Source organism: Saccostrea echinata, unplaced genomic scaffold (genome assembly GCF_033153115.1).
Source record: "Saccostrea echinata isolate AGI-Se365-2 ecotype Australia unplaced genomic scaffold, CSIRO_AGI_Sech_v1 ptg000017l, whole genome shotgun sequence".
In the NCBI taxonomy this organism is placed as follows: domain Eukaryota; kingdom Metazoa; phylum Mollusca; class Bivalvia; order Ostreida; family Ostreidae; genus Saccostrea; species Saccostrea echinata.
The window spans coordinates 5,496,455-5,621,661 of NW_026889766.1; the positions used below are offsets into that span (position 1 = coordinate 5,496,455).

Sequence of the window (125,207 nt, forward strand, 5' to 3'; positions counted from 1 at the left end):
GATTTTTTCTCAGCCAATCAGAGTGAAGAGCACGTGTATGATCATACTGCTTTTGCTAGTTTCCTTACATCACCTCGATTACACCACTAATTTAAGTTATTATACTGATGTTCAAAGCATATCATAAAAAAATAGGAAAGTAAATGCTGTTTCAATTATACCAGTCATCACGTGAGCGCAAAATGACCTTTGTTCCGCATGCATGTTAAAAAAAAGTTCATGTCAACTGGATGAGTAGTTTCTGAGAACACTTGTGGGCAAAAAAGTACTGGAGAAGAATTTTAAACAAGAGGCCCATGGGCCACAACGCTCACCTGAGTCAATATGGCCCTGCTGTTCTTCGTTAGCAGTTTTCTTCTCCTATATTTCTCCTACATATTCATATATAAAGCTTTGATCGCCTGTTCTAGGCATACCCTACCCCAAGGTGCCATGTTTTGAATGAAATTGAATATAAACCTTCTGAGGATGCTTCTATCTTCAGATAACTAATCATGATTTTGCTGTTCTTTAAAACAGAATTTTAAATATGTCTAACACCCTACCGAGGGGGGGGGGGGGTCATGATTTGAACAAAATTGAATGTACACTACCTGAGGATGCTTCCATATCAATATGACTGATCATGGCTTTGTTGTTCTTGAGATTGAAGAAGATTTTTAAAGATATTTCCTGTATACGCATGTGAGTTAAGGCTAGGCATAGGCGTTTCTATGCAAATGAGCTAGTAAAAATGCATGAGAGGTATATTTATTATTCAGAGAAAGTGTTGATTTATTTTCTTATGCATACTTAGTACCCACGAAATGTTACAGCCAGTACACATTATGACGTCATATTATGACGTCATTGATCTTACCTACTGGAGGTAATAAAACACATCAACAAAACAGCTTCGGCGCAAGGGATTACCCTATTTATTTTTACATAGAAACCGTGTTATGCTAAGAAGAATATTCTATAGATTAATAAAACTGCTGCACAAATCCTAGGCATTTTCTCATTTGATTGGAATTTGAGGAAACTTATACCGGACTGTATATTTTTACCCTGATTCAACTTAAAACTTAACAAATAGAAATTATACTACTGAGCTGTTGATATTTGTGCAGCATTGCCAGCAAACTTTGGAATATTTTGCTTCCAAATATACCTTGTTTCAGTTAAATAAAATAGAGCATGCCCTTGCGCCAAGTCATTTTTGTTGATATCCATTATAATCCTGTGTAGTAAAGAACAATGACGTCATAATATGACGTCATAATGTGTACTGGCTATCTCATGTCGTTGGTACCAAGTATGTATTAGAAAATAAGTTTTAGCTTTCTCTGTATAATAGATATAGTCCTTAGGCATTTAAATCAGTTTATCTGGATAGAAATGCCTATACCTAGCCTTAACTCACCTGTGTATGTTCTTTTGTAAAACTTTGATCCCCCATTATGGCCCCACCCTACTACTGGAGGATGCCTTGAACAAGCTTGAATCTACAATATTTGGGGATGATTCCATATCAATATGACTAATTGTGGCTTTGTTGTTCTTGAGAAGAAGATTTTTAAAGAATTTTCCTATATATTCCTATGTAAATATTTGATCCCCCATTGTAGCCCCACCCTACCCCCGGGGGTCATGCTTTGAACAAATCTGAATCTACACTACTTGAAGATGATTCCATAATAATATGACTAATTGTGGCTTTGTTGTTCTTGAGAAGAAGGTTTTTAAAGAATTTTCCTATATATTCCTATGTAAAAATTTGATCCCCAATGTAGCCTCACCCTACCCCCGGGGGTCACGATTTGAACAAATTTGAGTCTACACTACCTGAGGATGATTCCATATCAATATGACTAATTGTGGCTTTCTTGTTCTTGAGAAGAAGATTTTTAAAGATTTTCCCTATATATTCCTATGTAAAACTTTGATCCCCCATTGTGGCCCCAACCTACCCCTGGGGGTCATGATCTGAACAAATCTGAATCTACACTACCTGAGGATGATTCCATATCAGTATGACTAATTGTGGCTTTGTTGTTCTTGAGAAGAAGATTTTTAAAGAATTTTCCTTATATATTCCTAGGTAAAACTTTGATCCCCCATTGTGGCCCCACCCTACCCCCGGGGGTCATGATTTGAACAAACTTGAATCTACACTATGAAATAAGGGTTTCGCATAAGTATAAACTTTTCTGGCTCAATGGTTCTTGAGAAGAAGATTTTTAAAAGATGACACCAAATTTTCACCAATTCTTAATTATCTCCCCTTGGAAGAGGGCGTGGCCCTTCTTTGAACAAACTTGAACCCCCTTCACCCAAGGATGCTTTGTGGCAAGTTTGGTTGAAATTGGCCCAGTGGTTCTGGAGAAGAAGTCAAAAATGTGAAAAGTTTACAGACGGACGGACAGACAGACAGACAGACACACAGACAGACAGATAGACTACAGACAAAATGTGATCAGAAAAGCTCACTTGAGCTTTTAGCTCAGGTGAGCTAAAAAGAAAGTAAAAACAATATATTCCAAAACTTCGTTTTGGGAACATACCTGAAATAACACTCAGCTATTTTCAGAAGAATGGCTTCAAGAAGACAACAATTTTGGACTTATTACTTTTAATACACTTTTTCTACACTAAACATACACAAAGTGAAAGTAGATGATAAACAAAGTGAATGTAGATCACCACGTTAAGGTAGATAAGAAGGCAGCATCAGTTTGACCAAAAGAGAAATTCATGTACAAAAGTGTTACAATGTAATTAATGATAATTGTAATATATAATAACATTACCTTTTACAATCTGTTTGATTAGTGTGGAAAATTCAATGACAGACGTATTAAACTGCAATATGTAATAAAAATGAAATACTACAGACTTACAAGTTGCATCTCTTACAATCTACATTGCAATTCTGAGGTTTATGACTATTTACAGACAATTATTTTACAATAATAAGAGGTATATGTCATATCCCAGTCATAAAATTACAGTCCCAGACTTTACATGTAATAATGTAATTGTCATGAAGTCTCTGTTCACAAATTGAAGATTTTACTTTATAGAGACCATGTGAAAAATGATTAAAAATAATTAACAGTGAAAATAAAAATTTGCGGTTCATATAAGCACACCTTTATGGAGACAAATTTTACCTGTTTTGAATTTTAGAAGACGAATTATACATTTATTGCAGTCATGAATAGGGCTCGATTTAATGCTTTAAACATACCTCGTAAATATGTGGGCAGAAACAAAATTTTGATTTTGCATATAGCGAATCTTCTCAAAATATGATCACTCACATGTAACATGAATAAATATACAATGGGTCTATGCAATATGCAAAGTCAGAAGAAATGCTGACTTAGAAACATAAAATGTTACATTATTAAATGTAATCAAATTTGTAACACTGTGTCACTGCAACAGATGATGTAACAATATACAGACTGCATGCATTTTAAGAGATTTAGATATTTTTAACTTAAACCCCAAAACATGGAGCATATGATAGATGGCCTCATAGATGTAACGTAATAAAAATATACAACAAACGTGAAGTATAACTCAGTCCTCTTATGATCACAATTACAAACAAACTTTACTAAGGGATTAGGTATTTCTCTAAGTAATCAAATTACATTCCTGAATTTAAAAAAAAATACGAATACCTACAGGATTCTTCCATTTAACACAGAAGTCTATACACTGAAAATCTTATTTACAACTTCATTTTAAGATCATATATTAAATTTCTTGTTTCAGGTACATTTACAAATAATTAATCAGATTGCAATTTTTTTTTATCAAGGCAATTACCTGCATGTTGACATGAAATAAACAGGCAGTTGTAAATAAATTCTAAAAATTCCCATGATCAAATGACATGCAACCTTTAAGAAATGAAATTCATTATTGTATGAAAGTGTCAACTTATATAAATAATAACAATAAGTTTAATGCATTACCCTTTGAAATACATCATACAATGTCTGTAAAAAGAGATTTGTTCAAATGCATCCATTCTACTGTCTCTTATACACGTAGTTAACTTTTAATAATATTAAGCAAGTACTTGCTGAAACCTAGGTTGTTATCTATAAATTCATTGGTAACCTCCTTAATTAGTGGCCTCTTTGACTGGCTCAACTGGTTCCCCTGCCTCACTTTTGGTCTCGTATTCATACTCCACTTTGTATACTTTGTATTTGTTAAAGGTGAAGTAGGGTGTGGCATCCTCGGCACCGCAAGATTCCGTCGTGGTGGTACACGCTACCAGATCCTCGGTGTGTCCCATCAGCCAATCCTCACAAGCTGACTTTTGATTCTCCATCAGATTTTCCTCCCGCCAGCGATTTATCCATGTGGCGAATTTGTCATGTAGCTTTAGGGACACTCTCTTGTGTGACTGTAATGATCAAACATAAAATCTTTGAAAAACATACAGTAATTGAAAATTTGTAATATAGAGTTATAATAATATTTTGTATATCATGGTTATTACAAAATGATGTCAACTATCATTAGAGGTCAATTACAACTAAGATTTTAGGGGAAAAAAATTACAGACAGACAAACTGATGCCGACTTTTATCAGAATAGCTCACTAACCGCTGACAGACAATACAGAATTTTTAAAATGTTTATTACTTGTGTACACTTACCTCCCTTGCCTTGGTGAGTGCTGTACTTTTGTACAAATAGTACTCGCTGTTGACGACGTACACGATTTTGAATGAGTTGAAATTAAATTTACACTCGGTGTTGTCCGGAATGTCCATGTCCTCTGTGGATTTTTTGGAGGACCACTGTCTCAGTGTATGACCGAGATTTCTGATTCTTCTGGTAAAGTCGCCATTGTCTCACATTCCTATAGCAGACAATTTAAGATATTAAACATCATATGTGTTTAATACACACTTCTCATGTTACATAACAGCTAGACTCCACCAAATGTGCCATTTGACAGAGTTATAGTTTTGAAATGGAAATAATTGAGGTTTCATCAGCTATAACCCCCTCGTGCCTCTTCAATGAATGAAAATAACGGTGATACATACGAGGGTCTTTAGAAGAGTACGTGGACAAGTTCTATTGTAAGCATGCTATTTATATGAAATCTGTAAAACTCTGCAGATAAATACTATACATATTTTCCAATTAATATGCAAAGATTTGGTGTTTTCCGATGATATTTAAAAAATACACAGCTAAATTATTTAGATAAAACATGCTTCACGGAGCATGTTACTTTTTTTTTTTGCACCTTAACATAACAAAGACGTTTTCTTCAAAATTAAAACTTGCACTGTTGTAGCTTATAAATCTTTATGATATTTCACCTGTTGCTAAAATATTCATAAAACATCATTTGGCGAAATTTTGAATTAAATTGGAAGAGTTATGGCTGTTATATTGGTAATTATAGATTATCAATGCGTAAAAACAAAGCCAAAAATAATAATGTCATTGAACGTCTTGGAGCCCCGAGCAATTAAAAAATTATGTATGCAGACAGGAAAATGCCCGAAAGATACTAAAAACTGGGGATTGCCTACACATGTCTAGTACCAAAGTGTTGAAGTGTTAGCAACTTTGTAAGACATTTTTTATATCAACTTCTGCGATACCCCAATATCCTGCTTATCGCATGGACGTTGCAACCATGAATTTTGAATTGTTTTTCATACTTGATCGCTGAACTGCGTAGACATTGTTTTTAAGCAAATATCACCAATGTCCGATACCTCACAAAAGACATTTTAGAAAAAATATGACATGTCTTGATATACGCAGGTAGATTAAGGCTTCCCATAGAATATCACATTGCACTCTATGCCTTCACTTCTCCGAACTACCAAAATATGACGTCATAATGGAAAATGACGTCAAGTCACTGCCAACTTGAAGCGTTATGACGGGGAGAGTGTCATGAACTTTACACTTTATTTGAAACTGCATGTAACATGCTAGATATCTATTGCAAAATTCACGGGTCGTTAAAGGATTTTTAAGTCTTATATGTCCGAACATGTTATAAATACATCGCTTACTTACCCTTGATTAAAATTTAGCATGTTCAAAATGCTTACGAAAAATATACTTTTGAAATGTGTTCTGTGTTTTACCCGTGATTAGAGGTAGTATTTTGTGTGCATAAAAGAGTCTGGCGCAGATGATTAATATGGACTAATCTAAGATTTTTTGCGGAAATCTGTAAGAAGAGGTTGTTCTCTAACTGAATCTTGCTTGGGAAAAATGTGTGATGGCTTTGTTTAAATACAGATTACGACATTGTATGGAAAATACCCTCAAATTTGTAGGTAAGTTGAATTTCTCACGAAATATTTTGTACCCAAGTTATACTATGACTTTTCCTAAGCACATTTCGGGTACACAAGGATACGATGAGTTTATTTATATAACAAAATTTTAATAATTATAGTGTTAATCAGCTGCGCAGAAGCGATTTATGTGCAACACTTAAGCCTTAACATAGCTGCGTATGGTTTTTCAATTTTTAAGTAAGAAAAAGACATGAAAAGTCTATAGAAATGAAAGATATTTAGAACTGTGAAAAGGCTTAACTGGTCTGGAATCAGGTTGTCACGTCAACTAACGTTATAAAGCGTCAAGTGATTGTTCCGTGAAGGCATTCTTTAAGGTCCTCTGACACAGTGTCGTCCTTGGAGACGTACTTCTCTACATACTTATGTCACCGGGTTCACAGGTGCGTGAAAGTCAGTCAATATATCAGGTCTCAATAGCTTAGTGGTTAGAGCGCTGGCACGGTACGCCAGAGGCCCTGGGTTCGAGTCCCGGTTGAGACTTGATTTTTCACCACCTGTGACACTTAGACCAACGCTCCACTTCTATTGGATCATCAGACTGCTCATGGTCAGTGTCCAGGAGTTCAAAGGTCAACTTACATTCTTTCTTGAATTATTGAAAATATCAAAAGTTACAAAATAGTAGACTGTAAACTTACTCTTTTATAACTAGTCATAAAGCAAGTTCCCTCCCTGAGATCCTGTTACCCCCTCCTTTTTTTCTCCCACTTACAATGACAACTATGAAGCAATTTTCCTCGCTGAGACACTGTTCGGCATTTTCCTGGTAGGTGCTCTCCTTGGCTGACCGCTGGTGAACAGTAGCAACTCGTCCCCCTGTGGCATTGTTCTTGCGTTCCTCCTGGAAAAGCGCAGTGATCTTCACACAAACCTCATTTTGAATAATGTGTTGCATCTGCAAATAAAGACAGTGATACTTTTATTTAACAATCCTAATCTATGTTAGTAAAGCAAGTAAATTTTATTCACACTTATTTTTTTCCACCAGAAGTTTTCAATGAAGGTAATTTACGATTTGATTTGATTATATTATATTACTCAGGTCTTTCACCGGTAGAGCGAAAACAGCAACTTTTATCTAATTTAGCAATTTCAATCATATTTCTGAATATGATATAATTCAAGCTAAAAAGATACATTGTATATAGTTTTTTTTTTTTTTTACACTTGAGTTACCTTTCTTTTAAACACATTGTAAAAATCAATGTTTTTTATTATTTGATCAATACATCTAGAATATACATGTACTCTAGTTTGAAAATATGTACATTTAAATCTATCTGTCATTATTTATACCAAAGGTGCAAACAGAAAAATTATTTAAAAGGTCTATACATTGGCAGGTATTTAAATCACATGGCCTAGCAACAGGCCATCACCGGGAGGTAGTTTGTCAGACAGTTCTTAGGGAGCCATTTTGATTTTACAGGTAGGATATTACTTCATTTTTAATTTCACCCATTTTTGTATAACTGTCTTCTACCTGAATTTAAAAAAAAAATTCTATTAAAAGTGGAAACCTTTAAAAAAGAAAGAACAATACATATGTATAATTATCCATAATTATACTGTACCTGTACATAAGAGGCAGTGATGGTCTAAGCATAGGGTTTTCAGATCACATTATCCCATCTCCGATTTTTTTAAATAAAATTCTGACTTAAGACTGATTGAAGTCTGTCAAGTGAAGGCAGTGCAATACTTACATATGGTCACTAGAAAATCAATGAGCGCTCATGGTCAATTTGGAGTTGTCTTATCTTTTGTTACACTTAGAATAACTAGAATTTCTTTTTTTTTTTTTTTTTTTTTTTTTTTTTTTTTTTTTTTTTTGGTTGCTTGTTATTAAACAAGAGGCTTGTCGAGTGTCTGTTGACAGATACAAAGTTAACCAAGGTCAGTAATGAGGAAAAATTAGAAATCCCTTTTCTCCTCATACTAAAATTCTTCAAAACTGTAAGTTATTACTGCACACAAAACACACACAAAACAATATTACGCATAGCAAATGGCATCACCATAGGCACTGTACAGAGTAATGAAACATATAAGGGAAAGAAACAATTTTAAAAACCACAGACACCTGAATACATTATAATGAAATCGGTGGGGTAAATTCATTATATAGTTTTGTAGTGACCAGGTACAAGATGATACTTGTTTATTAAATTTCCTTCTTGGAGAGGCAAATAATACTTCACCTTTGTTATGGTAAAATATAGTTGAATCACAGGTATAACCATCTCGTAAATTTACAAATTTGAAACCCTGACCTTACTAAACATATTCTCTTTGAGAGATTTATAATTTCAGTGATGATGACAACAGTTTTTAATCTGTAAACACAAACCCAAGATAGAATTGACCTTTTCTTAAAACTGGCGAGCTCTTTCAAAATTTATGAATTATTCTTCTTGCTTAATTTTGTCATATAGTCAAGCTCTTTCATTCAATGATTTGCACTCTTGATAATTTTTTTTTTACATGTTAAGTACTTATTACCATGATTAACACATATTTTAATACTATAAAATATTTCCATTTTACCTACTTATTAATATTGTTATTTAAGTTTGCACAAAGCATAAAAATAAAATCTTCATCAAAGAACTTTAAAATTTTTATTTTTTTTTACAATATAATCTAGACTTGGTCATTTGAGAAGACTATAATGGATCCGCGTTACAGTGCCCAAGACATCCTCCTCTGTGACCTGTGTCAAAGACCAGCGTTACAAAGTAAATGTGAACTTTGTCAGATTAACCTGTGTAAGGCATGTGTAGGGGAGCATCTCTCTCTGATTCATCCCAAAGACACAAGGATGTACCGAACAAACACAGAACTTCTAATCCTAACTACCCAGAATATCCAAACCATTCCAAGAAACAATGTAACTATGAGAAATGTGACATTTCTGTCTGTTCTACCTGCATCTCCTCTGAGAAACATCATGGACAGAAAGTTACAGATATTCTGAAAAAAAAGATTATAAGAAAAAGGGTTTAGAAAAAAAAACCATTTGATAGAACTAGGGAAAAGAATCTATCCTGCATACGAAGAAATTACATAAGAGTTAAACTCTGAAAAAGTAAACCTTGAAAAACATTATGAGAAACTGACAACAGCTGTCACCAAACAAGGAGAAGACTGGCACAAAGAAATTAACATCGTTGTCAACAAACACCTGGATATAGTAAATAAACAGGAAAAAAGAAACAAAACAGATTAATTCTGATGTAAAACAGAGTATTCTTGATCTGAAGAAAATTCTGGGCTCCAATGATGTCTCCCTAACCTCTGCTTACAAATCCAGGATTGCTGAATTCAGAAGTTTTCCCCCTAAAGTCAATGTTTCATTACTAAGTTGCTCTCCTCATCAGATCAACACAGAACAGCTTCATTAAAAGCTTGGTTCTCTGTCAGTATTATCCATTACAACAGAAAAAAACATCGCTACACAAAAAAGACACCAGAAGCTGTATCCTGTCTTCCAGTCAAATCCCTGCTTGATGAACCAGAATTATCACCACCTTAGACACTAGTTATAATATACTGAACAGTGTAACCTGTCTCAGTGATGAAGAAATCTGGACATGTGGATCTGACAAAATCAGGAAACTCTTCAACCTTCAGGGCAAACTACTGAAGTCAATCCAAACCAATCAGGGAACATACCGTATGACATAGCAGCGACAAGGAGTGGTGATCTAGTTTATACTGGCCCTAATACAAGAACTGTAAATATAGTGAAGATTAAACAGATACAGGAAGTGATCTGACTACATGGCTGGGAACTTTACAATATCTATATCACCTCCTCTGGTGACCTCCTGGTTACCATGGACAGTGATGATAAACAATCAAAGGTGGTTCATTACTCTGGATCCACAGAGAAGCAAACCATTCAGTTTGATAGTGAACCTCTGTATTCAGCTGGTTATATTAAATACAGCAGTGAGAACCGGAACCTGGATATCTGTGTGGCTGACCTTGGAACCTGTGTAGTAGTGGTGGTTAATCAGGTAGGAAAACTCAGATTTAAATACACTAGTCATCCCTATACTACCAAGGGATCATTTGATCTAGTTGGTATCATAACAGACAGCCAGAGGCAGATCCTGACAGCATACCGTAACAACAACTGTATCCACATCCTAGATCAGGACGGACAGTTCCTCCGTTACATTGATAACAGTGATCTACACATTCAATGGGGTTTATGTGAGACAACCTCTTTGTGGCTGAGTTTCACAGTGGTAAAGTGATGGAAATCAAGTATATGTAAATACATCATTGTCATTTAAAATTTCTGTGACTGATACAAGATTAAAAAAAACAACACAACATTAATTTGGTGAACATGTAAACAAATATATAAAAACAAAAGTTATGAACAGTAGGCAAATGTCGTAATGATATTCTGTTTAAAAATACTAAATTTACTTTAAAAATATTTATTTAAGTGATCAATCGATTGGCTTGCGTGATAATTTGCATAAACGCCGAAGGCGTTTATGCATAAAATTATCACGCAAGCCAATCGATTGATCACCGTCATGAAACCAAAAAATCTGACAGTTATTCCTTATATTTACATGCTCTTGATTCTGCAAATTCACGTGCTACAAGTCCCGCTTCTGTCTATATTTGTCCCGCCCGGCACGTGATTTTTTTTTACCAGGCCTATCGATGAACCTGTAGATTTATGTAGAAATAAAGTATTTTTACTATTTGAAATTTTATCTCAGACAAAGACATTTAAAATGTAAATATATTTGAATATACATCATTATGTAGTGAATGTAAAACATCTTACTGAATCAGATGGAAAAAAATGCATAAACACAAAACAAAGACTGGTTAACACAAGAGTAGTTTTTGATGAGAAAGTATGCTATGGACCTAATCAATAGGAAATACAACTATCTAAATTCTGTTACAGAAAATATTTCAAATCTCTGTTGATAGTGCTGTTCCATCCATCATTGACCAGAATTCTCTGAAAAGACTGAAGCTCTCCTGGTATGTGCTTATAATAAAATCCTTTATTTTAGTAGTTTGCTTGTTCAACAAGCCTAATCAGAAACTGTAGGAGGAGTAGCATTTAAAAAGAATTCAAGGAAATCTATATTTTTAGTAACCATGGCAACACCTTTCATCATAATCAAGAGAAAAAAAAACAATAAATGAATAAATAAATAGAATTATGTGTCTTAGTGTCTTATCAAGTGCCAGGTATTATTGAGACTGGATAAAAAAAATGTAGGAGTAGAAGCACTTTGAAAGAATTTCAAAGAAACTTCTATTTTTAGTATCCAACTCTGTTTGTTGAAATCAAAAACCAATTTATATAATTATGTTTCTTAATGTAGTCTACTTGTGTACCAGGTCTTATTGAAATTGGATCAAAACAGTAAGAGGAGTAGCATTTTGAAAGAATTTCAAAGAAATTTCTAATTTTAGTAACCTTTCTAGACCCTTTGTCAAAATCAAAAACCTGATACATGGAATTATGTATCTAAATGTAGTCTTCTTGACCACGTCTTACTAAAACTGATCAAAACTGTAGGAGGAGAAGTATTTTAAAAGTTCAAAATTTAATTCTTGTCAAAGAAAAATTGATTGAACCTAGTTATACACGGAAATGATCAACAAAAAAAAAGTAAAGTAAACAAGTATATTGACTCAAGTTTCCAAATAAAGCAATGTTTTCCTAATCTTAACAAGGTTCTATACCAGTTTCTCCATTCTAAAGGCAATGTTGGCATAAATACCGTACATCTCTCTTAGCTGGTCCTCGTACTGTGTAGATTCTAGGTTCCCGTCCAACAAACTCTTCACCATCTCCAGGAAGTACGGATAGTATTCCGTAAGCTCAATCTCACCTGTAGCCATGACAACAATCAAAACAATTGTCTTTGCAACCATTAGAAACTAGAACAGTCCAAAATGGACTAATACCCCCCGCTGGGTTTTTCAGACAGGGTCCCAAGTGACTAAAAAAAATTATGGATTCAAGAGGTGGGGTTCACAATTTGTTAAAAACTTAAAAGTAAAAATTTAATTGCTCATTATATTTTTTAATGGATGATGAACTAAGCTGCATCCTAATAAAACAACAATACTACAAATTACATTTTTTGGTAGATTGAAAAAAAAAACAAATTGCAACTATCTGTCATCTTTGTGAAACATGATACTCTGCAATTTATTTGTTTAAAAAAAATAAAAATATCATATTATACAATGTCAAATTTATATTGATAACTTAATACCTAATTCATTAAAAAAAACTAAAAGGCTTGTTATCCAATAACTATGTATTTTGACAGACCATAAATTACAATTAAGAGAGTTAGAGAACAGAGTTCTTTAATTCCTCTGTCCAATTCCCGGGAGATATAGATGACACCTGTTAGATCAGAGATGCTCTAACAGCTTCCCACACTAAACTCATTAATTTATCTTTAACTGGATGCATGTGCACTCATAACTCCCAAGTGACAAATGGATTTACACTATCTATTGTGTAATGCACAGTGAGTCTGTAGTCAATAGAAAATGCATATTTATATCATTAAGTTGAAAACAAAGATTTTTTTTTAAATATTTGTTACAAAGCTTTATATTATGAAAAAACTGTGTGTTATCTTGATGCAACACTTTTTAATAAGGTTACTGCAAGATTCTTAGATTTGTAGGAGCTATCTACCAAAAAAACATTTTTTTTAATACTTGGTGGTTTTTTCAGATTTAATGAGTAGTTTTAAGCTGCAATTCACATTTTTGAACTAATGGCAGTTTTAGACGCTATGTCTCAAACCTAAATGAACCCAAAATGTCGATACAAATGAAAAAAACTGTTAATTGCAAGAAAATTAGAACAGGTGCACACCTTCATATGGTGAAAAATGAGTGTACAAATTTTCAGACAAATCCATGCCGTAGTCTCCGAGAACAGGTTCGGAAAATCACGTCTACAGACAGACGGACAGCTAGACGGACAGACAGGCGGACAGACAAATGGACATGCTGATTCCAATATACCCCCTAAACTTCGTTTGCAGGGTATAAGTACCTGGGTAAGAAGACAGGTTTGCGACAAAGATGTTCTTTCAGGTCTTTTGACACTGTGTGTCTTCCTTGACATACTTCTCCACATACTCAGACCATTGTTCCATTTTTAGGTCACCTGAGTCACTCAGGTGACCTATTGCTATCCGTTCTCGTCCGTCGGCGTTCGTCGTGCGTTAACATTTGAACATTTTTAGCTTCTTCTCTGAAACCGCTTAACCAATTTCAACCAAATTTGGCATATAGCATCTATGGGTAAAGGGAAACAAAAATTGTGAATTTCATGGTCCCTGCCCCCCTGGGGCCTGAGGAGTGGGGCTAAAACCACCAAAAATAATGCAATCTTTAAAAATCTTCTTCTTTACTCCTGGACATCAAGCAGTCAAACTGTTGGCATCATTGTAATAAGCATTGAGCCCTCTACTAAAATTGTGAAATTCATGGCCCCAGGGTCAGGGGTTCTGGCCCAAGGGTGGGGCTATATAGATCGTATAGTGAAAGTGCATTATTTCTTTGAAAATCTTCTTCTCTGCTCCTGGGTATTAAATAAGGTAATTAAGTACATAGTTATGAAGAGCAAGAAGCCTCTTCCAAAATTGTGAAATTCGTGGCCCCAGGGTCAGGGGTTCTGGTGTTAGGGCGGGGCTCTATAGATTATATAGTGAAAATGCATTTATTCTTTGAAAATCTTCTTCTCTGCTCCTGGGTATTAAATAAACTAACTAAGTACATAGTTATGATGAGAAAGAGTGCCTCTTCAAGAATTGTGAAATTCATGGCCCCAGGGTCAGGGGTTCTGGCCCCAGGGTGGGGCTATATAGATCATATAGTAAAGTGCATTATTTCTTTGAAAATCTTCTTCTCTGCTCCTGGGTATTAAATAAGGTAACTAAGTACATAGTGATGATGAGGAAGAGTGCCTCTTCCAAAATTGTGAAATTCATGGCCCCGGGGTTAGGGGTTCTGGTGTAAGGGCGGGGCTCTATAGATTATATAGTGAAAAAGCATTAATTCTTTGAAAATCTTCTCTGCCCCTGGGTATTAAGTAAAGTAACTAAGTACATAGTTATGATGAGGAAGAATGCCTCTTCCCACATTGTGAATTTCATGGCCCCAGGGTCAGGGGTTCTGGTGTTAGGGCGGGGCTCTATCGACTATATAGTGAAAATGCATTAATTCTTTGAAAATCTTCTCCTCTGCTCCTGGGCATTAAGGTGATAAACTAAGTACATAGTTATGATGAGGAGGTGGGCCCCTTCCAGAATTGTGTAAGCCGTGGCCCCTGGGTCAGGGGTTCTGGTGTTAGGGTGGGGCTCTATTGATTATATAGTGAAAATGCATTAATTCTTTGAAAATCTTCTTCTCTGCTCCTGGATATTATTTACACAAACTAAGTGCATGGTTATGATGCATAAGGATGCCTTTTCAAAATTGTGAAATTCATGGCCCCTGGGTCAGGGGTTCCGGTGTTAGGGTGGGGCTCTATTGATTATATAGTGAAAATGCATTGATTCTTTGAAAATCTTCTTCTCTGCTACTGGAGATTATTTAAACAAACTAAGTGCATGGTTATGATGCATAAGGATGCCTTTTTAAAAATTGTGAATTTCATGGCCCCAGGGTCAGGGGTTCCGGTGTAAGGGCGGGGCTCTATTGATTATATAGTGAAAATGCATTGATTCTATGAAAATCTTCTTCTTTGCTACTGGAGATTATTTAAACAAACTAAGTGCATGATTATGATAGGCAAGGATGCCTCTTCCAAAATTTTTAAATACATGGCCTCAGTTTTTGGGGTTCTTGAGGAGGGGGGGGGGGGGGAGGGGGGCTCTATTGATTATATAGTGAAAATGCATTAATTCTATTAATTAGTCATTAACTAATCCTGTATGCTCCCTAGTGTTGAGCTGATAAATAAATTGCTTAGCTATGATGAAGATGGGAGCTTCGAACAGAATTTAAATCTTGTGATCCTAGGGTCAGGGGTTCTGGCATAACGAGGAAGGGGGGGGGGGTTGATAATATAGTGGAAAAGTGTTAATTCTTTGAAGTCCATAGTTATGATGATGAGGGTAACTCTTCCATATTTGTAAATTTCTTGACCTTTGGTCTTGGGTTCTGGTGTTAGGGTAAGGCTTTGTTGAATCTGTAGTGAAAATGCATTGTACCTGTGAAATTCTTCTCTGCTTCTGGGCATATCGAAAGCAAACTGAGTAAAAGTTTAAATGATATAAGTAAGCGTATTTCTACCAGATTTTTGAACATCTGGACAATTCGTCTAAGCATTCTGGTCCTGGGCAGGGCTCTATTAATTTGTATTCTACTGAGAGAAGTTATTCCCCTTTTCCATTCATCTTTGATAATTAATCACTGTAAATTATGTTTTTGAAAGGTTAATAGAATAAGATAATTATGCAAGAATGTTTATTGTATAATTCAAAAAGTACTTTCTTAGTTTTAATAATCAGGTAGACCTGTAAGTAATAGATAAATAAAAACGAGACAAAAATAATTTATCTTATTAAAAGTTCTTCAAAGACCATAAGAGAGGTCAGTGCTAGGGGTCTTAATATGGGTTTAAAAATAGTACAGAAGCACTAGTAGTTTGTTAATAGTCTGCATGGTGATAGTATTAAGTGGGGGACAGATTAGAACTTAAGTTATGAGTTGATACTGAATACTAGACTAATTATTTTGTTGATCCTGATCTTCCTACTTCTCTTGCTTTAGGGCAACAAAGCTTCATCCCTCAGTGTATTTAACTTCTAAATTGTTGTATTATACTCAGGTGACCGTTAAGGACCTTGGGCCTCTTGTTTTTCTATTGGATCATCAGACTGCTCGTGGTCAGTGTCCAGGAGTTCAAAGGTCAATTACACTCTTTCTTGAACTATAGAAAATATCAAATTTTCATTAGCTTAAATATATGGAGATAACGAACAGTATTCAAGCTCAAAAGTCCATTAAACAATGCACATTTTGTAGCACAGCAAACACGGACCTCTAAAACATCAGAGGTGGGATCAGGTGCCATGGAGGAGTGACCATCCCCTGCTGACCTGTCACACCGGCCGTGTGCTCATTGTTATGACCTAGAAATAACGAAAAAATCGGTCGACAATTCTGTGTGTAAATAATGGCCTAACAATTAGTATGAAAAAGGTCAGTCAGCGTTTGACTTGATGATAAATTGTATTTGCTGACAACATTGTATTGGCCATAAAACTTATATGACTTTATTCTTGTTTCATATTGCTTATGGTTACAAAAAAGCAGATTGTGAATTAACTCTTCAAATGGCACAAATATATCATAAACTTGACATTCTTAAAATTCCACAAGTCATTTTCCCCCATAGTAATCCATTATTAATGAAACAAGTAAGAATCTTAGACATTCACTTACTCAAAAGTCATTTTCATCCAAGGCATTTGCAGATATTCAAAACCAACATAACTCAAAACATATTGCCCATGCAGTCATAATCACGCAGAATCACAATTTGTATTTAATCCACCGGTAGAAAATTACATCTCAGAAATACAGTCCTACACACAATCAAAACTAATGTTCCAATGCATTTGCAGAAATTCAAAACCAACATAACTCAAACCATACTATAAACATACTTTTTTTCCACCGAGTCATTACTCCAAGGAATCATAATTTGTGTTCAATCCATGGGTAGAAAATTACACAGGTTTCTTAGATTACCATTGTACATCCTAAACTCAATTTAAGTATGCAGTAACTAATTCCTATGGAAAATTTTTGACAGCGTACATATCATATAAACTAAAATCGAGCGGGAAAAAGTATGTGTACAATATTTAAAATGCTTCCTACCTCTTTTTTTTTACTTACAATGACAAGCAGGTTTCCCCAATGAGACCTGCCCCCCCCCTGCGCTTTTTCTCTTACTCACATTGACAACGTTGATGCAGTTTTCCTCGATGAGACACTCTCCTTGGCTGACCGCTGGTGGACAGTGGCCACTTGCCCCCTGTACCGTTGTTCTTGCGTTTCTCCTGGAACAGGGCAGTGATCTTCACGCAAACCTCATCCTGGGCTATCTGTTACATCTATAAAACAGACATTGATACTCTTATTTTCCAGTAACTATGTTATGTTAGTAAAGCATAAAATATGGAGATAACGAATAGTATTCAAGCTCAAAGTCCATTAAAACAATACAAATCGGGAGCAGAAGAAACAAACCTCCAGACCTCCAAAACATTAGAGGTGGGATCAGGTTTCATGGAGGAGTGAGCATCCCCTGCCGACCGGTCACACCCGCCGTGTGCTCCTTGTCATGATTGGTAATTAAAGGAAAAACAATTCAGTGTGTAAATAATCGCCTAACAATAAGTAATGAAAACGTCAGTCAGCATATGACTTAACGACAAACTGTATTTGCTAACAAGGTCATTATATCGACCCTAGAACTTAAAAAATGATGACTTTAAGCAAAACTGTTGTTATTCTTGTTTCATCAACTTGTTTGTCTATAATTAACTTACCTCATTTTAGAAATTGTTCTTACTTAGAGCATGCTCTTGCGTATCGAATCAACTGAGAGATATACACCCCATATGCAGGTGATAATGGTATATTGCTTCATAAAAAAAGGAAGTTATCGATTAAAAAGTTAAAGTTATCACGTTTATCATAAAGTTTTTTTGTTAGATTACCATTAATGTCTTTTTTCTAGTAAGATATCCAAATATGAAACAGATATGTCAGACTCTGTGGTATCTTTTATTTAATTGTAATCACATTTATTTTTGAGAACCAGTATTTTTTTTTTATTTATTTTTATTCGAAAAAAAATGACATACTTAATTAACCAGAAGTCTACGACAAGACTGAAGCTCTACTGGTGCATACTTTTCTGTAAAATCACACACTTTTGTGGACACAAATGGAATTCGAGATTAAAGAAGTGATCTGTTATATAATATATATTAAATTTTACATTTTGTAGAGGAAATGAACTTGTGGGTCTCTTCAAGCCACGAAAACAACTAAAAATAAAATCCTCATAAAATAAGTGACTTCACAGTAATAAAGAAAGATGTACCTTAGTATTGTACACTTGTGTAATATAGTCTATTCAAACCAGCATTGAAGAATGACTATTATTTTGAAAGAATTTCAAAGAATTTTCTCTTTTTTGAAACTAAGGTAACACCATTTGTTGTAATCAAAAACTGAAAAAATGTATCTTGGTTAAGTCTTATTAGGTACTGAAATTGAACCAAAACTGTTTGGAATTAGCATTTGGAAAGAATTTCAATGAAATTTATATTTAAGGTAACCGTGGCAACACTGTTTGTCGAAATCAAAAGTCCATATTTAGAATTATGCATCTTATTTAAGTCTACTTGTGTACCAAGTCTGATATTGGACTAAAACTATAAAAGGAAAAGTGTTTTGAAAGACTTTCAAAGATATTTGTAGTTTTAGTAACGATGGCAACACCATTGACTAAATCAATAACTGATAAAAAGAATTATGTATCTTAATGTAGTCTACTTGTGTATAAAGTAATATTGAGATTGGATCAAATTTTTTGAAAAACTGTTTACAGAAGGACAGACAGTTAGGCAGATGGACGTACAATGGACACCTCACCAATGCATGAGCTTTTCTGGTCTCTGAAAAGTAATGCTGAAACAGTAAATTTTATCTGATTTAAAATTTAGTAAGATTTTTTGAGTGTGATAGAATTCAAGATAAATGGATATCAACTTTTATATACCATTTGTATACTAGAAAAAAAATCACTACATATAATTTGTTGAGTTTTTTTAACACTTGAATTATCCTTCTTTTAAACACATTGAAAAAATCACTTTATGATTGGTTTAAATTATTTGATCAACGTATATAGAATATACTCTATTTTAAGAATTTCATGCAACTTTAAATCTATCTGTCAGTGTCTTTTTTTAAAGCCAAAAGTGCAAACTGAAAAATTATTTAAATGGTCTATATATTGACAGGTATTGAAATCACATGTCCTGGATTTAAATCACATGACCTAGCAACAGGCCAACACCAGGAAGTAGATTGTCAGACAAAGCTTCGGGAGCCATATTTGATTTTATTAGTAAGACAATATTCAACTGTCAATTTTAAAAACACTTTCTTGTAACACTTAACTTCTACATCAATTTAAAAAAAAATGTTAAAAGTGGAAATCTTTCAAAAACCAAGGAGCAGTGTAATAATGCATGATTATAATGTACATGTCAGATAGTGATGGTCTAAGTACGGGGTTTTGAGAACACGTTTGTATCTATTACCCCACCTCTGACGATTTTTCGATGAAATCCTGGCTTACGATTGGTTAAGGTCTCCCATGTGAAGGGGATGTTATAAATAGTTACTTGAAAATCAGAAGACGGTCAATACGAAGTTATCTTTTCTTTTGTCACACTAAGATCAATTCCAGTTTCTTACACTAATCTTTTTGATTGCTAATAGACAGGAGGCTTGCTGAGTGTCTGTTCACAATGTAAAAGTTAATCAATGTCGGTAACGAGCACAAATTATGAAACCTTTTTCTACCCATACTAAATTTCTTCAAAACTGTAATTTATTACTGCACAAAACATACAAAACGAATTAAGTACACAATTTGACGTCATAATAAGCACTATATGGGAGTGCTGAAATATAAATGATATATAGCAGGGAGAAACACTTTACAAACAATATTCTTTGAGAAAATGATGATTTCCATGATGTTGAAAAGTTTAAGTCTGTAAACACAAACCCAAGAGATAATTGCCCTGTATTTAAAACAGGCTAGCTCTCAAAAAAAATATTAGATATTCTCCTTGTTTTATTTTCTTTACATTGTCAGGTACGTTCTTTCAATGATTTTCACCCTTGATAAATATTTTTACATGTAAATCACTCATTGTCATAATAATTTCATATATTCTCTTATTACAAAATATTTCACATTTACCTATTTATTAATATTTATTTTTTTTAATTTGCACAAAAATTAAGAAAATAAAATCCTGAACATATATAGGAATGATACTTTACAATTTTCAATTTTTTTTACAGCATCACCTAGACTTAGTCATGTGTGAAGAAGACTATTATGGATCCCCTGGACAGAGCTCAAGTACTCCTCCTATGTGACTTGTGTCAAAGAGCTGCACTACAGAGTCATTGTGAACTTTGCCACATTAACCTGTGTAAAGCCTGTGTAGGGGAGCATCTCTCTGATTCATCCCAAAGACACAATGTCGTACCATACAAACACAGAACTTCTGCTCCTAGCTACCCAGAATGTCCAAACCACACACAGAAACATTGTGGAGTTTACTGTGAGAAATGTGACATTCCTGTCTGTTCTACCTGCATCTCCTCTGATAAACATCATGGGCATAAATTTACAGATGTTCTGAAAAAACTAAATTCCACAAAAAAGGATTTAGAAAAAGACTTGGAAGAACTAGAGAAAAGAATTTATCCTGCATATGAAGAAATTACATCAGATTTAAACTCTAAAAAAATAAACCTTGAAAAACATTATGAGAAACTGATATCAGCTGTAACCAAGCAAGGAGAGGACTGGCACAGAGAAATTGACATCATTGTTAAAAAACAAAAATCTGAAATTGATGAAATGAAAACTAAATACCTGACTATTTTAATTAAACAGGAAAAAGAAATTAAACAGATTACTTCTGATTTAGAACAGAGTATTCTTGATCTAAAGAAAATATTAGACTCCAATGATGTCTCTCTAACCTCTGCATACAAGTCCAAGAATGCTGAATTCAGAAATTTACCCCCTAAAGTTAATGTACCGTTACCAAGTTTCTCTCCACATCAGATCAACACAGATCAGCTCCATCATCAAATGTTTGATTCTCTGTCAGCATTATCCATTACACCAGAAGAACATGGCCACGTCATAAAGACACCAGAAGCTGTATCCTGTCCTCCAGTCAAACCACTGCTTGATGAACCAGAGCTCATCACAACCATAGACACTGAGTATTTTAATCTAACCAGTGTAACTTGTCTCAGTGATGAAGAAATCTGGACACGTGGAATTGATGCAATCATGAAACTCTATAACCTGCAGGGTAAACTACTGAAGTCAATCCAAACCAAGTCAGGATATACACCACAGGACATAGCAGTGACAAGGAATGGACATCTAGTTTATACTGACCCCGATACAGGGACTGTAAACATAGTGAAGAATGACCAGATACAGGAAGTGATCAGACTACAGGGGTGGAGACCTCGTGGTGTCTGTAGTACCTCCTCTGTTGATCTCCTGGTTACCATGGACAGTGATGATGATAAACAAACAAAAGTTACCCGATACTCTGGCTCCACAGAAAAACAGTCCATTCAGTTTGACAGTGAAGGTAACCCTCTGTATACAACTGGTTACAATAAATATATCACTGAGAACAGGAACCTGGATATCTGCCTGGCTGACAATGGAGCCAGTGCAATAGTGGTGGTTAATAAAGCAGGCAAACTCCGATTTAGATACACTGGTCATCCCTATTTTACCCAGGGATCATTTAATCCACAGGGCATCACAACAGACAGCCAGAGTCAGATCCTGACAGCAGACTATAAAAACCACTGTATCCACATCCTAGATCAGGACGGACAGTTCCTCCGTTCCATTTATAACTGTGATCTACAGGATCCATGGGATTTATGTGTAGACACCAGAGACAACCTCTTTGTGGCTGAATTTGTCAGTGGTAAAATGAAGAAAATCAAATACATGTAAATACTTTATTGTAATTGAAAGTTTCCGTGAGTGATATACAAGATGAAAAAATATTAACATGTAAAAATTTATGTACTGGTAAACAACAGTGTATGAACAGTGGGTAAATACATTTTAATACCTAATTTCATTCTGTTTATGCCACAAAAATATTCTATTTCCTTTATAATTATTTTATTTTTGAATAAATATCATTACATAGCAAATGTAAAACATCTTACTGAATCAAATGAAAACTAGTACTAATTGTAAAGGGAACCGTTACATATGTTCCCCAAACCCTCCCCTGCTCCACTTTGGGCCTTATTTCCTGCGTATACTAGTTTCATTAAATTAGACAATTGTTTTGTTTAATAAATCCTGTTAAAATCATTGAAAACTTCATCACATATTATACAATTAAACATTGCAATTGCTAAATTGTGCTGTTTTCCTACAATGCTCTACAATAAAAATCTTTAAATTTGTACGGGCAGTAATTTTTCCTTCAAAATTTCTTATTCCTACATGCATCTACTCAGTGTGATTTAAGTATTTACAAATATTTACTCTTGGAATGTGATAAACTTTTGGAAATCTGAAAGCTTAACAAAGTGCCCCGCCACAGCATGATACGCCGGTCAAATATTGTTCAATTATCACAGTGCAAAAAAATCATATCAACCTTGATAGAAAGATTTCACTGATATTTTCCCTTCCTTTTAATATTTGAAGTTTATAATCTCCTGTGGTGTAAGACTTAATTGTAACAAATATTACATCATACATTTCTCAACTGGTTGTGTTAGTCTAACAAATGCCCATCTGCAGCTTTGTTTATTGTATATTTCTGATTGATTAACAATGCTGCAGCCTAATAAAACATCAAAACAAATTATGTGTATCCTTTACAATATAAAATTGTCATCTTAGTGAGACATGACACTCTGCAATTTTCCGTAAAGATATAAAAATTAAAATTAAAAATTTTATATTAAACAATATTGAACTAAAACTGTCCAAATGGGACTATTACCCCCCGCTGGATTTTTCAGGAAAGGTACCAAATCACTAAAGGTGTTTTTTATGGATCTAGAGATGTTAAAAAAAATTTTAACATTGACAGTCAAAATTTCATTGAAATTTTAAAGTTACAATTTAGCTAAGCTAGCTAATAAAACATCAAAATATTATTCATTATATTGTTTTTTTTTTATTAGATTGTAAAACTTAATTAATTGCAACCATCTTTCATATCTGTGAGACATGACCCTCTGAAATTTGTTTGTTGATATTTAAAAAAAAATAATAAAAGTATAATATTTAACAATATCAAATAAGTCTTAAAAACTTAATCTATACCAAATCAATTTTGAAAATGGCCATTAAATGACAGAATTTGCTATTAACTACAATTAAGAAAGAGACCAGTAGTCCTTCTGCCTAATTCCCAAAGGATACAGATAAGAGCTGCTTGATCAGAGATGCTCTAACAGAAATGATTGAGACAGCTAGCCTACATTGAACACATTATTTAATCTTTAACTGGATGCATTTCCACTCATTACTCCCGGATTCTTTTTTGTAGTCTGTAGTACAATAAAAAAGCATATTTATGTCATTCTGTTGAAAACAAAGGGGTTTTTTTTGTTTGAAAGATTTATAAAATGAAATAAAATTATGTAATCTTGATGCAACATTTTTGATATGATTACTGCATGACTCTTAGATTTCTAGGTACTATCTACCATAAAAATTGCTTTAATACTTTTATTTATTTTTTTTTTTTTTTAGATTTAATGACTGGTTTTAAGCTGCAATTCATATGGACAGACGGGAATGCTGATTCCAATATACCCCCTCCCTTCCCCCATCGGGGTATAATTAATTTGAATTATATCATAGAATATTAAATTAGTTTTAATTATTTTACACCAAAATATTTAAAGTTAGGCTAGCCAACAAGAACTATTTAATCCAACACAAGCAATTAAGAGGCTGATTCCTTTGTCCAATTCCCAAGAGATAGTATAGATAACACCTGCTTGATCAGAGATGCTCTACCAGTTATTTCCTCGAACTAGACTCATTAATTTCTCTCTAATTCGACGTGCAATTTTCTGTTATCAAAATTCTCCTTGACCAGTGTTTGATAATTACATCCATGGGAGAGGTGGAATATCTCTTATAACATTACATTTGTTATAGATTGCTGTAAAAGATATAATGAAAAATATATGTATTTTCTTGGTTTTAACATTTTCTAAAAATAAGGATACTGCAATACTCTTACATTTTTGGGGATTTTGTAATTAAAAAGTTATAAGACATATTTTTTTTTTAATTTCACTTAAATAAAAGGTAACATTGACCTTCATGTAGGGTGCGACACACCTTCTACATAAGAAGTTTTAATTGGCCATGTTTGATGATTTACCGACTAATAGTTTTCTTGTTATGAGTCGGACAGGGTTTTTCCATATTTGGCCATAGCATCTTAATTAAAGTAAGAGCGAACTACATTTTATGTGCGACACACCTTCTACCCAAGAAGTATCAGCTGAAAAAGTTTGATACTTCTAAGCCTAATAGTATTCAAGTTATGATTTGTTTGTATGTTGTTCAACGTCCCTCTCAAGAATTTTTCACTCATATGGATACGCCACCACTTGCTGGTGGAGAGCTGCAAATTTTGTCCTATACTCGGCACTTACGGCCATTGAGCAGTGATGGATCTTTATCATGCCAACACGGGGCCTCGGTTTAAACGGTCTCATTCAAAGGACAGGTCGCCGTGTCCCAAAGTGGGATTCGAACCCGCGACGTTAGGATTAAGTCCTTACTTCGCGACTCTAGAGCAGACGCTCTAACCACTGCGCCACGATGGCGACTATTCAAGTTATGAGCCGGACGAGAAAAAGCCAACAGACAGACAAGCTAACAGGCCGGACATGAACGCCAAAACATAATACGTACCGTCTTAAGTCAGGCGCATAAAAAGTCTAAGATATGGTAACCATTGTTTGCTTATGTTTACCATTGGATCCCATCGACAACCAATTGTTGTTGTTTGTATGTTACAAAATAACCAATGTTAGAAACTGGAACTCACCCACCGTTGATACCACCAAAAGAAACACTGACCTACAGGGCAATAATAACAGAACCGCTTATTTAAATCAAGGATGACTTTGTCATAAACACATATTTCCATTGCGAGCTGACCCTCTCCTTCCCAAGGGCACCTTGGAATACCGCCTCTCTGGTGCCTCCAGACTCCTTACATCCTAGGAAATCCTTGAACCACTTGTTCAACTCAGGCGATCTCCTGCAGGACAGTAATAGTGTGCGTAACAAATGAGGCATCAAAATGATTTTTTTTTCACGAAGTTAGGACCATTATTAACTTTGCTAACAATTGTCTTAGTCAGCTTGAAAATAAAGAATTTTTGTTTTATAAGTTTGGTTTCAGCATAAATAAACGAAAGGAATTATAGTTTAATAATTTTGGTCAAAACACAGAAAATGGGCTGAATTAGGAACTGATAATAGGAAAGTCTTGACTGGAACAAGGAACTCACTGTTGGAAGGTCTGGACAAGCTAAACCAGTTTTGTACGTGAAATTACTTCCTGGTTAAATAGAACCAGACATCGCAGGGAATTCTCATGAACCTCATGGTGCTTCTGGAATTTCCTCACTTGAAAATTACAATGTAAAATTTATTTTTAAAATAATTGCATTCTACATATTATGTGCAGTTTAAGATTTTAAGATTTTCTTCCCGCCAAAATCCTTCAAAAAAAGGGGGGAGACTGCCGGAATTAGAGAATGATTGATGCATAAATTAAATTCTACATGATCTTATAGTTAATGCATTGACAATTTTTATTGGTGGCAAAACCTAGATTTCTGAAATATATAAAGGAAACACAGGTTTTTTCCTGTCCTTTATTGATAAAAATGTAAAAGGTATTTGTTGCTCAGCTTGTTACTAAGCCTTCTCCTTCTTACCGTTCATACAATTTTTCTCCTAAACTTGTAAAAAAAATTCTGCTGAAAAATATAATATGGCTCTATTTTTTACATCACTAACTTTGAAGGCAAACTCGTTAGGAGTTCCGTATCGTCGACCTGCAGTAAGTGAGGTGTCTTTCAAGGTTCTGATTCTCTGTTTCTGGAAAAACAAAAAATACTTTCACAATATAGACTTAGGGTTATTCCATTAAAAATACTCTACCCTACCTTAGAACTACAGAATGTTTCAGATCTAGCACCCTAAACATGCTAAAAGGACTTTGCTTACTGACTCTTTATTACCGCAATCCTTCTGTTTAGGTTTGGAACATAACCCTGCTGATTTTACCATCCAACACTGACCTTCTTTGAAGAATTACAACGCTACCCTTCTCTTAAGGTTGTACATGTGGTCCAGGACCCTGCTTATTTGACTAAGTACTACTCTATAAATAATTTTCACATAAGCTTTCCTGTACTCACTCATTCAAACAACAAGTTACCTTCACCAAGGAAGGTAACACATCTTAAGAATACTTTTCCATCATAAAATGACCCCCCCCCCCCCGACCACCCTCCCAAATGGTCTACAGTATAAATCATCGACTTTCTTCAGGGAGTGATTTCAGACCTCATCCAATACACTACCTATCACTATTAACCTTCTGTGGAGGCTTTGAGTCATCTGAAGATTGTGTTGATTTCCGCTCTTCCCCATCTGACTTACGTTGTTTGCTTTTTTAACGGTATAAGAGTGGTCATTTCTGACCCCCAGGGACGAGCTGTCAGTCTGTAACATATTCAGCTGTAAAACAAAGCAGATAGTGGGGATATTAGACCAAAGAAATTTTCAAAAATATTAAACAACTGCAAGGCAAATTTTTTCAGATGTATTTCAATCATCAGAGTTCCAAAATTAAGATATGTCTAAGCTAAAATCAGGTATAGTCAGTTTGTTTGTTTGTATGTTGTTTAATGTCCCTCTCGTGAATTTTTCACTGATATGGAGACGCCATCACTTTCCGGTGGAGAGCTGCAAATATGTCCTATTCTCGGCACTTACGGCCATTGAGCAGTGAGGGATCTTTTTCGTGCCAGCACCTACTGCGACACGGGACCTCGGTTTATACGGTCTCATCCGAAGGACCGGTCTCCACGTCACACAGTGGGATTCGAACACGCGACGTAAGGATCAACTCCTTACGCCGTGACTCTAGAGCAGACGCTCTAACCACTGTGCCACGCGGGCGACCAGGTATAGTCAGATGTATCATATTATCTAGCATTACAGTAGAAAAAGTGACCTTTAGTATTCTTCAACAACACAAAGACTACAATAATCTGACAGTTACAAATGTACTACTTAAGTGTACATAGATTTTCCACTGAATAGCTTCCCTGTACTTACATACACTTTCAAACCTCATGTTAATTTCCCCCAAGATGTCACATCTCACCAGTACTTACTTTTCCATCATAAATGACCCCACCCATAAATTCGATTTCCCCTTTAAGACAGCATATTTCCCCGGTACTAACATATCTTTCATAAGATATACCTTTGGTTTCAGGCAGGAACTGACCAAACTCGGGCAATAGATCCTGTTTCTGGAACAGCTTGACCACCTTAGAGTAGACTTCAGCCTCTGCTAGGGGCTTACAACCAATTTTAATGTCATAAAGCATTTCAGGACGTATCAGTTTTACATTGTCTGTGTTATAAATGTTTTCATTCTTAGTCTGGAAAAATCTGGCAGTATATTGACCAGGTACGTATAAACATCCCTCTATAAACAAGACTTTTTTAGTTGATAACTAATCCAATATACATGTGGCTCACCTGAGCAACATGGCTAAGAAAAGTATAAATATGACCATCATAACTTTGCTGTTCTCGAGAAGATTTTTTAGGATTTTTCATAGAAATTCCTATGTAAAAATTTTATCGCCCATTGTGGTCCCACCATACCGTCCCCCCTCCCCCCCCCCCCCGGGGGGGAGGGGGTCACGATTTGAACAAACTTGAGTTTACACTACCTAAGGATGCTTCCATAGAAATATGACCAATCATGGCTTTGTTGTTTTTGAGAAGATTTTTATGTATTCCTGTGTAAAACTTTGATCCACTGACGGTCAAAATTGTTTTCCTGTGACTTTTTTTCAAAGAAGTTGACAGAAAAAGCCTAAATCCATTTAACTTCGCAATATTATTCTTAAAAACTAAAAAATATATCAACCCAAATATGCCTGGATTTACGTAATAGGTCTGCTATTTCCAAAATTTAATCAATAATAATCTGTTGTAAAAATCTGCTGGACCTCTTCGGATAATCTGTTTTTGTGCTTTCTTGAATTTATGTCAGTTGCTAAATTTGAGATGGTTGGTAAGCTTGAAGAAATCGTACACCCTATGGTGTGTAATGTAAACATAATTTCTTAACTTTAGTCCATGAAAATGTTGAAAATAAATACTGGTAATATGTCCCTGCCTTCTTCCTACAGTTTTCATTTTTAAAATGATTATAATAAAGTAACCAATGAAAAGGACTAACTCCACCCCTTCCAGGAACCATGTAAAAGCACTTACCCCACATAAATTGGTAAGAGTCATTTGTAAGAAAAACACGGATCCTTTGTAAAACGTTAAGAAGCATTATCTTGTAAAAAGCAAGCGATTCATTCATGTTATTAACCCTCCCTGCCCCCATTTGCGAGGTATAGATTTTTTGTGTTTAAATTTATGATTTTTTTGGGGGGGGGGGTGTAGAAAGGGGGGGGGGGGCTTGTCCGAATTTATTTGTTTTCATTATTAAAAAAATACAGCTAGACAGATTTAATATTAATTTTACTGCTATATTAGGTTCAATCAAAATGTATCTTAGTCTAGAGAAATGATAAACCGTTAACTTTAAAAAATAATTCAGACAATTTGTACTTCTATGCCCCCCCGCCCCCCCTCCTCCAAAAAAAAAAAAAAAATGAAAGTATAATTTTGATTGGTCGACCTGAAATATACACACATAACTTTTCTCTCTTTTTTGTGATACTGATGAAGGCAAACAGTAGAAGGAATTAAAAAGATTGAGTTTTCTGTTGCATCCTTCACTAAAAACAGGGTTTTTAGGTGTGGATTTTTTTTATTCTACACTTAGCCTTTAAAAAGAGATAACATATACTTTTCCGTTTTTTAATTTTAGGATTGGGGTGTAAAGAGTGTCAGTTTACATTTAAAGAGAAACCTATGAAGTTAAAACATTTATCATATAAAAATTATGTTATGCCTGACATATAAATCCTGTTTAAAACTGCATAATATGACTTCGTTAACATTAGGTTAAGGGACAACCATTTGATTCAGAAAGGAGGGGGGGGGAGGCAAATTTTTCCAAGTCAGATTATTTATTTTCATTGTAGTGAAAGAGAGATTATTTATTTCCAAGATGATCCGGGACAGATTATTTATTATCAGCTTCACTGAAAAAAGTCTGAAGAGTCAAAAAAAAAAAAAAGGAAAACGCCTAAATGCTTTCATGTTTGTGTGTATGTGTGTGTGTGGGGGGGGGGGGGGGGGCACTAGTTCCTGTTATAAATTTTTAACCCATAGTATAATAAGGTGGGGGATGTAGCACGTATCAAGGATCGATTATTTATTTTCCTATCAGTCGAGGACAAATTATTTAATTTCAGTATTTTCAAGAACAGACTATTAGTTTCTAAAATCTGTCACCCTCTTCCCCCCACCCTCGAATCAAATGGTCATCCCTTTACTGACAGGCATCAACTTACATAACATATCATTCAATACGAACATGATACACCTGAACTTTGTTGTTGCCAAGTCTATTTGTTATCCAACTTTCAACTTCCACTTTTGTATGGTCATGTAAATGTAGCTTGACTTTAATTATTTAGGTAAAATCAATAGCCTAGTTCTCTCACATTATAATTCAGTTTTGGGTTTTTTTCCACACTTTTTTCACATTCGTTTTAAAAAAAAACACAATGGCTTTCCAAGGCTGTATTCATTATATAATATATCACTCTGACTGAGAAACTACACCTCTTCTTACAACCAATTCAAAGTAATTCTGATATCTGAAGTTTATTTTTTATCCCCATTTTGAAACTCCTAAGACCTTGAGGCTTAGGCTTCAATATCATGAATGTGTACAGAGTTGATTTCCTGTACCATGTGGTCTTGTACATTTCCCCTTTGTTCACACATCAAAATCACTCTTTTGCATGCAGGAAATAAACAAAGTGGTTAAAATGTGTGTGCACATTAAATAAACAGAAAAAATACTTGATTTTACTTGAAATCCAGGATATTTGTTGACAATGTAAACAACTTCCAGTCAGTTTTGTCCAATGATTTTTTTTTATCTCTCACACTAAAGAGCTCACAATTATCAAAGGGAGATAATTCAATTTTTAAATGAATATCTGCTATTTTAATCATAGATTTCTCATATTTATAGACTGAATACCAACAATGTTTTTAAATTTTTTTTTTTTTTTTTTTTTAATTAGATGTCATATTTTTCATTTCTGTGAATAACGTGAATTGAAGTAGCCATTTCATTAAATAACATTCCCAAAAATTGCATTTTTTTCAGGAAAAAAATCCACTTTAGACACTGTTTCCATGGTAACTATTAAACATTCATATGATCTAACAATATTTTTTGGAGTAGTTTATGAAGTGGTAAATTCCAGCAAAATTTGAAAAAAAAATCTGTGACTATGCGTGCCACAAAAGTATAAGTGGTTACAGAGAATGGTTAACCACACCGAGTTCAGCACACATGCATGCATGTCTTTGCAATCAGGTTTGATAATAGCATAATGTAAGAACGCACTTAATTTATAGATCTTTATTAAAAATTTCTTCCTTTTTTTTTCAAAACTATGAAAGTTACAGCCGTATTCAATTTCAACCAATCTAATTGTAGCACATTTTCAAGATTCCTCATATCAGTTTTTGTAGAACATTATATGTCCATATTTTAAATTTCATTGTATTTTGGAAACCAAGGAAGTTATCGAAATTTTTATGTCAGCCAATCAGAGTGAAGCGCATGTGCTGTTTTTGCAAATTTTCTCACATCACCTAGATTACAATACAAAAGTAATTTAAGTTATTAATAAACAGACGTTCAAAGCAAATCATCAAAAAGGACATTAAATGACGTTTCAATTTTACCAATCACCATGTGCATGCCAATTTGTTTCACATGCCTGTTAACTCTAAAACGTTTCATGTTAATCGGATGAGTAGTTTCTGAGAACACACAGGACAAGAAAATACTGGAGAAGAAATTTTAAAAAAGAAAGTAAAACAATATATTCCCAAATTTCGTTTGGGGAACATACTTGAATAATAACAGTACTTTTCAGAAGAATGGCTGAAAATGAAATTTCATAAGACAACAATTTTTTACTTATTTTTAATACACGTTTTCTACACTAAAAACACACAAAGTGAAAGTCAATGACCACATTAAGGTAGATGAGAAGGCAGCATCAGTTTGACCAAAAGAGAAATTCATGTACCAAAGTATAACAATGCATTTTGTGATAAATGTTATAATATTACCTTTTACAATATGATTAATCAGTAAGGAAAATTTATTGACACAAGTATTATAATGCAATATGCAATATATGTAATACATAATAACATTTCCTTTTACAATCTGTTTGACCAGAAAATTCAATGACACAAATATTACATTGCAATATATAAAAAAAAAAAATGTAACGCTACAATCTTACAAGATGCATTTCTTACAATCTTCAATCTGCAACTCTGAGATTTCTGACTATTTACAGGCAAAGCTTTTACAATAATATGAGGTACATAAGTCTTATCCAATTCATAGAATTACAGTTCCAGGTATATACATACAAGTAATGAAGTAATTGTCATGCAGTCTCTATTCACAAAAAAAATTAAAGATTTTATATTACAGAGGCGTTATGAAAAAAGAAAAAAAAATTAACAGTGAAAATTAAACTTTACGGCTCATATAACCACCCCTAACTGGAGACAAATTTTATATGTACATGTTTTGAATTTTAAAGGATGAGCATACAATTGTGCAGTTGTAAACAGGGCTCTGATTTACTGCTCTTTACATACCTTGTAAATACAGGGGCAGAAACAAAACGTTAATCCTGCACATAGCAAATCTGATCAAAATATGATCTTGCACAGATAATATGAATAAATATACAATATGTCTAGGCAATCTGCTGACTTTGAAAAAAAAAGATACATTGATTTTAGATGTAATCAAATTTGTTACACTGTGTCTCTGCAACAGCTGATGTAAAAATACAAAGATTGTATGTATTTTAAGAGATTTACACATGTTTTACTTAGATATAAAGACAGAGAGGATGATAGATGATTGACTCATATATGTAACATAATGAAAATATACAATGATACTGCCCAGGTAGCACAAAAAATTTTCAAAACATTTTATTGCAGTTATAAAAAGGTTTTTTCAAAACATTTCAGAGTTAACATTTTTAAAATGTTTTAAAAACATTTTTCTTTCCCATTGTAACATTTTAAAAACATTTTAAAAATGTTTTCAGAAAGGTTAAAGTAAAATCTTTAAGGAACATTTCTAGAAAATGTTTTTGAAACGTTTTAAAAATGATTCCAAAGGTATGTCTTGTTTGTATATATTAAACAGTTTCATATTACGTTATAAAAATGTTTTTAAAACATGAAATAAAACATTCCTCTTCTCCATATATGAAACATAGTAATGTTAGGTTTCTAAAACATTTCGAAGGAACGTTGTCAAAATGTTTTAAAAACATTCTTAATATTGCTTATAGTTTAATATTTAAATGTTTCAGTGTTGATTGTGAAAATGTTTTTAAAACATTGAACAAAACGTTTTCCACTCCTACAACTGAAACATTTTATTTATAATTTATGCAACATTCTATAGAAACATTTTCAAAATGTTTTTAAAACATTTATATCATTGTTAATATTAATGCATTTGTTTATTTTCAAAGTATGTTGTAAAAATGTAATTAGAACATTGACTATAAAATTTATCCTTTTAAAGACTAAAACATTTTATTTAACATTGATGCTATATTTTGTAATGTAATTTTCAAAATGTTTTAAATGACTAACCCAATTTTTCCCGAGAAAGTTTCTGAAAAAAATATATAGAATATCCAGAGAGGATTGAGATTAAATGAAGAATTGTTTTTTAAAATGTTCCGAAAACATTATCCCTGTATTTTTCTTTCTTTTTTCAAAAATTCTTATTGAGTTGACAGACATGTAATCAATACAAAGTTCACTGAATAAACAAAAGATACTTTAATTTAAAAAAGAAAACAAAATAATAAGCACACTGTTTACAATAATTAACACAGCCTGATTTTTTACGATCTCGTCTGTTGCATCATATTTCTTCAACTCCAAGGCAGCAGATTAGGAGTGGCTTCACTGGTCAGTTTCAGTGTCATGATAACCTTGTTATGCAATTCTCCTGCTGGGTAGCGCGTTAGAGTGTTTAGTGGTTTGCAGCTTATCTAGGCCAAAATCTGAATTCTGGTAAACAGGATGTGCGCGTTTTCTTGTTGCTGATTTTCAAACAAGATTTTTGCATCATATAAGCCAGAAGAATTAGCGCTGGATTATTAACACCTGCTTTGTGAGTATAATTTCATCAGAGATTTCAAAAGATAATTTTTAAACATGTTTAAAGTGACTTTTTTGTTACCAGTACATCATTGTATTTTAGTATGCATATGTGTAGCAAAAACAAAGCTATTATGTATTTGAATTGAATACTTTAGGCAACAACAAATGTACCTCCTTGTCTTATGTTGATCATAACTCAAAATATCTAAGTGTTGAAACATGAAACCATATTGCAGTTAGATGACAGTTCCATCAACAGACATGAATTTCATTCGAACTGATTACATATTTCCTGACATACACCCTAAAATATGTCTATTCCATGTTCTTGCAGAATATCAAAACCAACGGTATTAAGACCTATGTTAAAATACTCATTTTCACCTTCCCCCTTACCAACAATGACAATTTTGAAGCAGTTTTCCTCACCGAAACACTGTTCGGCCTTTTTTCTGGAAAGCGCTCTCCTTGGCTGACCGCTGGTGGACAGTTACCACTCGTCCTCCTGTCGAGTTGTTCTTGCGTTCCTCCTGGAACAGTGCAGTGATCTTCACACAAACCTCATCCTGAACATAGTGCTGCATCTACAGATATAGAATAGACAACATATATTATTACAAATCAAGAACCCTTTTGAGCATGTACAAATACAGAGAGTGATAGTCTTATTTTACAATCCTAATGTATGTTAGTGAAACGAGTAAATGTTATTCACGTTTATTTATGACAACTAGCAACTTTTTTGATTAAGGTAATCTACAATTTGATTTTATTAATTATCAATTTGGTCTCTGACCAGTAGAGCTAAAACAGCAACATTTATCTAATTTAGACATTTTTTAATAAGATTTTTCAATATGATAAAATTCAAAATAAATTATATATCAGTTACCTTTCTTTTAAACACATTGTATAAATCAATTTAAGATTTTTTTTAAAATGATAAATATCCTTTATTTTGAGAACTACATGAATGTATAAATGTTTCTTTTTTTTAATACCAAAGGTGTAGATTGAAAAATTATCTGAAAGGCTTATACATTGACAGCTATTTAAATCACATGACCTGGATTTAAATCACGAACTGGATATAAATCATATGACCTGGCAAACCAACGTAACGAAGTAGATTATCAGACAGTATTTAGAAAGCCATATTGATACTACAGGGAATTCGCAGACATTAACTCAATTTTAATATATATCACTTTTTTGCTAGTAAATATCCTCTACCTGAATTAAAAACAAACATTTTGAAAAGTCCAAATCCTTCAACAATAAGGAGCGATAATATAATTATGCATGAATATACTGTACATGTGTTAAGAGTTCCAGCACAGGGATTTGAGATCACATTTAATTTGTATCTATTACCCCATCAATGATAATTTTCCGATAAAATTCTGGCTTTAGATTGGTTGAGGTCTGTCACGTGAAGCCAGTGTAATACTTATATACGGTCACTTGAAAATATTATATACATGATCGTGGTCAATACAGAGTTATCTTTTCTTTTGTTACACTTAGAATAACTCTACTTTCTTAGCTTTTTAAATTGTTAATAGACAACAGGCTTGCTGATTAATAAACACAAACCCCAGTTAAAGGTGAACTTTTATTTAAAACAAGCTAGCTCTCACAAATATTAACTATTCTCCTTGTTTAATTTTCTTCACATTGTCAAGTACTTTCAATGATTTTCATCCTTGATAATTTTGTTTTACATGTCAATCACTTATTATCATGATAATTTAATATATATTCTTACTTAAAAATATTTTCATTTTTTTTTATTTATTTATATTGTCATTTTGGTTTGCACAAAGCATAAAAAAAAACAAAATTCTCAACAAAGAATTTATCCTTAACAATTTTGTATTAATTTTTTACAGCATCATCGTAACCTGGTCATTGACCCCCTGGACAGAGTTCAAGTACTGTGACCTGTGTCAAATAGCTGCATTAAATAGTCGCTGTGAACTTTGTCACGTTAACCTACGTAAGGCTTGTGTAAGGAGCATCTCTTTGATTCTTTCAAAAAACACAAGGTTGTACCTAACAAGCACAGAAAATCTGCTCCTAACTATCGAAAATGTCCAAACCATACCCAGAACCACTGTGAATTTTGCTGTGAGAAATGTGACATTCCTATCTGTTCTATCTGCATCTTTTCTGATAACCATCATTGGCATGAATTTATAGATGTTCTGAAAAAGGATTTAGAAAAAGACTTGGAAGAACTAGAGAAAGAATTTATCCTGCATATGAAGAAATTACCTTTGATTTAAAGTCTGAAAAAGTAAACTTTCAAATACATTATGAGAAAGTGACAACAGCTGTCACGAAACAAAGAAAAGACTGGCTCAAAGAAATTAACATCACTGTCACCAAACAGAAATCTCAAATTGATGAGATAAAAAAAGACACCTAGCTGTTCTAAAAATAATAACAGGAAAAGAAATTAAACAGAATACTACGGATGTAAAACAGAGTATTCTTGATCTGAAGAAAATTCTGGACTCCAATGATGTCTCCCTTACCTCTGCATACAAATCCAGGAATGCTGAATTCAGAACTTTACCTCCTAAAGTCAATGTTTCATTAGCTTTATCTTGTCCCCCAGTCAAACCACTGCTTGATAAACCAGAGCTCGTCACCACCTTAAACACTGGGTATAAATATCTACGCAGCGTTACCTGTATCAGTGATGAAGAAATCTGGACAAGTGGACAAGACAACATCATGAAACTCTACAACCTCCAGGATGAACAACTGAAGTCAATCCAAACTAAGTTAGGATACATACCACAGGACATAGCAGTGACAAGGAGTGGACATACAGTTTATACTGACCCTGATACAAGACCTGTAAACATAGCAAAGAATAAACAGATATAGAAAGTGATCAGACTACAGGGATGGAAACCTTGTCATGTCTGCAGTACCTCCTCTGGTGACCTCCTGGTTAGCATGGTTAGTGATGATAAACAATCAAAGGTTTTCCGTTACTCTGGCTCCATAGAAAAACAAACCATTCAGTTTGATACTGAAGGTAAACCTCTGTATTCATCTGGTTACAGTAGATACATCAGTGAGAACAAGAACCTGGAAATCTTTGCAGCTGACAATGGAGTCAGTGCTGTAGTGGTGGTTAATCAGGCAGGAAAACTCCGATTTAGATACAATGACCATACCTCTACTACCAAGGGATCTTTTAATTCACTTTGCATCACAACAGACAGACAGAGTCAGATCCTGACATCAGACCGCGACAACCACTGTATCCACATACTAGCTCAGGATGGACAGTTCCTTCGTTACATTGATAACTGTGAGGTATACAAACCATGGGGTTTATGTGTAGACACAGAGACAACCTCAATCTGGCTGAATTTTACAGTGGTAAAGAGAATTTAGGAAGTCAAATACATGTAAACACTTCATTGTCGTTGAGAGTCTATGTGACTGATATGCAATATGAAAAAAAACCCATTACATTGATTATGTGAACATGTACGGATATGTGCAAACGAAAGTGTTTGGACAGTGGGAAAATACATTTTAAAACCTAATGTTATTCTGTTTCTATTTCAAGAAATACTCTACTTACATTATAAATATTGATTTCTGATTAAACATCATATTATGCAGTGAATGTTCCAGCTATCAATAATTAACAAGAATTCTCTGATGAGACTGAAGCTCTACTGATATGTACTTATAATTAAGAAAGATGTATTTTGGTAGTCTACATTTGAAAAAAAAAACCTAATCAGCTCAATTAAGTATTAAGCATTATTAAAAGTGGACCAAAGTTGTAGGAGAAGAGTCATTTTGAATGGATTTCAAGGAAAAATTCTATTTTTAGTATCCAGATAACACCACATGTTACAAACAAAACCAATTTGCATAATGATGTTTCTTAATCTAGTCTACTTGTGTTCTAAGTCTTATTAACATTATACATAAACTGTAAAAGAGATAGTGTTTTGAAAGAATTTCAAGGAAATATCTATTTAGAGAAGCCTTGCAATACTGTTTGTCAAAATCAAAAACTGATACATGGAATTAAGTATCTTAATGTAGTCTGCTTTTCCATGTTTTACTTGAATTAGATTAAAACTGTAGGAGGAGTAGCATTTTGAAAGTTAAATGACTAAATTTTCAAACTTCAATTCTTGTAGGAGAAAAAATTATTGGGCCTAGTTTTTCATGGAAATGAGTGGCCACTAGTTCCCCTGTGGCGTTGTTCTTCCTCCTGGAACAGTGCAGTGATCTTCACACAAACCTCATCCTGAACAATATGCTGCATCTACAGAGTAGAATAGACAAGATATATTATTCTAAATCAGGGTCCTTTTGGGCATATACAAATACAGAGAGTGATACTATTATTATATATGTCTTACATTATTCTGGTCTCTGACCAGTAGAGCTAAAGACAGCAACTTTTATCTAATTTAGAATTTTTAAATCAGATTTCTGATAAAATTCAAGATAAATGATATATATATTTTTTTAACACTTTTATTACCTTTCTTACACATTGCAGAAATCAATTTATGATTTTAATGATTAGATCAATACATCTAGAACATCCTCTATGATGAGAATATCCTGAATGTATAAATCTATCAGTGTTTTACTTAAATACCAAAGTTGCAAGATGAAAAATTATTTAAAAGGCCTATATATTGAAAGGTATTTAAATCACATGGCCTGGCAAAAGAACACCAGGAAGTAGATTGTCAGGCAGCATTTAGGAAGCCTTATTTATACTACAGGTAAAACTTTTTTTTTCAATTTTAATATATTACACCTTTTTGCTACTAAATATTCTGTACCTGAATTAAAAACAAAAAATTGTGAAAAGTGGAAATCTTTCAAAAATAAGGAGCAATATAATTATGCATAGTTTTTTTTTTTTTGTATGTGTGTAAGTCTCAGCATGGGGATTTGAGATCACATTTGTATCTATTACCACACCACTGATGATTTTTTTATGAAATTCTGGCTTTAGATTGGTTGAAGTCTGTCAAATGAAGGCAATCTCATACTTAAACACGGTCACTTGAAAATATTATATACATGGTGGTATTCATTACAGAGTTATCTTTCCTTTTGTTACACTTAGAATAACTCTTAGTCTTTTTTTTTTAAATTTTATTAGACAATAGGCTTGCTGATAAATAAACACAAACCCCAGTTAAAGGTGAACTTTATTTAAAATAGGACAGCTATCAAAGATATTAAGTATTCTCCTTGTTTAATTTTCTTCACATTGTCAAGTACTCTCAATTTTTTTCATCCATGATAATTTTGTTTTACTCGTCAATTAGTTATTATCATGATAATTATATATATATATTTAACTACAAAATATTAAACTTTTACTTTTTTATTAATATTGTCATTTTAGTTTGCACAAAGCATAAAAAATAAAATTCTCAACAAAGAATTTATATTTCACAATTTTTTTGTAAACAGTATCATCGTTACCTGTCATATGAGAAGACTATTATGGCAAGTCAACACCAGGAAGAAGATTGCCAGAAAGTATTTATAGGAAGCCATATTGAAACTACAGGTAAGACATTTTTTTTCAAATTGGAAAATATCCCATTTTTGCTACGAAATATCCTCTACTTGAATTAAAAACAAAAAATTGTGAAAAGTGGAAATCCTTCAAAAATAAAGAGCAATATAATTATGCATGATTATATTTTACGTGTACATGCCAAGACTATGATGGTCTCAGCATGGGGTTTTGAAATCACATTTGTATGTATTACCCCATCTCAGGTGATTTTTTGATAAAGACCTGGCTTAAAATTGATTCAAGTTTGCCACGGTAAGGCAGTGTAATACCTATACACGGTCGCTTGAAAATATGATATACTTGGTTGCGGTCATTACAGAGTTATCTTTTCTTTTTTCACACTTAGAATATCTCGAGTTTCGTAGGTTTTTTTTCTTAATTTTAATTGTTATAATAGTCAAGAGGCTTACTGAGTGTCTATTGACGAATTAAAAGTAAACTTATGTCAGCAACAATCACAAATTATGAAAACATTTTCTCCTAATACTAAAATAAGTTATTACTTCATGAAACACAAAAAACAATGTAATATATACCACAACATGACATCAAAACAGGCACTGTATTGGAGAAGTAAAACATATACCGAAAAGAAACAATTAATTTATTCATATGCCCTGACAGGGCATATTAAAAAAACTTAACGTAAAAAAAAAAAATACGTAAACTCAAACCCATGTTAAAAGTGAACTTATTTAAAACAAGACAGTTCTCGCAAAATTTATTATTAACAATTTCATTTGTTTCTTTCGCTCAATGATTTTTATCCTTGATGATTTTTTTTTTCACATATTAAGCTCTTCTTACCATGATTATACATATTTCATACTACAAAATATTTCACTTTTACCTATCTATTAATATTTTTATTTCAGTTTGCATAAAATAAAATCCTTAACACAGGAATTTTTGCGTTACAATTTTAAATATTTTGCAGCATCACCTAGACTTGGTCATATGAGAACACTATGATGGATCCCCTGAACAGAGCTCAAGTACTACTCCTCTGCGACTTGTGTCAAAGAGAGGCAGTACAAAGTCATTGTGAACTTTGTCATATCAACCTGTGTAAAGCCTGTGTAGGGGAGCATCTCTCTGATTTATCCCAAAGACACAAAGTTGTACAATACAAAGACAGAACTTCTACTCCTAAATACCCGGAATGTCCAATCCATTCAAAGAAACATTGTGAACTTTACTGTGAGAAATGTGACATTCCTGTCTGTTCTACCTGCATCTCCTCTGATAAACACCATGGGCATAAATTTACAGACATCCTGAAAAAAATAAGTTCCAAGAAAAAAGATCTAGAAAAAGACTTGGAAGAACTCGAGAAAAGAATCTATCCTGCATATAGAGAAATTACATTAGATCTAAACTTTCAAAAAGCAAACACTGAAAAACATTATGAGAAACTGACAAATGCTGTCACCAAACAAGGAGAAGACTGGCACAGAGAAATTAACATCATTGTCAAGAAAAGGAAATTTGAAATTGATGAGATGAAAACTAAAGGCCTGGTTGCTCTAAATAAACAGGAAAATGAAATAAAAAAAATTACTTCTGATGTAAAAAAGAGTATTCTTGATCTGAAGAACATTCTTGACTCAAGTGATATCTCCCTAACTTCTGATTACAAATCCAGGAATGCTCAATTCAGAAGTTTACCTCCTAAAGTCACTGTTTCATTACCAAGTTTCTCTCCTCATCAGATCAACAGAGAACAACTCAATCAAATGTTTGGTTCTCTGTCAGCATTATCCATTACAAATGAAAAGCATGGCTACACAATGAACACACTAGAAGCGGTATCCTGTCCTCTAGTCAAACCACTGCTTGATGAACCAGAGCTCATCACCACCATAGACACTGGTTATAAATACAGTGTTACCTGCCTCAGTGATGAAGAAATCTGGACATGTGGATATGACAAAACTATGGAACTCTACAACCTCCAGGGTAAACTACTGAAGTCAATCCAAACCAAGTCAGGGAAGATAACACGTGACATAGCAGTGACAAAAAGTGGTGATCTAGTTTATACCGACTCTGATACTAGAACTGTAAACATAGTGAAGAATAAACAGATACAGGAAGTGTTCAGACTACAGGGGTGGAAACCTTACAATGTCTGTAGTACCTCTTCGGGTGACCTCTTGGTTACCATGGACAGTGATGATAAACAATCAAAGGTTGCCAGATACTCTGGCTCCACAGAGAAACAAACCATTCAGTTTGATAGTGAAGGTAAAACTCTCTATTCATCTGGTTACTGTAAATACATCAGTGAGAACAAGAACCTGGATATTTGTGTAGCTGATTGGGGAGCCAGTGCAGTAGTGGTAGTTAATCAGGCAGGAAAACTCCGATTTAGATACACTGGTCATCCCTCTACTACCAAGGGATCGTTTGATCCCCTCGGCATCACAACAAACATAAAGGGTCAGATCCTGACTGCAGACCGTAACAACCACTGTATTCACATCCTAGATCAGGATGGACAGTTTGTCTGTTACATTGATAACTGTGATCTACATCTTCCATGTGGTTTATGTGTAGACACCAGAGACAACCTCTTTGTGACTGAGATGAGCAGGGGTAAAGTAAAGAAAATCAAATACATGTAACTACTTCATTGAAAAACAAAGACAAGACATTAATTATGTGAACATTTAAAAATTAATGTAATCAGCAGTGTATGAACAGTGGGTAAATACATTTTAAGACCTCATGTTATTCTGTTTATATTATAAAATAATCCTCTATTTACTTTATAATAACCGGTATTTATTTTTTAAATAAATATCATAATGTAGCAAATGTAAAACTTCATACTGAATCAGACGAAAAGAAATGCAAAAACACGAAATAAAAATTGGTTTGTACAAGGTTAGTTTATAATGAGAAAGAATGCCATGGACCTAAACAATGGAAATTAGAACAATATAAATTCCTTTAGTCAATATTTCAAACTTTTGTTGATAGGTTTATGTTCCAATCATCAAATATCTTTCACCAGAATTCTCTGACAAGACTGAAGCTCTACTGATATGTACTAATAATTAAGAAAGATGTATGAAATATATGTAGATAACGAACAGTATTCAATCTCAAAAGTCCATTAAACATTACAAAATAGGAGCAGAGCAAACACGGACCTCCAAAACATCAGAGGTGGGATCAGGTGCCATGGAGGAGTGAGCATCCTTTGCCGACCGGTCACACCCGCCGTTTGCTCCTTGTCATCATCGGGAAATAATTCAGTGTGTAAATAATGGCCTAACAATTAGTATGAAAAACTTCAGTCAACATTTGACTCAATGATAAATTATATCATTTGCTGACTAGGTCATTGTATCGACCATAGAACTTACGAAATGATGACTTTAAACGAGACTGCTGATATTCTTGTTTCATCAACTTGTTTGTCAATAATTAACCTTGTTTTAGAAATTGTACATACGTAAAGCATGCTCTTGCGTATCGAATCAACTGAGAGATATAAACCCCGTATGCAGGTGATGAAGGTATATTGCTGCATAAGTAAGGGAAGTTGACGATTGAAAAGTTAAAGTCATCACGTTTATCATAAAGCTTGGTTATTAGATTAACATTAACGTCTTTTTCAAGTAAAATATCCAAATATGAAACAGATGTGTCAGACTCTGTGGTATCTTTTATCTCAAGCTCACCAGGATATATCGTATCGACATAAGAATGGAAATAACCATTGTTAATTGACAATACGTCGTCGATATATCTAAATGTCGAGTTGAAGCCCAGAGCAAGTATTTTCTTCTTTTCAGGTCTATATTTTGGACAAATTCTGCTTCATATGAATACAAAAAAAGGTCTGCTAATAACGAGGCGCAATTGGTACCCAGGGAATTCCAATAGATTGTTGGAAGACCTGGTCTCCAAAAACCACATAGATATTGTCAATCAGAAACTCAAGCATCTGTTTAATGTCAACTTCAGAGTACTTGTGTGTACAATCAAAATGTTTTTTTAACAAAATAATTTTGCAAATGACCAATGACAAGGTAAGTAAATTTACGAGTTCCATTTTTATTGAAAAAGCAGCTGTCAATGATATCAAAAAGCCTGGACTTTAATTTATCGTGGGGAATGGTTGTGAATAAAGTTGAAAAGTCGTAAGTTTTTAGCTGTTGATTTTGGTAAATTCTTGTGATTTCAAAATTTCCAAAAGTTCCTTGGAATTTTTAAGTATCCACATCAGATTTACACCAAATATTGAAAATATTGTTGCACAGTACTCTTGAAGTTTTCCCTTCACTACTGTTAATATCTTAGTGAGGACTAAAGAAAGAGGCTTGGTTGAGCATTTACTGGAACATGCTATGTACCTTTGTTTGTAAGGATTTTCATGAAGTTTCGGAATCCAATATAAATATGGCAATTCAAATTCATTTTGGTTGTTTGGAATATTAAAATATTCAAAAATGACATATGATTTTGAAGAATTTCTTCCTTTGAAAGGGAACTATGAGTATAAGTTGGATTACCACTTGTAGAATTAAATCCAAGTTCCTCTTAAACACATTTAGTATAATGAGCCTTACAAACAAAGACAATGTTATTACCTGCTAAATGTCAGCAGGGACCAGTACGTACGGACATGTAATCTATCTAATTCTTTTTTCACTTCAGGATTACTGAATACAGAAGGATAGATGGTAAAATGGTAGATGTGTAAAAAAGCCTAATCAGATCAAAACTGTAGGGAGGAGTAGCATTTAAAAAGAATTCAAAGAAATATATACTTTGTAATAAGCACGAAAGACCAAAATTATAGGAGTGGAATAATTTTGAATGGATTTTAAATAAATGCTATTTTTAGTATCCAGACAACACGACTTGTTACAATCAAGACCTATTGAAAATGTACATAAACTGTAAGAGAGGTAGTGTTTTGAAAGAATTTCAAAGAAATTTCTATTTCTGGAAACCTTGCAACACTGTTTGTCAATATCAAAAACTGATACATGGAATTAAGGATCTTAATGTAGTCTACTGTTCCATATTTTACTTGAAATAGATTAAAATTGTAGGAGTAGTAGCATTTTGAAAGTTAAAAGACTGAATGTTCAAACTTCAATTCTCATAGGAGAAAAAATTATTGGACCTAGTTTTTCATGGAAATGACTTACAAGAAAAAAACATAACCTTTCAATACCCTTTGTCAAAATCAAAAACTTATATATGGAATTATGTATCTAAATGAATCAAAACTGTAGGAGGAGTAGATTTTTGAAAATCAAATGGTCAAACTTTAATTCTTGTCAAAGTAAATTTATTGAACAGAGTTATTCATGGAAATGACTTACCACAAAAAAGTCAATTATACACGTATAACGACTCAGGTTTCCAAATTAAAGCCATTATTTCCTCAACTGTCTGACAAGGTTCTATACTAGATTCTCCATGGTGAAGGCAATATAGGAATGGATACCACACATCTGTCTTAGCTGATCCTCATACTAAGTGGATTCTAGGTTCCCGTCCAGCAAACTCTTTACCGTATCCAGGAAGTATGGATAGTATTCCTCAGGCTCATTCTCATCTGTAAACATGGCAACAATCAAAACAAGAGGCCCATGTGTCACATCGCTCACCTGAGCAGATTGGCTAGGCAAAAGCACAAATCAATTCAGTATTAAAAAGATTACCGGAGGTGGGTGGTTGGGGTTGAATTTAAAACTACCTGATGATGCTTCCATGTCAATATAACAAATGGCTTTGTTGTACTTGAGTAGATTTTTTTTTTAAATTTCCCATATATTCCTTTGTAAAACTTTGATCCCCCATTGTGGCTCCTCCATATCCCAGGGGTCATTATTTGAACAAAATTGAATTTACACTACCTGAGGATACTTCCATATCAAAATGACTAAACATGATTTTCAGTTCTTGAGAAGAAGATATTTTCCTATCTGTTCCTATGTAAAATTTTCGACCCCCCATTGTGGCCTGACCCTATCCCCGGCGGTCATCATTTAACAAAACTTGAATCTACACCCTGAGGATGCTTCCAAATCAAAATGACTAATCATGGCTTCGCAGTTCTTCAGAAAAGGATATTTTCCTTTATATTTCTATTTAAGACTTTGATCCTCCATTGTGGCTCCACCCTATCCTCCAGGGGTCACGATTTAAACAAAATATAATCTACACTACCTGAGGATGCTTCCACATAAATATGATTAATCAGGGCTTTGCTATTCCTGAGAAGAAGATTTTCAAAGATTTTTCCTATATATTTCTATATAAAACTTTCATCCTCCATTGTGGTCCCGCCCTACCCCCGGCGGTCATGATTTGAAATAACTTGAATCTACACTACCTGAGGATGCTTCCATATAAATATGACTCATCATGGCTTTGCTGTTCTTGAGAAGATTTTTCCTTAATATTTCTAAGTAAAACTTTAATCCTCCATTGTGACCCCGCCCTATCCCCAGGGGTCATGATGTGAACAAACTTGAATCTACACTACCTGAGGATGCTTCCAAATCAAAATGACTAATCATGGCTTTGCAGTTCTTCAGAAAAAGATATTTTGTTATATATTTCTATTTAAGACTTTGATCCTCCATTGTGGCCCCAACCTACCCCCTGCGGTAATGATTTGAAATAACTTGAATCTACACTACCTGAGGATGCTTCCATATAAATATGACCAATCAGGGCTTTGCTGTTCCTGAGAAGAAGATTTTCAAAGATTTTTCCTATATATTTCTATGTAAAACTTTGATAGTCCTTTGTGGCCCCGCCCTATCCCCAGGGGTGATGATTTGAACAAACTTGAATCTACACTACTTGAAGACTTCCACATGAGTTTCATCTTTCCTGGCCCTGTGGTTCTTGAGAAGAAGATTTTTAAAAGATGCTATTAAATTTTCACTAATTCTTTATTATCTCCCCTTGAAAGAGGGCGTGACCCTTCATTTGAACAAACTTGAATCCGCTTTACCCAAGGATACTTTGTGGTAAGTTTGGTTGAAATTGGCAGACTGGTTCTTGAGAAGAAGTCGAAAATGTTAAAAGTTTACAGACAGACAGACAACTAGACGGACGGTAGACAGACATCTCGGCCCAACGACACCTCGGCCCGTCACGTTTGACACCTCGGCCCTGACAGGTCGGCCCAAGATAATTGACACGTCAGCCCATATAAAAGACTCCTCGGCCCAAGCAAAATTTTGTGATAGAAATAATTAATCCAGTGTCTTTCTGACGATTTAACGATTTTCTTCATAAAAATCAAATTGGGAAAGGATGGGGGTCTATGATAGATAATTGGTTCATTTCTATTTATAACTAAATAACTAAAATCATATACCTCCTTAACTTGCATCTCTTTCATGTGGAAAATGCGCAATATATATGCTAAGTAATACTATATTCAACATACTAGCAATTTCTCTGACGATTTGAAACATTTGAGATAGGTCAATAATCCGTGCATGAAAAGAAATGGATTACATTTAAACTTTTTTTTTTTGGTGAGGTTAAAGCGAGAATAAACAGATGCAACCTTTATAATTTTTTTTTATCTACAATATGGTTGAAACCATTAATCTTACATTAAAATTTTATGTTTCATTGACTGAAAAGCACACATTGATAGAAGAAGCGTAGAGAAAAATCGGATTCGAGATAGTTTAGCGATGTAAATGAATTTATGAATCTACAAGGGACATTTAAAAGTTCTGTTAACTGTTTGATAAAATGTAAACTTTCGTGAGTGTTTACTTGGAAAATAAAATAGAAAATATCCAATGGATGTAAATGTACTGACTCACAATTAAGCATGTTCGTAATTAACACCTCATTGTCACCAGTATAATACACACTTGACACTCCAAAGGATGCGCCGTGGCATACTGCATGTTTGTTTATCAATTAGCAGTTTAATTATATGTCTTCTCATTCCTTGATTATAGTCAAAATGCTCATGGAAGGTTTTTTATAATCTAAAAAAAAAAATTGATCGCATATTCGATTATTTTTTTCAACCAATATTTTATTTAAGTCGCAATTTGGAAATATAATATATTTCGTAATGAAATTTTGCTCGGCCGAGGTGTCTTATAGATGGGCCGACCTGTCTTAAATCTTGGGCCGACCTGTCTGAGCCGAGGTGTCATTGGGCCGAGATGTCAATGGGCCGAGGTGTCGTTGGGCCGAGGTGTCTGACATTCAGACGGACAGACAGACAGACGGACGCCGGACAAAAAGTGATCAGAAAACCTCACTTGAGCCTTTGGCTCAGGTGTGCTAAAAATTGTCTTGCCAACCATTATGTTATTATATTCTATGCAATAAGCGAAAAACTGAATGCTTTGTAAAACATATTCTATTCTAACTGGTAAGGGTTACAGTAAAAATTGTCTAATCTGGATGTTGTGTATTCCACAATTTGTTTTAATATGATATAATTTTCAGGTTCATATTAATTAATTCAATCGATAAAAATATTTTCTACTCCAGAATGTTGTCTAATCCAGCCAATTTATATGGAATCAGTGGAGTCTGGATTAGGCTTGTTTCACTGTATATCTGGAACACTGACATATCCATGCAAAATGAATCCCACAACAATATACTGAATTCAAATTTCAAGCTTAATATCTTGAATGCGAAAAACTTCCCATTTGCTTAAGATTTGACTGTAAGTGTAATATACTAATGTCCTCTAGGTTTCTTACTTGGACCTTTGAGTCTGAGGGTCACTGCAGTAGATTCCTTTCTGTCTTTCCTACACTGCGCCTCCTCTGCGGCGATTTTAACGGAATATTTGTATATCTTGTACAGGCGTTCACAAAGAATTTGATGGAGGTGGAAAAAAAGATACCAGTTATTGTTGACAAAGAACAGAGAATAAACATCATTCTGATTTTTTTTTTAAAAAGTTAGGTTCAAGAAAAAGTTGCAACTACATGTATGTGCATGTATTAAATAAGAAACCATTTGAATACAACCTATAACATTACTGAAATGACATTACTGGTGGGAATTTACCAAATTCTGCCTGTACATCCTCCTGCTTCTGGAACAGCTCGGCCACCTGAGAGTAGACTTCAGCCTCGTTAGGGGCTTAAAACCAAGAAACACGATTTGAACGTCACAAAACATTTCAGTGACCAATCAGTTTTACATTGTCTGTGTTACAAGTCTACTGCCACAAAAGTTTTCATTCTTAGTCTGGTATGGTCTGGCAGTATTTAGACCAGGTAAGTATAAACGTCCCTCTATGGACAAGATGTTCCCCAAACAGCTCCCCCACTCCCTTATGGTGCCACATTCCCAAACTTAATTAAAATTAGGCAATACTTTTGTATTATAGATGCACACTTTATTTTCCAGACTATTTTAGCGGATAACTACTCCAATACAACCGCACAGGTATTAGCCAATCAAATTTCAGTGCATGTGCTTGCATATGTTTTCTAGATTTTTCCACATATATTTTCTTTAAGAATCTCACAATATTTACCTACTTTAAAATATCAAAGACTTTCATTAATAATAAGCAAGATATAGGTATTAGCTAATCAGAATTCAGCACAGATTGCATGCATGTCTTTGCATTCAGATTTGACAATAGCATAATGTAAGGACACACTACACTTAAAGATCTACATTCTAAATTTTGTCCTTTTTTCAAAACTAAGAAAGTTATAGCCACTTAAGTTTCAACCAATCAAATTGCACCACACGGACATGAGCACATTTTCAAGAATTCTACATATTTTTTGTAGAACTTTATAATATATGCCCATACTTTAAATTCCGTTGTATTTCGTCAAAAAAGATTTTTTTCTCAGCCAATCAGAGTGAAGAGCACGTGCATAATCTACTATTTTTGCTAATTTCCTTACATCACCTCGATTACACCACTAATTGAAGTTAATATACTGATGTTCAAAGCATATCATAAAAAAAAGGAAAGTAAATGCTGTTTCAATTATACCAGTCATCACGTGCAAGCAAAATGACCTTTGTTCCGCATGCCTGTTAACCCTAAAAGGTTCCATGTCAAATGGATGACACTCGTGGACACAGAAGTTTTCAAAAAGAAAGTGAAAGCAATATATTCCATAACTTCGTTTTGGGAACATATTTGAAATAACAGCTATTTTCAGAAGAATGGCTGAAAGTAAAAGTACAAAAGAAGACAACAATTTTGGACTTATTACTTTTAATACACTTTTTCTACACTAAACATACACAAAGTGAAATTAGATGACAAACAAAGTGAAAGTAAATGACCACGTTAAGGTAGATGAGAAGGCAGCATCAGTTTGACCAAAAGAGAAATTCATGAACAAAAGTGTTACAATGTAATTAATAATAATTGTAATATATAATAACATTACCTTTTACAATCTGTTTGCTCAGTATGGAAAATTCAATGACACACATATTAAATTGCAATATATAATAAAAATGTAATACTAGAATCTTAAAAGTTGCATTTCTTAAATTTACATTGCAATTCTGAGGTTGATGACTATTTACAAGCAATTATTTTACAATAATAAGAGTTATATGTCATATTCCAGTCATATAATTACAGTCCCAGACATTACATGTAATAATGTAATTGTCATGCAGTCTCTATTCACAAATTGAAGATTTTACTTTACATAGACCATGTAAAAAATGATTAAAAATAATTAACAGTGAAAATAAAAATTTGTGGATCATATAACCACACCCATATGGAGACAAATTTCACCTGTTTTGAATTTTAAATGATGAGTTATACATTTTTTGCAATTGTCAATAGGGCTCTGATTTAATGCTTTTTACATACCTCGTAAATATATGGACAGAAACAAAACTTCGATTTTGCGTGTAGCGAATCTTCTCAAAATATGATCACTCACGGATAACATGAATAAATATACAATGTTTCTACGCATTATGCAAAGTCAGAGAAAATGCTGACTTCGAAATAAAGAATATTACACTGATATTAAATGTAATCGAATTTGTAACACAGTGTCACTTCAACAGTTGATGTTACAATATTTTATGAGATTAAGATATATTTTACTTCCCAGTGACGGAGTACATGATAGATGATGGTCTCAAAGATGTAACGTAATGAAAATATACAAACGTGAATTATAACTCAGTCCTTTTACAATAACAAACAAACTTTACTGGGGGATTAGGTATTTTTCTACATAATAAAATTTACCTTCCTGAATAAAAAAAAGTATATATATCTACAGATTGTTCAACTTAACACAGAAGTATATACATTAAAAATCTTATCTACAACTTCATTTTTAAAATCATATATTAAATCTCTTGTTTCAGGTACATTAACGTATAATCAATCAGACTGCAATTTTTTTACCAAGGCAAATGCCTGCATGTTGACATGAAATATACAGGGTGGTGTAAATTAATTATAAAAATCCCCATGATCAAATGACATGCAACCTTTAAGAAATGAAATTCAGCATTGTTTGAAAGTGTCAACCTATATAAATAATGACAATTAGTTGAATGCACTATCTCTTTAAATACATCATACAACGCCTATAAAAAGAGAGTTGTTTAAATGCATTCATTCTACCGTGTTTAAATGCATCAGTTTAGTTTCTTCCTATAGTTAACTTAAGATAATATTAAGCAAGTACTTGTTGAAACTTAGGTTATTATCTATAGATTCATTGGTAACCTCCTTAACTAGTGGCCTATTTCACTGGCTCAACTGGTTCCCTTGCCTCACTTTTGGTCTCGTATTCATATTCCACTTTGTATTTGTTAAAGATGAAGTAGCGCGTGGCATCCTCGGCATCGCAAGATTCCTTGGTGGTGGTACACGCTACCAGATCCTCGGTGCGTCCCATCAACCAATCCTCACTGGCCGACTTTTGATTCTCCGTTAGATTTTCCTCCCGCCAGCGATTTATCCAAGTGGAGAATTTGTCATGCAGCTTCAGGGACACTATCTTGTGCGACTGTAGTGACAAATACAAAAACTTTGAAAATCATAAAGTAATTGAAAATGTCTGAAATAAAGTTGCCAAAATATCTTGCATATCATGGCTATTACAAAATGATGTCAACTATCCTAAAAGAACAACTTAATTTTTAGGGGAAAAAGATTACACACAGACAGAATGATGCTTGAGAAACTTCTATCAGAATAGTTCACATAAACTTAAGGGCTCATAAATGTCACAGGTGGTAAAAAGTCAAGTCTCAACCTGGAATGGAACCCAGGGCCTCTGGCTTACGTGCCCGAGCTCTAACCACTGATCTAACGAAACCTGGTTTCAGGGGCATAAAACTTGAACCAGCTAACCTTCGATCTCTGTCTCACTTTTACAAAAGGAATACATACTGAAAAAGTCAGACTGAGATCAAAAGTGATCTCATCTAAGTTTTATGACTTGGAGCTTGACATATTGACAGACTCTCACTCACCTGTGAACCCTTTGACATAAACAATACAGAATTTTAAACCGTTCGTGACTTTTGTGCACTTACCCCCCTGCCTTGGTGAGTGCTGAACGTTTGTATAAGTAATACTCGCTATACACGATTTTGAATGAGTTGACATTAAATTTACACTCAGTGTTGTCCACATCCTCCGTGGATTGCTTAGGGACCCGGGGATTTCCTCCGTCTCAGTGTCAGACCGAGATTTCTGATTCTTCTAGTGAAGTCACCATTGTCTCACATTTCTATAGCAGATTTAACTTTAACACCTTCACCCATCTCTTAATTTAATGAAAATCATGCACATGTGCATGTATTAACAGGGTAGTAAAACAATATCTAGATAAGATAAAATAGACTTTAAAGAGAAACTAGCCCGTTCTTCCAAGGCCTGGCTACATCACCTTAACCTCTGACCTTGAGTCAAGGTCATGACACACTTTTAATTCATTAACAACAACGCAGATGAATACAAATTTAAGTCCTCATAAACACATGCTCAAGTCTGAGTTCATTCTAATCCAGGGTTCAAAAGTAACACCGTGTATTTTGCAGTTACTATTTCAAAATCTCATTGATCAGTGACCTTTAAAATATGACTTTGAGTTAGGAAGAAAGATTACCTGAGTAAAAAGAACTACCTGGTTGTGAAAAAATTACCAGGGTAAGAATATGGGTTTGTGGTTAAGGTGTTCCATCAGGTCTTCTGACACTGTGTCATTCATGGAGACGTACTTCTCCACATATTCAGATCAACGCTCCACTTCTATTGGATCATCAGACTGCTTGTGGTCAGTGTGTAGGAGTTCATAGGTCAACTTACACTCTTTCTTGAACTGTTGAAGAACAATTAAGACCTCTTTCTTTTTACATTTCTTGAATTACTTATGGTTACAAAGTAGCAGATAGGAAACTTACAAATCCAATAGCTTTAAAATATTCTTATTCTTCAAAATCTTTATGTACATCGTAGATGAAACTGAACATTTTAGTTTCGTGAGGAATTTATTATTTTACTTCAAATAATGAAAAATGAGCTAAATTCTTTCTTATTTTACAGGCAAATTCATCCAAATTTTAGGAATAGCTTCTTTAAAGATACCTGCAAATAACTGTATTTTGAAATACTTCTCACCCTTCTTTTTCTCCCCCGCCCCCTTTTGCTCTTTCTTCTATTACAGGTACTTACAATGACCACTTTGAAACAGTTTTCCTCACTGAGACACTGTTCGGCCTTTATCTGGTAGGCGCCATCCTTTGTCTGACCGCTGATGGACACTGGCCACCCGTCCCCCTGTAGCATTGTTCTTGTGTTCCTCCTAATACAGCTCAATGATCTTTACGCAAACCTCATCCTGAATAATGTGCTGCATCTACAAATACAGACAGTGATAATCTTATTGTGCTGCATCTACAAATACACACAGTGATAGTCGTATTGTTCTGCATCTACAAACTCAGATAGTGATAATCTTACTGTGCTGCATCTACAAACACAGACAGAGATACATTTTTGTGCTGCATCTACAAATATAGACAGTGATACTTTTTTTGAGCTGCATCTACAAATATAGACAGTGATATTCTTATTTTACTGCATCTACAAATTTTAATACAGACATGATACTCTTATTTAACAATCATATGTCAGTTAAGCATGGACATTCTATTCACATTTTATTTTTTTAAACTAGCAGTTTTTTTTTATTCACATTTATTCAGGAAAATGATTCAAAAAATGAGCCAGTAGTCTCTGAGGAGACTGACGGTCAACAGGTGCGTACTTATAATGTAAAATCACATACTTTTGGGGGTTCAAATTTTCGTGGTTTTAGGAAAAATGCTTCGTTCAAGAGGATTTGAATTCATGGTCGAAGAAGTGTTCTGTAAATTGTGATATATATTAATTTTTTATTTTCTTGAGGATATGAAAATGGGTCACTTCATACCACGAAAACAAAGAAAAATAAAACCCATGAAGATTAGTGATTTCAAGTAATAATTTAAAAGAAAGATGTACCTTAGTATAGTCTACTTGTGTACCAAGTCTATTCAGACTAAAAACGTAGGAATAGTATTTTGAAAGAATTTCACAGAAATTTCTATTTTTGTAACCATGGCAACACCATTTGTCGTAAACAAAAACTAAAATAAGGAATTATGTTTCTTGGTATAGTCTACTTGATTTCCAAGACTTACTGAAATTGGACCAAAACTGTAGGAGGATTAGCGTTTAAAAGAATTATGTATCTTAATATATATATTTTGCTTGTGTACCAAGTCCTACAGAAATTGGACCAAAACTTGAAAAAACGTGTTATGTGGAATCATCAAAATTACATGTAGTGGGGCAAATTTTCGTGGATTGCTTAGATTTTACTGGATCGTGGAGATGTAATTTCGTGTTTTGACTTTTATCTACAAAAAGAAACATAGATTTAAAACCAAGGATGAAGGGTACCCACGAATTTCACTAATATTGAGCCACCAGGAAATCTAATGATTCCAAAGTATAGACGGACAGACAGACAGGCAGACAGGTGGACGTACAGGGAACTCCTAACTAATGCATAAGCTCTTCTAGTCTCTGACAATTAGAATCTTTACCTAAATTTGAAATTTTTAATCAGATTTCTGAATATGATAAAATTCAAGATAAAAAGATATAAACTTATATGCCATTTGTTTACCAGATAACTTATAAATCACTACATGTAATCGGTTGATTTTTTTTTTTTTTTTTTTACACTTCATTTACCTTTCTTTAAAACACATGTCAAAGATCAATAAATGATTTTCTTTTACAATGATTTGATCAATATATCTAAAATATCCTCTATTTTGAGAACTTCATGAACATATAAATCTATGTCATTTTTTTTAAAACCAAAGGTGCAAACTGAAAAAAATATTTAAAAGGTCTATAAAATGACAAGTGTTTAAATCCAGTGACCTAACAACATGTTATCATCGGGAACTAGATTGTCAGACGGTATTTAGGAAGCCGTATCGATTTTACAGGTAAGACATTATTTTAATTTTAATATCACACTTTTTGTACAACTTACCTCCTATCTAAGTTAAGAAAAACAACTTTTGTTAAAAGTGGAAATCCTTCAAAACAAACAGGAGCAAAATAATTATACATAATTATACTGTACATGTGCATAACAGACAGTGTTGGTCTCAGCATGGGGTTTTGAGATCACATTTGTATCTATTACCACTGATGATTTTTTTAAATGAAATTCTGGGTTAAGATTGGTAGAAGTCTGTCACGTGAAGGAAGTGTAATATTTACATCATGTATATATGGTCACTTGAAAATCAATATATGCTCACTGTCAATTCATAATTGTCTAATCTTTTGTAAGACTTAAAACAACTCAAGTTCCTTAGTTTTTTTCACTTGTTATTAGACAAGAGACTTGCGGAGTTTCTGTTGACAAATACAAATTTAACCAAGATCATAATGAGCACAAATTTGACCTTTTTCTCCCCATACGATTTTTTTAAAATGTCTGTAAGTTATTACTGCACGAAACACACACAAAACAATATAAAGTAGAGCACAATATGACGTCACAATAGGCACCGTATAGGAGAAATAAAGCATATAACGGGAAGAAACACTTTTACAAGCCTGAATAGAATTATGTCATTGGTGGGGTATATTCGTCACAGTTTTGTAGTGACCAAGTACGGGATGATATCTGGTTAGGAAGTAAGTTTCCTACCTGGCCAGGCAAGTAACTCAGCTATGTTAAGGACGGTAATGGGAAATGTGACCATAATACCTTTTCAATATGTATTGCATTTCATATTCACTATAAAAATAGTAACTATAAAGAACAAGGTACGGTTTCAATACAAATCTTGCCCTGTGTTTTTCTTAAAAATAAAAGTGATGTAAAAAATTAAAACTCATGCTTTTTGAATTATTGAAATTCCATGCAGAAAGATCATACAAATCTTTTTTCTCACATGACCTTCCAAATGCTAATTGTGACGTCATAAACTTGCGCATTTTCCCGTATTTTCTTAAAAAGTTGCAGAAGACATCAATTTTCAATGGAATTTTCTTTCAGATAATATTGTCCACAGGCATCGCCCACAAAGATTTTGAGATATGTGATTTTTCAAAGAATTTTACACAACATATCTAAAAATTAACGTGGGCGACGGCTGTGGACACTATTTTCTTAAGGAAAATAACCCTTGAAATGGGTCATTTTGAGGCTTTTTCTGTTTAAAATAGAGAAATGCATCAAATTAATGATGTCATATATCAAGAATGGTACTCCATCATGCTATATTCTTTCCTGACTTATTACAGTCATATACTCAACTAATATTTAAGTCAGTTTCAAAACTTTTTGAAAACATTAAATTTTCAGGGCACAATAAAGCTAAAACCATACCTTCTTCTTTGTAGAAAATGTAACATAGTTACCTGTAATGAATATGTTTACGTCGTACTTAGTATCAGTTACATGACATGTATCAGCTGTGTGTCACGTGACTGGTATAAAAATAGAATTGTTAGGCTGAATGTAGAAAATCGCGCTAGTGCAAGGGCATCCACTTGTCTTTGGCCATAAAAATTGATACACATTAAAAGAGGTTTAGATCATTTACCTGAAAAGTGCTGGGAGCTAGTTTGTGTTGGTTAGGAAGTACTCGTAATTTTGCCGATAATGCGTGTAATAGCAAAAATATTTCCACTTCGCCTCTACATTGTAATGAAAAAAAAATCTTCAGATCAGAATCAACTCCCAGCACTTTTTAGAATATAGATGATATAAGCAATATATTTTCGTATATCAGCATAAACAGTCTAGTGTATGCCCTTGCACTTTTGAGGTTAATCGGGCATGTGATTATCGTATTAGCGATATTCTTTGCATTCTCCGACGCTGTGCAGCTTTATAAGATCTTGATAAAGTAATTATATGAACAATTATGTTTAAGAAATGTTTTGTTTTCATTTTTTTATTATTAGATCTAAATATTGACGGTAATTTTGTATTTAATTAAGCATGTTTGTAATTATATAACAAATGGATCCACTCCTCTGGATCACTTGTACTGCGTCAAGTCAAGACAAATGAGGTCATATATGACATAAGATTTGTTTCTAAATACTCGGCAGTATTGTTATTATGTGGTGAGATTTTGCATTTCCTAATAAATAATAGATAAACAAATGCAGGCTACCTTTTATTTACGTATCATAATGCGGTATAATTTATTTTTGTAACTTGTTAAAATTTTAATGACGTCACAATGATACTTGCTACACGATGCCTAACAAATGTGAACTCAGACATTCCTAAACGTAGCTGAGAAAACTTCAACCTGACCATAGTAAAATTCAGCTGAATCATGGATTAACCATCTTGTAAATTTACAAATTTTAAACACTGATCTTACAAAAAAATATTCTTTGAAACATTTATAATTTCCATGACAAAAACAACGTTTTGATCTGTAAACACAAACCCGAGATAGAATTAATCTTTATTAAAAACAGGCCAGCTCTCTCAAAAGTATAAACGGATCCCTTGTTTAATTTTCTTCACATCTCAAGGACTTTCTTTCAATGAATTACATCCTTGGGAAATAGTTCTATGTCAATCACTAATTATCATGATAACTTCATATGTTTTTTTTTTTTTTTACTATAAAATATTTCAATTGTACCTGTTTATTGATATTATCATTTTAGCTTGCACAAGGGAAAAAAAAAATAAAATCCTCAAAAAAAAAATTAAACTTTACAATTTTTAATTTTTGTAGAGTTTCATCTAAACTTGGGCATGTGAGGAGATTACTATGGACCCCCTGGACAGAGCTCAAGTACTCCTCCTCTGTGACATGTGTCAAAGAGAGGCAGTACAGAGTCATTGTGAACTTTGTCACATTAATCTGTGTAAGGTCTGTGTTGGGGAGCATCTCTCCGATTCATCCCAAAGACACAAGGTTGTACACTACAAGCAAAGAAAATCTGCTTCAAACTACCCAGAATGTCCAAACCACACCCAGAACCACTGCGAACATTACTGTGAGAAATGTGACATTCCTGTTTGTTCTACGTGCATCTCCTCTGATAAACATCAATGGCATACATTTACAGATATTCTGAAAAAACTAACTTCTAAGAAAAGAGATTTAAAAGAAGACTTGAAAGAACTAAAGAAACAAATCTATCCTGCATATGAAAAAATTACATCGGATTTAAACTCTAAAAAATTAAACGTCGAAAAACATTATAAGAAACTGACTACAGCTGTCACCAAACATGGAGAAGACTGGCACAGAGAAATTAACATCATTGTCAACAAACAGAAATCTGAAATTGATAAGATGAAAACTAAACACCTGGCTATTCTAAATAAACAGGAATAGGAAATTAAAAAGATTACGTCTGAAGTAAAACGGAGTATTCTTGATCTGAACAAAATACTACACTCAAATGATGTCTTCCTAACCTCTGCATACATATCCAGGAATGCTGAATTCAAAAGATTACCTCCTAAAGTCAATGATTCATTACTACGTTTTTTCCCCTATCAGATCAACACATATCAACTACATCAAATGTTTGGTTCTTTGTCAGCATTATCCATAACAACAGAAGAACATGGCTACACGATGGAGACACCAGAAGCTGTATCCTGTCCTCCAGTCAAACCACTCATTGATTTACCAGAGCTCATCAGCACCATAAAAACGGGATATAATGTATATAGTGTTACCTGTCTCAATGATGAAGAAATATGGACATGTGGACATGACAAAATCATGAAACTCTACAGAAAGGGAAAAATACTGATGTCAATCCAAACCAAGTCAGGGAACAATCCATATGACATAGCAGTGTCAAGTAGTGGAGATCTAGTTTATACTGATCCTGGTACAAGAACTGTAAACATAGTGAAGAATAAAAAGATACAGGAAGTGTTCAGACTACAGGGGTGGAAACCTTACAATGTCTGTAGTACCTCCTCTGGTGACCTCTTGGTTACCATGGACAGTGATGATAAACACTCAAAGGTTGTCCGATACTCTGGCTCCATAGAGAAACAAACCATTCAGTTTGATAGTGAAGGTAAACCTCTCTATTCATCTGGTTATTATAAATACATCAGTGAGAACAGGAACCTGGATATATGTGTGGCTGACAATGAAGGCAAAGCAGTAGTGGTGGTAAATCAGACAGGTAATTTCCGATTTAGATACACTGATCATCCCTCTACTACCAAGGGCTCATTTGATCCAATCGGCATCACAACAGACAGCCAGAGCCAGATCCTGACAGCAGAGCGTTACAAAACCCGTATCCACATCCTAGATCAGGACGGACAGTTCCTCCATTACGTTGATAACAATTATGATCTACAGTTTCCATACGGTTTATGTATAGACACAAGAGATAACCTCTTTGTGGCTGAGTGGAGCAGTGGTAAAGTGAAGAAACTCAAATATATGTAAATTCCCCAATGTTATGGAAAGTTTCTGTGACTGAAACACAAGGAAAAAAAGCACTATTACATTGATTATGTAAACATGTAAAAATTTATGCTAACAAAAGTGTATGAACAGTGCTTACAATGTAAATACATTTTAAGACCTAATGTTATCCTGTTTTTATTATTTAAAAAAGTACTCTATTTACTTGATAATTACTAATTCCTGAATAAACATGATTATGTAGTGAATGCAAAACATCTTACTGAATCACATAAAATATATATATCGGCCTAAATACAAAACAAAGATTGCTTTGAACAAGGGTAGTTTATGATGAGAAAGTATGCCATGGACCTAAACAATGGGAAATAGAACTATATAAATTCTGTTACAGTCAATATTTCAAACCTTTGTTGATAGTGGTGTTCCAATCAATAATAATAATTCATCAGAATTCTCTGACGAGACTGAAGCTCTACCGGTAAGTACTTATAATAAAGTAAGATGTATTTAAGTAGTCTACTTGTTTAAAAAAAAAACAGATCAGGTCTAAACATTAGGAGGAGTAGTATTTACAAAAGAATTTTTATAAAATATATCTTTTAGTAACCATGGCAACGCCTTATACTTCATTATCAAGAAAAAAACAAACAAAACTTAGAATTATATATCTTAGTGCAGTACCAAGTATTATTTAAACTTAACAAAAACTGTATGAGCATTAACGTTTTGAAAGAATTTCAAAATTTCCATTTTTAGTATCCAGAAAACACCGTGTGCTGAAATCAAAATTAATTTCTATAATTATGTTTCTTTATGAAGTCTTTTTTTTAATAACCTTTCAATACCCTTTGTCAAAATCAAAAACTGATGGAATAATGTATCTTAATGTAGTCTATGTAGATAATTTTTGTAAAAAGTCTTATTAAAATTGGAATCAAACTGTAGGAGGAGTAGCATTTTGAAAATCAAAATTTCAAACTGCAATTCTTTTAGAAGAAAAAAAAATTGTCGGGATTGGCTATTCATTGTAATGAAAAAGTAAATAAATTATATATGTTAACTGACTCAGGTTTGTAAGTTAAAACCATCATTTCCTTACCTGTCTGACAAGATTCTGTACCAGTGTCTCCATAGTGAAGGCCATATAGGCATGGATACCATACATCTCTCTTAGCTGGTCCTCATACAGTGTGGATTCCAGGTTCCCCTCGGCATATTCTACTGTAATTACTGGTAAGAGTTAAAGTAAAACTTGTTTAATCCGGATAATGTTTTCCAAAAAATTTATTTATTACAATATAAATTTTAGATCCCTTTTTTGTTAGGTCATTGATGAAAGTATTGTCGAATCCGGAATATTGTCTAATGCAGCCAATTTTTGTGGAATCAGGGGTGTCTAGATTAGACAAGTTTCACTGTATGTCTGGAACACTGAGATATCCATGCAAAGTGAATCCTGTACGCAGCACAGTTAAGGTGCCAAATGGAAATATAGACGAATTTTTTAGATAGAAAATACATTCTTTACAAGGATGGGCATTTCTTTTTAGGACTTTACTATTATCGGACAAATGTAATGTGGTTGAAAACTGAATGTTGAGGACGATTAGATTTCTTATTAAGACTTGTCACGTGATGTGGCAGTCACGTGATTTTAGCAAATATACTTGAAAAATTGAGGTCATCTACAAATTCTAATATTGCAAGGGCATAACCAAGTTAAAAATCTAAGTTTAACATATAATTATTTTTAACACTCTCTGTAGTTTTTGAAAATTGCTGCGAACCTATATAGATTCTACTATCTAATTGCTAGAATTACATTTGTTAGACCGTATGTTGAATATTTTGCTGGTCAAGTACATTAAATATAGATATAATTAATTCATTTGCAAGATTTCAGCAGGTTCGCAGCACTTTTCAAATATCTTCACACTTCTTGAGTTTATGTGTAAAAGCTTGTCATAATTCATTGAGGGTATGCCCTTGCAATATATCGATTTATTACGACCCTTCTATTACCCTTCAATGAATCTGCATACAAATATACGACAGTATCGCTTGTCTAGGGAATGTACGGGAAGTATATGAATAAAATCATAAAACAGACATCGCATCCAAGTTAATGGCCTCTTATATATCTACAATTTATATTTTATTTAATTACAAAATACATTTTTCATTGCATAAATATAACTTGATCCGCCTCTCACTGCATACAAACTGCGTCAAATTTTCCGATATGACGTCACATTGACAAGTGCATTGCGATCAGTGAATTGTTTATATATTGCTGTGTGGGATTTAACCAACGACAATAATGCATGCGCTAGTTAGTATTGATGTAGTTTAAAGGTATTCATAAGTTTAAAATAGCAAATCATTTCATTTTGTGGTAATTTGAAGAACTTATATTTTTGTGTGATGTCATAGTAAGCATTTCCCGGATAAATTAGGCCCCGCCTCCTTACTGCAGCCTTAACTTTGCTGCGTAACCATATACTAAATTTCAATATTTTGAATCTGAAAAACTTCCCGTTCTTAAGATTTGATTGAAGTATATTATACTAATGTCCTCAAAGTTACCTACTTACTTGGAGCTTTGAGTCTGAGGGCCAATGCAGTGGATTCCATTTGGTCTTTTCTACACTGTGCCTCCTCTGCCGCGATTTTAACAGAATATGTGTATACAGTTGAATTTCGGTATTTCGAACACGGATATCTCGAATACCATGGATATGTCGAAGTGATTTGGAAGTCCTAACCACGGATTTCCTAAGTATTTTATCCTTAATATCTCGTACCCTTGGATATCTCGAAGTTTTTTCTCGATACTATGGAGTTCGATATAACGAGGTTTCACTGTATCTTTATAAAGTCGTTCACACAGAATTTGATAAAAACATGTACAAGTTATTGTTGACAAAGAACGGGGATTAAACATATTTTCATACTACAAAATATTTCTACTTTACCTACTTATTAATATTGTTATTTTAGTTTCCGCAAAGCATAAAAAATAAAATCCTTAACATTGGACTTCAATTTTTGTTTATTTTTTACAGTATAATCTAGACTATATTGGATCCCCGTTACAGTGCCCAAGACATCCTTTTCTTTGACCTGTGTCAAAAAACTGCATTACAGAGTTATTGTGAACTTTGTCAGATTAACCTGTGTAAGGCCTATATAGGGTAGCATCTCTCTGATTCATCCAAAAGAAACAAGATTGTACCATAGAAACACAGAACTTTTGTTTCTAACTACCCAGAATGTCCAAGTCATTCCAAGAAACATTGTGAACTTTACCGTGAGAAATTTGACATTCCTGTCTGTTCTACCCGCATCTCCTCTGATAAATATCATGGTTTTAAAATTATAGATGTTCTGAAAAAACTTACTTCCACAAAAAAGGATTTAGAAAAAGACTTGGAAGAACTGGAGAAAAGAAATTTTCCTGCACATGAAGAAATTACATAACATTTAAACTCCGAAAAAGTAAACTTTGAAAAACATTATTAGAAACTGACAACAGCTGTTACCAAAGAAGGAGAAAAATGGCACAGAGAAATTAACATCATTGTAAATAAACAAAAATCTGAAATTGATGAGATGAAAAAAAAGACACCTGGTTGTTCTAAATAATCAGGGTAAAGAAACTAACATCAACTGTCACTTAACAAGGAGAAGACTGGCACATTGAAATTAACATCATTGTCAACAAACAGAAATCTGAAATTGATAAGATGAAAAATAAACACTTGTCTGTTCTAAATAAACAGGAAAAAGAAATTAAAGAGATTACGTCTGAAGTAAAACGGAGTATTCTTAATCTGAAGAAAATACTGGACTCCAATGATGTCTCCCTAACCTCTGCTTACAAATCCAAGAATGCTGAATTCAGAAGTCCCCCCCCCCCATAAAGTCAATGTTTCATTACCAAGTTTCTCTTCTCATCAAATCAACAAAGAACAGCTTCATTGAATGCATGGTTCTCTGTCAGCATTATCCATTACAACAGAAAAACATCGCTACACAAAAAAGACACCAGAATCTGTATCCTGTCCTCCAATCAAACCACTAATTGATGAACCATAGCTCGTCAACACCATAGATACGGGGTATAATCTATACAGTGTTACCTGTCTCAGTGATGAAGAAATCTGGGCACGTGGAATTGACAAAATCATGAAACTCTACATCCTTCAGGGCAAACTACTGAAGTCAATCCAAACCAAGTCAGGGAACATAGCAGATGACATAGCAGTGACAACGAGCGGAGATCAAGTTTATACTGACCCTAATACAAGAACTGTAAACATAATGAAGAATAGACAGATACAGGAATTGATCAGACTACAGGGCTGGAAACCTTACAATATCTGTATTACCTCCTCTGATGATCTCCTGGTTACCATAGACAGTGATGATAAACAATTAAAGGTGGTTCGTTACTCTGGATCCACAGGGAAGCAAACCCTTCAGTTTAATCATGAAGGTAAACCTCTGTATCATCTGGTTATATTAAACGCAGTGAGAACCGGAACCTGAATATATGTGTGGCTGACCTAGGAACCAGTGCAATAGTGGTGATGATTAATCAGAAAGGAAAACTCAGATTTAGATACACTAGTCATCCCTCTACTACCAAGGAAACATTTGATCTAGTCGGCATCATAACAGACAGCCAAAGTCAGATCCTGACATCAGACCGTAACAACAACTGTATCCACATCCTAGATCAGGACGGACAGTCTTCCGTTCCATTGATAACTGTGATCTACACACATTTGTATCTAGAACCCAACTGATGATTTTTTATGAAATTCTGGCTTAAGTTTGGTTAAAGTCTGTCACGTGGAGGCATGTGTATACGGTCACTTGAAAATCAAAAAATGCTCACGGTCAATTCATAGTTGTCTCATCTTTTGTAACACTTAGAACAACTCAAGTTCCTTAGTTTTCCACTTGTTATTAGACAAGAGGCTTGCCGAGTTTCTGTTGATAATTATCTGTTGACAAATACAAAGTTAACAAACGTCACGCATAAAAATAAAATCCTCAAAAAAGAAATTAAACTTGACAATTTTTAATTTTTGCACAGTATCATCTAAACTTGGTCATGTGAGTAGACTATTATGGACCCCTTGGACAGAGCTCAAGTACTCCTCCTCTGTGACCTGTGTCATTTTAAGAGCTGTATTACAGAATCATTGTGAACTTTGTCAGATTAATCTGCGTAAGACCTGTGTTGGGGAGTATCTCTCTGATTCACCCAAAAGACACAAGGTTGTACCCTACAAGCACAAAAAATCTGCTCCTAACAACCCAGAATATCCAAACCACACCCAGAATCACTGCAAACATTACTGTGAAAAATGTGATATTCCTGTTTGTTCTACGTGCATCTTCTCTGATAAACATCATGGGCATAAATTTACAAATGTTCTGAAAAAATAATTTCTAAGAAAAAAGATTTAGAAGAAGACTTGGAAGAACTAGAAAAACGAATCTATCCTGCATATGAAGAAATTACGTTGGATTTAAACTCTGAAAAGTAAACTTCGAAAAACATTATGAGAAACTGACTACAGCTGTCACTAAACAAGGAGAAGACTGGCACAGAGAAATTAACATTATTGTCAACAAACAAAAATCTGAAATTGATGAGATGAAAACGAAACAACTGACTGTTCTAAATAAACAGGAAAAAGAAACTGAAAAGACTACTTATGATGTAAAACAGATCATTCTTAATCTGAAGAAAATATTGGACTCCAATGATTTCTCCCTAACCTCTGCTTACAAATCCAGGAATGATGAATTCAGAAGTTTAACTCCTGAAGTCAATGTTTCGTTACCAAGTTTCTCTCCTCGTCAGATCAACAGCGAACAGCTCCATGAAATGTTTGGTTCTCTATCAGCATTATCCATAACAGAAGAAAATCATGGCTACACAATAAAGACACCACAAGCTGTATCATTCCTGCAGTCAAACCACTGCTTGATGAACCAGAGTTCATCACCACCATAAATACTGGGTATGATCTGATCAGTGTTGCCTGTCTCAGTGTTGAAGAAATCGGGACACGTGGAATTGACAAAATCATGAAACGCTACGACCTCCAGGGTAAACTACTGAAGTCAATCCAAACCAAGTCAGGGAATATACCATCTGACATGGCAGTGACAAGAAATGGAGATTTAGTTTATACTGACCCTGATACAAGAACTGTAAACATAGTGAAGAATAAAAGATACATGGAGTCATCAGACTACAAGGGTGGAAACCTTACAATGTCTTTAGTACCTCCTCTGATGACCTCCTGGTTACCATGGTCAGTGATAATGATAATCAATCAAAAAGTTGTCCGTTATTCTGGCTCCACAGAGAAACAAGCCATTCAGATTGATGGTGAAGGTAAACCTCTGTATTCATCTGGATATATCAAATACATCAGTGAGAACAGAAATCTAGAAATCTGTGTGGCTGACAATCGAGTCAATGCAGCAGTGGTGGTTAATCAAGCAGGAAACTCACAGATTTAGATACACTGGTCATCTCTCTACTCACAAGGGAGCGTTCAGACTAGTCGGCATCACAACGGACAGTCAAGGTCTGATCCTGACAGCAGACAGTAACAACCACTGTATATATCTACATCCTAGATCAGGATAGACAGTTCCTCCGTTACATCCATAACTGTGATATACAGTATCCATGTGGTTTATGTGTAGATACCAGAGAGTACCTCTTTGTGGCTGAATGGGTCAGTGGTAAAGTGAAGAAAATCAAATATATGTAAATAATTCATTGTCACTGAAAGTTTCAACAGTTTATGAACAGTGGGTTATTACATTTCAAGACCTAATGTTGTTGAACTGTTTATACTGAAAAAAATCTTTAAGTAGTCTACTTGTGTACAAAGTCTGTCTAAAATTGTACAAAAACTGTGGGAGATGTAGCATTTTTAAATAATTTTAATGAAAATGTCTGACAAGGTTCTGTAATAGCTTCTCCATGGTGAAGGCGATGTAGGCATGGATACCATACATCTATCTTAGCTGGTCCTCGAATTGTGTAGATTAGAGGTTCCCGTTCAGCAAACTCAAAATCAAAATAATAAACCATCATACAAGAAGTTTAGTTGAAACGTAATCATATATCAAACATTTCACTTGATATATTCTGCAGTTTTACACCTTTGTGCAGCATTAAAAATCTTTAAATGTGTATGAGGAAGTTTGTGTCCTTCAATGTTTCTCTTTCCCTTCTCGTGTTTGCAAAGTATTAAGGACTCATGGAACCCTAAGACTGTTTATTTGAAAACTTAAACCCCATTCAACCCCTCTTCACACACAGTCACTCATCCCTAACCTCTTTATGGATATTCTCTGAAGAACGTCAGATGACCCGCCCTAGTACTGCTTCCAGGAAACGAATAGTGGCCAAGTTTGTCTCTACGATGAATGAGGGCAACTCTTCCAAATTGTGAGTATCTTGGTCCCTGGGTTATGGGTTCTGGTGTTATGGCGGGGCTCTATTGATTATATGGTGAAATTGCATTAATTCTTGGAAAATCTTCTCTGCTCCTGGGAATTTAGCAGATAAACTAAGTGTATGGTTATGATTGATAGATTGTGTGCTGTTTTACGTCTCGTTCGAGAATTTTTCACTAACATAAAGACGTCACCATATATCGGTGAAGGGCTTCAAATTTATACCTTTACTCGGCACCCAAGGCCATTGAGCAGTGACTGTGTTTTATCGTGCCAACGCCTATCGTGACACGGGGCCTTAGTTTTTATGGTCTCATCCGAAAGACCCGCAATTTCACTCCAAAGTGCCGATCGCTTGGCGAAGGAACAGTTGCTACGGTAACTTATTTTTTATCGACTTAGGTCAGTCGCAGCCGTGATTCAAACACAGAACTTTCGATCACTGAGCGAGCGCTCTGCCGACTGAGCTACCGTGACGGTCAGCATGGTTATGATAATGAATGATGCCTCTTCCAAAATTGTGAAATTTGTGGCCGCAGGATCAGGGGATCATGTCGGGGGGGGGGGGGGGGGGGGGATTTGGTCTATTTCATATAAAGTGGAAATTCTTTCTTTGAAAATCTTCTTCTCTACCCCTGGGTACTTAACAGAAAAACTAATTGCATGGTTATGACGAGCAAGGAATTCTTTTCAAAGAGTTTGAAATTCATAACCCCGGGGTCAGGGATGTTGGTGTTAGGATGAGGCTCTTTTAAATGTATAGCAGAAATGCATTTTTTATTTGAAAATCTTCTTCCCTCCTCATTGTTATTAAGGAAACATACTATTTGCATGGTTATGATGAGCAAGGGTGCCATTTCCAAAATTATGAATATCTTAACCTATGGGTCAGGGGCTTTGGTATTAGGGTTGGGCTATAATGAATCTATATAGTGAAAATGGCTTATTTCCTTGAAAATCTTCTTCTCTGCTCCTGGGCACCTAGGAGGCAAATAAAGTATATAAAGTAACGAGATTTTGAAATTCTGTACTCTTTGGTCAATTTATGAATTTCTACTGAAAGAAGTTATTTCCCTTTGCTATTCACCTATAACAGTTAATCACTGTAAATAATGTAACTTAAAAGGTCAATTGAATAAAAGAATTATACAAGAAATGTTATAATATTTAATACAAAAAAACTTTCATATTTTTTAATGATCAGGTAAAATTTTATATAAGAGATAAATGAAAATGAGACAGAAATACCGTATCTTTGTACAATAAGTAATCTTCAAGGACTAAGAGAGGCCAAAGCGAGGGGGATGAAAAGTGTTAACTAATAGTGCTGTAGAACTATTGTTTTGTGTAGTCCGCATGAAGATAGTGACAAATGGGGGAAAGTACAGGCAAATAAATAGATCAACTTTAAGATTGGTTATTGATGTACTAAATTAATATTTAGCTGATCGCTGATTATCATATTTCCTTGCTTTTGGACAACATAGCTTTATCAGCTCATTTTGTTTTAATCTATGGATCGTTACATTATACTCAGGTGACCGTTAGGGCCCTTGGGCCTCTTATTAATTTACAAATCAGTGATGTGAACCCTATTATGACTACTTTATACATGGAATTGTTCCTCCCTTCTTTTCTGATGAGATAAAAACAACTATATTACAAGACAAACCTCGGGGTGCTTCAGGAACTTCCTCACCTGAAAATTACAATGTAAAATTAATTTTTTGTTTTTTTGAATGGCATTCTATAATTTATGATTTTTCCGCCAAAATCCTTCAAAATTAAAAAAATGGAAAATTTGCAGGAATTGAAGAGTAGTTGATGCTTAAATGAAATTTTCCACATGATCTAGCAGTTAATGTATTGACATTTTTTTTTATTTGTGGCAAAATTTAGAAATATAAAGAAGAAACACATTTTTTTTTTCTGTCATTCTTTTTAAAAAATGTAAAAGAGTTTTACTGCACAGCCTTTAGCTTTTTCCTTCATACTGTTTTCAAACAATTTTTCTCCTAAAATTGAAAAAAAAACCTGCTTAAGGTATTCAATGCATAACGACCATATTTTGTACCTAAATAATGAATGGTCCAATATTTTAAACCATGATAGAATTTTGAAAATGTTATCAAATAAAAATGCTCCACCAAAGGAATATACAAAATTTTGATTATTGTCCAATTTATTGCACCTTGAATTTTACATGGAAGTCTATGGACAGGGCATGTGTTATTTAGATATTGTAATTTCATACAAATCTCGTGGTGAAAATAAGCACACACTCTCTCTCTCTCTTTATAAAAAAATTAAAAGAAATAAATCATTTACCACAGTTATTTTGACAATTTTTTTTCTTCTTTTTATCAAGGGCAGATAACTCCTTATATGTTATAAGTCATTTGAATTTGGTTTATTTCACTTTTATCATTATCCAGCAGTACATATTAATCTTTTCACAATGATTCAAAATAGTTCAATTTCTCTTTATTATACATTGAATACCTTAAATCATAAAACATGACTGATTTTCACATTACTCACTTTGTCAAAGAAGGCAAACTCGTTAAGAGTTTCATATCTTCTAGTCTCAGCGAGCGAGATATCTTTCAATGTTCCTGTTCTCTTTTTCTGCAAAAAATGAAATACTTAACACTCTGGGCTTCCCAGTAAAAAAAACCTACCCTACCTTGGGACGTTAGGAATAAGATATTTTAAATCTAAAACTCAAAATATTTAAGATCAAGCACCCTAAAATTCTGAGGACTTTGCTCAGAATTTTTAGCTCTGCAAATCTTCTGAGAAGGTTTGGAACATAACCCTGCTGATTTTACTACATAACACTGACTTTCTTTAAACGGGAAAAATAGAGATTTCAGACCTTGTATATAAGGCATTCTTACAACACTACCCTTTGGTTGAGGTTGCGGCCCAGGACCCTGCTTATCTGACTTCTGTAAATCTAAAAACTTTATTTTCACACAATAGTGTAAAACCGTCTGCTTGTTAAAATTTTATTCTCATGTATTAAAAATTATATCGAGCAATAACCTAAATTTGTGGAAATTTTCTCTCCCTTATAAATACCAAACAACAATCTTGGGAAAATAAAGTGTCGCAAAAAATTAGTGATCTACAATATATAACACCGACTTTCTTTAGAGGTGATTTCAGACCTCACCCATTACATTATCTCACACTAGCATCCTCTGGTGGCTATGGGACACCTGAGGGTCGTCTGTGTTGATTTCCGCTCTTCCCCATCTGATATTTGTTGCCTAGGGATGGTTTCTTCACAGTGGAGGAGTGATCATTTCTGACCCCCAGGGATGACCTGTCAGTTTGCAGCATGTTCATCTGTATAACAAAGCAGATAGTGGTGGTGTTAGACCGAAACAATTCCAAAGAATATGAAACAAGGCAAAACATTTTCAGATGTATTTGAATCTTCTAACTTCAACATTAAAACATGTCTAAGCTAAAATTAATTACAGTCAGACGCATAATGGTATCTTGTATCACAGTAGAAAAAGTTACCTTCATTATTCTTCAATATCACACAGTCTACAATAAGCTGACAGTTATAAATGTACTACTCTACAAAGATTTTCCACCCAAAAGCTTCCCTTACATACACATTCAAACCTCAAGTAACCTTCCCCCAAGATGTAAATCTCACCAATACTTACTTTTCCATCATAAATGACCCCCTTCTCCATCAACTTGCTTTCCCCTCCAAGATATCATATTTTTGCAGTATTTACATATCCTCCAAAAGATGACCCATTGGCGTCTGGCAGGAATTGACCAAACTCTTCCAGATCATCCTCCTGGTTCTGGAACAGCTTGGCCACCTGAGAGTAGACTTCAACCTCTGTCAGTGGCTTAAAACCAAGGGACACGATTTTAACGTCACAATACATCTCAGTGACAAATCAGTTATACATTGTCTGTGTTACAAATTTACTGCCACAAAAGTTTTCATTCTTAGTCTGGTATTGTCTGCCAGTATATAGACCAGGTATGTATAAAAGTCCCTCTATGGACAAGATATTCCCTAAACAGCTCCCCCACTCCCTTATGGTGTCACATTCCCAAGCTTAATTAAAATTAGGCAATACTTTTGTATTATAGATTCACACTTTATTTTCTAGACTATTTTATTGGATAACTACTCCAATATAGCTGCACAGGTATTAGCCAATCAAATTTCAGTGCATGTGCTTGCATATCTTTTCTAGATTTTTCAACATACATTTTGTCGCCCGCGTGGCGCAGTGGTTAGAGCGTCTGCTCTAGAGTCGCTGAGTAAGGAGCTGATCCTTACGTCGCGGGTTCGAATCCCAGTGTGGGACGTGGAGACCGGTCCTTCGGATGAGACCGTATTTATAAACCGAGGTCCCGTGTCGCAATAGGTGCTGGCACGAAAAAGATCCCTCACTGCTCAATGGCCGTAAGTGCCGAGTATAGGACAAAATTTGCAGCTCTCCACAAGCGATGCGTCTCCATATGAGTGAAAAATTCTCGAGAGGGACGTTAAACAACATACAAACAAACAACATACATTTTCTTTTAGTATCTCACAATATTTACATACGTTAAAAATATCAAAGACTTTCATTGAAAAATAAGCGAGACATAAGTATTAGCTAATCAGAATACAGCACAGAATGCATGCACGTCTTTGCATTCAGGTTTGATAATAGCATAATGTAAGGATGCACTATACTTAAAGATCTACATTCTAAATTTCGTCCTGTTTTTTTTTAACTAAGAAAGTTATAGCCATTTAAGTTTCAACCAATCAATTGAAATTGCATGCCCATATTTACAAGAATTCTCCTACATAATTTTGTAGAACTTTACAATATATGCACATACTTCAAATTCCGTTGTATTTCGTCAAAAAACAAGGAATTTATTGAGATTTTTGTCTCAGCCAATCCGAGTGAAGCACACGTGCAAGATCGTACTGCTTTTGCTAATTTCCTTACATCACCTCGATTACACCACTAATTTAAGTTCATATACTGACGTTCAAAGCATGTCGTAAAAAATAGGAAAGTAAATGCTGTTTCAATTATACCAGCCATCATGTGCGCACAAAATGACCTTTGTTCCGCATGCCTGTTAACCCTAAAAGGTTCCATGTTAATTGGATGAGTAGTTTCCGAGAACACTTGTGGACAAAAAAGTACTGAAGAGGAAATTTTAAAAAATAAAGTAAAAACAATATATTCAAAAACTTCGTTTTGGGAACATACCTGAAATAACACTAAGCTATTTTCAGAAGAATGGCTTAAAATGAAAGTACAAAAGACAACTATTTGGACTTATTACTTTTAATACACTTTTTCTACACTAAACATACACAAAGTGAAAGTAGATGACAAACAAAGTGAATGTAGATGACCACGTTAAGGTAGATGAGAAGGCAGCATCAGTTTGACCAAAAGAGAAATTCATGTACAAAAGTATTACAATGTAATTAACAATAATTGTAATATATAATAATATTAACCTTTTACAATCTGTTTGACCAGTATGGAAAATTCAATGACACATTATTACATTGCAATATGTAATAAAAATGTAATACTACAGACTTACAAGTTGCATTTCTTATAATCTACATTGCAATTCTGAGGTTTATGACTATTTACAAGAAATTATTTTACAATAATAAGAGGTATATGTCATATCCCAGTCAAACAATTACAGTCCCAGGCATTACATGTAATAACGTAATTGTCATGCAGTCTCTATTCACAAATTGAAGATTTAACTTTACAGAAACCATGTGAAAAATGATTAAAAATAATTAACAGTGAAAATAAAAATTTGCGGATCATATAAGCACACCTTTATGGAGAAAAATTTTACCTGTTTTGAATTTTAAAAGATGAATTATACATTTTTTGCAGTCGTGAATAGGGCTCTGATTTAATGCTTTATACATACCTCGTAAATATGTGGGCAGAAACAAAATTTTGATTCTGCATATAGCGAATCTTCTCAAAATATGATCACACACATGTAACATGAATAAATATACAATGTGTCTATGCAATATGCAAAGTCAGAGGAAATGCTGACTTAATAATATAAAATGTTACATTATTAAATGTAATCAAATTTGTAATGCTGTGTCACTGTAACAGATGATGTAACAATATACAGACTGCATGCATTTTAAGAGATTTAGATATTTTTAACTTAAACCCGAAAACATGGAGTATATGATAGATGGCCTCATAGATGTAGCGTAATAAAAATATACAACAAACATGATGTATAACTCAGTCCTCTTATGATCACAATTACAAACAAACTTTACTAAGTGATTAGGTATTTCTCTAAGTAATCAATTTACATTCCTGAATTAAAAAAATTACATATACCTACAGGATTCTTCCATTTAACACAGAAATATATACACTGAAAATCTTATTTACAACTTCATTTTTAAGATCATATATTAAATCTCTTGTTTTTGGTACATTTACATATAATCAATCAGACTGCAATTTTTATTCCTGCATGTTGTCATGAAATGTACAGGGTTGTGTAAATTAATTATAAAAATTCCCATGATCAAATGACATGCAACCTTTAAGAAATGAAATTCATCATTGTTTGAAAGTGTCAACCTATGTAAATAATGACGATTGGTTGAATGCATTACCCCTTTAAATACATCATACAATGTCTGTAAAAAGAGATTTGTTTAAATGCATCCAATCTACTTTCTTTAAATGCATCAGTCCCGTTTTCTCTTATAGTTAACTTTAGATAATATTAAGCAAGTACTTGCTGAAATTTCGGTTGTTATCGATAGATTCATTAGTAACCTCCTTAATTAGTGGCCTCTTTAACTGGCTCAGCTGGTTCCCCTGCCTCACTTTTGGTCTCGTATTCATACTCCACCTTGTATTTGTTAAAGGTGAAGTAGGGTGTGGCATCTTCGGTACCGCAAGATTCCTTCGTGGTGGTACACGCCACCAGATCCTCAGTATGTCCCATCAGCCAATCCTCACAAGCCGTCTTTTGATTCTCCGTCAGATTTTCCTCCCGCCAGCGATTTATCCACATGGTGAATTTGTCATGGAGCTTTAGGGACACTCTCTTGTGTGACTGTAATGATCAAAAATTAAATCTTTGAAAAACATATAGTAACTGAAAATGTGTGATATAAAGTTATCAAAATATTTTGTATATTATGGTTATTACAAAATGATGTCAATTATCATTAGAGGTCAATTACAACTACAATTTTAGGAGAGAAAAATACAGACAGACAGAATGATGCCAACTTGTATCAGAATAGCTTACTAACTGTAAGGGCTGACAAACAATATAGAATTTTAAAACGGTTCATTACTTTTGTACACTTACCTCCCTTGCCTTGGTGAGTGCTGTACGTTTGTACAAATAGTACTCGCTGTTGACGACGTACACTATTTTGAATGAGTTGACGTTAAATTTACACTCTGTATTGTCCAGAATATCCATGTCCTCCGTAGACTGCTTGGGTGACCCGGGGATTTCCTCCGTCTCTGTGTCCGACCGAGATTTCTGATTCTTCTGGTGAAGTCGCCACTGTCTCACATTCCTATAGCAGACAATTTAAGATATTAAAGATCCTACATGTATGTGTCCAATACATAGTTCTCAGGTTATATAAAAGCTAGACCCCAACAAATGTGCCATTTAACAGAGCTGATAGTTTTGAAATGGAAATAACTGAGCAGGTTTCATCAATCTTAACTCCCACTTGCCTCTTCAATGAATAAAAATATCAGTGTTACATATATGTACTAACTGGGTAACAAGACAAATCGCCTGGACAAGACAAACTAGATCATTTTACACCTTCCAGTCATAATGACCTCCATATTTACATCTGAATCCAACTTTGAAGTCATCATCAACAACCTTGTCTGAGTCCATTCTAATCCACAGTAACAATGTTGCAGACACAATTTAAAAAATTTTCTTGCTCAGTAACCTTAACTCTTTTGAAAAATATGACCTTAAGATAAGAATACAAATTACCTGGGAAGGAAAACAGGTTTGCGATTAAGGTGTTCCTTCAGGTCTTCCGACACTGTGTCGTCCTTGGAGACATATTTCTCTACATACTCAGACCAACGCTCTACTTCTATTGGATCATCAGACTGCTCGTGATCAGTGTCCAGGAGTTCAAAGGTCAACTTACACTCTTTCTTGAACTGTTGAAAATAATAAAGATTTTAAAATACTATAAACATACAGATTATGAGTGGAGGTTATTTGTCTTGCTTATTAGTAGAAACTTTGCCTAAACATTGCAATCCTAAATCAAACAAGTAGACATCCCTGAAATACAACCTAAAATATGTCCATTCCATGCTCTTGCAGATTTTCAAAACCAACGGTATTTAGATCTATGTTGAAATGCTCGTTTTCCCCTTCCCTCTTACTTACAATGACAACTTTGAAGCAGTTTTCCTCGCTGAGACACTGTTCGGCTTTCTTCTGGTAGGCGCTCTCCTTGGCTGACCGCTGGTGGACAGTGGCTACCCGTCCACCTGTGGCATTGTTCTTGCGTTCCTCCTGGAACAGTGCAGTGATCTTAACACAAACCTCATCCTGGACAATATGCTGCATCTACAAAAACAAACAGTGATACTATTATTCAACAATCCTATCTTAGTAAAGCAAGTAAATACATTTATTTTCGACTACTGGAATTCTTTTGATTTATGTTATTTTATTTGAAATAAAGTGCCCCACTACAGCGTGATATGCCCATCAAATACTGTTTAATTATTATAAAAAGTTTAGAGTGCATATCACTCTAGAAAATCATGTCAACCTTGACACAAAGATTTCAAAGATTTTTCCATTCCTTATAATGTTTGATGCACATACATCTCCTGTGGTGCAGCTGACAATATTTGATAATGCCTAATAGTATTTAAGTTGTGAGCCGGATACGAAAAAGTCAACAGACAGAAGGACAGATGGACATGAATGCCATAACATAGTCTTTAGATGGGCTTATACATGATAGAAATGACTCACAAAAAAACACTTAATCTTTCATTTTTTTATGAGTCATTTCTAAGTGTTCAAACTTTAATTCTTGTAGGAGAAAAATTTGTTTGATCAAGCTGTTCATGGAAATGACTAATAAACAACAAAAAAAGTAAATTATACAAGAATACAGACTCAGGTTTCCAAATTAAAACCATCATTTCCTCACCTGTCTGACAAGGTTCTGTACCAACTTCTCCATGGTGAAGGCAATGTAAGCATGGATACCGTACATCTCTCTTAGCTGGTCCTCATACTGTGTGGATTCCAGATTCCCATCAAGCAAACTCTTCACCATCTCCAGGAAGTAAGGATAGTACTCCTCAGGCTCAATCTCACCTGTAACCATAGCAAAAATCAAAACAATTGTCTTGGCAACCATTGCAAATTAATACATTCAATGCAATAAGAGGAAGACTAAAGGCTTTATAAATGATGTCATAATTGTAAATTCATGTATATTATTGTAAAAGGGTTTCATGAAAAGTGTGGACAACCTTTTGCTAAACTAACTAGGAATTTTCTATAAGTATAACAATTTTTGAAAAAGTTTGATATAAAACTGAAATTCAACAGTGCTCCAAGTCACACATACTATTAGGGCGATAAATGGTGACCTAAAAAAATTTTTGGTCACCATTTCAGATTTTCTGGTTGCCATCCACAAATTTTTCACTCGCCATGGTGAAAACATTTTGTGAATAAAGCATTTAATATATTATAACAGCAAGGAACAAACACTCATATAAATGTATGTACATGTATAATGTCATTTTCTTGATATAGAATCTTAGAAAAAAATAAATCTTATTTCTGATTATAGAAATGAAAACTCGCCAGGTCAAATTTTCTTGGTCGCAAAAATGCGAGTCAGTTTTAATTTGTAGTCCCCAAATTAATTTTTTGGTCGCAAACTCGGAGCTCTGTAATCAAGCATATTTTGTATACCATACGGGGCAGAATTTGGAACACATCACTGCTGAAAATAAAATACTTTTAAAGGAAGCAGTGATTTATTAATTCTTAGGGCTATCTCTATCTTTGCTAAGGATCATTCCACCTTAATAGCAATATATTATTGATCTTTGACACCTGGACCACCACCATGTCCAATATCACCAATATTGTCAAGTGAATCAAATATCCTGATTTCATAACTAATTCAAATTTCAACCTTCAAATCTCTAACCCTTCAATATCTCAAATTTCTGACAGTTTCATTTTGTTCTAGGTAGAAAGGTTTGACTGTGCATGCATTAATAACAGACAAAATGTATAACAACTTCATTTTACAATGTCCCTTTAATTTTTCTTACTTGGGGCTTTGAGTCTGAGGGCTACTGCAGTGGATTCCTTTCGGTCTTTTCGACACTGCGCCTCCTCAGCTGCGATTTTAACAGAATATGTGTATATCTTGTACAGGCGTTCACACAGAATTTGGTGTAAGCGGAAAAACAGATACCAGTTATTGTTGACAAAGAACAGGGAATAGATGTCATCCTGCAAATTTACAACAAAGTCAGGTTTAAGAAAAAAGTTGCAACTATGTGTATTTGTATTAATCAGAACAGAAACTGTTTAAACACAAACTATAACATTACAGAAATTGAACAGTAAAATCTTACAAAAGAAAACATTCTTATACATGTTTATACATGTAAATTAATTAATTTTAAATTTTTCTAAAAAATCATATACTCTTACATCCTCCATATCATCATCGTTAGTGTTTTCCTCCTGGTCGCCATTGACAACAGCCGAGTCAGCAGACTTACTCTCATCCCCCTCCTCCATCTTAATCTCGGGGTCCAACTTTTCCTCCTTGATCTTCACTTCCTCACTCTCCTTTCCGTTTTTCCCTGAACTTGAAGATTTGTCCTTTTCCGATTCTTTCTTTTCCTCTGCTTTTGGCATTTCCTTGTCTGCATCATCAACATCCATGTCATCTACAATATAACATGTACACTCCATTGGTAAAGTTTGCTGAAAATTTCATTAAAAACTGGTAATAAAATAGTTAAATGTTCATATTTATACCCAAAGAAAATTAATACTAATAATTATAAGTAATAAGTAGATTATGATTCTGAGAAATTTAAATACTGAAATTTTACCAAAAAAGTTGATTTTTCATTTCTACATACATGCCTATTGTAAATATTTGAGATAAATGCATTGAGAAGCACTAACAACAATTAACTGTGTATCTAGTGGATACTTTCAGAATGACTAAGAGTTATCTCCCTGTACCTTCTTCCTCGTCGTCACTCATTTCCTGTCGCGGCATGAAGAACAGATCTGGTATCAGCTGACGTAACAACAGCTTGATCTTGTGTTTGTCATCTTTGTGAATTCCTACAATTTAAAAATATTGATTTATTTTAATATCACTACATGTATTTTATATCAATTGCTCTCAAGCTCATAAAAATCAGCAAAATTTTCTAGATCTCCTCTCTCAAAACATTGTTGGAATAACACTTTCAAATGAACTTTTAATATGTAAAATCTTTTTTTCTCTCTCTTCTCTGGAAAAAGTTTTGATATCTCACTTTTCTTAGAGATTTACTTGATATATGACAAGTAATCTTATTTTTTCAGCTTTTGTTTATGTAATTTACAAAATAAAAAATAGTCAAGCTAAATAATGTAATTGTAATATAATACATGTAACTGACCAGCTTGTCTCTTCATGTGATGTAGAATGAGGGAGGCCGCATCCTCAATGACAGATCGGTCCTTATACACATAACTCAGATGGGGGTTAAATGCTTCAGCACTCTCTGTTTCCTGTTCTGACCGCTGTTATACAAAATATTGAACAAATATTGTTAATACAATTTGTTACTAATTACTATATTTCTTTCCAGATTGGTGTGCAGGTTAAATCTATGAAAAGTGTAGCATTGAAATAACTGGACCTTACAAAATGAATAAATATTTTTGGAGGGTGGGGAGGATGGATCAATCAATAATTAATCATTATGAAACTTAATTTTCTTTCTCAAATGACTAAAGAAAATTAATCTAAGGACAGAGAAATCTTAAAAGGAGACTTTTATCAGAAATCTTTAATTATCAAAGAACCTAGAGTTTTCTTCCTCAATTCTAGTATTACAGTGCACATGAACAAATACCATTTCTGACAAAACTTGTCCGTCTGCATCTTCTATGGATATAAATTAAGACACAATGACAAAGTCTCAAACCTATTTCATAATCACAAGTTTGCAATTGTCCATTACCAAAATCAATACAGAGCAGATTCAGGTTATCCTAACTTTGACCTTTCACCTCAATACAACCTTTGACCCACCTCATCATATATAGTCTCTATCTCATTGAGCAGTCCTTTAGATCGGATGGCCTTGACATCATTCTGTTTGAAGTTAATCCCCTGATGGTCCAGTGACTTGAGATAATATTTCTCATTCTGCTCTCTCCAAATCTTGTTGAAGTTCCTCTGGGCTTCACGCCATTCTTCCTCTTTGGCCTTCAACCTAAAATTTCAAACATAAATTGTTTTATAACATATTATAAGTATAGAATTCAATGTAATACAGGTACTCTGTTGTCTTTTTTTCCTGACAAGCTGTGAATTAATTTCTGACAAGCTGTGTCTTAATTGGTTCAAATTGGCAGGTTCCCAACAAAGATATCGACATTAGTCTGGTTTGCTGCTGGTTACACAAGGAGATGCATAGAACGTGATCTCCCTCCTTCATTTATAAAATATTTTGCGTCTAAAATTTTGAATAACGGGGCTGTCAATGCCCTTTTTTGGTCCATGGTCTGGGTCTCACCAGATTGGCAAAATTATCGATGTTTTGGGTCAAATTGGAAATTTTCACTTTTATACAATATAATTTTATAAAACCATTAAAACATGAATTGATTGTTCTAAGGTAAAGACAAAAACAACAGAGTAAGATCAATTAGGTTTTAAACTAACAGGATTTAATTTTTCATATGAACACAATTAACAATTTCTGATATTGGGAATTTCTAAATAAGTTAACTGGGAATTTTGGGGGGGTTTCCCAATTAGGAAGGGTCTGTTTATCAGACCCAAATCAGACGAGATTGATGGCCTTGAATAAAAATATATAATAGGTGACAGCCTCTTCCGTCTTTACTTACCTCCTCAGCACTAGTGGTACGGCTACAACAGGGTTCTTCTTCAGACCATCAATAATATCTGGAGCTTTGTCACCATAGATTCTACAATATACACATGTTCATTTAACATGACTGTTATGAATACCCTTGTACATGTAGATCCCAAAATCCTTATTTTAAGAACTGTACACTGTTTTAAGGTATCTGCTCTCTCTTTCGTGAACTCTCTCTCTCTCTCTCTCTCTTACATTATCACAATAATTAACCATCAAACAAAAAGTTCCTCTTCTATTTATTTTACTACAATATTAAACATATTCTAATCCCATTAAATTCATTGAAAACTTTATTGCATATTATAAAATTAAACATTGCAGTTGCTAAATTGTGCAGTTTCTCCACAATGTGCTACACTACAAATCTTTAAATTTGTACAGGTCAGAAATTTATCCTTCAAAATTTCTTATTCCTACAAATCTACTCAGTGTACAAAAATATACACGTGTTACCTTTGGAATGAGATAAATTTTCGGAAATTTGAGAGCTTAAAAATCCCCCACCCCCTTCCACACAAACAGTCACTCCTCCCTAACCTCTGTATGGATTTCCTTTGAAGAACATCAGATGACCCGCCCAGGGAGTTGTCCAATCGGAATTTAGCTGCTTCCTCTGAGCTCATTCGACTCATTTTCTTTTGTACCGCTTCCAGGCAACGGATAGTGGCCAGATTTGTCTCTACGACAACATCAAGCTGAAATAGATGTTATTTCAGAGTCAATATTCATTTACATTATTTTCAATTTCAAACTGACTATTAATGAGGAATCCTTTAGAGAAGTGGACAATTTAAGAGCCAAAAAGCAACATTTTTCACATGACCTGTCTGCTTTTTTTTCATTGGAGTACTTTTTTAGTCTTCTTGTTGCCAGCGGAAGGCTGCAAATGTATCCTATACTCGGCACTTAGGTGTATGGTCACTGAGCAGTGAGGGACTTTTTTTGTTAACATCTACTGCAACATGGGACCTTGGTTTGAAGGATATGGATCTCATCCAAAGGACCGGCTTAAATGGTTAACTGAACCTTAAAGCAGCTCAAAACCTACCTCAAACCTTTCATCCTCACAGCGGTATATGTGTTCCTCATACTGCGTTTTCCGTGATGTGACAAACGTGGAATCCTCCGACCAGGAGGGGAAAGAGACCCAGGTGTCATTCAATACCTTCAAATGTAAACAAAGCTTATGTAATGTCAGTGACATTTTACATTATGAAACTACATGTGCAAGAGATAGGGTGGGGGGAAGTAAAACAGATAATATTAAAATACACATATTATATTACAGAAAATAAGTAATTTTTGCAAGTATGCAATATTTCTAGAACTTTGTGTGTTAAAACAGAACCACAATATTTTAATTTCATTCCCAACACTGATTTCCAAATCTCAGAATATCAAGGACAACTGTTAGTTACCTCTCTACACAGCGGGGTTCGTCCTGAACACTTAGGCTGAGGGTAGGACTTGGGCAGTGCTCTATAGCTGGCTCCGTATCTCTTACATGTGGCATAGTCTGAAACAGTGGGGATACCATTATAATAACAAACTTCTGTACAGTAAAAAAATTACTTGCCAGTATTGAAAATGACGCTGAAACTAAAAAGTCTTGTTTTCATACAAATATGTAGGGACTAACATTTATTTCACGACTTTTATATAAAGTTCAGAAAAAAATCCATCAAACAGCAAGACCAAAAAGAAAAAAACCTATTTATTTTCTTACAAATATAAATCAAGGTAAAGTTGAAATTCATATTACTCATAACCATGTACCTTATTGTGTTTATATAACATAGATAAGAAACTTTATGTGTAACAGTTTTGGCTTTATATAATGTACATATCTATTAGCATCAACAGAGTAGCTATTTCAATACTGAGAGTAATATCACCAACAGAAACACTGACCTACATGGCAATAATAACAGTACAGTTCATTTTAATTTGAGGATAACACTGCCACAAATACTGACCTATTTCCATTGCAAGCTCCCCGCTGACCCTCTCCTTCCCAAGGGCACCTTGAGGTACCGCCTCAGTGGTACCACCTGACTCCTTGTATCCTAGGAAATCCTTGAACCACTTGTACAACTCTGGGGATCTCCTGCATAACAAAAACAGTGTGTTTAACAAATAAGGCATGGAAATGATTTTTTTTTTTCCAAAGAAAGATGATCATAAATAACTGCTTTTACAAACTACTTTCCTCTAGAACTACGTGTAAAAGAAATAACAGTTTTTTAAAGCTTGTTTTCTGCATAAAAACATTTAAGTGTAAAGATTTTTTTTCTAGTAATATTGTATAAAAGAATTCTACTTCTATAATTTCAGTTAAAACAAAGATAATGGACTATTAACATGAATATCATGATTTCATTTTAAAAAATTCCTAGGTATACTGTATATACATTGTATGCATGAATCAGAATATAAAACTGGAACCAGGAACTCACTGTAAAAAAGTCTGGACAAGCTGAACCAGTTCGGTTCTTGAAATCACTTCCTGGTTAAATAGAACCAGACATCGCAAGAAATTCTCGTAAACCTCAGGGTGTTTCAGGAACTTCCTCACCTGAAACATACATCGTAAAATTAGTATGAAAAAAAAACTTGCATTTTTTCTTCTAAAGTCCTTTGAAAAAATTGTAAGAATTTCAGAAAGTTTGACCCTTTAATTAAATATCTAAATGATCTAATAGTAAATGCATTAACAATACCATTCATTTTGTTCTTTTTCTTTTAACTTAATTTTCGCAAAAACTTTTATACATGCATGAAGGAAATACATCTCTTTTTTTTTTTTTTTTTTTTTAAATAATCTTACTAAAAGTTTTTATTGGTAAGTATGTACATTTTTCCCCAGATAATATTCAAAATATCCCCCTCCATTAAAAAAAAAGCTACAAAAGTTTCTTAGTTTGATTTTCTCATAAATCTAAAATAAAAAATTCTTTTGAAAACTTAAAAACATGGCTCTGATTTTTACATATCACTCACTTTGTCAAAGAAGGCAAACTCATTCAATGTTCCATATCTTCCGGCCTCAGCAAGTGAGATGTCTTTTAAGGTACCCGTTCTCTGTTTCTGAAAAAAAAAATTCAACAATAAAGACTTGTATCAAATAAGGTATCATATTGGTCCTCAAATCCTCTTGCTCAAATGAAAACAATGCAGCCTCATAAAAATTCCAATCTGAAACATCAAATTGTCAATAAAATTTTTTTTGCATGTTAACTTTGGAATGTATTTAATCTTAACTTTACATTTATACACAGACCTCTCTTCTGTCCATGTTAACTGGCTATGATATTTCTCTCCAGGTATGACAAGTTAAAATTAAAATCAATATGTGGAATATCAGGGAAGGGGCATTGACCCCATTTCATTTGAGTTTCAACTTCATTATCTCAAACATTCATATCTCAAAGTTTTTCAAGAATAGGGTTCAACTGTATCTAATCTGAACTATACTTGAGTTCAGCTCCTGTTCCTCAATTGACTCTCTAGCATTCCACATATGTGGGGGTTCTGCTCTCTCTCCCCTCCTTCCCTGAGAAGTATTTAATTCATTCAATCCTTGTCTTCAGACTTTGCTCATCAACTTTCCAACAAAACTACCTTTCTATGGCTCTCTAACACCAACTCTCTGTAGGGGTGGTTTCAGACCTTGTGAATTAGACTATCTGACAATACTAACCTTCTGTGGAGGTTGTGGCCCACCAGAGGGTCTTCTGTGTTGATTTCCGCTCTTCCCCATCTGACTTTTGTTGCCTAGGGAGGGTTTTTTGACAGTGGAGGAATGGTCATTTCTGACCCCCAGGGATGAGCTGTCAGTCTGTAACATGTTTAGCTGTAAAACAAAAAGTCTTCAAAATATTAAACCAGGTAAAATGTGTGAGATGAATTTCAATCATCTGAGTTTAACATTCAGGCATGTGCTAAAATTGACTTAGATGGGTAATATGTATGTTCAGTAATAACAGTATCTAGTATTATAGTACAGAGACTGACCATTTGTATTCTTCAATGGATGCAGACAAAAGTAAATTCAGTTATCAAGGTTTTACTCTATAAAGATTTTCCACACAATCCAGTGATTTTTCTACACCCAATTTAGGTCCGAATATCGGCCCTTTCCCCTATCAAAAATTACCGATTTTTTCCCAATTTCAGTTGCTTTTTCCCCCCAGAAAAACCGTTATTGATTTTGTTACATTAAATTTTTTATGTACGACTTATCTAAATTGGAACGCTATTGCTCTCCGTCATTCATACTCTTAAAATAATAGTGAAATACAGCAGATCATTTTGTGCGTTTACAAGACATAGAAAAACACATTGATCATGTCAAACGTCAAACTAAATACATCGTAAGAAAGTGTAAGATGCATGTGAACAGGCGAAACATAGCTTTATTTGTAAATCCAAGTACTAGTAGTTCTACAACAAGCATCCCTGATTCCATGAAAATCAAACTGTTTCTACACCCGGCAGATGCAACTAATATTGCAGGGTAATTGCAGCACTGTGACAATGATTAGGGTGATTTAGAAAGCTAGAAGAAAAATGATTTGTTTTAAATCATGTCAGATTATATCATCTTCAATGGCTATTATGAGTAGGATTTTTTCTTATGTCTACCATTATGGCAAAAAAAAAAAAAAAAAAAAAAAAAAAAAAAAAAAGGAATATAGGACGGTCACGACTAATGACAACTTTCAAAGATTAAAAAAAAAGTTGAAAATGTAGAACTGTGTCTAATTTGTTATTTTGTAGTAAATGTTTTGAATAAATGATGTTACATTTACTTACATATTTATATTTTATTTTACCTGTCAATTAAGGATACACCAAAGGTTTCGATATGCCAGAATTTAATTTGCATGTAATTCTTTCATCATCAAAGATAACATAATAAAAGTATATATCATTTGAAAGCTTGTTAAATTTACTATTTAATTATCCTAATTTAAACTTTAATTAATAACTTATTTAAAAATTATTTAAATATTAATGTAAATTTTAGTGCATAAATATTTTATAAATCAACTTTTTTGTATTTAACCCCTCAAAGTGGTCATTTTACCTCAAGGTAGATTAAAGATTGAACTTAAAAACTGTATCTCAGATTTTTGATAAATCTTCTAATTCAAAAGTTACAGCCATTTGCCCTTCAATGTTACCAATTTATTAGCCTAATTTAACATTTCCTTCAATAATTCCAAAACTAAGGTAGATATCAAAAATCTGAGACACGGTTTTGTAAACACACATTTGAGAAGCAACTCATCCAATTTTCAGAGAATTTGGTCAATAAATAAGGGAGCTGAATCCTCTGAAATAATATCACAAACTGTCTGATCTTACTTTACAGTAGAGGGCAAAAACCCATTACACAACAAAATCTGCCAAAGCTAGGAATATATGACACCTTGGAGATTCAGCTTTGGATACCTGTCACTTAGCCATATTTCCTATGCATGTTCACAAGAATGGGAGGTTCTTTTCTGTATTTAGATGCTTTTAACGAGGCTCGCTCCTGAGCTTTTGAGCAGATTTTTATTTTAACCTATATTTAAAAAAATCTGCGTAATGTTTTAATTCTTACAATAAATTTGGATTCTACAATGCCAAATAAACTATATTTAGTTAAAACTCCATGATGAAATTCCATACCAAAAGCATTAAGTGAGGAACTATATTTTGTGGCGGAAGGTTTTTTAGAAGAAAATGATCATTTTTCTATTTCGAAGTACTTAAAGTATGTTAAGTTTGGATTCCTATTTTTACAAGCAGTCTGCACACAGAATTATTTTGTGCTGTAAACTGTTTTATACTCGTCCTAAATTATATATTTAATAAACTGTCATGAATTCAATCATCATATTTGATAAATAAATCAAATATATTGTGAAAATCAAGAAAAAAAATAGCCCTAATTTAAGCTCAAAATTAGCACTATTTTAGTAATATCTAAAAATTAACACCACAGACCCCCACTTTTAACTTTCTTTTCTGAATATACAAGATACTTTTAACAATTCTTCTTAAATTCAGTAAAATGTCATTACTTTTAAATGAGCTTTTTGCTCGTTAAATTTGTAATGCTAGCAAAATGAATTTTTTTTAGTGCAAAAAGGTCAAATAATTGAACGTGCGGAGTAATTAAAAAAAATTTTTCGTTGTCAAAAATTTTAATGGGTCTATTCAAGATGACATAACACTGTGTTTGTTCCCATAACTTATTTGAATAAAAAATATCGGGGGAAAAACTTTAAAAAATTGATTTATGTAAAGACGTTTTTACAGTGCAAAAAGGTCAAACTAAATGCTCTGTAGCGCCAAAAGAAGCGCATTGACCCCAATTTTTTGTTTTGATTTTTAATTACGCTATGTGTATAAATTCTAAAAATATACTTGATAAAAACATCTCATTACTTTTGATGTCAGGATCCAACCTCCTTAATTAAGTAAAATAGGTTCAATTCTGAATCAGAAAGATTTCCCGGCAAAATGGCAAGAGCTAAGCTCCACCTCCTATTTTATGGTCATCAGTGATCAGTTAGATCTCTTTCTCTAAATCTAGAGTCCCTGTAGTTTAATTACTGATAACCTCTGTGTGGCTAGTGAAGAATTCCCCAAGTGGTCACAGTGATTTATTGCGTCTTTCATAGGCAGGCAGTCCCAGATCAAATCAGAAGCTTCAATAACGGAACATTCACATGTGGTAGTGTTCATGTTTCATTATTGTTAAATAATTAGAAAACTATTTCATAATTACCAAGAATTTTACATGCATTATAAAGCAGTGATTAACTTCTTTTTCTTGGCCAAAAATCTCAAAATTGTTGAAAATCTTGAAAAAAACCTTTGGTGTATCCTTAAGGATCATTTCAATCTTATTGATTTTTCCCAATTTTACACAAATGTCGATGATTTTTCCCAATTGTAAAGGCCCAGGCCCCTTTTAAAAAATGTAGAAAAATCACTGCAATCTACCCTGTACAAATGCAAATCTCGGTAGTTACATCTCCACGTCACGTCTCCCCAGTACTTGTCTGTCATATAATGACCCCCCCTAAGGTGTTCAAACTTCCAAGAACTTAAATTTAATTTAAACAATATTTTATTCACAGAAATTAAAGGGATTGGGCAGCAGGCTCAGTCTATATTAGACCTCTCCCTAAAAACCTCATTTCCCCTTTAAGATGTCATATCTTCCTTAATACTTACATATCCTCCGTAAGATGATCCATTGGCATCTGGCAGGAATTGACCAAACTCGGCCAGTAGATCCTCCTGGTTCTGGAACAGTTTGGCCACCTGTGAGTACACCTCAGCCTCGGTCAGGGGCTTACAGCCAGGGGAGACAATTCCCTAAAGAAACATAACAAAAGGGAGATCACTCAAAATGATGATTAATACAGTTATATTAATGACTGCTGTAAATACACAATTCACTGATACATACTTCTTTAAGGTTCCGTTGTTCCTTCTGATAGGTGTGTAGAATCTCCAGGAACGCTTTATAGATCTCTGGTTGGCCTTGGAAACGATTCTGTAAAAAAGACATTACCAAAAATCTAAACACACGGACATTACTGTTAATAATGGTTCCATAGATTAACAGCAATATTTGGTAGCTAGATTGAACTGTCTAACTTTAGTTTCAAACAAAAATAATTTTATGCCACTTTGGGTCTGGTTACATGATCCATTCCTCAAAATGAAATGCAGTTATATTTCCCAAATATTTCCTTTTTTCCACAATTAAGTTTCAAGCTAGAAAAACTTTTAAAAAAACAAAATCTGAACATTTTACACATCAAAATTCCCACTTTCCTTGGACACTGAACTCACTTTGAAAGAGTAAAAAAAAAAGCCACAAATGCTAACATGTACAAGAGCCTATAATTCATTCCATTTCTTATTGAATAATACACGTGATCATTCTGTCTTTTACCTTGATTTTGTTGACATAGTTGATAGCGTGATTGAATTCTACAGGCTGCCCGGCCTGAGGCTGCTGAGGCTGGGGTTGATGGCTCTGATTGGTGGACCCCATCTGCTCCGATCCCCCGCGGTGAGGCGACTGATGGTAGGAGTGGTGGGACGACCCGTGGGTGGGAGTACTCGGCATGTGGGCTGGGGGAGGGGTTGTCTTCTGGGGCATGGAGAACATGTCTAATTTATGTCCTGGCATGGGCTAAAAACAATACAGTAAATTTACATTAACAATTTGTGTAAATTATTTATACACCTAATAACTTATATGCAATAGATCATTTTTCCATTTCTGATATTTTTTTCAATTGCTAACAAATGAAGTTTCTCAAGTGTATAAGATACTTGGAATACTGGAAAATAATATACATATATCTACCACTTTTCATTCATAAATTCCGGTGTACAATGTAAGTTATTCTAGTCTCAAACCACTAGATAGAGACTTCTAACTTACTGACTGGCCTGGACATTATGTCAGGAATTCATACACTGTATCTCAACACTGTATCTCAAAGTGTTGTGTCTTTTCTGAAAAACGAGACTTTAGAACTTGTAAATTTCTGAGAGGTTTTCTACAGATACATGTAGTTCTATTTTTAGTCTTACTGTGGCTGATGGCAGCATGATTGGGGTATTTGTTGGGATACACAGTGTCTGCTGGCCTGGCTGGTGAACGCTGATTTCATTGGCCTGGACCTCGATCTTATACCCTGGGGGAAGGAACGTGTTAAAGCCTACAATCAGGTCAGGGTGGCCTTTGAACAAGTTGGACACTCGATTAATAACTCCTGGGGTGTCAATTCTGAAAAAAATGTGTACAGTTGAACTTCTTTATCTCAAACATTGATATCTTTAATACCATGATATGTTTAAGCCATTTGGAAGTCCCAAAAATTTTCCTGGATGTATTTCACCCTCAATATATCTCGAATCTTCCCTTGATAGCTCCAAGTCTTTTCTTGGTCTCAACGAGTTTGAGATAAAAAGGTTTGACAGTATATTTAACTAAGGATGTCATGATTATGTTAATAGGTACTCACGTTTGTGACTTGAACTCTTTCATGATGTCTAGAAAATCATTGTAGACCTGAGGCTGATTGCCAAACTGCAGCTTGACTTGGTCGAGATACGACAATGCATCTTCAACCTTCAGTCTCTGGAACTGCTGCTGTTGCTGACCCTGAGTGGTAGCAGAATGGGCCTGAAACAGAAAGTGCAAAAAACATGTAATTTACTCAATGCTGGCCACTGAAAAAGATTGTAGGAAGAGCTTTAGCTTAAACCACATGGTTTTGAAAAAGACTACAGGAAAAACAGTAACCAGGGCCGAATGGACCTGAAAAGGAAAGCATGAAAATAGGTGTGAAAAACACTGTAGGTAGAACTTAAACCTAGGCTAGATAGGCCTTAAAAAATGCATAGAAACCATTTAGCCTATACCAAATTAACCTGAAACAGAGCACACACACCCTTTCACAAGGATTCAATTTGAAGAAAACCATTATTGAAAGCAAGAAAGTCATTATTTATACAATTATCTCCCTTTGAAGAGGAGGAGGAACTCTAACCAAGTCGAAAGGAAAGATCAAAATAGCATACCTGTGGGGGTGGTCCCTGAGAGTGGGCCTGTTGGATGGAGGGCTGGGATGACCCTTGACCTGTAGGTGGACCGTGGTGACCTGACAATCCTGGATTTGGCTGGTGATGCATTCCGGTTGAATGAACATGTGACTGTGTAGTCCTGAGAATATAGAGGATATGTGACTGTGTAGTCCTATGAATACTAAGTCAATTTATTTTTAAACATAACTGATTTCTCTGTCAAAACCTTTGAGTAATTTTTTTTTGTTTAAAAAATTATTTAATTATGCTTTCATCTAATAAAAAAAAAATTCTGAAACAGTGTAAAATGCTCTTTTTATTGAAAATGCATATAGTATTATAGGTGATACTGCCATTACTTACGGGAAACTGTGCATAGGAAACTGAATCTGTGCCAAGTTTTCCGCCGCTCCTACTGGTATGTCAAAACGCTGCTGAGCTGATGGGGCAATAACTCTGGGATACTGTGACTCCCCTTGGGGAACTCTCCTGGGCTGCTGTAACATTCACAACATGCAAGGTAAAATGTTTGACCAATATGTTAACACAGCAATAAATCAAAATGTTGACAATATATTTTTTATTAGAAAATCAAACAATTTGATCATCAGAGTTTTATTTAAACAAAAACAAAACTCATTGAACATGTTGAAAGAGATGTGCCTAGAGGCAAATTTTCGGGAAAAGAAAAGTAAGTAACATATAATAAATATAATTTTATTTTTTTTTTGGTGTGGGGTGTTGTTTTGTTTTTTTTTTCTTTTACCGTATTCATGAGCTGCCCAGATTTTCAGCAGGAAAAAAGGAGCTGATCCTGAATTTAAAAAAAAAATGCAGTGAGTGTCAGGTGCAAGTTAAATTTAAAAATAGTTTTGTTAACTAGTGTGTATATACAGTAAACTTCTGACAAACTTTGACATGCACTTATGTATAGGAACCTATCATCCCTTTCATGCAACTTAGACTATCCCAGTGTACACAAAATAGTCGCCATTATTCCCGCTGAATTTGACTTCGGCATGTTTGCCAATTTCCTCCGAACCATCGTAATAAATACACAAACAGATGGTGCAGTGCTTAAGCTAATGACAAAATTTGAAAATCTGCATGAATAAGAGAAAAAGTTAACCAGATTAAAAGCAGAAATTTGTAATAAACAGATCGGGGAGTTCAAAACATGCCATTCGGAACTTAACACCAAGGAGTTCCGATACACATTTCGATTTTGCCTGAAATTCTACCAAATTTACAGAAAGATCAAGGCATATTGAATTATTTTTATGATGAATAAAACCGACTGATACCTTTTCACAGTCTAACTGTTACACTAATGGTAGTTTAAACATGTAACTCACTGCAAGTTCCAGGCTTAAGCAGACAGCCGCTTGGGCGAGTCCATTTTACCTTCCACAGACCATAACACAAGAATTTTCTAACGTCCTCCTCAAATCTTAGCATACAAGGCACGAGACGATGAAAATATCGTTTTCATGAAGGTTGTGAATCTGTTTTTACATATATGATTAAACATAGTTACGTGGGTAAGGCATAAAATGAGAAATTCCAGCCCACTGTTTGGCAACAAGACGACCTATAGGTTGGTAAAAATCAACAAATATTTGACAAGGGGAAAATGACGATTCTGTGAGAAGAAAGTGATGATTGCATAAAATAATGGAAGAAAGATGTTACAATGAATGTGTAAAATAGATATATTATATCTTACCTTCGTTTTAACCACCGATGATTGCGATATTTGTCGGATTGTTCTTCTGGGATTCCCTTCCGAATATCAATACAAACTTTTCTATTTTTACACTATCGTGATGTCAGAAAGGTTTTCCCATTTTCATCCAATGAAAATCGCCGTTGCAGAAGTTTAAAAGGAGGGCAACGCATTTTTTTGTCTTCGACTTCCGCTAAAGAAAAAGAGGCGGATCTCAATGTCGGTAGATAGTAGGGCCTAATGAAATTGTTACCCAGTTTGTACCCTTTTTTTATGAGATAGCCTACATGTTGCTGTACAGTTACAGATTACTTGATATTTACAATTTTTCTTCTTATTTTTTTGCATTTAAAATCGGGATCGAGATTGCGCAGCATTTCCCGAAAAGAAAGTACGATAGCATGACTGCATGTGTTGATGTGCAATCATGTCAGATGTATTAGGATCAGGACCCTCTTCAGCTTTTGACGAAACTGACGATAAAGCAAATACAGGTGTAATTTCACGAAAACTTTGATTCTGACTTATATTTATCTTATTAAAAAGCAACTGAACAATCAAACAACCCAGTCGATAAATAGCAATAATCTATGTACAAGAGTGTACTCTGCAAAGCAATGACCATCACATTTTTCCTCTTTCAAATGTCTTTGCCCAATGGAATAGTCTGTTCTTAAAATAATGATCTGTCTATTCTTGCAGAGAAGTGGACAAGCATAGCCATAACGTCCATGTAGCTATGTGGGCTATGCCTGTCCATTTCTCTAATGAGAAAAGGGTCCGTCCTGAGATGAAGATTCTTCTCAGTCTTCTATATGGAAGACACTAACCAAGGATCATCCTTAAAAAGTTTATCACCAGTCATATTGCTCAAGTACCTACGATGGCCAACAGCAGCCTACACTGTGCACTGTATGTAATGTACAATATTTTCACTGAAAACTTCCTGACACGTTACACCTAAAAGTAAAAGTGAATATATAAAGTGTAAAGTGTCATTGCAAAATTCCATGCACACTCTACACCAATGTTCTGTGTGTAAAGTGTCAGGAAAAGTTTCATGTATACTCTATATCTAAATTAAAGTGGTATCAAGTATCAAAACAGAATCAGCGTTTCTTTGTGTTGCCTCTTTGTACACTTTTACTTTTAGGTGTAACGTGTCAGGGAGTTTTCAATGAAAATGTTGTAGTACACGTTACACACATAACATTAGTGTAAATTGATGGCTGCTATCGGCCATCGTATATACCACCATATGTTACAGCTAAAAAGGGGAAAGCTCAATTATATCATATATACCAGGCCAGGATTCAAACCATGGACCAAGTGTGTCACTATTTTCGTAGTCATGCAGGTTGGTTTGCCTAAGAACTGAGTTACTTAGTTGTGTGGCTGTCGGGCATGACCAGACAGCTCAGTTTTTAAACCATCTGTCTAAGTATTCAAGGGGTTGGGATTTGAATCCTGCTACTTTCTTCTAGTAAACACTGGTTTTCTTTATTTTTTGTTATGCTTACAGCTGATGAAGAAGAAGAGAGAAAATTTTCAGCAGCACAGAAAGCAAGAGTTGAGCGAAATCGTCAAAAGGCTTTACTCCTTAGGCAGTCCAGGCTAGCTAAAAAGCCTTACACTGCCATAGACTCAAAGTAAGCACTCTTAAATAGGCTTTACTTCTCAGTCTGTCCAGACTAGCTAAAATCCTTACACAGGTCCAGAGTCAAAGTAAACACATGCAGAGAAAATCTGTAAATGATTTGAAAGTGAAAGGATTCCAAACTTTCATCAGTTATAAGCTAGAAAAAGAATCAGACAAACTTGATATACTGGTACATAGTATCTCAGATTTGGTGAAAATGAAAGAGAGCTTTGAAATTTCCAAGAGTTCAAGATACAACAGTTGAAACCTTAGGATACAACATGTCAGAAAAGTCAAATTACTTTTAAATGTCTATCATATTGACTTGTTAGTGTTTGGTATACTGTCTGACTGTTTAAGAGTTTGTACACACAGAAACACACATGAGCATTTAACTTATCTGCTGTAGACAGAAGGTGACACGCACCATCGATACTGGGGCAGGATTCTTCCTGGAAGAAGAGGAGGAAGAAGAAGAAAAGGCAAAAAAGGCAGAGGTCAAACACCCACTAGGTAAGGTGTCAAGGTCAAGTAAATTTATTTTATGAGTTCAAGGTTAAGTATGAACTCTAGTATACTTGTAATTTCTCTTTAACTTTCTTGGATTTTTTTTCAATTACAGTTTTGATTTTTTTTATTGGACAGGTTGTTTGACCCTGACACCCCCCTCCCCCCTCCAAAAAACTGTTTCAACTTGCTCACATTTATAGTCACTACCTTAGGTTGTTTTCATTAGTGAACTATTGTTCCAAGCTAATTTTACCTCATTTATTTCACCTCATTGATATTTCATAGGCTTATGATAGTAAATTAATAAAACTGTAGAAAAATAACACAGTATTCTTGTCATGCAAGTTTGTTTTGTAGTCCATGAATTTTCCAAAAAAAAAAAAAAAAATGATCCAACTAAGACTTTTAAATTTGGAAATTCCAAAGTTTGGGAAATATGTGCCTTATATTGTGGGAATATTTTAGATTTGAGCTTTGTTTCATTTTTGATTCCAGTTGACCTTGTAAGTCCTCTTTTCTCGGACTGTTTTAAGGTTCATAAACCCTCTGCTCATTCATATAAATTGTTGCTGTAATTTTTATGATTTTCTGAAAGAAATATTTTTCACAAGTAAAATACAAACAATTATACCATAGCTTGCAGGGCAAAATTAAATAAAAAAGACATTTCAACTTGACAAATTTTTAAAGGAATAATAGACATTTATGTCATTAAGAGTTATCTCTCTTATCAGAGTATAGATGAACCTTAATATTCCAGCTTTATCCTTATATTAATATAGGTCCTGTTTTGGAGTCTGATGCACTGCTTTGTGATGATTGCGGAAAAGAATTCATGGACTCTTGGCTGTTGACAACCTACAATGCTAATGTGTGTGATGTCTGCAAGTTAGTAGCCATGACATACATGTAGAATTAAAAAAAGTCTCTTTCAAATCGGTGGAATAGATTAGAAATATTAAACTTTTCTCAATACTGTAGATTCCCAAATATACGTGAGAAATTAACTAATCACGTAATTTTGCCAGAAACACCACTTCTGAAAAAAATTACTCACTTTTATTTTTATGGTGCTTAAATCCATGTAAAATCTCCATGTAAAAACTATCCACTTACAAATTATTGTTCTTGCGATTTGATGTTGAAGAACCATTTTGCGATAATAGATAAGGAGTCTACAGTACACAGTATTTTTCATGCAGAAATACATTCAGTTTCAACAGCAGAATTTCAAAGATGACCGCATCCACAAATTAGTATATGTAGCTCAGTATTTTCAAAACGTCAGCTCTTGGCAGTTTTTTTTTTTCCAGAGATTTGGTTGCAGATTACACTACAGGAGATACCAGACAGAAACAAGTTTTGAAAATTGTGTAAAGCTTATCACAATGTATCTGGAATCAAATGATTATTCAGTATATATATGATAGAGAAACCCTATGACTTATAAATTAATAAAACTTTGATTTTATGGAATGTCTTTTTGAATTATACCAATATTAAATCCTATTGTAGAGATGACACAGAGAAACATCCTCTGGTGACAAAAACAGAAGCCAAGGACAGATACCTCCTAAAAGATTCAGATCTAGAAATTCGAGATCCACCCCTCAAATTCATCATCCGCAAAAATCCCAGGAACCCTCGCTGGGGAGACATGAAGCTATACTATGAACCTCAGGTCTGCATGTTGATCCATTTCCCCCCAACTCATGAAATTTTACAGCTTCATTGAATGAATTTCTGTAATTTTTTTTTTTTTTTTTGCTGGTTTAAGCTTCATAAATCCATATAATTAATGTGATAAAATATATATATATATATATATATATATATATATATATATATATATATATATATATATATATATATATATATATATATATATATATATATATATATATATATTGGTTTTTCTAGATTTTAAACCTCAGATAACATTTATGCAAGATATTAATAAACTATTTTACATATTATACTTGAGTAACTTATTAATAAATTGATTCACCTTTTATTGATAATAGGGAGTTGTCTCCCTTTACACATGTACCGGTACATAAATGTTCAACGTAGCTAAAGTTACTTGTCTTGATTAGGTATATGACCGTGCTATGGAGGTATGGGGGTCAGAAGAGGGACTAGAGAAAGCACATGATGAGAGGTCCTCAAAAAGGGAAACAGCAAAACGAAAAAAGTTTGACAAGAAAGTCAAAGGTCAGTGTTAAAACAAAGAATTGTAATGAGATGCTGCAAAAACTGAAATCATGTTTATTTTGAAAGTTTTACTTCCTTCAGGAGTAAATCACCAGAAGAATACCGCTTTTATTAATAATGCAACATTATTAATAAGCAATATTTATTTATCTGAGAAATTCAATTTTTGTTGACGTTTAATTTTTCCTTGTTTTTTGTGGTATGAAGAGGCCCACAAATCTAACTCCACCTTGAGACATTTAATTTTAAACTAGAGTATATAATGTTTATGTCTTCAACCACAAAATGTTATCCCTATGAACCAATATTTTTTTCCTCTAACCATGAAAATGTGACCAATTAAAATAAATCATTCATTCATTCATTTAATATTCATTCATTCATTCATTCATTTATTCATTCATTCATTCATTTATTTATTTATTTATTTATTTATTTATTTATTTATTTATTTATTTATTTATTTATTTATTTATTGCAGAATTACGACTGGCTGTCAGAAGTAGTTTAGTTAAGGTGAACTCGGGACCACATGAGCACAAGTATGGCCCTGAGTCATACGACGAGGAATCCGATATGTACAGTGTCTCCTGTGAATGTGGTCATGTTAGAACGTATGAGAAAATGTGAGATAAAATGAACATGTGGGACATACTGACTGAATGTGACAACACAATGCAGTGTGGACTTTTACTTGAATTATTTATTGATTTGTGTATTTGTTTTCATCTCAGATGTGATCAAGGAAGAAGTAATTGTTTTTGAGCTCAGGTGTACAGTTCTTTTCTGTGCAATTGTCAACAGGATACATACTAAAAGACTTATAAATAAATTATGATAAATTGCTGTAGAAATTGTCATAGCTAGAGAATTGAGCATTAAAACTCTCTAATTTTTGCTTGTGATATGTTACAAATATCACAGAATCTCTTGCAAGGATGATTGTCAAATAAGTTACATAAATGAAATAGAATTTTCATAGTGTATTAATTCAGACTTATAGGTAAAGTTAACATAGAATTTCGATATTAAGAATTCTATGACATTGACTTGCAATTATATCTGATACAATGCACTTGATATTTATTTATATTTTTGTATAGAATTTTTATTTGTATAATGAGATATTTAGTATTTTCAATAAATGAAGACAAGGAAGCATTTTATTATTATATAAATTAATTAGGTATTATAATATTAATTGATCTAGATCTGTCAGATTTTTTTTTTTTTTCACAACAGAAAACAAGTGATTAGAGTCATAATGTCTTGAAAGCTCTTGTTTATTTTATGTAGTTATAACAAATATTTAACTTATTGCATAAAATCTAAATATCATCAATTAATATTCAAATGATATACTACTTTAAAATTTTATGCATGTGAATTTAGCTCGGGATCGATGTCCTGAATATTCTAAACGGACCAAAACATTGTGATACACGTGTGATGATGAGAGGACTCTATTACTAATAATTTAGCGAAATTTGTTTATTAGATGTCTGTTTAAAGCCAGTTTAAGTATGGAGAAACCTCAGGTCGAACTAAGGGAGGACGTTAAAAGTTATTTAGAAGCTACATTTCTAGCTGAAACCGAGGTGAATCTCGATTGAGCAGACTATATGGCACAAAAACAAGTGAAATCCTACACATTTTTCTGTAATTAAAGATCATTAGAACAAAGAAGACTTCATTTGGAGTTCATGCTCCAGGCGCTGATCCAGAATTTTTTCCCGGGGGGGGGGGGGGGGGTCCACATCAATAGCTACAGAGAACATTTTAACTGAGAGAGGGTGGGGATAGGGTGTGGACTTCTTGATCCAACTCCGCACATGGGCTCGTTGCATGGAGATAAGGATGTGGATGTATGGGGGTCCTCTTCTGCTTGGTAGCATTCATGTAATATTAAATGCATACCTGTACATTAATGTCGATATCTGCAAGACTGTGTATTATGTGGGTTTTTTTTTATCATTCAGTCAGTTAAACCAAGAACCAAGTTATAAATATCTCATGTGTCAAAAGTCCAAAGTAATAGTGTCACAGCAGGCAAATAGGAAGCAATTTCATTTGGGGGAGGGCACTACCAAGCAAAAATTCCTTGAAAAGCAAAAAATAAAAAGGTCTTTGGACATTATTGAGGGGGCACAAGCATAAAGTAGGTATGTTTTCTATAGTAGACTATATATCAGCTAAATTATGGGGGGGGGGGGGGGGGCACTGCCTGGATAGTTGGCAGACATTGATTCACTAACTGTGAGTCGTGTATAATTTATAACTGATTCAGATGTCCATATAAACAGATATCTTACTGACTTCACTATTTTAGATATCAATGACAATAGGTTTAAATTATATTTCACCATATGCATCACAGAACTTTTAAATTTAATAAATATAATTCCAAGTTTTATGATTTACAAGGAAGGAGACAAATGCAGGCTGTCCTTTAGGCGACTGTTGGAGGTACTGGCTTCACCACCGCTGTACACCACACTGAGAGTGAATATGTTAAAACTCAGCAGTCAGGAAATAAAGGCAATTATAAATGAAGAACTCACAATGGTACAAACAGTCTTCATCCTAATTACACATCAACTAGTACAATGGTGATACGTCAAATAAATCATTTTATGCTTATATGAGTGTATGGATCTAAACTTATTGTAAACCAGCTTTCCTCTGTGGCTTCTTTCTTCCATAATATTCCATTGCAACATGTATATGGCAATTTTTGTACAAATTCATTTGTTCCAAGCCATCTTTGCTCTTAAAAATTAAGCACTGAGTGATTGCATTGTAGTAAATCAGTTGGATGAGGTGTTCATCATTCAGATATTTAAGCAATAGATGTTATATTTTACTACACATTTTTTAAATGAAATTCTGACATCTACCTAGTAGTGCAATGCAAAAAAAAAAAAGAAAGAAAAAAGAAAAGAAATATTAATTCACTTTCTTTAAGGACTTCATACATTATTGTCATCTTATAATTGGTTTTTATCAGGTTATCAATGCAATTTAATATTATATCACTGTGAAGTAATGTTTGTATAGCATCAAAAAATGAAATGCAAGTATATTCATGGGAAAAAGGAATAAATAAGGAAAACAAAAAACAACAACAACAAAAAACGTGTTGAATGTTTATACTTGTGTAAGGAAATGAAGTAATACTTGTTTGTGATGATTAACTGGGTTGATTTTTCCTTCCTTACAAAAATTTCCTAGAAGGATGTTGGTAAATAGCATAGCCTTTACCTTCTAAGTTAAAAGAGGAAATACTTGTTTAACATGATCAAATTACCCCAAATCTTCAGACCGAAAACTGTAATTTCATTAATTGTATATCAATATCTTGAAACACCTTGCACAACCATTAATTGAAATTTTCACATCAAAATTAGCATTACAAGTTCAAGTAAATCAATTTTCATTATTCTTTTTTGAAGATTTATAAAAGCAAAAACTGGGATCCACCCCAAATATTTCTCCACCCATCCCTTGAGGATGTACTTGTCATAGAAAATCGAGGACCACTGCAGATAAAAGAGGTAAATTTCTCAAAACTGAAGTCAACCATTTTGATAAGTCCCCATTTTATAAATCAAAAATCCGGTTAGGGACCTAGTGGCCATTTTATTCTTGGAGTCGGCTTAGACTAAGTAGAAAATAATGTATCATGGTATTTTTGTCAGATAATAAACACTTTAGTTGTAAGAATTGAAATACACATCCCTGTTTTAAGAGCTCTCAAAATCTATTTATCTGAACAATGAAAAAAATCTCTGCAGTTAGTGATGAGCAGCAGAATTTTCTTTTTTGGTCTGTTATAGAAATTGAACCTGATCTGTGACTTTAATGTAACAGGGAGGCTTAAATTACCAAGTGAAATTATGCTGCTACCCAGAGCTAATCTAAGAATGTCCAAAACAAAATTACAGATAAAACTTTCAGTTGTCCATATTGTTTTCAGATGGAGAAGGAGGTGGTCATCGATCACAGATGTGGAATGGCTGTGTTACGGGGAGCAGACATATTTGTTCAAGGAATAATTGGGGCACCTGCAAGTAAGATATAAATGGTGAGGGGTAATATGAAGAATGGGAGGGGAAGGGGAGGAGGCAAAGGAGGGATGTGAACAGTAGGTGTAGAAGGGGGCAGAGGGTGGGGGGAGGAATTTGTTAAGGGGTCAAGGGGAAACGTACAGATAAAATACTACAGTTGAACTTTGGTATCCCAAACACTGATATCTTAAATAGCAGGGATATATCGATGTGATTTGTTACTCCCAACAAGTTTTTCTTTATGATTTTTAGCCTTGTTATCTCGAATCTTTGGATACCTCAAAGTTTATTTTTGATGCCATGAAGTTCTAGATATGATATTTGACTGTATCCATATGCGGATATTCTTCATAGACATATGATAATTTCTAATATTCCCAGAAATATATATTTGAATGAATAAAAAAAATGTAAGTGATCCTTTCTTATGAACAATTTATTTTATTTTTTGATAGACATGATGTCAGGTGACATGGTTTCTGTGTATATTGATCTCGAAGGGAAATATCTGAAAGGTGACATGCAGCCCCTAGGTGGATCCAGGTTCCATGTAGGAAATGGTGTGGCACAGCTCAGTAGAGATGACATATTCAAAACCAAACCAACTCCGAGGTACATATTAATCATAAATCTCAGTAGATTGAAAATCTAGGTCAGTTTTGCTCTATAGTGAGAAATTTAAGTTTTTTATAATTTTTAATTGTGGTGTGAAGAGTTATCTACCTTAAATATCTTGTTTAAAAATGACTCAAATAACACCATAATTTTGGAAATATTGAATATGTATATCTTTGAAATCACTATAAACCTGTGGGATAAAGTAAATAAAGAGTGTACATTGATTGTTTTTAGGAAAAGTATGTTTATTATAAATGTTAATATTTATTACAGTGGAGTTGGAATTTTAATGTCAGAGCCTCTGTATGAGGCCCCATGTCTCAGTGACCTTCGACCTGACCTGATTCTGGCCCAGAACTTGCCCTCTATCATATGTACACATGTCCTTGACCCACAGCCAGGGGAGAGAATTCTGGATATGTGTGCAGCACCAGGAGGGAAGACAACTCACATTGCCAGCAAAATGAAAAACAAGGTTCTGTATGTAATTTTTACATGCATACACATGTATTTCAAAAGTTGATGTGTTTGGTGAACGTCAGAATGACTATTATCCCCCTTCCCCCCTTCCAAATCTTTGAATTTAGATATTTTGACTACTTAAACTGGATGATAGAGTTCGACTCTATGAAAATTTTGTATTTGGTCCATTCATCTGGTTTATTGTGGCTTAAAAATTTTATGTCTGTCAATCTTGGCTATATCTATAACTTGAACTATACCAGGAATGATTTCATCCTTGATAATGATAAAAAATGGTTAAGAGTTAAAGGATAATCATATTTTGAAACTTTTGTGATAAAAGTATTAACAAAGTTATGGAGACAAGTATGTAAATGATGTTGCTACAACTGTTGCTTACCTTTATGTATAGGGAGAGGTGATAGCTATTGACCGGTCAGATCACAAGGTGGATAAGATCAGGTCTAACCTAGAGAAGTGGGGCCTGACCTGTGTGACTTGTTACGCCTGCGATGCACTGAGGATCTCTGTAGTTCCCGCTGGTAATGTTTCTGTGTTGTGTGCAATCTACAGCTTTGCTCTTATATGTATTTCTAGAATTTAGGAAAAAAAGCCCTACTTAAAAAATACTGTAGATTCCTTACTTTATGCGACTACTTAATATCGTGCAATGGCCCTTTGACACCAAATGGCAAGAACAATAATTCACGAGTGTATGTTTGTACTAGAAGTTTTACATGGAGTTTGGCTCCTTAAAAATAAAAGTGAGTAATTTTATTTTGTGAGTGGTGCTTCTCACAAAATTGCACGATAATTCATCACGTATATTTAGGAATCTACAGTAGCCAAGAAAAAAAATATATAGGACGATGTATTTTTATGTTGCTGAAGATTAAACATGGAAGGGAATTCTCTAGCTTCATTGATATATTTTATTGATTTGCTTGTACATGTATTGCTATTTGTTTACAATTTTGATTTGGGATGTAAAGAAATAGAAACTGTTATGTTTGATGAAAGTCAAGATTGTAGCAGCTAGTTCATAGATCTATGTAGAGCTGAAATCATGAATGAAGTGTAAGCTGTTGTAAATATTTGAGCAAGCCTGGCCATTACTGGTACATAGGGAAAGATAGGGTTAATATTTGAGTAAGCCTGGCCGTTACTGGGACATAGGGAAAGATAGGGTCAATATTTGAGCAAGCCTGGCCGTTACTGGGACATAGGGAAAGATAGGGTCAATATTTGAGCAAGCCTGGCCGTTACTGGGACATAGGGAAAGATAGGGTCAATATTTGAGCAAGCCTGGCCGTTACTGGGACATAGGGAAAGATAGGGTCAATATTTGAGCAAGCCTGGCCGTTACTGGGACATAGGGAAAGATAGGGTCAATATTTGAGCAAGCCTGGCCGTTACTGGTACATAGGGAAAGACAGGGTCAATATTTGAGCAAGCCTGGCCGTTACTGGTACAAAGGGAAAGACAGGGTCAAGATTTGAGCAAGCCTGGCCGTTACTGGTACATAGGGAAAGACAGGGTCAATATTTGAGCAAGCCTGGCCGTTACTCGTACATAGGGAAAGACAGGATCAAGATTTGAGCAAGCCTGGCCGTTACTGGTACATAGGGAAAGACAGGGTCAAGATTTGAGCAAGCCTGGCCGTTACTGGGACATAGGGAAAGACAGGGTCAAGATTTGAGCAAGCCTGGCCGTTACTGGTACATAGGGAAAGACAGGGTCAAGATTTGAGCAAGCCTGGCCGTTACTGGTACATAGGGAAAGACAGGGTCAATATTTGAGCAAGCCTGGCCGTTACTGGTACATAGGGAAAGACAGGGTCAATATTTGAGCAAGCCTGGCCGTTACTGGTACATAGGGAAAGACAGGGTCAATATTTGAGTAAGCCTGGCTGTTACTGGTACATAGGGAAAGATAGGGTTTATATTTGAGTAAGCCTATCCATTACATAGGGAAATTTAGGGAAATATTTGATGCTAAATATCAAATCAAAGATGGCTGTTTTAGTTACTTTTTACATCAAATGAAATACTTTCCTAAGTTGCAGATGTTATTTTCTCTATTTTAGGGAATTAAATTATTATTTTCAGATACCTTTTCATTTAACTTTGCCTAACTTCCAGAAAATTAATTTTTTTGTAAGCAAACTCTGACACATGGTAGGTAGTTAAGTGGTCTGTTCAAGATAGCTAGATTATCTATTCTAGCAAATACCACTGTAGTGGTTAATTTAGAGATCAAGCATAAAAGAAATAGGTCTGACTCAAATTTTAAGAAATGTACTCCACAATTTTTATCCAGAATGAAACATTTTTATAAAGAAAAATGCAAGAAGATTATGTAGATAGGTTGCTTATAACTGTAGAATTATAACATATACATATGCATGTATATATATATATATATATATATATATATATATATATATATATATATATATATATATATATATATATATATTGGGGGGGGGGGGGGGTTCAATTCTCATGGATTTTTAGGGAAACCTTCAACCATGAAATTAAAACCTAAATTAATATTTATTTAAACTACATACAGTACATGTACATGTATATCTTTCATAGAGAGACTCTGTCAACATGTATGATGTCTTTACTCTTGTAAAGTACACAATCATTTTATTACTTCCCTTATTATTGCAGGTGGCAACCTGAACTTCCCAGAATTCCCAGCAGAATATTTTGACCGTATTTTGTTGGACGTCCCCTGCAGTGCCCTTGGTCAGAGACCATCACTCAAAAACCACATCACTCTGAACTCGCTCAAATCGTACTCGGGATACCAGAGAAAGTTCATGCGTAAGGTAGTATTAAACCATGTCAGTGTGAGCTCACTCAATTTGTACTTGAGATATGAGAGAAGATTTCTACACACGGTAGTATTAAACCAGGGTTCAACACCAAGAGTAGCCCACTTGCCTGGAACAACTGAAAATTGAGGTTGGGCTGCTAGACAAGTCATCAAGTTTGCAGTGCGGGGGCTACTGAAATTTTACATACCACTTACTTAAGCAATTATGAAGATTTATTTAGTAAAAGAGAAATATATGTTTATACAAATTTCAAATTTGTTTGCAAGATTTAATACTGTTTTGCTGTCTCATTTGTTATGGCTTAACTATGTTTTGGCCCCATGTATCAATAAATCTCATATCCAATTTGTATCTTTATCAGTTAGGTGTTTGAACCTAGGCTATAATAACAAAGAATACAAGCAATGCACTGACACTGACAATTGACTGGGAAAATGTGGAATATACATGAATTTTTATCTTTCAATAAGTAGTCCTTGGACCAGTTAATTTTTAGGAAAAATTGAAACCCCTGTTGTGTACTTTCAGGCTGTCCAGCTTCTACGACCCGGTGGAGTCCTTGTTTACAGTACCTGTACAGTTACACTGGAGGAGAATGAAAAACAAGTTGTGTGGGTGTTAGAAAACTTCCCAGACTTACAGCTCACAGCTCAGGTAAGTCTATCTCACAGCTTGGGTAGGTCTTTCTCACAGCTTGGGTAAGTTTATCGCACAGCTTGGGTAAGTCTTTCTCAGAGCTCCGGCAAGTGTATCTCACAGGTCAGGTAAGTCTATCTCACAGCTTGGGTAGGTCTATCTCACAGCTATGTAAGTCTATCTAAGAGCTCCGGCAAATATATCTCACATTTCAGGTAAGTATATTTCACAGCTCGGGTAAGTCTTTCTCAGAGCTCAGGCAAGTATATCTCACAGGTCAGGTAAGTCTTTCTCACAACTTGTAAGTCTGTCTCACAGCTCAGATAAGTCTGTCTCACAGCTCAGATGAATGTAGCACTCAGCTCATTGACAAGTAAGTCTATCTCACAGCTTTGCCAAGCTTGTTCCTCATTCTCAAGTCAGCATAATTCTCACTGATTGCTCAAGGCTCCCTTAAACCTCCGTTAAGTGGACTTGATTTTATTATTATTTTTTTTTTTTACAATTTTTGATATACTTAAATAAAATAATAAATAAAGTAAGTTGTTTCAGTATAAGATATGTAAGCCACTCCATTAAAGATCTGGTAAGTTTTTTTCTTAGAGCTCAAGTAAGCTTATCATTTAGCTCAAATAAATTGATCTAAAAATAATAAATTGTGATAAAGTTATTCTCACAGCATAAATGAGCTCATTCCATTTAGCTCATATGAGCCAATCTCTCATATTTAAAATAAGTCCTATCAGAATTTATTTTGAGCTTAATACATAACAAGAAGATTTATGTGTAACAGAGTATGTGAGGAACAAGTCATTTGGGGTAGCCATCCCTTATCCACAAATCCTATAACCACAATGAAATTTAATGAGATTTTCACAGAATTCATATTACATAATACCATTGTGCACTTATTTTAGGTTTTTGATTGGACAAATATTTTGGGTTTCCCATAACAAAACACAAACTGTGCCACTGTACTCGTATGGGAGTGGGGGTATTATTTTGTAATCTCAGTGCTCACAGTACCTCTTAGTAATTATTGTCCTTTTTTTTCTCTCAGCCAGAAAAAAAAAACAAACTTTTAACAGTTAGTGGTAAAGGAGTATAAATACCGGTATTTTAAAATTCAACAGCATGAACTTTGAGGCACATTTTTGAAGTATTTGAATAGGGAAATGTTTTACTAAAGCAATTAAGATACAGCTTTGCTAGGATTGATTTAATGAACTACTCTGAATATACTGTTGATGGAACTGAACATATTCACTTAATAACTTGACACATTCACAATTTCCTGGTAAAGGTATAACCATGCTGATACGAAAAAAATATGAAAGTTTAAAGTGCCACATCAAAGGAAAAAATTAATTCTGGAATAAACTAGAGTCCAAATGTTACAAGTCCAAAAAGTCACATTTATATATCTGGCATATTTTCAGACATATTTAAGGGAAAATTGATTACCTCTGGTAGCTATGTGTTGAAGAAAAAAAAGGTTTTGAATATACTAAACGCACTCAAAATCTTCCATGGATATGACCAATTAATATCTTTCTTAAACCAGGTACACTAAAGTAATCATTTTAAACTAAGTAAAAAACGATGGAAAGAAAAAGCAACAGTGTTTACAGTGAGGTTAATTCTTGAAGTTCATGAGATAAATTCTTTATCTCATTTATTAAACGAACTTCATAAATTTCTAAACAAGTTTCGTTTCTGTTTGAACTTCTAAAACTTTCTTGTTTTAGTAATGAACTTTAATATTAAATACATAACTCTTTTCTATGAAAATCGTAACATACTGTTTAAGTTTTCCTGAAATGTACTTAGAAGGAATATCTTATATTGAATGATATTCTTTGTAATTGTAATTGATTTGAATGGCAGAATTCAAGAACCTATTCTACATAGATATATCGTATCGGAGTTATGTACAGTTGTATATACATTCACGGTTCATTATGACTGAAAAATGAAACCAATGCAAACCATGTACAATAATTATCTGGTTTGATTGATTGATTGTTTGTTGTTTTACGCCCCATTCGAGAATTTTTCACTCATATAGAGACGGCACCATATACGGGCGAAGGGCTTCAAATTTTGACCTTTACTTGGCACTCGGGGCCATTGAGAAATGAGGGATCTTTATCGTGCCAACCCTGCCGTGACACGGGGCCTCGATTTTTAAGGTCTCATCCGAAGTCCAAAGTGCCGTGCGCATGACGAAGGAACAGTTGCTACCATTTTTTATCGACTTATGTCAGTCGCGGCCGAGGTTCGAACTCACGACCTTCCGATCACGGAGCGAGCGCTCTACCGACTGAGCTACGTGAACGGTTATCTGGTTTGAAAGTGAATTACTATGCTATATATTTGAAAGATGTTGTAACTTGGAGATTTCGTAGAAAGATTCCGAATAAAACCTATTAAAAAAGACCAAAATTTATCAGAAAAAAAATTGAAAACTCGTATGGCCAAAAATAACTACATTGATTCTTTAAGACATTTTACTTTCAAACCAGATAAGTATTGATATTGTTTAGGAATGCTTAACTTATGCCCAAAGTTTTTTTCTTCTTCTCTCAGGCAGTAAAATCGTAACATTTATTAACATGAACTTTAATGTGCATTTTTGAAGTATTTGCTTAAGGAAGTGTTTTACAATAGCAATTAATACACACACACTTTGCTTGAATTCGAGTGTACGAAATTGAACAAGTTAATAATTTGATACAGTCGCAATTTCCTTGTGAATATATAACCTTATTGATACGGAAAAATGATAGTTTAAATTGCTACATCAAACTAAAAACTTATTCCAGAAATAGACTAGTGTTTAAATGTCACAAATCCAAAATGTCATTTTTATATAAAATTTCTCATATACATGTAATATTTATAGACTTGGGTGTGTTGGGGAAAATATTTATTTTGATTCTGAAGTCCTTTAAACTTTGCACACAATTCTGTCATATATTATTTTTAACACACTAAGAATAATCATCGAGTAAAATTTGATGGAAAGAAAGTCCTCATGTTATGATTAAATGAATTTAATACATAACTCTATTTAATGATATACGTCCGGTCACGGTAGCCAACTGGTAGCTAGGGCGTTCGCTTCGTGATCGGGAGGCACGAGTTCGATTATTGTTTGGTACTCTCCGTCAAACCTGAAACCCCAGTCTCATTTCCAAAAACGATGAACGGCCGACGGTTTTTTAGGCAAAAATAGGATTCTTCGGGCGACTGTCGGCAGTTCATCGACCATTGTCTTGTGCGATTTGACCTCTTTTTCGCCGGCCGACCAATTTTGAGTCAGTAGGACCAAGTTATAATTTTTTCTGCATCGGTGGCCGATTACTTCATTTTCGAAGCAGTCTTTAAATAGTCCGTCGACCAACCTTCGATCATCGTCCGACAATCAGCAGACATTTTTTTAAAGTCGGTCGTTGGTCGGTCGACATTTAGGAATGGGGTTTTCGTAAACGTTGGACGACAGTGAAAAACAAACCTAGGTCTAGCGAACGTTGATCGGGCGACGGCTAACCGACTTATAAATATTTTTACTTTTTAAGGCATCGGTGTTCTTAGGAATGAATGTGACTACTCTGCCTCGCCCGATACTAGTGTCGGCCGATCAGTTTTATTATTTCAGCCGACAATACGAGATAATTTTTGGTCGCTCGACCGTCGGCTTAAATGTGACCTAGGCATAAGGCTTAAACATAGGTAGGTACTGTTTCTTCGCCAAGCGCCCGACATAAGAAGTGAATGTCGCGGGTCTTTCAGATGAGACCTTAAAAACTGAGTTCCCGTGTCACGATAGGCTTTGGCACGATAAAGAACTCTCACTGCGCAATGGCCCTGAGTGCCGAGTAAAGGTCTAAATTTGAAGCTCTTTGGTATATGGTGACGTCTCTATATGAGTGAAAAATCTCAAGACGTAAAACAACAACAATCTATCTATCTATCTATCTATCCATCCATCCATCCATCCATCCAATAATACTTGGAGTCAGTTGAAAGTAAGACCGACATTTCTGTACTAGTATATAGAGGAAGAAATGGAATTTTTAACTTTAGTTATTTTTTCCTCGAACCTTTTACCACTTCTAACTAACATTTTCCTTTCTGTGCCAGTGTTGATAAGGAGTTAATATAGAAAATTTGAAATGATGCATCCACACGTATCATGAAATGATATAACATACAAGTCATAAGATGATACAAAGATATATCCATACAGGTCATAAAATGACACATTGTATATCACAAAATGATATATCCATCCGTATCTTGGGTACATGTAGTAAAATCCAATAAAAAATCACATTTTTTCATAAAAAGGAATAATTTGAAAATTATTGTATTTGTAAAAAAAAAAAAAAGAAAGAAAAGAAATCCTTTAATGTATATAGGAATTATAATTTCTATTATGATATCTCAGAATTCAAGGACGTGTTTGTAAATATGAACTTCACTTTGTTACGATGTATGTATATAAACCATAGATAACATCTAGAATTTTAGGTTGAAATGCATTTTAAAAGCAACATATTTATGTTTATTTCAGGTTCCAAATCTAGGGTCCCCTGGAAGACGTTGTTCAGGATTATCAAAGAATCTGCAACAATTATTACAGGTGTTTGACCCATCGTGTGTTGAGTCACGTGATAACATGGCAGTTTATAATAAAGACACAATAGGATTTTTTATAGCAAAATTCACCAAAATGAAAAGCTGACAGAAGTTGTTGTTTCTGAATTGGTCTTTTCAAAATTTGTGTCATGAAAATTCACAAAAATAATTATAAACTAAGAGAGAAATTTGTACATATACTTCGCCTCTCAGGTTAAAACTCCTCAGTAGTTGAATCCGGCACTGTTTTATTTTCTTCTTTGAATGCATTTTTGGATAATTATTATGTCTTTAAATAAATTACTATACAGCTCAAAACATTTTAGCCTAAAATTCTTTTGTGAACTAATTAAACGCGTAATTTGGAAATAAATATATTGCTACTAAACAAAGGCTCAAACACAAGATGTAATGAATTCTGCAATTTTAATAGTTTTCACATTCATGATCATTGAAGTTTTCTTTTCTGATAATTAGTTGCTCCCCCTTTTGCGAAAATAACAGCCTTATAACACTAGGTTTGCTATAAATAAGGATTTTACTGAATGTCTTTGGAATTGAGTAGGATTCCCGCTTGAGGGTCTTCCAAAAGTCTTTTTTAGCCTTAGGGATATTTTTATTTACCAAAGTCATATTTCACCGTAAATTTCAACTAAGATGTTTTGGAAAGCACAATAGGGAAATGTATTTTCTTAACTTCCGTTGCACTAGAACATACGTTATTAAAAAATGGGGTCAAATAAAACAGACCAGACATTATTCAAAACATACAAACAACTTATAAATTAAATGGTATGTGGAAGTCACGCTAGCAAGAACGTTTTTGAATTCCAAAGAAAATCTCCCTGAAATCTTTTTGTTTTGAGATGCCTAATTGCAGCAAGGCTGCCATTCTTGCAGAAAAGGTAGCAACTAAGATTATCAATTCTTAATATAAAAAATTCAATAAAATTGCATAATTCATTTTTTTGTTTGTGCCTTTGTTTAGTAGCAATATATATTTACTTTCAAAATGTGCATTAGATAAGTTCACAAAAGCACGTTAGATTAAAACGTAATGAGCTGTAATGATGAGAAGGAGAGCCATTCAGTTTATACTTTTTCAACATTTATAAAGAGGAAGTAAAAGGTAAACATAATTAAATATGACCTATGTGAACATACCTCTTGTAAAACTATTTGAAATACTCTTTATACACAGTTATTAATTCTCATGGAAATAAGAAAACATGGTAAAAATTGTCAATAAAGTTTCATCAATTGTTATTTTTACTATTCCCTTCAAAACCCAACCCTCATATGGGGTTTATGTCTCCCAGTTAATTCTATGCGCAAGATGATGTTCTACATACGATCAATTTTTAAAACGAGGCAAGTTATTATAACCAACAAGTTGAAGAAACAAGGATATCGACAGTCTCGTTTGAAGTCATCATTTTGCAAGTTCTATGGTCGATGCGGTGACCTTGTCGGCAAATACAGTCTATCATTGGGTCGGATACTGACTGACCTTTTTCATACTAATTGTTAGCCCATTATTTACATACCGAAATTTCTACGGATTCTTCCGTTTACCCGATCATGACAAGGAGCGCACGGCGGGTGTGACCGGTCGACAGGGGATGCTTACTCCTCCATTGCACCTGATTCCGCCTCTGCTGTTTTTGGAGGTCCATGTTTGCTCTGCTCCCGATTTATTTTGTTTAAATGGACTATGGGCTTGAATACTGTTCGTTTTCTCCATATCTCATTCAAAGAGTTTTAAGGACTTTGCTAAATTTATGTATACTTCCCCTTTTTATGTTAATGGGATAGTGAAAAAAAAAAATAAAAACAAGAAAAGTATGAATTTAAATTCATCAAAATTGGGCAGGGGGACCGAAGCCAGTGACATAGAATTTTTAAATGAATATGCAAGCCTTCCACCGCTTTGATAAGAGGAAACAATTTTCAAATACAGCCCATGTGTAACAATTATTTCAATGATATAGAGTGTATTTGCTGAAGAAGAAATAAAACCCCACGGATTTTAAACCCCCTTAATCGAAGATTCAATACATATAGTTTATTGGTCTGTCTGTTCGTCTGCAAAAGCTTTAATATTGCTTGGCTGGAGCTATGGAATTCGTATTTTACTTGTGTAGTCCTTGTGACAAGATATTTGGGAACCAATATTTATCTCTTGATGGAGTTTGACCCAATTTTGCAAAATTTTACCAAACTTTAAACTTGGCCATAACTTTTGAACGTTTGATGCTAGGGCCTTCATATTTCAAATGTACATTTCTTGTGACAAAGGCTTCACCGTTGACATTTACCTTGTAGTATGACCTACTGTTGAAAAACTGTAACCTTGGTAATATCTTTTGAACGGTTGGTGCAAAGGCTTTCATATTTCATATGTATATTCCTTGTTTCAAATCCTTTCTTTTGGTACCAACACTTTCTGCCTTTTGACCTTAGAGTTTGACTTGCATTTGAGAAACGTGTCAATGAGTTGCAAACTTCGCAATGTCAAACGGGGACATCAGTGTTTTACAAACTCATCTTGTTTAACTTTCAGTAACTTTTCCATGTGAACATTTTACGCAGTAAGCATTAAACATTAAAATACATTTCAACTGCAAGAAATATCAGTTAAATGATGTGGATTGGAAATTGATATGTATAAAAAGTAATATGAAGGTAATGAACAGTAATCAAACTCAAGAGTCCATTGAAACAATGCAAACTGGAAGCAGAGCAAAGACGAACCTCTAAAAACATCAGAGGTAGGACTAGGTGCCACAGAGGAGTAAGCATCCCATGGAGACCGGTCACACAAGCAATGTGCTCCTTGTCCTGATATGTTAAACGAAACGTCAGTCAGTATTTGACTTATGATACATTGTATTTGCTGAAAAGTCCTTGTATACCATATCTTCAGTATTCAATATAATGCAAGAAAGAATTTTGTTTTCCAAAGTAATTTTAAAGAGTCGTTGTAGTATTTTCCCTTCCAAGAAAACATATTTTAAAAAAATGATGTATTAATGGAAATTTCTAGTATTCAATTTCCTACAGTATAATTTTGGAAATCAAATTTGAAAATAACGAAAATTGATCATACTCAAAAGTCCATTTAAACAATAAAAATTGTGAGCAGCGCCAACACGGATCAGGTGCCAAGGAGGTGTAAATCTGTAATACCCGCCTTGTGCTACTTGTCATGATCGGGTAAACGGAAAAATCCGTAGACAATTCAGTGTGAAAATATTGGCTTAAAATTGTATGAAGACGTCAGGTAACTTCGACCTAATGACAAATTGTATTTGTAAACAATGTCATTGTATCGACCATAGGATTTACGAAATACTGACTTTCACCGAGATTGTTGATATCCTTGTATCATCATTTATTTGTCAATATCCTGCCTTGTTCCAAAAATTCTACTTGCCATTGAGTATCGAATCAACGGGGAGACATAAACTCCATACGCAGGTGACAATGGTATATAAATTGCTACATATAAACAAGGGAAGTTAACGATAGAAAAGTTGAGGTGAGCACATTTATCATAAGATATGTCATCAATGTCTTAACTACATCATCCATCCCAATATGAAGCAGTTGTGTCAGACTCTGTGATGTCTTTTATTTTGAGTTCAGTGGGATACATGTATATCGAAACAAAGTAGGAATCAATATGAATATTGTTAATTGATAAAAAGTCATCGATGTATCTGAATGTCGAATGGAGGGCTACAGCATGAGACTTCTTCTAGTCATGTAGAAGATATTGAATAAATTCTGCTTAATATGAATACAAAAACAGGTCATTAATTACGACACAATAAAGACCCATGGTAAATACAACAGATTGTTAAAGAGCTAGTCTCCAAATCTACATATACATATACACTCGGGAAATTTATCATTAAATATAAAAAAAACACTGTCGGAAAGGTCTGTAATTAAGCCAAACAGTAAGACAGAAGCTGTTATATGGGTGTATTTCAGTGCATAACTGTAATTAAATCAATCGGATTTTTCCCTTTTGCTTACTTAACATAGATTTGTACATTCTGCATGTAAATGGAAGTTAATATAAATAAATAAGAAAATGCCATTTTAATTTTCGTTGAAAATACTGCAATACCTATTGCAATACAGTTAAAAGTATTGCAGTATATCGCAACACGAAAGTTCTGGCCAATACCCAGTCCTAATTTACTCTCAAGGACTTCCCGCAATATGCAGGGATTCTATTTACTTATCATTGCTGTAATCAGATTTACCTTTCATGATCAGACATTGAGGTTTTTTGAATGATGTACATGTAGCATCAATTGATGATGCAGAAATACACTGAGTGTGACTAATCATTCTTTTGTATCATTTGTCTCTGTTTAAATCTATTGTTAATAGGTTGAAAAGCATCATAATACATGTACATTTGATGTCATGAATTCACGACGATGACATTGATTACGTATTTCAATCTATGCAGGCGCTCGGCACTTTGAAGTGAAAGTTGCGGGTCCTTCGGATGAGACCTTAAAAACCGAGGCCCCGTGTCACGGCAGGCGTTGGCACGATAAAGATCCCTCACTGCTCAATGGCCCTGAGTGCCGAGTAAAGGTCAAAATTTGAAGCCCTTCACCGGTATATGGTGACGTCTCTATATGAGTGAAAAATTCTCGAATGGGACGTAAAACAACATACAATCAATCAATCAATCTATGCTGAATTTACTAACATAAACCTGAATCAATATTTTCCCTTTAGGAATAACAGAACAGTGCGTTGGTTCATTGTGTTAAAGCCTGTGTCAAAATGAGAATATAATTTAATTAATTGTTTTTATGTTGTTGTTTTTTTTTGTGATAGCAAAACACAAGATTCACAGGAAGTTCACAAAGTTGTTACATTTCCGTCAATTTATAATTATTGTTCCTCAGTCTTAAAATACATTTTGGTATATGTGTTGCATTTTTATTAGACTCAATTGCCTTTACAAAATAAATCAAGTTCGATTGATGAAAACAAGACAAGTTCGGTTGATATTCGTGTAACTCAAAAATAAACTTTTTTTAATGTATTTATTATTCAGTGAAAATTCATTTGAAGTTTACGAACCCTGGAAATTGCCTAACATTTTACTATCATGTATCTCTGATGATAAAAATTCATTGATATTTTAAATAATAAATAAAAATATATATAAATAATAATAAATAATTGAACACTTGTTTTGAACTAGGGATCAGTTGAGGGATTTACTTTTCAAACTATCGCGATTTCACCTTTGTAAATGTTCATGTTATCGAAGTGACCAAAATCTAGCCCTAACCATATTTTGATCTTTCTTTTGTGCAATTCTTACAGTCTATTTTCACGCGGGTCTTACCTCAAGTGCTATCACTGATAATGATACATGTACAGTGGCGCCTCGTTTATCCGGACGCTTCCGTTCCCAACGAAAACGTCCGGATAAATGAATCGTCCGGATAAGTGAATCGCTTCTAAAAAAAAAAACCTTCTCCAAGCATGTGTATATGCACATACTGGTATCAAATGTAAAGGCAAAGGGGAAAAAACTGATATTTTGGTTTAAACTTTTTATTTTTTAGCTTTAAAAGAAGTAATTAAGTAAAGAAAAAAACATATTAAAATGTAATTTATGCGATAAAAAAATTGATACTAGGCAATTTTATGCTGAGACCTTTTTTAACGCAGGGAATTTTATTCGCCTTCTCTTTTGGCGTGAATTCATGAGCTGAGAAAATTTTGATCTACTGTTGTTTTATTTCACTATCTTTTATAATTATTGAAGCTCATATAATATGACAGAACTGTTCAGCATCATCATTGAAAATGTTCAAATATAAACTAACCCTGTATATTCCCGTATATTCTTTACACAGGGCTACTATAGTAACTGAACACTTCAAGCTATCTCAAACACGCGCAATCAGTGAAAGTATTGTAAACATTCAACATAAACACAAGCAATCTTAATGATTATCAATTATTTTTTTCTAAAGACTCTAAGTTTGAATTTCGATCACAAAAAATACCTTGAAAAAACGTAATCAACTTCTATACGTAACGCCAGTTTTATATTTCTTTTCTAAAGTAACGTACGTTTATAGACGGTAGTACATTAAATAGAAAGATATTTCTTTTCTGCCTAATGTAGAAAAAAGCGTTTCAAATACATTTACGTTTTTAGAAATAGAAAATCATATTTTAAACTAACAGTCAACATGATCAAGACCATTACGAAATCGCTCGTAATTTATTGTTCTTTTTATTTACAACTCTCCAAAAATTCTCATGAATTTACCGATGTATATACGGTTAGCAATATGATTTTGAACGGATTATTATTTAAGTAATGCACAGTGTAAGCGAAATTTTTCGAGTTTCATAATAGACGTGTGACTTAATTGGGGTAAACACACGCTAATTATAGACGCTTTTGTCTGTAGGTCACAGGTAACCGCCTTTAAACTGACTACATGGTCAATGTTTTTACAACAATTAACACTACTGCAAGATGGGTGAGAAAAAGCCGTTTCTTGAAAAATTACCGTCCGGATAAACGAGTCATTTTTTCAACGAACTATTACGTTTTGTAGTAGAAATCGACCGTCCGGATACGGAACGCGAATTTCCGGATTAATGAGACAGAATAACGTGGAAAAAATCGGTTCCCCAAAAATATCGTCCGGAAGGTGAAGCGTCCGGAAAAATGGCGTCCGGATAAACGCGGCGCCACTGTATTTATTTTTTTTTAAATGAATATACTGATTTTAATCTATATGATGACGTTGATATACATGTAGCACATATTTTGGTTATGAAGTTGTTGATATTATAATTATAATATAAAACATAACCTGATTTAGAAAAAAAAGTATATATTTGTAGGATATTTAGTGAGAATAGTTCATAAGGGTATTTGATGAGGGTAGTTCATAAGGATATTTAATGAGGATAGTTCATGAAGATATTTAATGAGGATAATTCATAAGGATATTTAATGAGGATAGTTCATAAGGATATTTAATGAGGATAGTTCATAAGGATAATTTACTTTTTTTTTTTTAATTTTTATCAGTTATATTTAGCAAAGACTTGATCAGCAAGGGATTCTGGAAGAAATGGACGATTAAAATTCTCCATGTACTAATTTTTTTTAAAAAAAGACTAAAAATTAATTATGAATTAGCAGTCTTTTTAAAAATAAACACCACATTTTTTTTTTCACAAAAATCATAAAAACATAAATGAAGTGAAGTTTCATGCCTCTGATGGCGCATTTCAGAATTATAAGTACTTTGTCAATAATTAAAATGATCATTGTAATCATACTTGTAATGCATCATTGTAATCATAAAGTTTAATACACGATGCCACTTGTATACAATTTGATAACTGTACATAATACATGTGTTCTACATATGTACTCTTTAATAACGAATATAAAAAAAATAATAAAATGAAATGTACAAGAAACAATAATTGTAAGTTTAAATTATCCAACTATAATTACAATGTTCATACATGGGTAATGTGTATTTTAATTGTAGGTTCTGAACAAAGATATTGGACAAACTGTTTCAAAGGGTAATTGATAAATTATTTTTGCAGCATAATCTTCTTTGCAAATTGGGGTTTCTTTTATTATTATTATTATATAAAGATAAAGATTTTGATTGAAAGTGTTGTTGTTGGATTTGTTAAAAGAAAGTAAATGATCTCAATATAAATTGCTAAAATTAAACAATTAACCTGTTAAAAGTCCAAACCAAGCACGTTTACAACCGTACTCCAAGACCCCTTGCATATCACTGTAATTTAAGAAATTACTTTTCTACAAACCAAATGAGTCCCATTGCTTCCTTTTTTGGAAATTTACTCTCTTTAAAATGTAGATCACAAGTGCTTCCTTTTCAAAATAAAAGTTTCATACTGAAATCGTAAAAGTTATAGTCAATAAACTGCACAACAACGCAAGTTTCTTATTAGAATAATTTTGAAATAACTTATTGCACCTTACATAAGTTTAAAAGGTTCCACAAAGATGATAAGAAGAGCATCTTTCATTATATACATAATATATTATATTCTGTGTAATGTTAGATGTTTTCCTTGATTTTCACTATAAATTTCCATAAAGATGCCACGAATTTAAAAACACATATCTCGGTTATATTCTTGTAGACTCAATAATGTTAGAATCTCTTACTTTCTTTTTACCTAAGGTTGACGATTTTGTCGATGGATTGTCTTCATCAGACACTTTTAAAGGTATCCTTTTGTTAATGTCCGTACACGATTTACTTTGTAAAGGATCTTCCTTTTTTGTGTTTGTTTCTGTGTGTTCGATTATTTCGGTCTTGTCAGACCTTTCATTTGCACATTCCACTGAATTTGTTTGAATTGGTTTTGAAACATTGGCAGGTTCTTGTCCATCCCGAGTCTCTTCACGAATTACTTTTTTTGAACCGACATTGTTGTTCAATGTTTTAGAGGACTCAAGCGCCTCCGGTGCTGAATCCACAAAAAGAACACCAGCTTTTGACTTAACCTTTTCAGTGACATTCGATTTTGGCGTCACAGACCCTTTTGATGACATAGTCGTTTTTGATGCCACTGGTTTATTTGCTACTGCATTTGAAGTCTGAATAGTTTTTGATATGTGTGATGATGTTGGTTGCTTATTTGATGATGAAACCACCAGCGTAGCTGGCGATGATTTGTTTGATAATGCGGACACCGATACTTCTTTCATTTTGTTCGATAATTCTTCAGAAGTAGTCTTTGTTGATACAGTTAACTGCGCGGCTGAATTTAATTTTGCCTGTGATCTAGAAACTTGAGGGGAAATGTTAACTAAGGATGTAGAAGTCATCAGTGCGTTTGGTTTATCTTTTAATGCAGTTGAATGCTTCGAAGAAACTTTTGGTGATGCCAAAGACGCTGTAGATGTTTTGAATGATGATACTGGTTTTACGATGTCTGACGTGTTAGTTGAAGCAATGGTATTCAAATTTGAAACTGATTTGCTAAGTAAAGCAGTGACTCTTGGTAAAGTACTTGCCTTATTTCTGGACGTGTTCGGGGACACAGCAATGTTTGGGTTATTTCTTGGCAGGTTTGAAAGAGTCCGTGTCTTGGATCGACTCGAAGGAGTTCCTACTCCAAAGTTGTAATTGTGATTGTTACCTTCAGCTGTTGTCAATTTTAGACTTAATGAGCTTTTTGATTTACACATAACTTGAAAACTCTCTAACTTCTTCAGTTTTTCATTGTCATTAGAAATCCTGTATTGCCCTACTGATGAGAAACTGTTAGCCCTTGAACCTTTTCCATCCTCTACAGATGATCTATGACTGTCCAATTCGAAAACTTTTATACCATTTCTGTCCCCTATATACAGTTTTCCTTCAGAGCTCATGGATAGTGCCACAGGACGGTACAACCCACTTGTCTTATCAAACAACAGATGCAGGAACTCACCATTCACGGATATTAAATGTACACAGTCATTGCAACAATCAGAGACTATGATGTTCAATAATGAGTCGCAGCAAACTCCAAACGGTAAGAAAGGAACAGCATCCGGGCGATTTAACTTTTCTGCAGTGTATGTGAATCGATACCTTCCCCATCGATCGACAACAATCACAGAGCGCCTAAGGTGGTCAGAAACGACAACATCGCCATTTCCATTCTCAGTGACAAAAGCTGGAAATTTGAACAACTGACTCCCACTGCTGTCTTGTTGCATAGCATCTCTTGTTTCTCCATTTACGCCATATCGGTTGACTTTCCCCTGTTCCTCTGGCTTAAAAAGTCCAACTAAGATATCACCATTTTCGGCACAGCAGACGCCGATTGGGTACCAGTCATCCGTGGACATGACTTTCTTAGTGATGACGTCATCATTAAATTCCGTACATATGAGACGCTTGTTTTTCCCATCTGTGAAAACTAGGGAGCCCTTTTTACTTGCAGCCAAACCACAAATCTCAATTTTGACTTCTAAAACGAGCTGATGTTGACCTTTTGAATTAAGCTGGAGTATCTGAGGTCGTCTACACACCCAAACCGTCCCATCTGGACTGCAACAAAGATGTTGCAAGTTTTCACATGATATTTTCATTGTCATAGTTGGCGTGACGTATTGGCCTTGACTTTTGCCCTGAGTTAGGTTGTAACGATAACATCTAGGGGAGGGTAAACTCTCCGTACTTCCGGTTGAGGTATAGTCTGGATCTACCTTATAAGAATTTCGAGGTGGAGCGTTCCCCATTGTAACGAGGCAGTAATGGTTTCTAACGACCTGACCGTTTTGTTATGTACAAACTTATTTTGCTGCACAACGAATATGTAAGTTAATAAACAGTTGGGAATTTTTCACGAAATGGATCATTACATTTTATTATTGATACCGACTACGTGATTCAGAACGCATATATGCGCCTTCCGAGTTCGTGGCTTGTAGTAGAGACATCATTTATTTACATGTAGATTATAAAACAGTTTCCTTGTGGTTCGAGGCCGCTGGAAGTTCACACTTTTGGTTGCCCTGAAATATATGAAAATGCACTGAATTCACGTGAAAAGGATGGACGTCATCTCTTCTAAGTTTAAATTCAAAAAATCTAAAAATTCAAACGCCAAGAATAGTCCCCGATTAGATAAATCATCAACATGAATATTTTTCCAATTAAACTGCAAAATGTATAACAGCAAAAATGATTTTTTTTTCCAATTGAGGATATCAATATTATATTTGGCAAAAAGTGCAACAAACAATTTCCTGATAAAATCAACATGCATATGCACACTACATTTAAAGACACTCGTACAATTCACAATATATGAAATTCACTCAGAAGTATGTTTACAGAAACTTTTATAAAAAAAACTAAAAATGGCAATGGTAATTTACTTCTCTCTTTTCAGATGTCTTATTTACAGAAAATGAAAAGAAATTCAATAGATATACCTTTATTCATCAAGGAATTCACATATTTTCAAGACAAAATTCACTTTCAAACATGAAGAAAAAAAGACGAAAAATATTCCTCTAAACATGGAACACACAAGAGTCAAAATAGCTTTTTTTTTCCCCACTTCATCTTAAATGACCCCAAATAATGATTAATTCTGTGCTATTTCCCCGATCGTGCAAGTTATTTTTCACTTCCTGGACCAATACGTCTTTTATTTCCCTCTTAGAGCAAGATACAACAGATGCTGGAAGGAAATGTTCCTTTACCAGTGGTTCAAAACGTTAATTAAAGAAATCTCAGATATAACGAAATGGTCTTTCCAAAAGAAGAAGGAAAATGGTTGTGGATTTCTTTCAAAACTACATGTAGATTATGACTCATCCGTATGCAGTTTTCCACTGCTGACAGTATTTTCTAAGATTTTCTGCAAATCTTAGCGATCATATAATTACAGTTTCGAGAATATTACTTATCATTCAAGAAAATGTATCCAGTACAATAATTTGATTGGATGAAACACTATTCTCACCCCCAATAAAAATCGTGTTAAGCATCCACTTTCAGTGAATTCCAGTCACAGTATTTGTCAAATACACACATTTCTCACTTTGACGTAATTCCGGAAGTCGGTTGATACATGACACAAATTTCCTGAAAAAGATTCTATACTGCCTCTTCCTAGAAACCGGTAAACAAGCACCAAATCTTTATCGGGAAAATATTCTCATTTCTTCAATTTATCTCAACCTGTTGTTAAACTTGTGTTATCTTCATATGTACAAAACAAGAATTAGCATCAATCATCAGAGAAGTTGAGTGGTCAAACTATACACACCGTACATACTGTATAATATACCTTTCTCTGCTGTATATGATCACGTGCTTTTAAATTAGGTTTTAGCCATCGAACAAGTCCACTTAAATTTCGATAAGGAGACCGGACTTCCTTTCTTCAAAATCGTCGTTGGTATTGGTATAATTTTATCATATTTCCCTATTTTGATTGTTAGTGCGTTGGGATGGGATTTATTTTAAACGATTTTGCAAATTATAATAAATAAATTTGAAAATAACAAGATTCGACCTTTATTTTAAAAAGTTGACATTATAATAAAACTTAGCTAGACGTGCATTTTTAGGACCATGTATAGTTGGATTTTAAGTCTTTCTTCGTTTTAGAAAATTTCAAAGAAAAAAATTTACATTTTCTGTTGTAAATGTTTAATTGGAAAATATACTTTGAAATCTGTGATAAGTTGTCCAGGAAAGCATATCTCAATCTCAGAGAAAAAAAAAGAATGTGTAATATTTACATAGTTACTTACATTACTTTCCCGCAGTACTGATTTCATTTCTCATTTCTGTTTTTTTCCTCATGTTTATATACCAAATAAAGCCATCCATTTCACTCATATCTATATTTCCTTTTACTTTATGTTTCCTTTTACTTTAGTGCACAATAAGAGTCAAGTCGTACTTTTTCACTTAAATCATTCAGGAAAACGTATATTGTTTATTAAAATTTTGTACAAATTCCTATTTTCGTGAATCCAAATCCATTCACAGTAAGAATGTATGCCAGAAAATACCAAGACTGTTCATATCACAGCACAACAAGTTGAAGTCAAAAGTGTGGGAAAATAGCGTTTAGCCTTGTATAATTTTAAAGCATTTTAATTAATAAGTGCCATTGAAAAAACTCGATATTTAACAATTAAGTGTCAAAACATGCGTTACACTCACGAGCTATTGAATTTTGGGCGACGTTAATAAGCATTTATTAAATGGAAAGTGCACGCCTACTCGAAAATTAACAAGTATTGAAAATGCATGATATTTTGATAGAATGATGTATATTTGAGACGTAAATTGTACTTTATAATTTGATTTTGTTTACTAGTAATTTGTTTTAACATTTTCCCATGCTTTACGCTGATCTTCTTTCCTGTGAGTTCCAGATCGGGAGGCCTGTGTTCGATTCTCGTAAACAGTGAGTGACTGTTCCTTCACCAAGCGTCCGGCATTAGTGAAAGTCGCGGTCGATCTTTCGGATGAGACCTTAAAAACTGAGGTTTCCTTGTCATGGTTGGCTTTAGCACAATAAAGAACTCGCACTGCACAATGGCACTGAGTGCCGTTTATAGGTCTAAATTTGAAACCCTTCACCGGTATATGGTGACGTATCTAATCTCGAATGGGACGTAAAACAACATACAATCAATCTTTCCTTGAATAGACATTTTTCTGAGAGAAAGAGGTAGAGTTGACATTATTTCTTAGCTCGGAAATTATATATATATATATATATATATATATATATATATATATATATATATATATATATATATATATATATATATATATATATATATATATATAAAGCACTAAAAACCAACAAAACTGTATATCCTAAGTGTCGGATCTACTAAGTAGATACAAGGTCACGGATGGAAATTTATATAAAGCACTAAAAATGACCAACGACACGAACAATAATAATTGTCAAATTTTCGGGACAACCTGTCCCTTCCTCAGGACAAAGAAAAAAGTTAAGAAGTCATAAAAACAAAGGAAATAGAGAAGCAAAAACAACTAGCACTACTACTAAACTACCGAACACTAAATATTTACAATGTTACATGTTTAATTTTGAGTTTATAAACAGTTGTGAACAAAGAAATCCGGAGCGCTATGAATTGAGTCCGGTCTATCGGGTGTAGTCTGGTGAAGTGTGATTTACATAATTGAACGAATTAATTATCGCTAATTAATTACGGCCAACAGTAAATCGTACATTGTCTTATTCTCTCAAAATAGCGTAACTCTACATAATAAAAAGAAATTAAAGAAAGATAATATGGAAGGACAATTTAGAAATATGAATTTGGATATATTATAAATTTGGAAATCGGAAAAAAGAAATAAACAAAAATGTGAGCTGTAAATATTTGGGTACACCCTTAAATGTGTGTGGGGGATGACAGCTAGTTGGCATAAGATACAGATGGGAATCTGTGGGTTTCGTGTGGAGACTGAAAAGGACACCACGGACTACATTAACAAGACGCCCTCTACTGGCCTTCCAGATCATACCCTTCTCGTGACTATGGACGTCACATCTCTGTACACCAATATTCCGCACGATGACATTTAAGGGTGTGCCTAAGGGTCTAGCCACCAGAATTCGGCGCATCTGTTCATCCCCTGCCTTATATCAAGAACAAAGCGGTCTCCTTAAGTCCCACTTATGCAAGAGAGGCTACAATGCCCGCACCGTACAAACTGCTATTGATGAGATGGCGGGACATGACAGGCAAAACCTATTACGCTACAAGGAAAAAGACAATAGCGGCAGGGTCCCTCTGGTAACCACATACCATCCCGTCCTTAAGAACCTCAGCGGTATCCTTCAAAAGAATCTGCCAATTCTCCACTCAAATAAACGAATGGCAGAGGTCTTTAAGGAGCCCCCATTGGCTGCATACAGACGCCCGAGGAACCTGAAGGACATGGTAGTAAGAACCAGATTGGACAATCCATTACCTAACGGGGGCTTTAAAACTTGCTCTGACAGAAGATGTCTTCTCTGTAAGTACAGCTCTGACACAGACAGTTTTAACAGCCCCGTTACAGGCCGCAGCTACAAAATACTAGGGAATTTGTCCTGTCAAACTGACAACTGCATTTATCTCATCAGTTGCAAAGTTTGCTCCAAACAGTATGTTGGTGAAACAGGAGATCTCCGCAGGAGAATCAATAATCACCGTTCTACCATTAGGACCAAAAAACTCAATGAACCCGTTGGGGAACATTTTAACCTTGAAGGTCACAAATGGGAGGACATAACAGTAGTGGTTATTGACCATAATCCAAGATGGACAGACGCGCAGAGAAAAGGCAAGGAAAAGTTCTGGATGCACAGGCTGAAGTCATTCCGCCCTAATGGTATTAACAAACTTAATGACTTCACCAGGATGAACGTGAACTAGACCCAATCCTGGATTGTAACAAACAAGTTCATTCTCTCTATGTAGTGTTAACTTTACCGTCAATTCGTATTAGTAATCCTGGAACAACCTACCCAAATATTTACAGCTCACATTTCTGTTTATTTCTTTTTTCCGATTTCCAAATTTAATAATATATCCAAATTCATATTTCTAAATTGTCCTTCCATATTATCTTTCTTTAATTTCTTTTTATTATGTAGAGTTACGCTATTTTGAGAGAATAAGACAATGTACGATTTACTGTTGGCCGTAATTAATTAGCGATAATTAATTCGTTCAATTATGTAAATCACACTTCACCAGACTACACCCGATAGACCGGACTCAATTCATAGCGCTCCGGATTTCTTTGTTCACAACTGTTTATAAACTCAAAATTAAACATGTAACATTGTAAATATTTAGTGTTCGGTAGTTTAGTAGTAGTGCTAGTTGTTTTTGCTTCTCTATTTCCTTTGTTTTTATGACTTCTTAACTTTTTTCTTTGTCCTGAGGAAGGGACAGGTTGTCCCGAAAATTTGACAATTATTATTGTTCGTGTCGTTGGTCATTTTTAGTGCTTTATATATATATATATATATATATATATATATATATATATATATATATATATATATATATATATATATATATATATATATATATATATATATATATAAAATTTCCGAGCTAGAAATAATTAAGGGCAACTCTACCTCAAACAATATAAATCCTGAACAGGTAAAAAATAAAATTCTTTATGTCTTTTATTCTATGCTGATCTTTTTCTTGAATGAATTTATCATTTAACTCGTAGACAAAAACGGTATTTAAAACTAGAGCTGGATAGGTACATTATTACCAATTCACATAGACTATGAAATTGAGGAAAACTTCATGTTTTCGATTCATTATTTTATTTTAATTAGTTCAATTCCTTGAATTATAATCTTACTCGTACACAATAACTGACATTGTACTAATTTTAAAAATAAATAAATAAATAATAATAAAAACCATGC

The 125,207-nt window shown here is 34.0% G+C and overlaps 5 protein-coding genes, 2 long non-coding RNA genes and 2 pseudogenes across 7 annotated transcripts; 4 read left to right on the forward strand and 5 right to left on the reverse strand.

Annotated features, from left to right (window-relative positions):
- Nucleotides 1–4,123: 4,123 nt before the first annotated feature.
- On the reverse strand, nucleotides 4,124–4,804 carry LOC133189162 (paired amphipathic helix protein Sin3a-like). Its single transcript, XM_061324571.1, has 2 exons — nucleotides 4,668–4,804; nucleotides 4,124–4,411 (listed from the first exon to the last, which is right to left on the reverse strand). The coding sequence occupies exons 1-2, from the start codon at nucleotides 4,782–4,784 to the stop codon at nucleotides 4,124–4,126; spliced, it is 405 nt and encodes a 134-aa protein (XP_061180555.1). The 5' UTR covers nucleotides 4,785–4,804.
- A 4,220-nt stretch (nucleotides 4,805–9,024) lies between these two features.
- On the forward strand, nucleotides 9,025–42,120 carry LOC133189281 (uncharacterized; annotated as a pseudogene).
- Nucleotides 42,121–52,147: 10,027 nt separating this feature from the next.
- LOC133189163 (uncharacterized) lies at nucleotides 52,148–53,281 on the reverse strand. The gene is made up of 3 exons (XR_009721422.1): nucleotides 53,172–53,281; nucleotides 52,643–52,818; nucleotides 52,148–52,227 (listed from the first exon to the last, which is right to left on the reverse strand). It is a non-coding gene; the product is annotated as an uncharacterized LOC133189163 (long non-coding RNA).
- Nucleotides 53,282–57,817: 4,536 nt separating this feature from the next.
- On the forward strand, nucleotides 57,818–66,277 carry LOC133189282 (uncharacterized; annotated as a pseudogene).
- A 3,885-nt stretch (nucleotides 66,278–70,162) lies between these two features.
- LOC133189165 (uncharacterized) lies at nucleotides 70,163–70,830 on the reverse strand. Its single transcript, XR_009721424.1, has 2 exons — nucleotides 70,720–70,830; nucleotides 70,163–70,312 (listed from the first exon to the last, which is right to left on the reverse strand). It is a non-coding gene; the product is annotated as an uncharacterized LOC133189165 (long non-coding RNA).
- Nucleotides 70,831–72,281: 1,451 nt separating this feature from the next.
- Nucleotides 72,282–91,655, reverse strand: LOC133189159 (paired amphipathic helix protein Sin3a-like). The gene is made up of 27 exons (XM_061324568.1): nucleotides 91,547–91,655; nucleotides 90,587–90,634; nucleotides 90,184–90,317; nucleotides 89,818–89,959; nucleotides 89,259–89,419; nucleotides 88,825–89,020; nucleotides 88,175–88,417; nucleotides 87,683–87,769; nucleotides 87,445–87,588; nucleotides 83,909–84,061; nucleotides 83,209–83,295; nucleotides 82,665–82,783; nucleotides 82,185–82,315; nucleotides 81,627–81,724; nucleotides 81,257–81,373; nucleotides 80,746–80,903; nucleotides 80,174–80,254; nucleotides 79,350–79,533; nucleotides 78,712–78,835; nucleotides 78,284–78,388; nucleotides 77,738–77,979; nucleotides 77,350–77,533; nucleotides 76,203–76,372; nucleotides 75,422–75,604; nucleotides 75,011–75,186; nucleotides 74,351–74,567; nucleotides 72,282–74,089 (listed from the first exon to the last, which is right to left on the reverse strand). The coding sequence occupies exons 2-27, from the start codon at nucleotides 90,593–90,595 to the stop codon at nucleotides 73,811–73,813; spliced, it is 3,924 nt and encodes a 1,307-aa protein (XP_061180552.1). The 5' UTR covers nucleotides 90,596–90,634; nucleotides 91,547–91,655; the 3' UTR covers nucleotides 72,282–73,810.
- Nucleotides 91,656–91,935: 280 nt separating this feature from the next.
- LOC133189352 (DNA repair protein complementing XP-A cells homolog) lies at nucleotides 91,936–96,975 on the forward strand. Its single transcript, XM_061324745.1, has 7 exons — nucleotides 91,936–92,040; nucleotides 93,069–93,195; nucleotides 93,595–93,698; nucleotides 94,478–94,583; nucleotides 95,211–95,376; nucleotides 95,792–95,909; nucleotides 96,391–96,975. Exons 1-7 carry the CDS (start codon nucleotides 91,974–91,976, stop codon nucleotides 96,537–96,539), a joined length of 837 nt encoding a protein of 278 aa, XP_061180729.1. The 5' UTR covers nucleotides 91,936–91,973; the 3' UTR covers nucleotides 96,540–96,975.
- Nucleotides 96,976–97,366: 391 nt separating this feature from the next.
- LOC133189285 (tRNA (cytosine(72)-C(5))-methyltransferase NSUN6-like) lies at nucleotides 97,367–109,290 on the forward strand. Its single transcript, XM_061324683.1, has 10 exons — nucleotides 97,367–97,507; nucleotides 98,334–98,474; nucleotides 99,362–99,463; nucleotides 99,886–99,979; nucleotides 100,432–100,588; nucleotides 100,868–101,069; nucleotides 101,469–101,598; nucleotides 103,735–103,895; nucleotides 104,433–104,558; nucleotides 109,120–109,290. Exons 1-10 carry the CDS (start codon nucleotides 97,433–97,435, stop codon nucleotides 109,288–109,290), a joined length of 1,359 nt encoding a protein of 452 aa, XP_061180667.1. The 5' UTR covers nucleotides 97,367–97,432.
- An 8,091-nt stretch (nucleotides 109,291–117,381) lies between these two features.
- Nucleotides 117,382–119,577, reverse strand: LOC133189286 (uncharacterized). Its single transcript, XM_061324684.1, has one exon. It carries the CDS (start codon nucleotides 119,488–119,490, stop codon nucleotides 117,382–117,384), a length of 2,109 nt encoding a protein of 702 aa, XP_061180668.1. The 5' UTR covers nucleotides 119,491–119,577.
- Between the last annotated feature and the right edge of the window lie 5,630 nt (nucleotides 119,578–125,207).

Excerpts from the sequence above, each read along its gene's own strand:
- LOC133189162 (XM_061324571.1), bottom strand. The coding sequence starts at position 4,784 with ATGGACATTCCGGACAACACCGAGTGTAAATTTAATTTCAACTCATTC. Across the intron at positions 4,412-4,667 it reads CACTCACCAAGGCAAGGGAG|TCACACAAGAGAGTGTCCCT; the intron begins GTAAGTGTACAC and ends TGATCATTACAG.
- LOC133189159 (XM_061324568.1), bottom strand. Across the intron at positions 87,770-88,174 it reads ACTATGTCAACAAAATCAAG|AATCGTTTCCAAGGCCAACC; the intron begins GTAAAAGACAGA and ends TCTTTTTTACAG. Across the intron at positions 74,090-74,350 it reads CACTCACCAAGGCAAGGGAG|TCACACAAGAGAGTGTCCCT; the intron begins GTAAGTGTACAA and ends TGATCATTACAG.
- LOC133189352 (XM_061324745.1), top strand. The coding sequence starts at position 91,974 with ATGTCAGATGTATTAGGATCAGGACCCTCTTCAGCTTTTGACGAAACT. Across the intron at positions 94,584-95,210 it reads AATGTGTGTGATGTCTGCAA|AGATGACACAGAGAAACATC; the intron begins GTTAGTAGCCAT and ends ATCCTATTGTAG. Across the intron at positions 95,377-95,791 it reads AGCTATACTATGAACCTCAG|GTATATGACCGTGCTATGGA; the intron begins GTCTGCATGTTG and ends TGTCTTGATTAG.
- LOC133189285 (XM_061324683.1), top strand. The coding sequence starts at position 97,433 with ATGGAGAAACCTCAGGTCGAACTAAGGGAGGACGTTAAAAGTTATTTA. Across the intron at positions 98,475-99,361 it reads TAAATGAAGAACTCACAATG|ATTTATAAAAGCAAAAACTG; the intron begins GTACAAACAGTC and ends TCTTTTTTGAAG. Across the intron at positions 101,070-101,468 it reads CCAGCAAAATGAAAAACAAG|GGAGAGGTGATAGCTATTGA; the intron begins GTTCTGTATGTA and ends CTTTATGTATAG.
- LOC133189286 (XM_061324684.1), bottom strand. The coding sequence starts at position 119,490 with ATGGGGAACGCTCCACCTCGAAATTCTTATAAGGTAGATCCAGACTAT.